At 40.8% G+C, this 124510-nt stretch overlaps 2 protein-coding genes and 2 long non-coding RNA genes across 5 annotated transcripts; 3 read left to right on the plus strand and 1 right to left on the minus strand.

Moving 5' to 3' along the window:
- Positions 1–12646: 12646 nt before the first annotated feature.
- LOC131416128 (uncharacterized) lies at positions 12647–17670 on the plus strand. The gene is made up of 3 exons (XR_009222546.1): positions 12647–12737; positions 15755–15997; positions 17294–17670. It is a non-coding gene; the product is annotated as an uncharacterized LOC131416128 (long non-coding RNA).
- Positions 15980–109573, minus strand: LOC131416127 (uncharacterized). 2 transcript variants are annotated; one of them, XR_009222544.1, is made up of 5 exons: positions 109444–109573; positions 102275–102393; positions 51720–51834; positions 23430–23505; positions 15980–17374 (listed from the first exon to the last, which is right to left on the minus strand). It is a non-coding gene; the product is annotated as an uncharacterized LOC131416127 (long non-coding RNA). The 2 variants fall into 2 exon arrangements; XR_009222545.1 differs by lacking the exon at positions 23430–23505.
- On the plus strand, positions 59203–63397 carry LOC131416123 (tubulin alpha-1A chain). The gene is made up of 4 exons (XM_058558336.1): positions 59203–59308; positions 61333–61555; positions 61698–61846; positions 62205–63397. Exons 1-4 carry the CDS (start codon positions 59306–59308, stop codon positions 63183–63185), a joined length of 1356 nt encoding a protein of 451 aa, XP_058414319.1. The 5' UTR covers positions 59203–59305; the 3' UTR covers positions 63186–63397.
- A 260-nt stretch (positions 109574–109833) lies between the features above and the next one.
- On the plus strand, positions 109834–113689 carry LOC131416129 (tubulin alpha-1B chain). The gene is made up of 4 exons (XM_058558344.1): positions 109834–109940; positions 111341–111563; positions 111706–111854; positions 112528–113689. Exons 1-4 carry the CDS (start codon positions 109938–109940, stop codon positions 113506–113508), a joined length of 1356 nt encoding a protein of 451 aa, XP_058414327.1. The 5' UTR covers positions 109834–109937; the 3' UTR covers positions 113509–113689.
- Positions 113690–124510: the final 10821 nt, after the last annotated feature.

Here is a 124510-nt window from a genome sequence, read left to right on the forward strand (position 1 = left end):
ACAGATATTTATTATGGTACTGTGGGAAATAAGGTCCTGAGACTTGAAATAATTTATCCTAAACCACAAGAGGTAGAGCCCAGAACAAATACCTAAAATAACAGTCGCCTCTTTTACTTCCAGGTCCTACGTTAGCCTGTTACTGGCTCTAGTTCATAGGGAAACAAAGTCCTAGAAATTCACTTATTGAATTTGTTGTCTTAAGGCAAGGCTACTTAAAATAATAAGAAAAGGGAGAATCTGTCCTACTTTCAAGACCTCCAAAGGGCAGTGAGGACTCCTTGCAGTTAAGTTCAACCACCATAAATTCTATATGATAAGCATTTTTTAAATCTATGTATTTTAAGGTTTGTTTTTTCTTTCTACCCCTTGTAAATACAGAAGGGCAGGACATTATCTTCTAGGTAGTATGTTATTTTCTTTTATGGGAAAAATAATCCTTAAATCCTTTAACTTTCACTTACTGCTTTTTTCATCCTGAAAATATTTGCAACCTTCATAAATTTCTTACGCATTCTTTCAAAGTTCTCCTCCCCCATGACTGGAGCGGTGTTTTGGACTTCTTCCCTTTCATCAGGACTCTTTATATGAAATGCTAGTTCCATTCAGGGAGATTACCAGAGAGAACTGGCTTTCATCTCTGAAATTTCACAATTTATTTCCACTGAGACATCATTTGGCTTGTTCGAATCTGCTTTCTGTTCCCTAAAAATACAGTACGCTGGGGTCGTTTCCTCACAGTGACTAACTGAAACAATTGAGTAGGTTGTGTTTCCCCTGTATTTCCACTCTATATGCTATAGCCAAGCCTTCTCACCCCAAGCTCTTTCTAATCTTTCCTGTAATTAATAACCATTCCCTTGATCCCCCTCCCCCATCCTTTTAGGATAGACAGGTAAAATTCTCTTGCAGAAAATTAAAAGGAACTACTCAAATTCTTCAATCATCTACATTATTATTCTGGTAAGTGGACTATATCCTGGAGTCCGGAAATCTTTTCTATTTATAGCAATGTTTATTTAATACTTTTATTTATTCATATACCTAAAAAGCACCCAGGCAGCTCAAAGTGGAAGGCCCCTGAGGTCTTCTTTCCTTGTGACTATATCTTCTTGCCAGCAGCCGAGCCAGTGGGGGATTTACTTAGAGTTTGTGAATCTCAGGATAACCTTTCCCCTTTCACCTTTTGGGTGTCTTTCTACCTGCCCCTTCCCCTCCTCCCAGGACACAGAGCCAGCCATTTTCAAGTACACTAAGTATTTGTTTTTTCCTACCTAATTAGTACAATAGTACCTCAATACAAGGGAATATCAGTGCATAAATTATACACAGTTAGGAAACTTAGAGGTGAAACAGTCTCGTTACTCAAGTGATGAGTTAATTTGGCCAAAAACATACGGCCTCTTCCAGTGCCTGTTTCTTCCCACTTCAAGTCGGTGGGCTTCTCCCTAATCTGAACCCCTTAGGATTCTTTTGTGCTAGACTCCCTACTCAGTGGTGTGCTACAGCCAATTGTCAGATATTCAGGAATTTTGTGAGCCAGCTGAACATCATGTTGGTAGCTTGCATCAGCAATGGTGGATGTGTTTACACTCTGGAAATTGGTGGATACTACAAATTAGACTCACCTCCACTCCCAGCTGGTTGTTCAACATTTTCCAGCACATCACTGCCATACTTCCACACTAGTCCAAGTTGGCCATTTCTCTTAGTTCTTTTAGTCCTGGCATAAAAAGGACTTTTTTTTTGTCTCAGAGCTTGGTGCATTCCTTGGCTTCTGGCTGAACACTCTCTTCACAGCCAACCAAAGGCCAAAAGCCCAGCCTGGCTTCTCCTCCCAATTCGGGCTTCCAGGGCTATGAAAGTGGTAGCTCCTTGCCCCTCCAGTCCCATCAACTCATTATTTTCCAGCCCTTTAATCTCTTAGGTTATAAAAGCCCCCAACTCCTTTATTGCCTCACCCTCTCCACCCCAGTATCTCCACCACAAGTACCAGTGTCACTACTCGGGGCTTTCATCTGGGGACTGAGGAGTTTACATGCTTTAACTTATTAATTCTTTACAGTAACCCTGTGAGGTGGAAACTACTGTTACCTCCACTTTACAGAAGAGGAAATTGAGCCTCATGGGGTTAAATAACTTATCTAAAGTCATACACGGGCCCATGCTGCCTTCGGTCCAGCATTCCTCTCTGGAATCCTCACCCCTTTCCTCAGGAGGTCAGCTTAAAGGCTATAATTTCGGAACCACTATCTTCTCTCCAAAAACATTAATGTGGAACCACTTTTATATCCACAACTTTAATTACATGTTTATTTCCCCAAATCATCCAAACCTGGAATGATCCCCAAAACCTTCAGTTATAAGACACAGTGAAGGAAGGAGGCTGGTACAGAGTTCTAGCAGATGTGGGCCTGTACTCACAGGCCTCTATTTTTATAGCACTTTGCTATTTTGATCCTCTAGTCCATGCACTTTTTCCCTTACCCTCCAGCATATTTTGTTCCAACAGAGTCCGGAATATAAGCCCTTTAAAAACCCTGAAAGGTCTTTGCTTGTTTCTCATGGATCAACAGTTCCTCATTTTAAATTACATACTTCGTTTTGGTAAGTTGTGATCCCTACCGACCTTGTAAAAGGGTTACACGGAACAGCCTGTAACTACAAAAATCAACTTGCTTACCCTGTTCCATCGGCAGCTCAGTTTATTTGTACCGAACCAAGCCCGCCTCACATACTGTGGGAAACAAAAAGAAGAAAACAAAGAAACAACTTTTACATTCAGGCTGCCCTTTCCCTTCACTCTGCCTGAAATGACTGATAGTAAACCCTAGTTGTTTCAGAGGAAGAAGAATTAACCTGGAATGCAGGTCACCTAGCAAGCTATGAAAACTGTTTCCTTGATGCTGGTTTGCTCCATTGCATTGGGGGGTTTCATGGCCCCTGGTCAGGGCCCAGACAGCTGGCAATGGACTGAATGTTTGTATCCCCCCAAATTCATATGTTGAAATCCTAACCTCCACTGTGATGGTGTTAGGAGGTGGGACTTTTGCGAGGTAATTAGGTCATGAAGTGGAGCCCTCGCGAATGGGATTAGTGCCATTATAAAGGGGGACCCCAGAGAGCATTCTTGCCATGTGAGGACACAACAATAAAATGGCGGTCTGCAACCTGAAAGAGGGTTCTCGCCAGAACTCGACCATGCTGGCACCCAGAACTCGGCCTTCCAGCCTCTAGAACTGTGAGAAATAAATTTCTATTGTTGATAAGCCATCCAGTTTATGGTGTTTTGTTATACAACCTGAGTGAAGACACAGCCTAACCCCAAGCACATTGTTATGGAAGCCAAAGACGAAGTCCACGTATCAGGGAAAGGAGTGGTTACTCACTTAGCAACAGAATCATCTGACCTCTAAAGTCAATGACAGAATAAAATGCAAAGGAAAAGACACTGGGGGGTAGGGAAAGCAAAGATTAGAATAACAAAATATTGAAGTAAGGGCTTTATTGACTCCTCAGTAACAAGAGTGTAAACTCAGAGCCATTGTAACTACTAGGAACTAGGAATTCTGGTTTCCAGTGCGATTAAATACCACAACCTCTGGCAAGGTCCCCAGTTGTATTGTGTCTGAGTTTCCCCCTCTGCAGAGTGAGGATAACACCTGCTCTAAAACAGCCTTGTAAATAGATCACTGGATTGGGATTTGGGAGCTCTGGATTCTAGTTGGAGCACAACTGACTGAGTGGATCTTAGGTTCAGCATTTGTAAAATAAAATATAGCCTCTAAGTTTCCTTATATTATTCAGTCATTTTATATAGAGCCCTGAAAATGTAGATTTTCTAGAAATGCAAAATTACATTATTCTTTTATTCAATCAATATTTATTTGGCCCCTAGTGTGTACTAGGCACTGTACTAGGAACTGAGGACGAGATAAGGTCCCTTAAGGAGTTCATCTTGCATTTGGGGAAGAGACACAATGTAGGAAGAAAAATAAAGCTGGGTGAGAAGGCTGGAAAGTAATGAGCAGTGCTGTTTTACCTAATGCAGCAAAGAAAGCCTCTCTGACTTGAAGGAAGAACTGAGCCATGTGGGTGTCTAGGGGAAGAGCATTCCAGGCAGACGGAATGGCTGGAGCACTGTGAGTGAGGCAAAAGGCAAAAGAAGATAAAATTTCTATGTGGTCAATCTTGTAGTCCATGTAAATTATATAAATTAACCCACATAAGTAGCTCATGTGTTTTCTACATTTACAGAAAGACATGGGAAGATAATCTCCCACCTTCCTCAAAGACTTCAATTTCTCACATTCTTCTCCACCCACACTGCTATATGACGCTTTTACCCATCTCTTTTACTCCTTAGTTCCCGAGGCATAACAGCTGTTCCCAATCTCTTCTATATCCTCCAACCTCGGAATCTACACTTGCCTGTTCACTCCTAGCAGATAACCTGGATTCCCACTTTAGTGATGGGATTAAGGGCTCTAATCTGAGCTCTTCTAGCTTTGATTCCATCCTTAACAGTGTCTGTCTCTTGTTCCTGATATTTTCCCTCCCTCTTATCTCATCAGGGTCCCCTCCAAGTTTATTAATACTAATCCCATCCACTTGTGCCCTAGTTTTAACTCCTACTCATGGCCTCTGAGATCTTGCTTTATAAATTAACCCTTTTTCTTGACCCTTCACTCTTTGTCCAAACAAATTAGGACTAAACAACTCTAGTGTCGTTTCCCACTTGAGTTACTGTCCTATATCTCTTCCCTTTTATTTCCATTTGAGGCTGTTCTTTCCATCCTCCATTCACTTCTTGGCTCTAATAAGTATCCCCATCATGATTTCAGTGTTAAGCACCCCACTATCCAACCACCATGTCCACCTTTATAGCCCTAGAAAACCAATCCCAACATCCCTTCTGCCTGACGGGACTGACGAGCCATTGAACCCACCACCTTTTTACTGTCTTCTACCCCCTTAAGTCCTCATGTCTCTCCTTCTAGAGTCCATCACTATAATTACGCTCTTGCTTACACCTGCAACTCCCTTGCTCCATTTTCTTTGTCGTGCTCACTTAGCAAAACCTCAAAGCTGATTAAACCTAACCCTGCCTACCCTGTGCCTGCAGGCATGGCTGTGGCATGCTAACAGATCCATGAAAATTCATGACTACTAACCTCCAGTGGGCCTTACGTTGCTCAGCAGACATACTGTATTTCCCTTAATCTCTTCACTTTCCCACTCCCCTCAAAGTCTTTTTACATCTTCTTCACTACCCTCAAACCCCTAAAATTTCCTCCACATTCTCACTCTCAGTTCATAACTTTGCATACTTATTCACTGAGAAAATAGGCGCAATCAGAAGAGACTGTCCACAAGCCCCCACTACTATACCTTCCTTGTTCAAATATAATTTTCAAAAAGTTAACATCATGACTCATGTAAATATAGACTAAACATATGTCCAAGATTTATTAACTAAGGGAACCAGTAAAATTATAAAGCTGGTGCAAAGAACATTTGAGGAGCTGGAGTTTATATATTTCACCAGGAAAGGCACTTAAATATTACAATAAGATTATTAGGTTAGATTGGTTAATGCCCTACAAGGCAAAAAAAAATCATAACCTGTTATCTTTCCCACAGGCCAGAAATTATTTGAATTTCTCTCAGACAACAACTAATTACATTGCTATTTTTCTATAAGAAACAAAGTCATAAAATATCCTAATCACTAGTAAGCAGAAAGTCAAGCAAAGGTACCTGCCCCTAGAACATCAGATAATCTCCAGAGGGCCCGCTGAACAGAGCAGAACTCTTCACTAAAAAGATACCCCATAATCCTGTTTGCCCATTTCCAAATTTGGGATAATCTTTCTTAACAATCTACTTAGTTGTGATGTACCCATATACTCTTGCCTGTCTTCCAGCTACTGAAGACAATCTGTCCATGCTCTTATTCAAGGCCAGCCTTTCCACTGGCATGTTATAGCCCATCCACTTTCGCCTGCTCAAGAATATTACTCCAGCAATTCTCTTTTCTGTCTCTTGCATCAATTTTTCCTCTCTATTCAATGTTTTCTTTTACCATAAAGACATGCTCTTCCATCTCTAAAACAACCTCTCTTGATTTCACTTCTGCCTGTGGCTACTATCCCATTTCTCTCCTTATCTTTTTTCTTCTTTTTTTCTTTTTTGCTGAGGAAGACTGGCCCTGAGCCAACATCTGTGCCCATCTTCCTCCACTTTATATGGGACTCCGCCACAGCATGGCTTGACAAGCAGTTTGTTGGTGCGCGCCCGGGATCCGAACCTGAAAACCCCGGCAGCCGAAGCAGAGAGCGAGCACTTAACCGCTGTGCCACTGGGCCGGCCCTCTCTCCTTATCTTTATAGTAAAGAATTATCTACAATCACTGCCTCCAGTTTGTCTTCCCACATTCCTTGAACCTACTGGAATCAGGCTTTAACTGTTCCTACTTCTCCAAAACTGCTCTTGTCAAGGTCATGCATGACCTCCACATCACCACATCCATGGTCAGTTCTCAGTTACTTAATCTATCAGCATCATTTGACACTGTGACATTGACATCATTGATCACTGTGAAATACTTCACTTGAAGTGCTTTCTTCACTGGGTTTCCAGAACTCTTCTGCTTTTCTTCCTGGCTGCTCTTTCTCAGTCTCCATTGTTGTTTCCTCCTCAGTCTCCTAAACTCTTAACGTCAAGGGCTCAAAGTCTCCCCTCATTCCTATTTACACCAACTCCTTTGCTGATCTCATCTAGTCTCTTGCTTTATGTACTCTGTACACTGATATCTACATATGTCTCCAGCTTTGAATGCTTTCTAGAATTCCAGACCCATATATCCAACTGCCTGTGGGACTTCTCTGCTTGGATATCTTAATAGATTCTTAAACCTAAGCTCCTAATCTTCCTGCCTAACCATGCTCCTCCCCTTTCAAATCTCGGTTAATGGCAACTCTATTCTTCCAGCAGCCTGGGCCCAAAACCTTGGAGTCATCATTGGCTCTTCTTTTTCTATCACTCCCATCAATCTATCAGCACATCCTGTTGGCTCTACCTTTAAGATATATCTATAGTATGACCATCTTTCACTAGCTCCCCTGTAGCCACTTTGGACTAGTGCCACCCTCCCTGCTGCTTCTACTCCTTCTGCCTACCTACGGTCTACTCCTGGCACAGCAGCCAGAGTGATCCCGTTAAAAAGTCAGATCATACCACTTCTCTACTTAAAGCCTTCTGAAGGTTTCCTTTCTGTGCTAGCTTGTCTCCAAGATAGCTGCCATCAATTCCTTCTTCAACTGCCAGCCCTTCATGGACATACAGCCCAATCAAGCTTGCTCTCTGCCCTATGCAACCAGAGATCTGCTGTTGGTCTCTATAAATTTTCTGGACATTTCATACAAATAAAATCATATAATATATAGTCTTGTGCATCTGGCTTCTTTCACTTAGCATGTTTTTGAGGTTAATCCATGTTGTAGCATGTATCAGTAATTTATTCTTCTTATTGCTGACTGGTATTCCATTATACGGATAGCATATGTTGTTTATACATTCATCAGTTGATGGACATAGGATGTTAGCTGTGGGGTTTTTGTAGATGTCCTTTATCAGGTTGAGGAAATTCCCTTCTATTCCTAGTTTGTTGAGAGTTTTTATCATGAACGTGTTGATTTGTCAAATGCCTTTTCTGCGTGTATTGAGATGATCACGTGGGTTTTGTCCTTTATCCTATTAATGTGGTGTATTACATTAATTGATTTTAGGATGTTAAACCAATTGTGAATTCCTGGGATAAATCCTACTTGGCAACAGTGTATAATCCTTTTTATATATTGCTGGATTCAGTTTGCTAGTATTCTGTTGAGAATTTTTGCATCGCTATTCATAAGGGATATTGATCTGTAGTTTTCTTTTTTTGTAGTGTCTTTGGCTTTGGTATCAAGGTAATATTGGCCTTCTAGAACGAACTGAGAAGTGTTCCCTCTGCTATTTTCTGAAATTTGTTGAGTATTGGTATTATTTCTTCTTTAAATATTTAATAGGATTCAAGAGTGAAGCCATCTGGGATCGAGCTCTTCCTTGTGGAAAGATTTTTGAATACTAATTCATTTTTTTTACTTGATATAAATCTATTCAGATTTTCTATTTCTTTTGAGTTGGTGTTGGTAATTTGTCTTTCTAGGGATTTTTCCATTTCATTAAAGTTGTTTAATTTATTGGTATATAAAGTTGTTCATAATATATCCTTATAATATTTTAAGTTTTGTAGAGTAGACACTGATGTCCCCTTTTTTATTCCAGATATTGGTATTTACGTCTTCTTTTTCTCTCCTTCTTTTTCCCTGGGTGAATCTAATTAAAAGTTTTGGGGGGTTTTTTGGTGAAGAAGATTGGCCATGAGCTAACATCCATTGACAATCTTCCTCTTTTTGCTGAGGAAGATTGGCCCTAAGCTAACATCTGTGCCCGCCTTCCTCTATTTTGTTTGTGGTATGCTGCTACAGCATGGCTTGATGAACGGTGCATAGGTCCATGCCCAGGATCCGAACCTGTGAACCCCGGGCTGCCAAAGCAGAGCGTGTGAACTAACCACTATACCACCGGGCCGGCCCCTAATTAAAAATTTGTTCGTTGATCTTTTCAAAGCACCAACTTTTGGTTCACTGATTTTCTGTATTGTTTTTCTGTTTATTTCATTGATTTCTGCTTTAATTTTTATTTCTCCTTTTTCACTTGCCTTGGGTTTAGTTTGCTCTTCTTTTTATTTTTACTTTCTTAAGATAGAAGCTTAGGTTATTGATTTGAGACCTTTCTTCTTTACTGACATAGGTGTTTCCCTCAAAGCACTTAGCTGCATTCCATAAATTTTGATATATTGTGTTTTCATTTTCATTCAGTTCAAAATATTTTTAAATTTCCCTGTGATATCTGCTTTGACCCATGGACTATTAGGAAGTCTATTTAATTTCCAAATATTTGGGGATTTCCCAGATTTCTTTCTGTTGTTGGTTTCTAATTTAATTCCACTGTGGTTAGAGAACATAGTTTGTATGATCTGAATTATTTTAAATTTATTGAACACTTGTTTTATGTCCTGACATAGGATTTATTCTGGGGAACGTTCCATGTACACTTGAAAAGGATGTCTATTCTGCAGTTGTTGGTTGGAATTCTATAGATATCAATTAGGTCAAGTTGGTTGATAGTGTTGTTCAAGTCTTCTGTATCCTTGCTGGTTTTCTATCTAGTTATTCTATCCATTATTGAAAATGGGGTACTGAAGTCTCCAGTTATTACCGTTGGATTGTCTATTTCTCCCTTCAGTTCTGTCTGTCTTTCTTTCACGTATTTTGCAGATCTAATGTTATACGTGTACATGTTTATAATTATATCTTCCTGATGAATTGATCCCTTTATCATTATTAAATATTTATGTCTCTAGTAACTTTTTTTTTCAGCCTTAAGTCTATTTTATCTGATATTCATATAGCCACTCCAGCTCTCTTATGGTTACTATTTCCATGGTATATTGTTTTTCATCTTTTTACTTTTAATCTATTTATTTTTAATCTTTTACTTTTAAGCTATTTATGTCATCAAATCTAAGATGTCTCTTGTAGACACCTTATAGTTAGATCTTGCTTTTTTATCCATTCTGCCAACTTCTATCTTTTGATTGGGATGTTTAGATCTGACATAATTAATATAATTATTGATGTGATTTGATTTACATTAGCCATTTTGGTATTTGTTTTCTATAAGTTTCCTTTCTCTTTTGTTCCTCTCTTCCTCCTTTACTGCTACCTTTTGTGTTAAATAAATATTTTCAGTGTGCCATTTAATTCTTATGTAGATTTTTTTACCATATATTTTTAGGTATTTTCTTAACAGTTACTCTAGGGATTACAATATACATCTTAATTTATTATTATCTATTTCAGATTAATACTAACTTAATTTCACTAAAATGTAGAAAATTCACTCCAATACAGCTCTATCTCTTCCCCTCATTTGTGCTACTAAAATAGCATATACTATATAATAATATATATATTATATATAACATATATATATTATATATAACATATATCCTTATATTGATATTATTTATTATATAGTTATATTTATATTACATAAAAATAATATATCATATATCACAATATGTTATAACCCCATCAATATAGTGTTATAATTATTGCTTTATACTGTTTCATATCTTTAAAGAAGTGTGAAGAAACAAGAAAATATATATTTATGGAGTCTTTTAACTCACATATTTACCATTTCCAGTGCTCTTCATTTCCTCCTGGGGATTTGAGTTCCGTCTGACATCCTTTCCTTTCAGCCTGAAGGACTCCCTTTAGCATTTCTTATAGGGCAGGTCTATTAGTGACAAACTCCCTCAGTTTCTGTTCATCCGGGAATGTCTTAATGAGAAACCGCCATTGTTTCAGATGAGAAATTAGCTGTTAATAATATTGATATTTCATTGTACATGATGGCGGTTTTTCTCTTGATGCTGTCAAGATGTTCTTTTTGTTGTTGGCTTTCAACAGTTTGTATGCTGTGTTTAAGTGTGGGTCTCTTTGTAGTTATCCTAATTGGGTTTGTTCAGCTACTTGGATGTGTAAATTAATGTTTTAAATCAAATTTGCCAAGTTTTTGGACACTGTTTCTTCAAATAGTTTTTCTGACCCTTTCTCTCCTCTCCCATTACACATATGTTGGTATGTTAGATGTTGTCCCACAAGTCTCTGAGGCTCTATTCACTTTTCTTCAGTTTTTACTCTCTCTATTCTTCAATGGATAATTTCTGTTGCTCTCTCTTCAGGTTCACTGATTCTTTTCTTCTGCCACCTTGAATCTGCTTTTGAGCCCCTCTACTGAATTTTTCATTTCAGTTATTGCTTATTTTCACCTCTAGAAATTACTTTTTTTTTAAATTTTATTTATTTTTCCCCCAAAGCCCCAGTAGATAGTTGTATGTCATAGTTGCACATCCTTCTAGTTGCTGTATGTGGGACACAGCCTCAGCATGGCCAGAGAAGCAGTGCGTCGGTGCGCGCCTGGGATCCGAACCCGGGCCACCAGCAGCGGAGCGCACGCACTTAACCGCTAAGCCATGGGGCCAGCCCACAGAAATCACATTTTTAAAATTTTTAATAATTTGTTTCCTTATTGAGAGTCTTTATTTGTGGATTCATTATTGTCCTACTTTCTTTTGAGTCTTTAAACATGATTTCTTTTAGTTCTTTGAACACATTTATAATAGCTGCTTTGATGTCTTTGCCTGCTAAATTCAACTTTTGGGGACACTCAGAGTTTCTATTGACTTTTCCTTTTCCTGAGAATAAGTCATACTTTCCTACCTCTTCCCATATTTTATTGAAAACTGGGTATTAAAAATAATATATTGTAGCAACTCTGGATTCTGATTTTCTCCCTCAAGGCTGTCTTTTGTGTCTGTGTGTCTAATAGCTTGCCTGGGTTAAATCTATGAAATCTGTCTCCTTTGAAGTGTGTGGCTGCTGGTATCTCTGCTCAGTTTATTTCTTCTTGTTTTTATTTTTAAGTCTGGCTTCCTAGGGGTCACCCCTCTGTCTAAGTAGCCTAATGGTCAGCCAAGGATGGGACAGAAATTGTGCTCAAACACCTCAAGCCAATAAGGCTTCCATCCTCTGATAATGATTTGTGTGTGGGCAGGGGAGCACATTCAAAGTTCAGGCTGTTTTCAATTCTATTTGGGCTTTTACTTTTACTTTCCATTGGGCCCTTTCACAGCTCCTCTATATAGGAATCCTCAAGGTCAGCCAAGAGTAGGTGGCTACCTCAGGCCCTCTGTTCTCAGCCATAAATGTGCACAACCTCAGCCAGGAATACACTTGCCCCAACCACAACTGTAACCTCAGGTTAGTAGAAACTTTGGCCCTCTCCTGCTCCAAATCAAGTGAGCCCTCTTTGTGGCAGCAAAGCTGCTGGTCCTCACAGCATGCTGACTGGGCTGGGGGAAGGGCTGGGAAATGGGAGCATCGCTAGGCAAGGATGCCATAGCTTCTGACTTTTATCACTGAACCTCAGCAGTCGTTCAAGCATGAACACTTCTCAGATTATTATATGCCTTTGGTCGATTTCCAGAGTGCTAAAAATGATTGTTTTCAACATTTTTTTCCAGCTTTGTAGTTGCTTTTTGGGGGAGAGGATTTGCCCAACTCCTCACTCTGCCAGAGCTGGAAGTCCCGTCCTCCTCAATAAACATCTGATGAATAATAAGTGACTAAACCCCGTGTAATCTGCCTTCTACCTCTCCCACTCCACTGCAACTGTCCCATCAGAAATGACCAGCCCCCTCCCAGGCACTAAACCAGGCTCTGAGTGAGACAGACCCGACTGAATTCCAGCCCTGCCACTTAGTCACGGTGCACTCGGCAAGTGCACTTATCTGCTCCAAGTCTTAGGGTTTTTTTCTTCCATTAAATGGCTAAAACAATGCCTATGGTGTTATTGTGAGGAGGGTGGGGTCTGAGTGAGCACCTGGGTGGACACTTCAGGGTTCTTTTCCAACACAGTATTTGTCAGGAGGCCTGAGCTCCTGCTCAGACTGTGAGTCTGGGATGCCTGTTGGCCTCTTTTATCACCCTTACCACTCAATGGAGACATAACTGCGGGGGATGCAATCCTTTGAGACTGGATCTACTATACACAACTATAAGGTACTATTATGCCTTATTATGATATTCTTTGGGAACTTTTTAAAATCTCTCTCTCTGGGAAATTTTGGTCATAGGAGAATTTCTAAAAATACGGAAACTACTGAAATTACCCCCCTAACTTCCCTTTTCCCTGGACATTTTAACCATTATAATGTTGGGATCTTCTGAAAGAGCAAGATTACAGATGTAAATACTTCTTCATCACAAACTCTCACATTTTTAGGTGTTTCTTCTTCTAAGAACCATGGTCTCCCAAATCAGAAATAAAACATCAATTTAGAAAAGAAGGAACATGACCAAACAGAATGCTTGGACTCTGAAATGAAAATAGTGTGGCAAGGCCATCACCATTTAGGGCGTTGCTGAAAATTCAGCTCTTTCTACAGGAAATGCATGTTTAAAAACAGAATTAAAAAACAGTTGCTCTTTCTACGTTCTCTTAAATTTCTTCCTCATTGTCCTCCCTTTAATTAGCCATGCACTGTTTATCATTCACTGTTGTTAGTTGTTTTTTCTTGTGTCAGCCAGGCTGCCAGCTCTCTGAAGGCGGGCATAGTACCTCTGTGTATCCTCCTCGATGGCTGGCACTGTTCCTCACCAGCTCCTGCAGTCAACAATTATGCTCATTTTCATCCCCTTACTCAGAAGCCTTTGGTGACTCCCCACTGACCCTAAAAGTGGTCCTCAGATTTTTTTTTTGGTTGCATGTGCTTATCAGTAAACTAATGTTTGTACATCCTCTCTCTAATACACACACACATAATTTATTTTAAATTATTTATATACTATTGCATTTCTATTTTATATAAAGTATAAACATCCAACAAAATAGAAAGTTTAAGAGGATGACATAAAAAAAGTATAAGTAGAGTTTGTAATATTTTCTTTCTTACCTCTTGCATACCCCTCTCTGGAGCCCACTGGTCTGAAGCATAAAATTCGGGTTCTTTAAAACCATAGTCTTCAAACTGGGGTCTAGGTACCTTGAGAGTACACAGCATTGATAGTATTAAGGGGGTCAATTTCCAGATTCTGAACTACTGAATATCCCTTCTCCTGAAAGTGATCTGCCTGGGAAGAGCTGACACTGAACTGATTTCTCTTTTCCAGCCTCCCCTTCCCAATTGCTCTGACCCTTCACCACAGAAAGGCTCCCTTCAGCCATCCTGAACTGTGCTTTGTCCCCAAACGAAGGGATGATTAGAGAATTCATCACGCCTGAGGGAGAATCTCTAGAGAGCCAAGTAAGAAACACTGACAGGGCAGCACCTCATTTCAGCCCCTGGACAAATTCCTGGCAAGCGTTGTGCATTGGACAGCAGCTATCTTAGAATTAGAAGTCACAACTGAGGTGGTGGAAGACCTTGTAGTAATATAGTGTTTTTAATTAAAAAAATGAAGCTAAACTTTTTATGATAGCAAATAAGTCTATTTAACTGACTGGTTTGGCCATGCAGACTGGTTTTGCCAATTAAGTGATATGTTCCACAAGTGGAATGGGCTAGATCTGGGGCTCCACATTTGATGAAAATATATGCAAAGCAGTTGTCTGATACACAATACACCAGAAATGCCGTCATTTGCAACTGTTTCAACTTCTTATGACCACTGCCTTAAACTAACATTCACAATATTCATAACCACCCCAGACTCTCTCCCATTTTATCTTTCCTCGGCCCCCCTCAGGCTTCACCACGCCCATGCTCCTAGGCACTCTTTCAGGTCTGTACCTGTGGATGTGGTCATGCCAGTTCCTCCACTGGAAACACTCTTCCCCTCCCACCTCTGTGTTGAATTCCTACCTAACATCTGCTTGGTCTGAGGCACTAATTAGGCAGTGAGGATGCAAAATGAACATAACAGCAGCCTTGGCCTCGTTTTCATAGGACGTAAGAATCTAGTATGGGAGACAGACAGATAAGCAGTGACAGTGTGGTATTAGAGCTATGATGGGGAACCATGAGGTGTTGGGAACTCAGCAGGGGCACCCTCCCCGCCCTGGGGGGTCAAGGAAATTTTCTCAGAGGAAGTGGCCAGAAAGCCAAGACCCACTGATGAGCAGATGTTAGCCTGACATTTTGTAGGGAGGGGAGAGAAGAGGACTGATCAATGCTGAGAGATCAAAAACAAGTTGAATCAACATTGACATGGCAATTCCTCTGTGAAGTCAGGATTTTGACCATAAGAGACACACTTACCTAACTCTAGGATCTGGATAGAAATTTCTACCAAGTTCAATGTTTCATATGTTTGAGAGAATGGTCACATTTTCTCAAAAGCCCAATTTAGAACAGGGTGAAAGTCAAGGGAGAGGTCATCTCTAGAAAAATTTTCCCTTGCTTTTCGCCAAATACAAGATATTTGAACCCCGAGCCCAATTGCTGGGGGAGTGGGTAGCCTTTTTATATTGAGTTTACCAGAAATAGTGCTCAATGAATGCTCTTGGGACGTCTGTGAAGAAAATGACAGGTAGTTTGAATATGTGGCTCTGTTCTGAGGGTAGAGGCACCCTTTAAACAAAAAAGTTAAAGAAATAAGGAGAACTACAGAAGAGAAAACTTCAGTTTCCAGGGACTGTCCTGTGCCACACGAGAGGAAAAAACTGTGAGGGCTCAAGGTATCTGGCTTTCACTGCTCCACCTGTGATCCCGTCCCGCACTGTCCTGAGCCAGAGACCCTGAAAGCACCTTCACCGAACCATGTTCAATTCTCCATCTCACGCCACCACTTACAATGCTGATTTGTTATCAAGTTATTTATTTCTCTGAAAGATTCTCCTCTACAAATACATTAGTAAAAGAGCGGTATGATAGATGTGGCATCAGCCATCACATATTTTCTATACTGGTCACAGTTTGGTACCCAATAACTCTTTGTTTATTCAAAATAGAAAATATACTCAGTCTTCTCTCTGATACAGTCCACCCACGCATCGCAATTTTTTGTTTGTTTGTTTGGTTTGTTTTTGTTAGCCCTGAGCTAACATCTGTGCCCTTCTTCCTCTATTTTGTATACAGGACCTCACCACAGCATGGCTTGATGAGAGGTGCATAGGTCCATGCCCGGGATCCGAACCTGCAAACCCTGCGTGCTGCCGAAGTGGAGCTCGTGAACTTAACCATTATGCCACCAGGCCGGCCCCCATTGCAATGGTTTTTAATTTTATTTCTCATCCTGTTTTCTTAGTTATCTTCTTCAAGCACCCATATGGAGGGTTAACATTTTCTCTATGAAACTATTTGCTATGGCAGTAGAATCAGGTATGTCTCATTCATGAGGGCTTAGTTATTGAAGCACCAAAGGATGTCCATATAAAACAATGACTGTATATAGAAGTCACATGATGTGACCAAGCACTACATAACCAGTTAGGTTCCAATAGGCTATATTATTGGTAAAGCTACTTCATCTCTTTCAGGAAAATATTATAAGCTCAGTCCAGAACACAAAAACTCACTTTGTTAGAAAGTTATTATCAAGCTCTGGAGGGTCAGAACAATGTTTTTTGTTTGTTTGTTTGTGTGAGGAAGATCAGCCCTGCGCTAACATCCGTGCTAATCCTCCTCTTTTTTTGCTGAGGAAGACTGGCTCTGAGCTAACATCTATTGCCAATCTTCGTCCTTTTTTTTTTTCCCAAAGCCCCAGTAGATAGTTGTATGTCACAGTTGCACATCCTTCTAGTTGCTGTATGTGGGAGGCGGCCTCAGATGGCCGGAGAAGCAGTGCGTCTGTGCGCGCCCGGGATCCGAACCTGGGCCGCCAGTAGCAGAGCGCGCGCACTTAACCGCTAAGCTGGCCCTCAGAACTATGTTTGATAACATTTTTCCATTACAAATATTTCCTGTCAGGGATACCCTATTTTTCCAGATGGGTAGGCCAACTGTAATTCTGCTCTAAAATTCGGCTTTCTACCAGTTCCCCAAGCGTTTTCTCATTACGGCCTTTAACACAGTTTGCAACAACGGTGAATGCAGGTTTACGCTGAAGTATGTACATAAATGAGTTTGTAAATGGGTTTAGACCTTTGTGTGGAAAGGGCCTCAAGTCTCCTAAATAGAAAAATCTTCAACTAAATCAGAGCTGATTTACGAGTTTGGAAAATGATAGCAGGGCTTGGTGACCTTATATCAAATCACAGCCAAGGCCATATTTTAACACCTCCCGGCTCCCAGATTAATTTTTTTTCTGTCACTCTCTTCACCTTAAAAATTCCTTCCATTTAGCAAAATCAGTTCCATTCAGGAGAACAAATACATTGTGACTTCTGTTTCTGATATTTCCCTGTGCAGCAATGGAAAATAACAGTTTTAGTTTTCAGCCCTGCACCTGAGAGACGTGGGGTAATGAAAGGTTATGCCTCCTCTTCTCCCAAAGCCCCAGGTTTTCCTAAGAGGGCCCTCATATGACATACGAGGGCTCCCCAAAACGGGAGACCACTGTCTTGTAGACGGGCAGTTTAGCTCTTTTTACATAAGCAGACTGCTACCTTGGTGCCAGAGCCTTTCCTGGGCAGAAGCCGGGCCTTCACCTGCAACCCGACCTCTCCTTCTCCGCAGGGCCTTGCAGCGTCGCAGCGCGTCCAGCAGATGGCGCCGCAGCTGAATTTTCTCAAGCTGCTCTCTCGCCTGTAGAAGAGTCTGGAATAAACAGGAAAGGGATTTTTTTTTTTTTTAAGCTCTAATTGTCAACATATATTGCCTATTTTGTCGAGTCATTGGCTCTTTTTATTTGACTAAGTTGAAATGCATTAGAGATATTTAAAAAGTCAGTGGTTTCGAAATCCCAAATACATGTTATTTTACGATTTCCATTCTTTCAAAGGACCCCAGAAGCAAGTTTTCAAGCAGCATAAACAGTCACAAGAGCATAGTGGTTCAGAAACGTTAGCAGACAGCGCTGGGTGAAAAAGGCTGCCTCATACAACACCAGAAGGCGTGGCCGGGGGGGAGGGGGACGGGGGGGCCGCCTCGCAGGCCCAAGGCGGAAGTGACCTTCGTGGCGGGCGGGGCGGCGGCCGCGGGCGCCCCGAAAACAGCGCCGCCTGCTGGTGACAAGGGAGAAAGCTCGGACCTCGCCGGAGGCTGTGGCGTCGCTCCCGGGACCGCACAGACCAGGCAGACGTTCCAAATACCGTTGCACTCAGAATGCTGCACGTTATGTCCCCTCCCCAACAAAACTGAAAGTAATGGGCACAACCAGAGCAGCCTTTCTTTGGAGAAGAGAAACCTAGAGGCCCATTATGGTTTAGGTATACAGTGTTTCAAAGGACTTAACTGTTTTTAATGCTTCCTAAAGCTAAAAAGGGTGGATTTGATTTTTATGATATAATTGTTATTTAAAACAATCTTGAAGGACAGTGAAAATAGAACCTGATAGGGGCTCTCTTTCGTTTATCCTATCCTGCTTTAAGTTATTTACAAAATATTAAAAGAGGTTATCAGAAGCCGTTGGGAAAAAAGGGCAGGGGGTTGACTATCAAGGTGGTTGTGCTTATCATCTCTCCCCTCATTTTTATTCCAGGATTGTTGTAGTGCCATTTCTAGAGTCCCTCCTCCTCTCCCCACTTCCTTTTTCTCTTCATTCATTTGACAGGAGCCTCTGCAGCCATCTGCTTAGAACACGTCATCGTCATCCACTGGGAGAGAACTGTGGTACCACCTTTCTCCCCCTATGGCTGAAGCCCACAGAAAGAAGATGACGAGTTGCGCTTCTGCTCTTGAGCCAACGCGATTGCTGAGAATTGTGACCTGCAAGACGATGCCGAAGTGCATCGTCTCCCTTTTTATGCTGCTTGGAGCTTTATGTTGCCCTTCATTAAGCTGAGGCTTTCTCCTACAGAGCCCTGTCCTTCACGTTGACCAAATGATGCACTAATAACTTTCTTGTCCCTCCCATTTGCAAAGATTCAGAGCATTAAGTGTAAGAATCGTGCATCGCCATTTTTCTTCTACTAAGGGAGTGAAGACCCATAGGTGGATGGTTTAATTTGGACTCGTAATGCTGTTTATCAGGTCCCTATTCTCTGACATGAAAATTCCCATCTCCCATCAGGGCATAGCTGTAGGCATAAATTATAGGTTCTGGTTCAAAACAAGGTCCTCTCTTTTGTCCAGTAGCACCAGAAACACCGTAATTAGCAACCCAACTGGAACAGAAGTCTTCTTGAGGGTCCGGGAGAAGGAAGGTTGGGCCCCCAAGTCCTGTACGTGACCTCTTGGGCTGTAGCCTTCACATTCTGGATCCAACCAGATGAGCACTGAGAGCTCAGTGTTTGGAGGACAAAGAAGAGCAATGGATAACTTAGTAACTTAGTGAATCAGGGACCGGATCCAAGACAATGCCTGACATTTGTTTATTGGCAGAGAAACAGAAGTAAAGGAGGGGAATGTCTCCCTAAGTGTTACTGTGTTATAAAGGTGTCCTTCAGGGAGCGGATACATGACCAGGGCAGCTGATAACATTAATACTGTGCAGGCAGGCACACATCTCCCCAACTCCTCAGGACTGCTGAACCAAGTGTTACTAAACTAATTGGCAGGGACACAGCCCTCAGCCTCTCCCGCTGCAGTCCTCAGAGGGAGTAGGCTCTTTAGACAAAGCAAAGCAGCTTCTCCGAGGGGGAGGGGCGCCCGCTTTCTCTTTGTTCTTCCTTGGAAAATGGGCTCTCTCTCAAGTCTCATTACACTGGCTGCTTCACCTCCTGCAGGAGGGCAAAATAAATTAATCGCCAATAATGATTTGGACAGCATATTTTTGGAGCCCTGAACTCTGACTGTGAAATGCAGGGTCAAACTATTTCTAGAATTCTAACATGCTACAAGTTGTTATTCTGGGTTTCTAGGCAAAAATTTCAGAAAGGTGCCCCTATTTATCAAATAAAAATAAAAAGATCGCCTCAGAAAGGGGTGCTAGAGACAGTGTTTTGAATCCTACTTAACCTAATAATTACATGTCCTGCACCTTAGGCTTAAGAATCTCTTCCTCACAAAGGTATGATTTAATGAGCACTCCTTTGTCTGCTAAGAAATCCCTTCAGCTCTAAAAGGACTCCCTGAGAAATCACACCTTTTTACACAATAAGTGATTTTTTTCTCATAAGAATGATTTAACATAGCTCCTTTAAAAGTAGAAACATGCAGGGGCCAGCCCAGTGGCGCAAGCGGTTAAGTGCGGGGCTCCGCTGCGGCGGCCAGGGGTTCGCCGCTTCAGCTCCCCGGTGCGCACCAACGCATCGCTTGTCAAGCCAGGCTGTGGGGTGTCCCTTATAAAGTGGAGGAAGATGGGCACAGATGTTAGCCCAGGGCCGGTCTTCCTCAGCAAAAAGAGGAGGATTGGCAGATGTTAGCTCAGGGCAGATCTTCCTCACACACACACAAAAAGTAGAAACATTCAGAATTGTCTATCCCTGATTTAAGTGTGGAATTAAGACAGAGGCTGCTTGTTCTCATATCAGGAATAGGCATACCACTCCCCAAGCACTCAGAGCATGTGCTGCCTGGACTGATTCTTAAACCAAAAGCCACATGTGGCTTCTGTGCTTCACAGCTGAGGTGGCCTTTTCTGTCCAGCTGGAATTTCAGTTTGGGCCGGCTGGAATGGGTTCACACGCACCCCAGAAAATGGGCTCTGTGGGTCAGAGAAAGCTAACTGGGTTGAGAAGGACTAGGCTGACATTGCAGAAATACTATAGGTTTATTTCCTGGGAATTTACCCCCCAAAATAACGTACTTTCAGTCCCTTCGTGTGCCATCCTCAGGCTCTTTAAGCCAGTTCCTACTCTTTTGGGATTTTATTTGCTTACTAAATATCAGCTATTTTGTTGGGAAAAACAGAATATCTCTATGTTGCTACTCAACCAAGCCTTAGGCCATGTGGAGGGCAGCTCCTCTCGCTGGGCTGGCGAGCTCATTCTTTCCAGTACTCTCAAGAGGAAGTCAGAGCAGTGCACCGCCAGGAAACCAGCACCGAGTTAGCGTCTGATCTAATGGCTCAGGTTCTATAGGTGAGGCCCAGGTGAGCTTCTAAAATAATTCTGAGGCTCGATAAGGAAGGAATAAGCAGGCATTACACGATTATATATCTATACCTTTGTAATTAACAGAAAATCTTGATAAAATAGCCACTAGGCATGTATATTCATAATACTACCCTGTGTTTATATTATTATCTGTTACCCAGAGAGCATATTACAGAATGCCTTTCATCTGACAGGTTCAGAGTTCTTTACACTGTTAACCTCGTACATTAAGGCACTTCAATTTAATAACTGTAAGCACTCTGAGGGCAAGAGCCCTGCCTTGCACTTCCTTTATGCTTCACACAGTACCCAGCAGGGTATCAGACATGCAGTGGGTGCTCAGGGAATACCTGCTTTAAAAAAATAAACTATGGACTAAAGGAACAATGAATGGCTGTGCTTTAACCCTGCGATTAGGCCTTCCTTTATTGTCATGTCTGAGGAAACCAGATAGCAACACTTAATAGACAGAAAATGGAAGTGGGGATATTGCAACTTCTCTGACTGATCATGATGACAGCAGCTGGCTTTCCTCTACACTTGAAACTATAAGTATTTTGCATACATTATCTCATTTAAACTTCACCACAACCCCACAGGCTGTTTACTATTATTACTACCCTTATTTTACATATGACAAAACATTACCCAAGTTGCACAACTAATAATTAGCCACAGCAGGACTTAAATCCAGAGACCAGTCAGCCTCCAAAGTCCATGCTTCTAGGCATATTCCTACTCCAGAATATCTAACAACGACATTCACAGCTCCATTTCCTAACTACCCTTCTTTGAGTTATTGCCTCACAACATAATATCTGAAGTGGGAGGGAGGGGGAGGGAAGAGGGTAAGCAAACACAATTCATAATGTACCCATCTTGGTCTGCACAGTTTTGATGTTCTTTCCGATGTGTTATCTCATTTAATACTCACAGCACCCAGTCAAGCATGTTACTGTTATCTCTTATATATAAGGAATATATCTCTGAAGAACAGGTGGGTTCAAAAAAAAAAGTAAACGCTAAAATTCAGAGGCTGAGAGGTAACGACTCTACTGATAACACTGCGCCTCCTGAGGCCTCTCATCTCAGCCCCAAGCGCTAGTGTGGGTGCTTCCTTCTGTTTCATTTCTTTCTTACTTGTTAACATTCCAACGAGCCATCAAGCTTATGCCTGTCTCTACCTGTCCCATAAACACAAATATGGTTAATGTTGACTTGCTGTGCCACTAAGCCATTTCAAAAGCAGAGGCAAGGTAGAGAGGAAACAGTAAAGGTGACAGTGCATGAAATGCTATGTAACAATTAAAAAGAATGGATTAGATTTAAATGTACTGCCATGAAAAGATCTCCACAAGGCATAGTAAGTTTAAAAAAAAAAAAAAGCAAGTTGCAGAATAAAAAGTACAGCATGGTACGATTTATGTTTTAAAAAGACCCAAAACAGTATGATACAAACACACACATCTATGCAAACACACGCAGAAACAGTTGGTTATGCCCCAAATTGATAACTGGTTTCTCTCGGGAGAGGATGGGTCTGGGGTGAGGTGTGCAGCATTGGCAGACTTTCCCGTTATCTTTTTATAAGGTAATTTATTCAGATAATATGTATGTAAAAGAAAAAAAAAAGAAAGGACAGAGAAGAAACAAGTGATGCTGTTAGAAAATAAAAGGTTAGCAACATGCAGTAAAGTATGGTAAGTGGTACAAAAACACCAAACTAAAATCCACAGCCTCATTCATGTCCGTAAGAGACCGAGAGATTGGAAGAGAGTCCTCGTGTTGGCACTATCCTTACGAATTGGATGATTTTTAAAATGTAATGTCTCCTGATTCTATCAGCAATACAGAGATGAGACGTACACTAGACTTGGAGCCTTAGGACCTGGGTTCGAGGCCCGACTACATTTCTCTGTTACGTTGGGCTAAGTCCTCAGGGCCTTGGTTTCCTTATCTGTTGATGAAGATATTGGTAACATACTTCACAGGGTGCTTTGGGGATTAAATGAGGTAACGCACAGGAAAGGGCAGCAAAATCATGCAGACTGAGACTTATAACTTATAAATTGCGTTTGTTTTTACTCTCTTCCCATTCTTTCTCTCCCACTTCAGAGAATTATTTTTTTCTCACACCTTTAAGACATCTGAATGCCCCACACTGAGGCAGAGTTAAATTAACAAACCATTAGTCTTCAGGATAATATTTGCTGATAACAGGCCTTTGTTATTTGAGGTTTTAGATTATGCAAATGCATAGTTTTTAAGCTTCAATAACCTGTATTCATGTATTTATTTTAAGAAATATATTTATTTGATTCCATTTATAAAATATACCCTTTTCCTCTGAAACCTACTTTTGATGCAAGAACTAAAATATCCAAATCGGAGAGGTCGTTTAAAGTGTAAGCCAAAAATATAATTAAAATGTTTTTGCATCTTAAAATGTGCTTATTTGTGATCCTACTAAAATTTCAGGCAGTTCTGAAATTTTGAGAATCCATTTATAAGCCTTATAATAAAAAAGGTTGCAAAAATAATAAGAGAAATCTTATATTCCACCAATATAATTAAACACAAAAGAGAAACATGGACAAATTAATAAATATCGGTTGCATGCACACAGCACTGTCTCCACGGCCGCGTGATGTAACTATTTTCAATTACAGCCTCACCTTTGAAACAGAGCCAGGGCCTCCTCTGCTTTTGCTGGATGTGCATGTGCTAAAAAGCGCAGGGACCTGAAGATTTCTGGTGAAGTAAATACGAATCCAGTTTAAGTTGTGTTGCAGTTTGAGTTCAGAAAGGATCCACTTGAAGGAACCAACTCCAGCACACAAAGCACACGTCCCTCCCAAGCTCCTCCACCCCATTACACTGGGCCGTCACTTTAGAGCGGGGCGCCCATTGTTCACTTTCTTCCACTCTAATTAGACTTGACAGATTGCTCTTTCTAGCTAGACTGGCTACTGCCAAGATCAGAGAGAAGAGATGAGGCTGACCTTGTCATTATGCCCTTGGGATCAGTGCCCCACCCCCGATCCTACTCCACAGACACCGAAATGCATCCCCAGCAGCTCAAATCTGTTCCCCTTCTCCTGCTCCAGCTTCCTTCTCACGTGCACCCTGACATTCTCAGCAACACTGACTTCTCTTACTTTCAATACTGTGAGATTCAAACCCTTGTAGGCTGTGGGAGTGGAATAAGTGGGCTCTAATATTTTTCCTATTAATACTCAGGCCCTTGATTTTTTTCTGCAGGCCTGGAGGGAAAAAACAGACCAGCTTTTCTAAAGGGAAAGATACTGCAGCTCCGCTGGGGAGCCAGGAAACATTGATTGCTTCATGAAACAGAGCTCAGGAAGGATTCGGGCCTGGTGCTACCTCCACGTGTCTGAAGCAAATCTCTTGCCCCACTGCACTCAGTTTCTGTATAATGTATAATACAGATCTGTATTATATAATGTATAATAATATCTGCAAAATGCCATCAATAATTCTTGAATCTTTATCATATGGAAAACATGTTATACTGGTATTATATATGAATTAGATAATAAAATGATAGAGCTGGAAATGATCTCAGAGATCATCTAGTCCTATATCTTTGTTTGGAAGATTGAAAAACAGGCCAAAAGAGGGAGGTGACATGCACAGTGTCGTGAAATTAGTTCATAGACTTTAAACACCTGGCACTGAACAATAGCCTGCGGATCAGCTTTGTCACTAACCTGCCTTTTCCCACTTTATCCCATGCTTGATAATAAATCATATTGCCAGGAAGGCAACTTTCTTTCTCCGAGGAAGGAACTCTCCTCACCCAAGGACTATGTTTTCAAAAATGCTTCCCTTTACTGAGAATCCAGCGGTCTTGTAATAGAACCTAAGTCACGCAACGCCACATGACTCCCCTTGGGGCACAGGATGGAACTCAACAGGCTGGAGGTCTGGGGCCCTGCTCTCAAATAGGAATGGCCCTGTCCTTGACCTAAGTCTGGCTATGCCCACGGCCTCAAGAGCCGTGAGCAGGAGAGACTGTTAGGAATTTCTTCTTGGAACAAATCTAATGTTTCCCAGATTATAATGTAACCCATTTATCGTTCATTCACCTACTCACAAGCATTTATTAAAAGCCCATTTTTTGATAAATCCCTGGGGCTGATAAGACTACTACAATGAGTAGGACCCAGGCTCAAGGAGCCTCAGAAGGAGCCAGCAATGTAAACACTATGTGCAGTGGGGCACTGTGGGGGCCAGGATGGAAGGAGGAGATGGTCAATTTTCCTTGGTTGGGGTTTAAGGAATCAGAAAAATGTCATAGAGGAAGTGATACTTGAGCTGAGCTTTGGGAAATGAAGGTTATTCTTCCAGGTGGAAGTGAGGCAAGTACATGGCATTCAGACAGAGTCTGAGGCTGGTGTTTTGAGGGAAAAGAGAAGTTTTTGGTCTGCATAGTATGAGGAAGCATCAAACAAAGAAGAGATTGGAAATTTAGGTAGAGATCAGTGAAAACATTATAGTATGACACAGCAAGAAGTATGAATTTTACCATGGCAGCTCATGGGCACCATCGAAGAGTTTCAAACAGGGAAATAACATGACCCAAACTGCATTTTAGAAAGATGGCTCTGACGGCAATGTGGAAGATGGATTGGGGAAGGGGTGGGAAGGAGCAAGATCTAAGGTAAAGAGATGTTAGGAGACAACTGAAAAATTTAGGTGAGCCAAGACAGCTGACCTAGTCTCTTCAAAAAGTCAATGGGAAGAATCAAAGGGAGGGGACTATTTTTGTTTCCAAGAGACTTCAACTACATGCAATGTGTGGACCTTGTTTGAAGCCTGATTCAAGCAGACCAACTGTAAAGAGAAAATCTGGAAGATAAACAGAGTATTAGGTAATATTATAATAGGCATTCTTGTTAATTTTGTTAGGTGTGATCATGCTACTGTGTAACATAAAACAGCATCCTGAAATGTTTATGGGTGAGATGTCATGATGCCTGGATTTGCTCTAAAACAGTGTAGAAATATTGGATGAAGTAACTATGGCAAAAAGTTAATAATTATTAAATCCAGATGATGGATATGTAAGGGTTCGTTATACTCTACCTATATTTGAAAATTTTCAAAACAAAAAGCTAACATTTTAGGCAAAGGATAATGAGATCCTAAATTAAAGAAGTAATAGTGAAAATGGAGCAAAAGAGAGAGCTAGGAAAGATAGGAAAAAGGCAGAATTAACAACACTCAGTGAGTGGTTGAAAGTGGTCATTGAAATCAAAGAGTTGAAGCGATTTTCAGGCTTTTGCTTGGGTGTCTTGGATAGATGGGAAAGAGTACTCTTTCGAGCATGTGGAATTGGAGTTTCTGTGAAACACTGAGTTAGTGCTGTCCAGTAGGCAGTTAGACACATAGATTTAGAGCTCAGGAGAGAGGCTGGGGCTGGTGGTGTTGAGTTGTGAGTTGTCAGCTCACCAACATATGGGTGGTGATTCAAACCATTGGAAGAGCGTGGCAGGTGAGGAGGGAAGATGGCTGAGAAACAAGCCCAAGACACACTTACATTTAAGAAGTGAGGAGAGGAAGAACATGCAGAAGAGATTGAGAAGGATGGCTAGAGGGGTATGAGGAGAAACAGGAAAAAATAATTTCTGGAGAATCTGTCAAGAAACAATGGGTCAACAGAATCAAATGCCCCAAGTTAAAATATAAAACTCATTGGATTTAGCATCTAAGTGACAATTGCCAAACAACTTCCAGGAGAGTGCCATGTGCTGAAAAGTGAATGAAAGGAGAGTAAGCAAAGCCTGGAAGATGGAGGAGGATTGGATGGCATGGTCCTCCCAGGAGGAGGGAGTTGGCAGGGAGGTGCCTAGAAATGATTTGCTAATGGGCAAGTTCTGGGTCCAATAGGATGATCAATAACCTCAGCTCAAGGGGGCTCAGTAGAAGTGGATTCCTGAGAGGAAAAAAACAAGTTTTATTTAAGGCAAGGAGGAGGAGGGTGCATTCTGTAAAGAGGTTAAGAATATAGGGATGGTGCAATAAAACAAAGATTCCAGAGGGCACTGTGGAGAGAGTTTACATAGGAGGTCAGCAATGTATGAGGGTCAGGAGGGCAGAAGGGGATTCTTTTCACCTCTGGCTGATGCATCTTAGCAACCTCTTCAATGGTGTCCCAAATACAACTCTCTCCACACGATCTTTGATACCATCTTGCAGGTATCAAATTTGGAAAATGTTTGTAAAATATGGCCTTGATCATGTCAAACTCTTGCCCCAAAACTTGCATTAGCTCCCAATACCTTCTTCTTTTTTTTTTTTTTTGTGAGGAAGATCAGTCCTGGGCTAACATCCATGCTAATCCTCCTGTTTTTTTTTGCTGAGGAAGACCAGCTCTCAGCTAACATCTATTGCCCATCCTCCTCCTTTTTTTCCCTTTTTCCCCCCAAAGCCCCAGTAGATAGTTGTATGTCATAGTTTCACATCCTTCCAGTTGCTGTATGTGGGACTTGGCCTCAGCATGGCCAGAGAAGCGGTGCATCGGTGCGCGCCCGGGATCTGAACCCAGGCCACCAACAGCAGAGTGCGCGCACTTAAGCGCTAAGCCACGGGGCCGGCCCCCAATACCTTCTGAATTAGGTATAATATAGGTATTTAAAACCCTTCCATAATCTGATCCCAACCTGCTTTTTTCAGCCTGATTTTTTTGGGTTTGTTTGTTTGCTTATTTTTATTTGTTTTGTTTTATTTTGTTTTCCTTTTCATGAACCTTCCTTCCAGAATGCCAGGCTATTCATTGTCCTCTGTACATATTAACTACATGAAGTATTACAGAAAAAGGGCTGAGAAGTGTCTAGCATATAGTAGCACTCAACAGATGTTAGTTTGTGAATACTGAACTATTTATAATTCCCCTCCATCCATTTCATGCAGTTCTGTTTACCCTAAAGTCTCTTTCCACCTTTCCTCATGTCATACAGCAAGATTCAGTTCAGATGTCATCTATTCTGGGAAGCCTTTCCTGGGTTCTCAGGCTGGTCTGGGGGTGCCCTCGTCTGGGTTTCTGCAGCACCCCCACTTCTCTTGACGTTCAGCCTATTAGATCTGTTTATATGTCTGTTTCCCTCATTAGAGTATAAGTTTCCTGAAGGCCAAAGCTGTATTTTTTTTTTTTTTTTTACGTATTTATAGCATTAGTATCTAGACCAGTACATGGCACTATATATTAAGGAAAAAAAAGATGTATTGAACAGAACTTCACTCTCTTTCCTCTCTTCTTTAACTGCATTTTTATATGACGTATGATATGCTTTCTTATATGATATCCTCACTCTACTCCTGAATGGCAGTGGACATTGTTTATGCCACCCTCAATGTCCCTTCCTGCTCTTCTGGCAGCAGGCCTGATTTTCTTTGTGGATTCTTTGCTGTTGGTCGAGCCCCACCACTGGCCCAGGGTGGAGGACAAGACACAGGCCTATATCAGCCAGTTATCGTGCCATTCCTGTGGCCTCACTGATTGGTCTGGGTGAGCATGTGCTCTAAGCCTTTCCAATCAGAGTAAATCTCAGGCCTCTCATCAGAGTTACTGGAAGAGGGGTTCTTCTAACTTTCTCTCTTTTTATCTCTCTATTTCTGCTGGACATGGAGTCACTAGGGTGCAGGGTCATTTGATACCACAAGGGACAAGCCTGTTTGAGAATGAAGGCAATAGTTGGAGAGAGGGGCCAGCCCGGTAGCGTAATGGTTAGGTTCACACGCTCTGCTTTGGCAGCCTGGGGTTCGCAGGTTCGGATCCCTGGAGAGGACCTATGCACTGCTTATCAAGCCATGCTGTGGCAGGCGTCCCACATATAAAGTAGAGGAAGATGGGCACAGACGTCACCCCAGGGCCAATCTTCCTCAGCAAAGGAGGATTGGCAACAGATGTTAGCTCAGGGCTAATCTTCCTCACTAAAAAAAAAAAAAAAAAAAAAAAGTTGGAGAGAACACAACCAAGAGAAAGTGAGAGAGAAACAGTCCTGAATGGAAACAGAGCTAAATTCAGCCATGCTTGGAAAGAAAATGATTGCTTCTCAGTTTGTGTTGGGTTTTCTGTCATTTGCAACAAAACCATCTTAACTGATATAATATTTATAGGCATCTAGTACATTGCTTGACATGAGATTACTGAATAAATGTGTATTTAATAGATAAACAAGCTGTTGTGAGGAACAGGAATTATTTATTTCTATAGGACAATTTGGCAACATGTATCTATAGCCTTAAGAAAGGTCATCCTTGGGCAAGCCCTGATGGTCTAGCAGTTAAAGTTCGGCACTCGCACCGCTTTGGCAGCCTGGGTCCGTTTTCTGGTTGCAGAACCACACCACCTGTCCATCACTTGCCGTGCTCACCACAGCACGGCAAGCAGCTCACACAGAAGAACTAGAAGGACTTACAACTAAGATATATAACCATGAGCTGGGGGCTTTGGGGAGAAAAAAAAAACAAGAGGAAGATTGGCAATAGATGTTAGCCCAGGGCGAATCCTTCCCTGCAAAAAAAAAAAAAAAGTCCTTGAATTCATTCTTTAAGAAGAAAAAAGATCATCCTTCTGGAGATGGATGGTGGTGATGGTTGCACAGCTATATGAATATACTTAATGCCACTGAACTGTACACTTAAAGATGGTTAAAATGGTAACTTTATGTTATATATTTTACCACAATAAAAAAATGAATAAAAGAAAGAAAAAGATCATTAGACCAGAAATAAAGGCTTATAGTCCAGTTAACACATGAAAACATAGGGACAGGAAAGCTTGCTGTACTGTACCAATAATACTAGTAAGCATTCTCTACTTTTACAAATGTATCATAGGAAAATAATTAGATAAATATACAAAGTATGTTTATCTGAGTATTATTTATGATATCAATAGGGACTGGCTAATAAATTATGATATACTCAAATATTGGAATATTATATAGTCATTAAAATGATAAAGTAGATTTATATGCCACTTCTCATGAACATATATATCAGAGTGCTAGAAATACTGGAATTATATTAATATCAAATGGTTTCACAAAAATAAGGCAAGCCTTTTTTTTTAAAGACTCTTTATTTTATTTTTTGTTGAGGAAGATTAGCCCTTAGCTAACATCTGTGCCAGTCTTCCTCTATTTTGCACGTGGGCCACCGCCACAACATGGCTGCTGATGAGTGGTGTAGGTCTGTGCCTGGGAACCGAACTCGGGCTACTGAAGCAGAGCGTGCTGAACTTAACCACTAGGCCACGGGGCTGGCCCCCAAAGCAAGACTTTTTATAAGATTTATGAATTGGAGCCAAATGGTTGGAAGGAAGAACATCATTCAGTAACTGGTAGGAGGTAAACCACTCACTCAGAAAGAACTTACTGTATTTCATTGAATTTCAGATACCATTGGTTGTAAGATGCTTCCTGATTTCAGAGATGTTAAAATGTGAAAAAATATATATCTTAGAATTGACCAAATATAATATGCTTAGGGGCAGAAAATTGTTCATGCAGATGAGTGGGATGAAGGGAAATAGGACATGAAAATCATTAGATAAAGTAAACTCAAGAGGAAAAGTGTTTTAAGGTTTATATCTACACCTAGTGAAAAGAAGCTAGTGAAAGGCTTTGAGGAGGGTATAAGATGGCCAGAAAAACATGCACTGAAGGTTAATTTTGTAACTAAACCAAAGGAAGCAAGCAACTCTCCCTGATAATTTGGACACTATATATTAGGTAACAGTGAGTGTTAATTCACGTTCATTTGTGAGGCTTCTTTCTCTATTTTTTCTTAAGTGGAGGCCAGGCTTGTAATTTTAGCTTACCTCTCCCCTGTTTTAAGAAGGGGTTTGGCATCTGAAGAGAGATAAAAAGATATGGGAGCAATGAATTGCTAGTACTCAAGGAGAAGGATCAAATGTCTACATTTTCCATGTAAACAGAATATAGGGAACCCAAGACTTCCTCTGAAGAGTGTTCTGTATCTCTTCCCATCTTGTTTAAAGCTTTCAGTAAGCGTCATTCTGTTATAAAACTCAACTACTTCTATCCAAGCAGCCTCACAAGTTAGGAATTTGACCAGCTGTCCATGGGCAAGTGGGCTAAAAAAATGTCAAGCATTCTCTCTCTCTCTGTCTTTCTCTCTCATACACACACACATGCACACACACATTCACAGATTTCAGTGCTTAGCAATACCCCTATATATGCTATTTATTCACATAGCTTGTTTCTTATTTTCAGTTATTTCTGTCCTCCGTAAAGTGAAAGCATTAGGGAAGTGAAGTGCTCTTAGTTACTACTATGACTCACAGTGAGTTCAAGTCAGGCACCCAGGACCACTGCCACCAGCAACTGCTGCATCCAAAGGATCTTCCTAAGGTCCTCCCATTTGATGTACTTACTGACCACAGACAGAGGGACTTGACCAAAAGTCATAGGTGTGGCTCTAAGTAAAATGCACTGACAAATTTACCTCATAGGATGTCAAACCTAGAAGGAAACCTAAAGAGCATGTAAGCCCTGAAATTCCTAACTTTGGTAAGCAACAAACTCACCTTAGGAGCTTTTGAAACATCTCAGAATAAGGTCCCAGGGTTGTATATTTTTCAAAAAGCTTCACAGGCAATTCTGCTGTACATTAAAGGCTGAGAATCACTGTTCTAATCTCATTCCTCTTATTTTACCGATGGTAACCTGGGGCCCAGAGAGGTTGCTAGCTTGCCCAAGATCACACACCTGGTAAAAGCAGAATCAAGACTAGACCTCAAACCTCTTGATTCCTGGCCGGGGGTCTTTATTCTTATACTCGCATCCTGCCCCACTGACTGTTCCAAATATTTATTATTATTCCTTCCTAATTCACTTGAAAATGTGTAGTTTAACCATTGATTATTTAAAAACAAATCATAGACTTGCAAAATCTAGCATTTATAAAAGAAGCCAGTCACAAAAGACCACGTATTATATGATTCCATTTACATGAAATGTCCAGAATAGGCAACTCCACAGTGATAGAAGTAGGTTAGTAAATTACCAGGAGCTGGGGGGCAGGGAGGGGTAGAAATGGGTACAGGGTTTCTTTCTGGAGTGATGAAAATGTTCTAAAATTAATTGTGGTGATGGTTGCACAACTTTGTGAATATACTAAAAACCATTGAATTGTACACTTTCAAAAGGTGAGTTGTATGGTATATGAATTATATCTCAATAAAGCTGTTGGAAAAATCTAGCACTAACTTCTCACTAGATTCTAAAAGATTATTTAAAAATTTTACTTACTTCATTCTTCAACATTTCTCTAAAATAATAGGCAGTCTCTAAATGGGCCTTATCCTTAAATTTAGTTTGTCCCTACTTAGATCCATTTCCCAGCACCCTGTATACCCAACAACAGATTAGTCTTCCCAGAGCTTAGTCTAACATTTGGGATACTTGTCCTTCATGCCACCAGACTTTTGTGCCTTTGCCAAGATTGTTCCCTCCACTGAAAAGGCCAATTTGTGTGTTCAAGGCCTTGTTCATATGTCACCTCTTCAAGGACTTTCCTCTCCACCACACTGGAGGTGGCCTGCCTTCCGGGGTATAAGAGGTGACATTTTGTCCAAATGTTTTGATATCACATAAAAAGGGTCATTAGCCTTCCAGCCTGGAATCTTTGGGCCCTTACCACCCACAAGCGACCCCTTTCACTAAATTAATGCCACATTTAATTTTTCTTATTGCAGCACCCCAGGTCTAGCACCAAATTCTGTATCTGTTATTTTGCTTGTTTGTTTTTTGTTTTCTTCTGCCCATTATACTATCCTTCCCCTCCTCACTCCCATCTCACTTCCCACCTCCTCTCTTCATACCTGGCTAACTCTTACTAAATACTCAGGATTCTGGAAAAATATCATCTCTTCCAGGAAGGCTTCTCTGACACCTCCCCTCATCCTTAGGATGGTGGCCAAACTAAAGTAATGGCAAGGAAAGTATAGAAAAATGGACAAATTTGAAAACTATTAAGGAGGCAGAGTTGGTAGAATTTGCTAATGTGAAATAAATGTAAAAATAAATCAGAAAGATCAAACAGAATAAACAGGGAATTTGAGAATAAGAATTGGTAACAATTTACGGTAATTTCATATATGTTTTTTCAAGCTTTATGTCATCTGCAATTTTAATACGATGGATCCTCTGTGTTCTGCCAAACACATCTTCTTTTTTTTTTTTTTAAAGATTTTATTTATTTATTTATTTTCCCCCCAAAGCCACAGTAGATAGTTGTATGTCATAGCTGCACATCCTTCTAGTTGCTGTATGTGGGACGCAGACTCAGCATGGCCGGAGAAGCGGTGCGTCGGTGCGCGCCGGGATCCGAACCCGCGCACTTAACCGCTAAGCCACGGGGCCAGCCCCACATCTTCTTAAACATCCCCTTTCTATAAATTTTTTTTTTATAAATTTTTATTTATTTTATTTATTTATTTTTCCCCCCAAAGCCCCAGTAGATAGTTGTATGTCATAGCTGCACAGCCTTCTAGTTGCTGTATGTGGGATGCGGCCTCAGCATGGCCGGAGAAGCGGTGCGTCGGTGTGCGCCCAGGATCCGAACCCGGGCCGCCAGCAGCGGAGCGCGAGCACTTAACTGCTAAGCCACGGGGCCGGCCCCTAAACATCCCCTTTCTAATATTGCTTTATTGATCCAGGGCCTTTAATGACTCTCACCTTGCTAATGCACCAAGCCTAAACTGCTTTGCTTTAAAGGCCTTCATATCTGGTCCAGCCCCTCCCATCAGCTCCACCCAGCCGTGGTCAGGCTGGGTGCTTCATCCTCCTGCACAGGCCTTGCTCTCTCCTGCTTCTAGCACTTTTGCCATCCCCTTGCCTGGGGCAGTTCTTTCTCTATGCATATCTGAGGGACCATTCTAGACTCAGCTTCATGAAATCCTGCCTGCCTGGTTCATGCCTCCCCATGCCCTCTGAACTCCTGAAACATTCATAGTTGATAGCATCCAATTTAGCACTTAATTACATACGCTCATCTAACATAATTTACTGTTGTTTTAATGTGTTAGTCATATTTCCCTCAACTAGATTATAAATTTATTGAGGGCAGGAACCATGATTTATATTTCTTCAAGATCCTAAATCATCTGGAATGAGATGATCTGGATATGGATCAGACTATGATCTGGATCAGACTGTGCTCAAATCCTGGGTCTCCTACTTGACAGCTATGTGACATTCGGCAAATGGCTTAACTTCTCTATGCTTTAGTTCCTAATATTTAAAATGGACATAATAAGAGCACGTATTTCAAAGGAATGGCTGTACAGCTAAATGAGGCAACTCATGTACAGCGCTCAGCAGATGCCTGGCACATTATAAGAACTCAATAAACATTAGCTATACTATTATCCCCCACATATCATTGAACACTGAGTAGATGCCTAAAAATTAATTTTTGCTGATTTAGTAGGTTGCATATAAATCTCTCTTAGATGCCTAAGAGAATCAGAAACTCTTGGGTTGAGGCAAAAAGGGCGTATTTGTACAGACAATAATTACTTTCAAACACTTATCAGGACAATTTTACTCCCCAAATTTTGAGGAGCATCTCACCATTGCCCCCATGTATTCCCTCATCTGGGCTCCAGGACCCAGCTGAGGAAATCAAGAGGATTATCTCCCTCACTTCATAAGGAAACAGGGAATGGTCATGAGATGGCAAGATAGAACTCAGATGCCTGGAGTATTCTGGTATCAAGTACCAGTCATCTGCTAAGAATCCGTACTAAAGAGTCCCCATTTGTGTAGTTTTCTGTTTTTGATTGTGCATACCTCAAAGACACAAACATAAATTACTGTATTGGCCTGTTAGTAGTTGAGGCGACAGTACGTCTAGTAGAGAGCAAGACAATAATAAAGGTGAGAAGAAGATAATTAAAGAACCAATGCTGAGCTCCAGACACACACTATTATTATATTTTATATTATACCAATTACCATGCATGCCCCTCCCCCCGGTACTCTACAAACTAAATGGCTTCAACCAGCTTATCTGCAAGAGCCAAAGCCTTGAATCCCATGTGGTCCCTGGACTGCATCCTGGCAAAATCCTTGGAACTCAGGTTACTATGGAGAAAACAAATTATTGTTGTGGGGGAGGAATATGAGACTGCAGCAGCTGATACTACCTAGACAGTTGTCTAACATGTACGGGATCCATACCATCATAAAAGACTGTAGAATGTGAACTGCTTTGTAAAGAAATTCTTTGCAGTTATTCCTCTTCTTTTACATTTACGTGTCATATTTTCCAAATGAACGATTAAAAAATAAGAACCGGTTGAGGAACAGAATCAATTTATTTATTTTAGGATGTGAAGATACAAGACACGGAGGCTAGAAGGCAACTGCACTGAATCACAATCTCACCAGCTGACGGTTCCTTTTGTCCAAAACCTCTTTTTTTTTTTAAGATTTTATTTATTTATTTTTTTCCCCCCAAAGCCCCAGTAGATAGTTGTATGTCACAGCTGCACATCCTTCTAGTTGCTGTATGTGGGACACGGCCTCAGCATGGCCGGAGAAGTTGTGCGTCAGTGCGCGCCCGGGATCCGAACCCGGGCCGCCAGCAGCGGAGCGCAAGCACTTAACCGCTAAGCCACGGGGCCGGCCCCAAAACCTCTTAAAATGATGGATGAGGGGCCATAGCTGTCGGGCAAGGTGGAAATCAGATGCAGATGCGGTGGGAGGCCAGAGGTGTCATAAGAGTGAGCACACCTGGCTTCCAGCCTGGCTCTGCCACTACCTGGCTCTGCCTCTTTGGACAAGTCACTCCACTTTTCTGGTCTAAGGTCCCTCATCAGTAAGATGACCAATGAGGGACAGGGAAATCATCTCTAAAGCTGTTTCTAGCACTGACATTTTATTCTTCTGTTGAGCCTAAGAAAATCTAGGCGTTACTCTGCATTGTTTTTACTATTTCCCTAAAACATCAATCTTTCTGTCTCCCTTCCTCCTCTCTCTCTCTTCCTCCCAAACCCTCCCAGAATACACACCCTGTCCTCTTCTCCCTCTGACTTTAATTCCCAAGCCTAAAAATATTGGTTACAATGATGTCCCCTTACATTTTTTCCCCTGGGGGTGTCTAGGAGGCATCTGCTGAAAGCTTGAATTTAAATTTGTAGTTTCAAAGGAAGAGGAAGGATGATGACACTGAATGTCTGGCCATGTGGAGCTGTCTCAAGGCCATTTCCCTACAGGAGCTGAACAGCAGTTCCACACAAAGCTAATGAATATACTGCTTCTCTATTTCCCTTCAAATGGTTCCTTAGAATTAGGATTGCTCTAAAGTCTCCATAATTGTTCTAAACCACACTGGGTCTTTCATTACTGTTCTCTGATATAATTTCTGAGCAAGCAGTCAGCATAAAAAGGGACTAGGTCAGCTCTTTGTGTGTCAGTGCTTGGCAGCACGGCTCCTTTGGGATGTGTCTCCTGGCATCCACCCAGCCCAGCTATCAACAATAAAAGCTTCTCTTTGTGCTTCCAGTAACTCATAAATAAATCTCCCCAATCCCACCTGTTTTCTAGAAGAGCTTCAACCGTATCCTTTACCTCGGATTAAAAAAAAGAGACATGATTGCTGCTTTAAGAAAATAGTTTTTAAATGTCCACTAAGCAATTGTTCCTTTTCATTGTTTCCAACTCCCAACATTTAGATGTGTAATTTGAGTTCCAGTACCTTTAGTTGCCAAGTTCTAAGACTGGACTGCTTTCCCACTTTATGCTAATTGCCTTTTTGAAGCTGCTCAGCCCTGAGTAACTCTCCCGAGTATGGAAAGCGTTAGTTGTGGAAGAAGGGCTCATTACCTGAGCAGCAGGGAAGGCATACCCTCCAGCAGGGCAACACCACATAAGGGGCAGGGCAATGACCTACCTGGCTATGGCTTCAAGAACCCTAATAACCACCCTCAAACGGTGAGAGGGCCAGGACTGTTGGCCTCTGGGGGAGTACCAGGCCAACACTGAAGGAAGAACAAAATAGAGTTCCTATCTAGCTCAACAAGAAAACAGTCAATCTCAGCTGCAGCCCAAACAGGCTGGATTTCTTAAACACCTCTCATTAAAAACCTTCTCTGAAACATTAATCCTCATATTATTGTTCTGAGGTAAACATTAATCCTATTTTCCAACAAGATGTAGAATGAGGTCAAGCACATTATTTCCTACTGCAGTCAATGTTGGAATTAAAGAAATCTGCTGAATCCATTCTCAAAACTACATAAATGAGTCATTTCAGCTGATTCATTATTGAGTTCATATGAACAACATGTTTCCTGAGGCATTAAAAATGGAAGTAGGGATTTTTTTTCCCCTCTGTCACATTCCGCTGGCCATGAAAGAGGCCCAGAAGGACCAGAAGTGAATATTACCAAAGAAAGTCTCCTATCTGTACTCTGGTCCCTATAAAGAGAAACAGATTTCTGTTTGTCCTTACTTCCTTCTCTTTTTTTTTCCTTTTTGCTGCTGGGAAAGATTTGCTCTGAGCTAACATCTGTTGCCAATCTTCCTCTCTTTTTTTCCTCCCCAAAGCCCCAGTACGTAGTTGTATATTCTAGTTGTAAGTCCTTCTAGTTCTTCTATGTGAGCTGCCATCACAGCATGGCTACTGACAGACGAGTGGTGTGGTTCCATGCTCAGGAATTGAACCCGGGCTGCCAAAGCAGAGTGTGCCAGACTTTAACCGCTAGGCCATCAGGACCAGCTCATACTTTCTTCTCTTGTAATGCCAAACTCTGCAAGAGAACTTTGCACATGTTCCCACAATTCAGACATGTCCAAATTTCCCCTTTTTATAAGGATACCAGTCATACGGGATTAGGGCCCACTTTATTACCTCATTTTAACTTGATTACCTCCTTAGAGACCCTGTCTCTAAATAAGTACCACATTCTGAGGTACTGGAGGTACTAGGACTTCAACATACGAATTTTAGGGGGGGACACCATTGAACCCATTTAGACTGTCACAAATAGGGTTCTCAGGGCAGTAGACTCTGGGATGGAGTTTAGCATATGCAATGTTTATTAAGGCTTGTCCTTGGGATCAACAAATGGGGAAAGTAAGGAAAGGAAGCAGGATTAGGCAGAGGGAAAAGTCAAGTTGTGATGCATCCCCAACTGCCTTAGCCAACCCCACAGGGTGCTCTGGAGCAACAATGTCCCTTCAGAGTTGTCCCAAGTTGGGCTGATATACTACACAGGGCTTTATGCTACCACATCAATCAGTCATTGGACCTAGCCACCTCAGGAAGGGGCATGACCTTGGGCGAGGCAGCTCTGTGCAGCAGAGGCAGTCTCTGAAGGGGCTGACAGCTGAGGGCTTCTGCCAACAGCACTCCCGGCAGCCAGGGCAATAAGCCCTCAGTAAAGGGAAATCTGGGCAGGGCGTCATAGAGCCCACCACAATGGCTTTGAAGTCTATAAAAATGGAACATGCTCTGTGTCTTCTGCAACTTGCTTTTCAAAAACTTTTATGACTATTTTCAAACATATGTAAAAGTAGAGAGAATAATATAATTAACCCCTATGTACCCATCATCTAGATACATCAATTATCAAGATTTTACAACACTTGCTTCATCTATCCCTTTCTCTCTAGTTATTATTTTAAAGCAGACTTCACGTCATTTCACTCCTGCATACTTCAGTATCCATCTCTAACAAATGTGGACATTTTCTTAACATAACCTTAATGCCATTATTATACCTAATAAATTAACAACAATTCCTTGGTCCATATTCAGATTTCCCTGATTATCTAAAAAAAATTTATTTTTGTAATTGGTTTGTTTTAATTAGGATCCAAACAAAGGGAACATATTATTTTGTATGTCTCATCTCTTTTATTTATTTATTTATTTTGTGTGTGTGAGGAGATCAGCCCTGTGCTAACATCTGCCAATCCTCCCTTTTTTTTTTTTTTTTTGCTGAGGAAGACTGGCCCTGGGCTAACATCTGTGCCCATCTTCGTCCACTTTATATGGGATGCCACCACAGCATGGCTTGCCAAGTGGTACATTGGTGCGTGCCCGGGATCCGAACCAGTGAACCCCGGGCCGCCACAGTGGAACACGCGCACTTAACTGCTTGCACCACCAGGCTGGCGCCTGTCTCATCTCTTAATCTAAAGCCATTCCTTTTCCCTTTTATCTCCATTCTATTATCTTCTTGAATAATTAAAATAAATTAAAATAATATAGGCCATTCTTAATTTGTTTATTTGCTTCTTAGTGGTTTACTTCACTTGTTCCTCTATTTTCCATATTTCCTGTAAATTAGAAGTTAGCTCCAATGCTTGATTAGATCCAGGTTCAAGGATCTACATCATAGGTAGCGCTGTGCTTCAGACTGCATCACATCAGAGGGCACACAATTTCTGGGTATCCAACTGCTGGTCATGCTAAGACTCATTGGCAGGTTCAGGTTGTGAGCTCTGAGCCCTCCATTGTAAAATGCCCTATCAACCTTTCTTGTAGTGGTATCATCCTTTGATGATCTTTGCCTGAATTAATGATTTGACATTAAGAGTTGCAAGGGGGTGATTTTCTAATTCTGTACTTTTTCCTACATTTATTAGCTAAAATTATTTTGTAAAGAAGTACTATTTGGTTGCCTGAAACATAGTTCATATGGAAAAGATAGGATAAAACTTAATTCTTTCCCTTTAAATTGACAATTTTCAGAATATAGTGACAAATGTTTTTCATTTTTTCTCTTTAAAATTTCATTACAAAATCATGATTTAAAAAATATGGTCAGGGGCCCGCCCCGTGGCCTAGCAGTTAAGTTTGGCACGCTCTGCTTCGGCAGCTCAGGTTCGATTCCAGGGTGCGGACCTACACTGCTCGTTGGCGGCCATGCTGTGGCAGCAACCCACATATAAAATAGAGGAAGATTGGCACAGATATTAGCTCAGGGCGAATCCTCCTCCAGCAAAATAAATAAATAAAAAGTAAAATAAAAAAAGAATTAGCATGGATTAATGGCTAGCTTCCAAAATAAACTGAAGATCAATAAATATATATATATATATGGTCAATGTGTTTCCATCAATTGCAGCAATTGTTCTTTTGAATGCTTATAATATCCCATTTTTGACTAATAGGAGCCTCTTCATGTTAGCTCCTGTGTCCTTTTGAAACAATCTCACTAATTTTTTGAGAACTTCCTTGCTTTCTCGAATAACAAGATATCTCAGGCTCATTTTGTACATTTTATCGTCCCCCACCAGGAATTAGCCATTTCTCCAAGAAGCCCTTATTCTTTTTGGTAGGAAATAGTTTTTTTTATTTAAAAAAAAATTTTTTTTTTCCCCAAAGCCCCAGTAGATAGTTGTACGTCATAGTTGCACATCCTTCTAGTTGCTGTATGTGGGTCGCAGCCTCAGCATGGCCGGACAAGCGGTGCGTCGGTGCGCCCCGGGATCCAAACCCTGGGCCGCCAGTAGTGGAGCGCACACACTTAACCGCTAAGCCACGGGGCCGGCCCCGGAAATAGTTTTTTTTAAATAAACTTTTTGTTGTAAAATAGTTTTAGGGCCAGCCTGGTGGCGTAGCAGTTAAGTTCACGCATTCCACTTCAGTGGCCTGGGGTTTACTGGTTTGGATCCTGGGCGTGGATCTACTCACCGCTCATCAAGCCATGCTGAAGCGTCATCCCACATAGAAGAGCTACAACTCTACAACTACGATACACAACTATGTACTGGGACTTTGGGGAGAAAAAAGAAAAAGAGGGAGATTGGCAACAGATGTTAGCACAGGGCCAAACTTCCTCAAAAAGAAAAAGTTTCAGATTCACAGAAAAATTGTGAAGATAGTACAGAGAAATCTCATATATGCCACACCTGGTTTCGCCATTATTAGCATCTTACATTAGTATGGTATATTTGTCACAATTAATGAACCAATATTGCTACGTTATTATTAACCGAAGTCCATACTTTATTCAGATTTTCTTATTTTTTACCTAATGTCTTTTTCCGTTCCAGGATCCCATCCATGATACCACATTACATTTAGTCATCATTTCTCCTCAGGCTTCTCCTGGCTATGACAGTTTTTTAGACTTTCCTTGTTTATTACGACCTTGACAGTTTTGAGGAGCTCTGGTCAGACATTTTGTAGACTGTTCATCAACTGGGATTTGTCTGATGTTTTTCTCATGATTGGACTGGAGGTTATGGGGTTTGGGGAGGAAGACCACAGAGGTAAGACCACAAGTCTCATCTCATCGTATCAGGGGTTCCTGCAATCAACATGACTTATCACTGATGATGTTAACCTTGATCACCTGGCCAAGGTAATGTTTGTCAGGTTTTCCCACTGTAACTTTTTTCCTCCCTCTTCATACTGTACTCTCTGGAAGAAAGTTATGCACAACCCACACTTAAGGAGTGGTAAATTATGCTCCATTTCCTTAAGGAGAGAGTATCTACATAAATTATTTGGAATTCTTCTGCATAGGAGCTTTGTCTATTCCTCTCCATTTACTTATTTACTTATTTATTCATTCAATTGTTTATTTATATCATATGTACTCATATTTATTTTATATCCTGGGTTTTAATCCAATATTACTTTATTTGTTGCTCAAACTGTTCCAGCTTTGGCCACTGGGCTCTTTCAGTTGGCTCCTGTGTCCTGTTGCCATACCCCCATCATTGTGGGTTTTTTTGAGTACTTCATTACTTTCCGACACTACAAGATGCTCCAGGATCATCTTGTATATTTCTCGTCCTAGTCCTAGAATCAGCCATTTCTCCAAGGACCCCTGGTTCCTTTTACTGGAGCATGTTATTAGAAACAGAAGATAGGTTTGCATGTTGCAATTAGGGCATGTCATTGCTTCTAGGCACTTTCAGCTGACAGATAAAGGAAATATATATACTACACACATATTTATTAATGTTTCCATATGTAACTACTGTATCTATATTAAGTTAAACATCAGACCACACTGATGTCTCCAACTCTAATCCATTATCACATGGATCATTTTAGCGTTCTCCTCTTGCTTATCTGTAACCTCCAACTCCAATAGTAAGAAAGAAATATGGCTCCAATCATCCACCATACATTTACTTAATTGTTCAGTTCCAATGTAGATGTATTGTGGTTTCAGAATTGTTAACTTATATCCTCATGGGAAACAACTTTATTGACTAGAGTACAGTGCTTATGTACGGATCATTTTGCCTTTAGTCTTACAGACTCCATTGATTTCCAAAGTTACTTAGATCAGCACCTTTTCTCTCCATCCTTTTCAGAGAGGTTGGTTTATACATTTGTAATTCTTTTATCACATTCTGTTCTGGGATCCCCTGAACTCCTAAATGATTTGGGAAGTTCTTGAAACTCACAATCTTGGTGCTAAGGGAGCTCTTTGCTACTGGGATGTAATTATTTCTAGACCTATTCAGTGAACAGACCAGGAAACAATTTTTTTCCATGGCCATAATCTTTCTTAAAAAAAAAAAAACAGCTTTATTTAGATATAATTAACATACCATACAGTTCACCCATTTAAAGTGCACAATTTAATGGTTTACAGTATATTCACAGAGTTGTGCAACTATTACCACAATTAATTTTAGATTATTTTCATCATCCCACAAAGAAATTCTGTATCCATTAGCAGTCACTCCTCACTTCCCCCAACTCATTCTCCCCCTCTCCCCACCAGCCCCAGGTAATCACTAATCTACTTTATGTCTCTATGGATTTGTCTATTCTGGACATTTTGTATAAACAAAATCATATAATATGTGGTCTTTTATGTCTGGCTTCTTTCACTTAGCATAATGTTTTCAAAGTTCATCTATATTGTAGCATGCATAAGTACTTCATTTCTTTTTATTGTTGAATAATATTCCATTGTAAGGATCTATTACAATTTACTTATTCATTCATCAGTTGCTGAACATTTGAGTCGTCTTCACTTTTTTGCTATTATGAATAATGCTGCCGTGAACATTTGTGTACAAGCTTTTGTGTGGCCATATGTTTTCACTTCTCTTGGGCAAATAGCTAAGAGTGGAATTGCTGGGTCATATGGTAACTCTGTTTTTAACATTTTGAGGAACTGCCAAACTGTTTTCCAAAGTGGCTGTACCATTTTACAGTCCCACCAGCAACGTATGAGGGTTCCAATTTCTCCACATCCTCAACAGCACTCGACATTATCTTTTTTTGTGATTATAGCCATCCTAGTGGGTGTTATGTGGTATCAGACATTCGTTTTTAATCATAGAATCTTCTTGCATCTATGCTTTTTTCCCAACACGTCTTCTGCAGTAGGAAAGTTTATCAGGTAAATTTCACTTAAAGATGACAGTTTATCCTTGATAAATAGCTCTGAAATAGTAGAAAGAGACTGAAACCTAAATTTAGATATACTCAAGATCAAGACCTAAGTTTCTGCCTTCTTCCATGTATAAAGTGAAGATAATAAGAATATCTGTCCCACATGGTTGTTGAATGATTAAATGAGATTATAGATGTGAAAGTTCTTTGTAAACTGTAAGGCACTATACAAACATCATTTTTACCAGCTATGTGGGATGGTGGAAAAATAAAACCTTTTCCTAATGATGCTCCTTCACATGATGCGGCATTAGACTTTGAGCTCCTAAAGGAGTGAAGCTGTATATTAATCTTTGAGTCCCCAATAGTGTCTAGCACATGCTTGTGCCTGCCACGTTCTCCTTTACTTAAACTCTGAGGGAATACTCAGACCCATAGATAGGTATCACTTGCTTGCTTTTTCCTCAAGATTCATTTTTCTGCTGCCTTCTCAGATCATTAGAATTTCTGTAGGCAGGGGCTCTCCTGGGTCTCCAACTTGTTTGCTTCAAGTCTTGTCTTCTCTTCTTGATTCACCTATTTGGATTTAGCAATTCAGCTTTAGAATGTGGTAACCTTAGCACTACTTGCCTGGAAACTTAATGGGCCACTGCATCTAGCTATTGCCCCATACCCCATATCTCACCTCTCTGCCCAGCTTGGACACTTAGGACACTATTAATTGTATCATCTGGAGAGGGACACTAGGCACTCATGTCCTGTCAGTTACCAAATCCTGAAAATCTGCCACTAAAACTCTCAACATTGGATTCTTCCTTTCCATTTTCACTGCCACCAGTCTAGCTCAGACTTCCATTACCTCGTGCATCTTTTTAAATCATATGTCCTTCTTCAAGTGACTTTGCCACTAGACCACAAAGTAAATGGAAAAGAAATAAGGATACTATGAATTCTGTTTTAAAATAGGATACTAATAGTAAACTGAGCTGTGGCCTGGAGGCACATATACAAAAAGCTAGTGCAGTGAATTTTAAACAGTAGATTTACCACTCATTAGTAGGTCAAGAAATCAATTTAGTGAATTGTGACCAGTATTTAAAAAATGAAATAGAAGAGAATAGGACAGAAAATATCAGAAGGTATTATGCACAGTAAGAGTATTATTTTGTTTTGGGTATATAATATGAATGCAAAATGTATTTTTTACAAGGGGTCAATGGCCAAAAGGTTGGAAAAACACTGAACTAGTGGTATTCTATATGTTATGCTAAAAAATTATTGGAAACAACCTAAACGTTAATTTTGATCCATATTTAGCATGAAAAATTATACCAGAAGGCCTATAAAGGATTAGAACTCAGAGTTCTTGGGTTTGAACTCTGGCTCTATAATTTACTTGGTGACTTTCAGCAACTTACTTAAGTGTTTCGTGTCTCAATTTTATCATCTGTAAAATGGGGATAATTTAGTACCTGTGTCTGATAGCTATAATGAGGAATAAATGAGTTCAAACCAGTAAAGTGCCTAGAATAGAGCCTGGCACATAGTAATAAATTGAGAAATGTTAGCTATTATCGTAAATATTCTCAAATCATTTAGCAATAGAAGTCAGGATTTTTAAATCCCATTTTTCTAACAATTAGCATTCTAAGTCAGCTCATAAGCCTTCTCACACATAAGCATATCATCCATAGACCAGACCTATCATCTACAGATTTCAATAAAGACTCTCTGGGTGATCATCTCAGAATCCAAAAGCCACCTACAGATGCTATTATGAGAAAACTATGCTGTTCCTGAAACCTGCTTTGTACCTCCTCTCTTAGACATTCCCAGATATACCCAATGTTCTGAGAAGATGTGGATCATACCACAGTCTGTCCCATGTCAGACGGTGAACACAATTTCTACCAAGTCTTATGCTTGAGGGCACATGCTGTATGCCCTCATTTAATAAAACTTGTATTAGTACATATTACTGAGCAGACAACTTCCTTCATTTATACAATCTGAGGAGTTCAGCAACATGATGCCCAGTGACACGAGGATGGACTCTGTTTCACTTAAGTTACACTGCTGATGCATTGCTCTTTGAGAACTCTCTGAGTGGTTTTCTGGTAAATGTTTAACGAGCTCTGAGAGAGAGGAAAAAAAGCCCTGATTTGTAGCATTGGTCAATTTCCATGGTGTAGATGCTCCCATCATGACAAATTTCAAGCTACCAATGTGATGTCACTGAATACAGTACAGAGTTGGGAAGAGGTGCATAGAATCAGTTCTCATGAGCCCTTACAAGCAGGCCCCAGCACACTACCTGCATGTGACTATTTCATGTTTTCTGCCCAGTATGTATGTAAGAAGGAAAGCTTTTTTATTTTTTATTATTTTATTTTATTTTATTTTTTTGTGTGTGTGAGGAAGATCAGCCCTGAGCTAACATCTGCCAATCCTCCTCTTTTTGCTGAGGAAGACTGGCCCTAGGCTAACATCCGTGCCCATCTTCCTCCACTTTACATGGGACGCCGCCACAGTATGGCTTGCCAAGCGGTGCGTTGGTGCGCGCCTGGGATCCGAACCAACGAACCCCGGGCCGCCGCAGCAGAGCGCGCGCACTTAACTGCTTGCACCACTGGGCTGGCCCTGGAAAGCTTTTTTAAATTTAAAATTTTTTCAATTATGAAATATTTCTTTGCTCTGAAAACACCAATTCAGTGGATTTTTTGATTATACAAAGGGAAAGGAAAGATTCTATTCTGGAATGAAGATTTTGAGACAATGTGGCTCCAAGGCACTGAATCAACCTCTGGATAATGTAAAATGTTACAGCTCTCCAGACTGTTCTTTTAAAAAGGCATTCTTTTCTAAATTAGAATTCAGACCACACAGTCCCTAAAAATGATCTCCAGCTCTTATTAGACAAGGAAATGAGAAGAGGAGATCAGATGAATGCAGAAAGGCTCTAGGAGCAAGTCTTTGCCTCACATGGAAAAAGAACTACCAGGTTGACTGCACTGGGGTTGCAGAGCACAGTCTGAACCACTCATCTAAAGATCCACTGAGTGTTTTTACATATTGAATAACTTAGATTTGGGGAAATGCAAGGATGGGGAATTGTGGGGTTCTGGAGGATTGTCTTGGTAGGGCCTTATGGTAAACCCAGAGGCAGCAGACACTTTGAGTCTCAACTACCCTATAAGGGGACAGAGGGACTCCAGAGCCTATACCTTGACACAATCATGTACTACACAATTTATTCTCATATAAAAAGCATTCTCTATTAAACAGAATATATAGAGTAGTGGTTCAGAGTCAAATGCTAGAGCCAGCTAGGTCTAGGTTTGAATTTTCATTTTGCCACGTATTAGCTTTGAGGGACCTTGAGCATATTATTTAACTTCTCTGAACCTCAGTTTCCTCAAGTGAGGAAAAAAACGAATATAATTGTACCTATCCCCAGAATTATTTTGAGGATTAAATTAGATAATACATATAAAGTCCTTAGCCTTCATTAGGTGCTCAAAAATTAGTAACAATGACAACAATAAATATCTCTTCAGGCCCATTTTTGAAAGACGGATGCCTGATGTTAAATAGATATTTATGTCATCTCGGCATCAATCTTTTCTAAATCTCACCCCAGATTTGCAACTGTTTCCAGAGTTACAAGTTCAGAGCTATAACTGTCTATGTCTGGGTAGGAGATACACAGGAAACAAATTTTTTTTTTTATTGAGGTAACATTGGTTTATAATATTATATAAACTTCAGGTGTACATCATTATATTTCAATTTCTGTTTATATTACATCATGTTCACCACCCAAAGACTAATTTCCATCCATCACCATACACATGTGCGAATCACCCCTTTCATCCTCCTCCTCCCCACCTCCCCTGTGGTAACCACTAATCCATTCTCTATCTCTACGTGTTTGTTTGTTGTTGTTTGTTTTTCTGCTGAGGAAGATTCGCCCTGAGCTAACATCTATGCCAATCTTTCTCTATCTTATATGTGGGTCGCCACCACAGCAGGGCTGCTAATGAGCGGTGTAGGTCCGTGCCTAGGAACCAAACCCAGGCCTCCAAAGTGGAGCGTGCCAAACTTAACCACTAGGCCATGGGGCCAGCTTCTGTTTATTGTTGTTTTTATCTTCTATTTATGAGTGAGATCATTTGGTATTTGACTTTCTCCCTCTGACTTGCAGGAAACAAAATTTAAAGTCTGCATTTGAGTAAGTGGATTGTATTGATTTGTGAGGTTCATCTAAGAGCCAATGTTTAATTCCAAGAGACAATGTCAGTTATTTCTGGGGATGATGCTGAAATGGATCTTTATCAGAATCTTCTGGACTGCTATTTGAAATGGTGCCATCATTTGTACCACCGCTTCTGTGGTCAGTAAGGTGATCTCAAGCTGTCAGCAAACATAGACGGGACCATCCTGCCTCAGAACAGGAAGTCATGTAAATCTGACGAAATCGTTCTTGTCTATGTTCCTGGTCTCAGACTCTTTATTATGCACTTAGTTAAAGCTGGTGACACCAGAATATAAACCTTACTTTAATTAAACCATCACCCAGGGTCCTCTTAGTGCTCTGCACTGAGAGAACTGGCATTCATGAAGAGGAAGCTGAGGATGAACTCTTGGTGTGAAGTCTCCATTTTATACTGATTTTCACTGAACACAAGATGGACTGTTTACAGTAGGACCATTGGGGATAACAGAAGCTGGATTTTGTGCAATGATTTTTATCTCTGGTGTTTCTGGCACTGATTAAGGTTTCAGGCAAACAGAGGTACTGAAGACCTAACAACAATCGCTAGGGAGCTTCCTGGTTGCCAGCAACAGTAAATACCACAGAGACACAAGGACTCAGGCTTTCACACACGCACAATGGAACCTGGAGCCTGGTTTCTTATTTCAGATACAACAGAGTCCTCCAAGTAGAACACAACAGCTTCTTCTTTCTCCCCTTATATTAGATTTTTAAAACTTTGTACAGAAACACATATCACCCAGGAGCCTGTACGACCATCTTGCTTCTAAATTTGTCCAAGAACACATATTCTAATCTCCCTCTTAGTACTGTCCCTTTTTACTATTTTGAGGGAGAAATGGAAGGAAATAGTGTTGTATATCTGACTTTAGAATTTTAAATAATGTATGACTTGTTTAATGTGTTTGTAATTGCCAGTCTTATGTAGGAGTTACAGTTGATTTCTACCCTTCTGAAAATATTTAGGAATACTATCTGAAAGATCTTTTTCTCCAAGTTTATTCCCTAATTTGTTTTTAGAAAAGGTAGAAGCATACAGAATATGAAACACAGCACTGGCAGTTTAAGATTTTTCCATGACTCATTCAAGGAAATTGTGTAATAGCCTTCCTCTGCCAACCTCACACACTCTTCTTCTCAAATACCTTCCTATTTTTCTTTTTTATTCCTCCATCCCTGTCTCCTTTTCCATCCTTTGTATACGCCATTAACTTTTCTCTCTTTTCTCTAAGGCTGTAAAACTCTCTAGGGTATAGTCATGTGGTCTGCAAGGTTATAAGGGAAAACTGAAGTACCCCCAAGCTTGCTGGTCTGTTTCCTAGCAACCACAGGATACGTTGCTTAGTAACATGAGGGGTGAGAGTAAAGTCACTCTTACATATCTAAAACTACTGAAATCATTAAAAAATATTAATAGTGGGCTTATTTATTAAAATATACTAAATCCAGAGATAATCTTACCATGGAGGGGACTTATTTCAGGCCATGCTATCTTGAGTAAACCTCTGTATATCTTATAATCTGTATATTAGAATAACAGATTGCTGTTCTTATAAAAAGATGAAGAAAAAAACCCACAGCCTTTTCTAATCCTTTCTCTTCAACACGTGCATAGTCAATGTTTAAGGGGAATGGAGAAATGTTTCCTAAATGATCTTTTAGGCTGGGCAGATGAAGAACAATGCAGCATTTCCTCTCTTCTGCACATGCATAATTGATTTTTAAATCTAAAGATGGAGAAATGTTTCCTAAAACAACTTTTTAGGCTGAACGCCATTGGGAATTGAGTCTTTCAGGATCACAACCATCTGGAAAGTAATTCTCTGTCAACTTATCCAGGGGTTATCAGAATTTGGAAATACTGAACCACACCACCCAAAAGCATTAAAACTCTGTAGTTCCAAAATGGTAAATTATTAATTCTAAAAGAATACTATTTACTGAATTAGATCTACTGAATCAGAATCTCTGGTGCAGAAATTGGGAATCAGTATTTTTAACTAGCGCACTAGTTACTTTGGCACATTTAGGAAATACTGGTGTAGAGGATGATTCCAATATGTTACAAAGGGTTATCTTCCACTCTTTTGGCTCTTGGATTTATACATGTAACACTTAGTGTAGGTTACTTTAAAAAAGATTTTTATAACTTTGGACATGCTTCATTAGGAAATGGTTGAACATTTTAATGAAAAATTCATATGGTTATGTTCAATATTCATATTGCATTACTACAATAAACGTTAACAACAATTTTAAACAGTTAAAAATATATACATATACATGTAACACTTAAAGAGAAAGCTTCAAAGACCAAGTCCTATATATTCTGCCACGTCCTCTCCTTGAACTAGGTCCTTTGGCTAATAAAATTAGTCAAGCTTTAGAAGATTAGTTATTTGTGGGGCCGGCCCTGTGGCTTGGCGGTTGGGTGCGCGCGCTCCGCTACTGGCGGCCCGGGGTTCAGAGCCGGGCGCGCACCCACGTACTGCTTGTCAGGCCATGTTGAGGCAGTGTCCCACATACAGCAACTAGAAGGATGTGCAACTATGACGTACAACTATCTACTGGGGCTTTGAGGAGAAAAGGGGAAAAAAAAAGGAGGAAGATTGGCAATAGGTGCTATCTCAGGGCCAGTCTTCCTCAGCAAAAAGAGGAGGACTGGCATGGATGTTAGCTCAGGGCTGATCTTCCTCACACACACACACACACAAAAAGAAGATTAGTCATTTGTTCATTCTGCAAATATTTATTAAGACAATTTTGAAATATAATTGACAGGATTTCGTGATCAGTTAGGATTAACTTAAATGAGTTAATATGCATAAAGTGATAAGAATAGTGTCTGGCACATAGTAAGTATTATATGAGGTTGTTATTTTAATCTAGCTTGGTAGACTAGAAAGAGAGTGACAATGAATAGATCTTGAGAATACAGAACAACTAAGAACATAGACATCTGAGAAGGGTAATGGAGAAAAATAACTAATTCCATTTAGATTTATTGTATTTGAGATGCCCGCAGGTCATCCAGGGGGATAAAACTAGAAAGAAATATGATTCTTGGGCCGGCCCCGTGGCTTGGCGGTCAGGTGCGCGCGCTCCGCTGCTGGCGGCCCGGGTTCGGATCCCAGGCGCACACTGACGCACCACTTCTCAGGCCATGCTGAGGCCGTGTCCCACATACAGCAACTAGGAGGATGTGCAGCTATGACATACAACTATCTACTGGGGCTTTGGGGGGAAAATAAATAAATAAATAAAATCTTAAAAAAAAAAAAAGAAATATGATTCTCAAAGATGGGGGGCATGTTGTATAAGATATTTTAAAAATGAATTCTGACTTTTTATGTGACTAGCTCCACATAAAAATGGGCCGGTTATAATTCTTCAGTACTTCACTTCTAACAATATCAATGCATCTATATCTTTTGGAAGCAGTAAATTTTTTTTTTTGTTCACTAGTAGATCAATCTCACCCTGTTTTATCTATAACATGGAATTAATTAAGACAAAGATTTTGAGAGAAAAAAGGAAAACACACATTTGAATGGTTGGGGGAGGGGACTCTGGAGCTTCTTATGATTACTATTAAATCCCTGTAGTCAGCGCACCATGGCAACCTTCCCAGTCTGCCACTTCATTTCCATCTGCTGTGAGGGGAAGGAGGGGCGAGACAGAGGCGGTTCAGTGTGCATTCCTGTGAGTGTGTATAATCTGGGTTAATGAAATGCAACCAAATTATAAATTGTGTTTCATGGAAAACTGAGATTATCTACTGTCTTCTCACTTTCTTCTCTTTCTCCTCTCCTCAGGATGCCTTCGAGCCTCTTTAAGTTTTGTCCCCTTTTTCCAAATGTCAGATTTCATCAGCAGGCTTCAGTAAACCACTTCCCAAATGACCCTGAGCAAAATTACAGATTAAAAATGTGTATCTCAGAACATATATATTTTGTTAAAAAGAGTGGTTCAGTAAGTGACTGAACAGCAATGAGTGACCTCAAAGCATAGTATTACAATACTGGAGATATATTTTTAATGTTACAGAGTACAAGTGTTTATTCTGTTATTTTATGTCTTACTTCTGGAATAGAAATTCATTAATATTTACCTCTGCTATACACATTAAAGTCCTTCCCAAAATAGATGAAACTCAGTTACTAGGATCACCAAAGATAATTCTTACCATCATTATCCAGAAAACACTATTATTTAGTAATATTGCATTGTGTTGAAGAGAGTTTAAGAAAGGTAACGGTAAGCTTTAAATAAAACTCTGAATTCAGTTGTGGGGTCATAGTCTTACCTCAATTGTTGGAAGTTGGACGTTGGAACTTGGCCAAGGTGAACGCAGCAGATAGTCTTTAAAGGCCATACATAGTGAGAGCCAATTCACTCAATACATTGATCAGTACTGAACCCTAAGATGAAGATAAATGTAAATTCATCATGTCAGCGCAATCATGTCCATCTCCTTGTTTAAATTTGGAGTTTGAAGTGTGTTTTTATTAGAGAATTTAAGGGAAACCTACTTGCTTGAGTTTATCGTTTTACACTCAAACCTGCATGAAGGAGGCAGGGTGAGGTAGATAGGTATAGTCATTTCACAAAGGATGCAGAGGCAGTGATGTGGCGTGAGACAGTGAACACCACAGTGGGATGAAGTTGGGAAATGTGACCCAATTCCGTGTGTCTGGCAGCTCCTGCACTGACCTCTCTCTCACAGCACTCGACAAAATGTATTGTAATAACAGTTTCCATTCTTGGGTCTTGAACTTCTCTGAGCCAGGAAACATGCTTTATGTCTTTTGTGCCAAGCCCTTGCTGTATAGTTATTTCCTTGTCACTAAATCCAATAAACATTCTTCTGTCCTTATTAACATCCACTGGGCAATATTGATATCACTCAGCACTCTATTTTGACAAAGGACAGTCCTTCTTTAAGTCACTCTTGTCATCCACTAACCAGCAATCTTCTAACCAGTCTCCCTGCCTATGTTCCCCCATCCCCAACTCTGTTCTGTCTATTCTCTCTGCACACAGCAGTCAGAAAGATCTTTCTGAAATGCAAAGTTCATTATTCCTCTTTCCTTTAATGGCTCTCATTGAGTTTGGAATAATGTCCTTTCATAATTGATCCTCTGCATAATCCTGCAGCCTCATTGCTCCCCAATCCTCTTTCCTTACACTTTACGTCATAAACCATAACAAAACACTTCCAGTTTCTGAACTCACCCAGGTGTCTGTGTATTTGCATATTTGCATGTGCACTCTCTTTCCCATTTGTACCTACTACTCCTATTTATTTTTCAAGACAGTCCCAAGTATTGCCTCTTCCAGGAAGCCTTCCTGCATTCTCTACATCACACCACCCCCCAAATACCTGGAAGTTATAGGCAATATATATCTCTTTGCACAGGATCATGCCATGCCTCTTTCCTGGGACTTATCAGAATGCATTATAGCAAATTAAATCTTTGCCAAACAAACACCTATTAATACCCTAGACTATGCCTGGCCCAATATATGCACCTTAGTAGGCAATCAATATGTGTTTCCAAAAAGAAGACACAAATGAATAAATATTTGAAATATATAGGGTTGATCATCCATATTAGTTAATTACTTGGGTTAAAAAAAGATTACAATAATTTAGAAAATAATAAAGTTGAAATAGGTATGAGCTAGAAAGAGAGAAGGCTTCTCATATATATGGTACCTTTATTTATGACAAAGGTATTACTGCAGTCCAGTGGGGAAAGGATGGTCTTCTAACTAAATAGTGCTGAGTCAACCGGATATGCACATAGGGAAAAAAATAAATCTTGATCCCTACCTCACACAAAACACACACAATAATATCAATTCCTATATGTAGGTGTATTGTAGAACTAAATGTAAAAGGTTAAACAATAAATCCTTTAGGAGAAATAAATCTTTTAGGAGAATATGTTCATGACATTGTGGGTAGGCAAAGATTTCTTAAATGTAATTCAAAAAATGCTAACAATAAAGAAAAAAATGATAAACTGAACTACTTTAAAATTAAGAATTTCTGTTCATCAAATGACACCATTAAGAGCATGAAAAGGCAAGCTACAGAATGGGAAAAGATTTTTTTTTCAATATTCAAATCCAACAAAGGACTCTTATTCATAATATATAATGTACTCCTACCAATCCCTAAGATAAAGACAGGCAACCCATGAGAAAATATGAAAAAGACTTGAACAGGCATTTCACCAAAGAGGACTTCCAGATGGACAACAAACAAATGAAAGCTGTCAACTTCCTTAGCTAACAAATTAAAGTCACAATGTGATAAGTATTACCATAAACTCTCCTGAATAGCTACAGTGAAGGAGGATGAGAAATAACCAGGGGCCAGCCCAGTGGCGTAGCGGTTAAATTCGCATGCTCCGCTTCAGCGGCCCTGGGTTCACCGGTTCGGATCCTGGGCACGGACCTAAGCACTGCTCATCAAGCCATGCTGAGGTGGCGTCCCACACAGAGCAACTAGAAGGATGTACAACTATGACATACAACTATCTACTGGGGCTTTGGGGAGAAAAAAGGAAAAAAGGAGGAAGATTGGCAACAGATGTTAGCTCAGGCCAATCTTCCTCAAAAAAAAAAAAAGAAGAAGAATTCATTGGTATTATCTAATAATCAGTCCATATTCAAATTTCCCTGGTTATCTCCAAAACATTTTACATGTGGTTTGTCTGAATCAGGATCCAAACAACATCTATTGTTATACTTGGTAGTTAGTCTCCAAAATCTATTCTAATCTACAGCAGTCCCCTTTCCCCCCTTTTTCACCCCATTCCACCATTGACTTGTTGCAGAAACAAGATAATTTGTCCTGTAGAGTGTCCCACACTCTGCATTTGTCTGTTTGCCTCCTTTGATGTCATCTGACTTGCTCCTCTATTCTCTGAATTTTCTGTAAATGGAAGTCAGCTCTAAAGGCTTGATTAGACTCAGCAAAATTGTTCTGCTAGATCACTTCATAAGTGATGCTGTGTGCTTCCTATTGGGTCACATCATAGGTTCACAAGGTCTGGTTGTCCCACCTTTTTTTTTTTTGTGAGGAAGACCAGCTCTGAGCTAACGTCTATTGCTAATCCTCCTCCTCCCCCCCCCCAAAGCCCCAGGAGATAGCTGTATGTCATAGCTGCACATCCTTTTAGTTGCTGTATGTGGGACGCGGCCTCAGCATGGCCGGAGAACCGGTGCGTCGGTGCGCGCCCAGGATCTGAACCCAGGCCGCCAGTAGCGGAGCGTGCGCACTTAACCACTAAGCCATGGGGCCGGCCCTGGTTGTCCCACTTTTAGTGATGCTAAGATTGATCAGTGAGTTCAGATGGTAATAGCCTAATCCTTCTGTTTAAAAACTCCCCATCAATATTTCATCTGAGTTTTCATCCACTGATGATCTTTGCCTGAATAAATTATTTCATTAGGGACGTAAAGTGTGATTTTTCTAATTCCATTATTACTTTCACATTTACTAGTTGGCATTATTGTATAAAAGAATGATTTCCCTAATTAACTAGGGTCATTCGGTTACCTTGAAATACAGTTTGTACAGGAAGTGCAGAACAAATGCTCAATTCTTGATTTGATTACTTGATTGCCAATGCGTAGTTACTTCCAACAGTGCAATAGTATCAGATGATTATTTTTAATTCACTTTCTTCCCTTTTTTATTTTTCTTTTCCTTTGTGGGGATATCTCTACGAACCCATGAGTTTACATTATTAAAATTTTTTATTATAAAAATTGTACAAATACAAAAGTGCAAAAAACATAACTTTAAAGTATAACAAATAACTATAAAGTGAACATCCAGCTTTTATACTCCTTTGCCTCCCTTCTCCCTATCAAAACCAACTCTCGGGAAATTATCTGAACTTTAATGTAATTTAAAATCAATGTGTCCTCTCAGAGATTTTTAAGTATAAGATTTACTTCTATTATGGAATTGAAACAGCCATATTAAGCATTTGGGATCTTCATCTTAAAACTACAGGCAGCCATTGATCTGCTTTAAGCAGTGGAGTGACATGATCTGTATTATGTGACACGATGTGATACATTTTATAATAAAATCACTCTGGCTGTTGTGTGGAGACTGGACTGGGCAAGGATATGAGTGGATGTAGAGGAAATCCAGGAGGGCACTGAGGTTGTCCAGGCAAAAGATGATGTACTTACTAGAGTGGAGGCAGTAGAGATGGAGAGAAAAGAATAAGATTTGAGAGACGTTTAGGAGGTAGACTCGACAGGACTTAGTGACTGATTCTATGCTGGTGAGAAAAGGAGAGGGAGATATCAAGAGTATTTCCTGTTTCTGACTTGAGAAACCAGGTGTATGCTGCTCCATTTACTGAGCAAGAGAAACCTGTAGGAGGTGCATGTTTGTGAGAAGATAACTAATTGAATTTGCGATACCTTTAAGAAACCTAGCCAGATATTGGAAGTTTACTATACAATCTGGATTTAAGAAGAGATGTCAAGAAGTCATGGGCATATGGAAAGGATTTGCAGCCTTGGGAATGAATGTACTTACCATCCACTAAGAGTGAATGAGATCACATAGAATAAAATGAGGAAAGGGTCTAGAGTTGAACCTTGAGGAACTGCAACATTTAAAGATCAGGAGAGGAGGGGGAATCAGCAAAAACTGAGAAGAAACAAAAAATGTACGAGGGAAACCCAAAAAATGTAGAGTTTTTGAGGCCAAGGGAAGAAAGTGTCTCAAGAAAGAGACAATAGTCAACTGTGACAAAGTTCATCACAGGTCAACAGGAACTAAAAATGTCCAGTGGATTTAGCAACAAATATGGAGGGCATTTGGTTTCAAGGAGTGATAAGAGCAGAATCCAGACTGGAATGGATTTCGGGATAAATAGGAGGTGAAGAAGTAGGAAAAAAAAGTGTTAGACAACTCCCTTGTTTCCTAGATAAGTTAGGATACACGGGGTCACGCAGTGGATTCTCCAAGGCTCCTCTCCGTGTATACATAAAAACATGCCATTCTATATACATACAGACATATGTATGTATCCTATATGCATGTACTTGTTTTATTTCTCCAATTAGATTGGAAGATTCTAGAGAAAAGAGACCATGCTGCTACCTCTGAATTCCCTACAGTATCTAGGATGGTCCAGGGCTCACTGTAGACAGTAAATGTTTATTGAATAAAAAAGGTAAAATACCTTATTAAATACCTTTAAATTACTATGACAATAGCTAATGAAAATATGCACAGAGAGAAGCCATTCATTTAATTTAACATGTATATAATGTCTACTATATGCTAGGTACTTTGCCAGGGATTAGGATTCACATTTTAATCAAGCAGAGGTGTAGACACACAAATAAATAATTTCAATTCCACAAATATTATAAAAGAAAACATGTTTTGTGCTAATCTTACTGTAGAAAGAATAAATCCATTAGTAGAATACTAATACATGTATATCGACATTAAGTTAAAGGAATTGGCAGTAAAATGTTTGCATGCTATTAAGTCAGATAATGAGGAACAAAAAGAACAAATTAGTTATTTCCCCTGCTCTCCCATTTATATATTTAAGATTATCAGTACTCAAATAATCTATTTCTGACCTATGTTTTATTGTTACTTATGCCCAAGGGGAGAAAAAAATCCTCATTTACATAAGGAACAGAATGGCTCTGAGAATTACAAAGAATCAACTGCATGAATACTCCTCTCTTTGATTTAATCCTCTGTAAATTGCAAAAAGATCTGAGACAACTGGGAAAATAATGTATTTCTTTTATATTGTAAAGAAAACAAAATTCAAGACTGTGCCTCTCGTAAGATTTTTACACTTGACCATGATCCAGCACCTGTCTGATTTATTTCATTATTAAAATTTTGAAAGAAGTATTTTCAATGAGCTACTTATTAATCCTATACTCCCCTATGCCATTTAATTCTTATTTTTGTTAAATGTACTTGTGGGTTCAGAAAGAAGCATTCGAGCCATCCTTAATTCTCCTGTCTCTTTACTGAAATATATTTTCATTGGCTAAAGGGACGGAGGTAAGATGACGTTGAACATTATTTTTCCTATGAAATATGCAAGAAGTAGATAAAATTATTTGGGTGTTGGGTTTTATTTTTTCTAGGTAAGACTACTGCAGCAAATTTGAACATGTAAAGTAGAGCTACGGATAGCAGGCTAGAAAAATCCATGGCCGCCATTGTCACACCACAACCTGCAGCAGCTGTCTCCTCAAGTCCCTCCCTCCCACACCCTGCTCTGCCTGCCAGCCCAGCAGGAATGAATGGGCTCTACAGAGCACAGTAAATGGTGCTGCAGACCCTGAAAATCTGTTGCTGAAAACTGAAAGAAAAATTATCTGCCAAAATACAAATTTTCAATTTTGGTAGCCATAAGAAACCTCTTTACCTCTGAAATTTCATTAGCAACGTCAGGTGGTACCCAGTCCAGAGTCTGATTCTGTATAGCCCATCCTTGTTGATAATGGAGCCTTTCTAAATAGCAAAAGAATGTTACTGCAATCCATTTCCTAGGGGTGAAAGCAAAGCCTTTTTGACCCAAGAGGCAGTTGAGCAACCACCAGAGTCTCTAGTTGAATAGCAACCATGTGAGGCTGGCAACAATTCCCAGTTTGAAGCTCAATCTCAGAGGAGGAGATTTACCAAATACACACAAGCACCACATAAAAAAGAAATGCAGTTATTGAGCTGACATCACACAGTTGTCTGTGGAAGGAGGCAACATTACAAAATGGTCTTCTTTTTACATTATACAACTCTCCTCCCTTTTAATTTGGTGTCTCAGTTATTTTTCTCTTTCCAGAAAAGAGAATGATGCAGAATATAACTGCATAACTGCACAGGTAGCACTAACTTCTGAACTCAATTCTTCCTCCCTGTATTTTCTCAATTGTATATCAGGAAAGACGATTCACTTTAAGGAACAATACACTACATAAAATATATTACATAGACTTCTGGTAAAGGAATATTTCTAGTAGACTATGATACGTTCATTAGATCTTAACTATTGCCATGTTAAAACTACTTGTGTGCTTCCATATTTAGTACTGTTATTCATTCCATCTTCCATTTTTGTTTAGCCATTTGCGGGAGGGGTGCAGAAGAAGGTCTGAAAATAAATCACTTGAACTTGAGAAACCATTTTGTACGGCTCTATTATTGAACTGTTTTTAAATTAAAAAAAAAAAATCACATTTACCCAAGCCATTTTAAGCATCATTCCCATCTTCTCTCCTACTTTATTTTAAAGCAACTAGAGATGTTGAATCCTCACCAAATGTAGTCGAGTTTAGTATACTTTGAGGGAGGGGCTGGGAGTAATTTTCCGTTAAATATTTCATCTCAACACAAATTCTACTATCCAGTGATGGGAAAAACCTTACACTGGTGATTTTAACTGGAGTTTGAGGTTTAAGCAATATAAAATCATCCAACCCCAGTTCTCTTTCTTTCCTTTTCCCCCCCTCCCCAACCCCACCCCATAATGGATGCTCGGCTGACTGTTTTTGCACGGTCTCTTTGTCTGGAGGATGCAAACAGTCTATGGATGCTAGGGAAAAAGGGGTGGGGGAGAGATTACCTCATCCCATGTCGCTTGCACCAATCACCTCTCTCCCGTCGTGGCTTCTCTGGGCAGATTGAGGGGTCTGGACCAACAGGAAAAGGCCCCAGCCCATCCCCATGGTGACCGAGTTGTATATAGGGAGCCGCATCCACCCATGTGCCGCAGGTTCTCTTACATCGACCGCCTAAGAGTCGCGCTGTAAGAAGCAACAACCTCTCCTCTTCCTCTTCGCCATCTGCTCAGCAGCCGCAAAGCAGCAACCATGGTAAGAATCTCTTTTCTCGGCTTTTTGTGGCCGTTGGGTGGGGTCAATCTCCCAGGATCTACTTGGAAAATCTTAAGCCCTTTTTTCTTTACAACTCCTTTGAGTAACGGTAGCTTATGCTTTGTTAGCGAGGTTTAGCTTTGCCCCAAATCCTTGAACCCGGCGGCCGCCGCAGTGCAGGGTGCAGGAGCCCAGCCAGAACTGCGCCCAGGGCGCAGGAGACCCGTGGGGAAGAACAAAGGCGGCGCACAGGGAGTTTTTGTTATCCGAGCCCTTCGGTACCGCAGGCAGCCCCTCTGTCGGTGACGAAAGGGTCTGTGGCAGGGAATGGCGATCGTGGCGTCGCCTGCTCGGCTCCCGTGTATGTGCGTACGGTATTCGTGTGACGCAGAGGGTCTCTTTTCTTCCTCGCGTTGTTCCCCAGAGGCAGGGAGAGGAGTCGTCGTCCAAAAAGACCAGGGGTCGGTGGGTGTGGCGGGGAGAGAAGGACAGGGACAAAGCGGAGCCTTGGGTTAGTATAAAAAGGTCCCTCCGCGACTCGTTGGTATTTTAGAAAGATACCCGTATATTAACCGGGCAAAATGGTTAGTTTTTGTTGGAGCCGCTGGCTGCCGGCGTCGGGGCGGCGCCGGGGCGGAGTTGTTTGTTTCTGGCTGCTTCTGCCTTGGAGCCACTGGGCGGGGTTCGCCCTCGCTAAACCTTCTCTGTCAAAAGACTTTTAATAAAAGCCTTTCATCGTTGTGGAACTGTAGGCGTTAAAAGGTTTATCATTCCTTGTTAAAACTTAGAGGAAATATTTTTTCTTGAGGAGCAAAATCACAGTTCACTTGACAAGCCCTTTAAAGTCTGGTCTGGGGCCGCCCCGCCCTGACTGACTCGAGTCTGTGTGTGTGTCTGTCTTGGCCGCACGTCCAGCAAGGGAGAAAGCCCACTTTGTGAGGTAGGGTACCCTAATGCTCAGGACCCAGGGAAACGCCCTCCCCAATATATCAGACAATGGATAGACAATGGAGGTTGTAGCCATAAAGACTGTAGAGAAGAAAATCTCTATTGAATGTGATGAGTATGAATATTCTGTGGTGGGAAGAGAATCTCAGAATGAAAATACTATTTTGTTATTTTAAATAAGTATTCCATTATCCTTTCACTGGGCTTTTATTCTTTGGTAGCTTCTCATGTGATACTTGTTTCTAATTTAGGAACTTGTTTTAAAGATACTAATTTTCAGTTTTTTGCAGTGGAGAAGATTCTGGAAAAACTTTTTTTTAAAGTAATGAAATTGCCGCAAAGAAGAATTATACTTTGTGTCCAGCTGTTTTTTGTTCTAGTGCATCTTCCTTAATTCATTTCAATTTAGGCATATGGTCCCAGCCTGGGTCAGAGGAGGAAAACTGGCAGAATAGCAGAATGAGATCATGTAGGCAGTTTCTGGAAATAGAGCTTGCTCTGTTAAATAATGTAGCAGACAGTACAGGCTAGCACCAGGCACAGCAAATACAGCAATGCAGCAATGCAGAGGCAGACCTTGTTTAGCTTCCAATCCGCTGGTACTGATGGATTCTGCAGATAGACTGCAGAAGGGTGTGGCTTCTAACATCAGCTGCAGTACAGATGTCCATGTTGAAATACCAAGTCATATTCAGAAGAAACTCTCATCTTTATTTAAAGGGGAAGGAGGTAGTAATATTGATTCCAATTGATTAATGGTCGAATTTAATTTACTTCATTTTACAAAATCTGTGCTTCGAATATTTTAAATATGAAAAAAATCTTCTAGTCAAGCATGGCTGTGGGAACAATGGACTTGTACCACGTGCTAAACAGTGCAACATTATTCAGATCACACCCATCTGCAGCATTTGTAGCAGGTGCTTCTCCTTAATCATTTCTATTGTGTTAGGGATATGACCTCAAATAAATTTGAAGAATACCTGTATATTACTAGAAATATTTTTAGAAATTTACTGAAAATTCAAAATTCTAACACAACCCAATTTTACAATTTTTCTCTTTCCTTCCCACAGCGTGAGTGCATCTCCATCCACGTTGGCCAGGCTGGTGTCCAGATCGGCAATGCCTGCTGGGAGCTCTACTGCCTGGAACACGGCATCCAGCCCGATGGCCAGATGCCAAGTGACAAGACCATTGGGGGAGGAGATGACTCCTTCAACACCTTCTTCAGTGAGACGGGTGCTGGCAAGCATGTGCCCAGGGCAGTGTTTGTAGACCTGGAACCCACAGTCATTGGTGAGTTGACCACACTAACCTGAGTGAGATCCCAGGGGTCTGGGACAGGAGGTCTGTCCTGGGGGCTCCGCTGATGCCCTGGGGTTGAGCAGGCTTGTGCAGGTGGTTAGTGATGGGTGGCTGCTTTGTCTTCCTTTTCCAGATGAGGTTCGCACTGGCACCTACCGCCAGCTCTTCCACCCTGAGCAGCTCATCACAGGCAAGGAAGATGCTGCCAATAACTATGCCCGTGGGCACTACACCATTGGCAAGGAGATCATTGACCTCGTCTTGGACCGAATTCGGAAACTAGTACGTTTATTCTCAAGAATAAAGTAAATAATGAGCCTAAGGAAGACATTTGAAGTAGGCTCCTTTTTTCAAACACAGAATTGAAATGTAATAATGAATGAGAGGAATTATTCTTTTATAGTTTTTTAAAAAATTCAATTAAAACACGAACTATTTGGTGTCATTTTATAAATATTAATGAAGATATTTTTAATTAAGAAATGCTGAGTGATTCCAGGAACATCTACATTTTTTTTCAAGTGTTTGTCGTCAAAATAAGAGCTATATGTTTGGAATTGTATGAAAAGTCAAAATAGATTTACTATGATTATATCACAAAAAGCAGTAACTATGTTTTCTCTTTCCTCTTTTCTAACAGGCCGACCAGTGCACAGGTCTTCAGGGCTTCCTGGTTTTCCACAGCTTTGGTGGGGGAACTGGTTCTGGGTTCACCTCCCTGCTAATGGAGCGTCTCTCTGTCGATTATGGCAAGAAGTCTAAGCTGGAGTTCTCCATTTACCCAGCCCCGCAGGTTTCCACAGCTGTAGTTGAGCCCTACAACTCCATCCTCACCACCCACACCACCCTGGAGCACTCCGATTGTGCCTTCATGGTAGACAATGAGGCCATCTATGACATCTGTCGTAGGAACCTCGATATTGAGCGCCCAACCTACACTAACCTGAATAGGTTGATAGGTCAAATTGTGTCCTCCATCACTGCTTCCCTCAGATTTGATGGAGCCCTGAATGTTGATCTGACAGAATTCCAGACCAACCTGGTGCCCTATCCCCGCATCCACTTCCCTCTGGCCACATATGCCCCTGTCATCTCTGCTGAGAAAGCCTACCATGAACAGCTTTCTGTAGCAGAGATCACCAATGCTTGCTTTGAGCCAGCGAACCAGATGGTGAAATGTGACCCTCGTCATGGTAAATACATGGCTTGTTGCCTGTTGTACCGTGGCGACGTGGTTCCCAAAGATGTCAATGCTGCCATTGCCACCATCAAGACCAAGCGTACCATCCAGTTTGTGGATTGGTGCCCCACTGGCTTCAAAGTTGGCATTAATTACCAGCCTCCCACTGTGGTACCTGGTGGAGATCTGGCCAAAGTACAGCGGGCTGTGTGCATGCTGAGCAATACCACAGCCATTGCTGAGGCCTGGGCTCGCCTGGACCACAAGTTTGATCTGATGTATGCCAAGCGTGCCTTTGTTCACTGGTACGTGGGTGAGGGCATGGAGGAAGGAGAGTTTTCTGAGGCCCGTGAGGATATGGCTGCCCTTGAGAAGGATTATGAGGAGGTTGGTGTGGATTCTGTTGAAGGAGAGGGTGAGGAAGAAGGAGAGGAATACTAAAGTTAAAATGTCACAAAGGTGCTGCTTTTACAGGGAAGCTTATTCTCTTTTAAACATTGAAAAGTTGTGGTCTGATCAGTTAATTTGTATGTAGCAGTGTATACTCTCATATACAATTACTGACTTTGCTTTAAAAACACGACGCTTTGTTCCAGACCCAAGCTGTCCATTTCTCTGATGGGTTTGAATAAAGTATTCCCTGTCTTAAAGGAGTTCAGACTTGTGTTTTCTATTTGGGTGTCTGAAAATTTTCATGTATATAGGACACTGAAAAGAAAGAATAACTGTTGACTCTGGTTTATACGTATACTATGAAGTGACTATTTTATTTTTTTAAGTTTTCTTAGTATATTAATATTTATAAAATATAAAATATATATCTAAAGATTACCATTAGATAACATCCATGCTATTCTTAAGTTTTGACTTAAACTGCTAGTACTTTTTAGAATTGATATTTGCTAAATACACAGCCAAAGGTCTGGTTGGCTGCTGAGTCTTATACAACCAACATAAAATGGTCAATATTCCAAATGCAACATCAGGTCTAACAAGCTTATTTTCATGCCTCTTCATCTCCTTGGCCTGTGTCCAGTGCCATCATGTTTCCTCTGCCCCTCGTTCTCAATAGAATTCTGCCCTCTTCAAGCAATTGCCCTCAATGTTAGACCTAATTCTTTACTTCTTCTTTCCAAACATATTTTCAGCTGATTGTCACAATGGAAAAGCCTGATAAGTTTATTCACTCTAATGTGTTAATTATATATCTGAATTGTAACTCTAAGGATTTTTTTTTTAATATGGGCCAATAACTTCAAAGAGCAAAACTCTAATAGTGCAGTTGCAGGCATCAGCACTAACACAGTGAGAGAAACAGTTTTGGACCAAGCGTTTCTTCAATAATGGAGCTGCAAGCCCAACTGACCAAAAGGCTAAGGACCCAAGGACAATAAATTGTCTTGTGCTATCACATTATCTTGTCCTGGGATAATCAGTGGTGATGAAATGATTTTTTGGTATTAATAGCCTATTTAACCTATGTTTCCTTTGACACTGCCAACTAAGAGGTATAATCGTATTGTAGTTAATGGAACTAATGCAAAATAAGAAGCCAAGATCAACTAATTTTAAAGTCAATCCAATACTACTCAGCATTTTTAACTAGAAGCCAATGTGAATAGATCTGATGCACAAAGAGTTAAAAGGCCTCATTCATTCAGATAAAAAATAATGTGGAAACTAGATCAAATATAAGTTTTTAATGTACATTTCCAGCACCTACTAAAGTATAATGGATATGGTGGATGTACAATGATTATTGGTTAAATAAGTAAAATGTAGGATAAAAGAAATATAAGTATAAAATCAAAGAAAAATAAAAGCCTTATGATCCTAATTTTAATTATAAATAAGAGTATGAATTTGTTATATATTTTCTATTATGAAAAAAAAATTTTTCATAGCTTTGTCTACTGAAAAGGGCTAGGACTAATGTAGCAATGAGTATCCCTAGCACTGATGGTGGTTTCTAAATACCATTTCCCTCTAAAAGGAACCAGAACATTTTAGAGAAAAGACTGGTTCCAAGCCTGGAGCAGGAAATATGCAAGTTCAGCCTCAAATATTTTCTCATTCCAGAAAGCAAGAATGATATCAAAGACTAAAATCATATCAAAAGGTTCCAGGAGTCAAGTTGAAGGGGGCACTTATTGATGGTACAATGTGAGAATCGAAAACAACAGTGACTGCAATGGATTGAACCATATAAAATATGTTAAAATCCATGAGCTCATAACATTTTTTGTGTAGTTTAGAAAACAATAGAAAACAGTAGGGCAGTTACTAAAAAAATTAAACCTAGAATTACCCTATGACGAGCAATTTCATTTCTGGGTATATACCCAAAAGAATTGAAAGCAGGGACTCAGACATATATTTGTATACCCATGCTCATAGCAGCATTATTCACAATAGCCAAAAGGTGAAAGCAACCCTAATGCTCATTGGATGAATGGATAAACAAAATGTGGTATATATGTACAGTGGAATATTATTCTGCCTTAAAAAGAAATAAAATTCTGACACATGCAACAACATGGATGAACTTTGAAAACATTAAGCTAAATGAAATAAGCCAGACACAAAAGGACAAATATTGCCTGATTCTACCCATATGAGGTACGTAGACTAGTCAAATTCATAGAGACAGAAAGTAGAATAGTGGTTACCAGGGGTAGGGGGTAACGATATAATGGGAAGTTATTATTTAACAGACACAGAGTTTCAATTCGGAATGATGAAAAATTTCTGGAGATGAATAGTGGTGATGGTTGTACAATAATGCAAATGTACTTAATGCTACTGAATTGTACACTTAAAAAGGATTAAAATGGGGGTCGGGCCTGTGGCTAAGTGCGCGCGCTTCGCTACTGGTGGCCGGGGTCCGGATCCTGGGCGCACACCGATGCACCGCTTCTCCGGCCATGCTGAGGCCGCGTCCCACATACAGCAACTAGAAGGATGTGCAACTATGACATACAACTATCCACTGGGGCTTTGGGGAAAAAAAAGGAGGAGGATTGGCAATAGATGTTAGCTCAGAGCTGGTCTTCCTCAGCAAAAAGAGGAGTATTAGCATGGATGTTAGCTCAGAGCTGATCTTCCTCACAAAAAGAAAAAAAAGAGGGTTAATATGGAGCCATCCCTGAGGGCCTGGTGGTTAAAGTTAGGCACGCTCTGCTTCAGTGGCCTGAGTTCGATTCCCGGGTGCGGAACCACACCACAGACGATGTCAGTAGCCATGTTGTAGTGGTGGCTCAACATATAAGAACCAGAAGAACTTACAACTATATACACAACTATGTACTGGGCCTTTGAGGGGGAAAAAAGAAGAAAAAAAAAAAAGGAGGAAGATTGGCAACAGATGTTAGCTCAGGGCAAATCTTCCCCTAAAAAAAACGGTTAAAATGGTAAATTTTATGTTGTTCCATTAAACAAACAATGGAAGCATAAACCAAGAACTAAAAAATTGGTTACCTGTAGACAGAGGGAACATGGTCTAACCAAACTCTGAATGTATTTTTTATATCATTTAACTGTAGAAACATTTATCTGTATTACATAATTATAATAAAGAACTAAATCAAGGTGGAAAAATATCTCTAAAAATTAAAAGCAAAATGAAACCAATCTAACCAAGTATCAAGTCGGTAGCTTGACTAGAGTGGGGAAGTCTTTCACGTGACTTTAAAACACAGTAATTTGATTGTATATCCACAGTGAGATATATCCTAAAGAAAAAAGGAACTCCAAAAACACATAAACTGTTTTCAGTAATCATATTTCTAGTAGTAATACTGATATTGTTATTTTGAAACTATTTATATTAGAATAAATAAAATGAATAATTCATTAAAGTTATTAGTATACAAAAATCTTAAAAGTTATATTACATATATTCAAGAAAGTGGATGAATTTTAAGTAGAGATATGGGGGAAAATCCAAATCAAAATTCTAGAGACAAAAAATATATCTGAGATAAAAAATATACTGAATGGGGACTGGCCCAGTGGCTTAGCGGTTAAGTGCACGCGCTCCGCTGCTGGCAGCCCGAGGTTTGAATCCCGGGCACGCACCGACGCACCACTTCTCTGGCCATGCTGAGGCCATGTCCCACATACAGCAACTAGAAGGATGTGCAGCTATGACACACAACTATCTACTGGGGCTTTGGGGGAAAAAAAAATTAAAAAAAAAAAAATTAAAAAAAATATACTGAATGGGATCAACAGTAGATTAGACACTGCAGAAGAAAGGATTAAGGAATTGAAAACATAACAATCAAAATTACCCAAAATGAAACACAGAACAAAAAATAAAGTGGAAAAAAAAAGAACAAATAAATGGATACTAAATAGAACATAAACAGAAGCAGACTGAAGATGACTCAGCATTTTAAACAGTTTGTAAACTTCAAGAATGAGATTTTAGGGCCAGCCCCGTGGCTTAGCAGTTAAGTGCGCAAGCTCTGCTACTGGCAGCCAGGGTTCGGATCCCAGGTGTGCACCGATGCACCACTTGTCCGGCCGTGCTGAGGTGGCGTCCCACATATAGCAACTAGAAGGATGTGCAACTATGACATACAATTATCTACTGGGGCCTTGGGGAGGAAAAGGGAAAAAAAAGGAAGAGTATTAGCAATAGATGTTAGCTCAGGGCCAGTCTTCCTCAGCAAAAAGAGGAGTATTGGCATGGATGTTAGCTCAGGGCTGATCTTCCACGCCAAAAAAAAAAAGAATGAGATTTTAAACCTTTTGTTTTTACATTTTTTCAATTACAAACTGCTTTCAACATAAAATAGGGTGCAATAAATAAATTTAAAATAAATTTTATAAATCTATAAAGAGATATTTTTAAGATTAGAATTACATAATGTTAAAACACTGTTTTGTTTTTTATATATTTATTTTGTGTTATTTTTGTACTTTTTTTTTTTTTGAGAAAGATTGGCCCCGAGCTACCATCTGTTGCTAATCTTCCTCCTTTTTTTCTTTTTTCTCCCCAAAGCCCCAGGAGATAGTTGTATGTCATAGTTGTACATCCTTCTAGCTGCTCTATGTGAGATGCCACCTCAGCATGGCTTGATGAGCAGTGTGTAGGTCTGCACCCAGGATCCAAACCAGCAAACCCCGGGCCGCTGAAGCAGAGAGCACAAACTTAACCACTACAGCACGGGGCAGGCCCTTATTTTGCCTTATTTTTAATTGTAGTAAAATACACATAGCATAAAATTTACCATCTTAACTATTTTTTCAAGTGTACAGTTCAGTAATGTGAAGGGCATTCACATGGTTGTACAACCAACCTCTGGAACTCTTTTCATCTTGCAAAAGTAAAACTCTATACTCATTAAACAACGCCCCATTTCCCCCTCCCTCTATGCTCTGGTAACCACCATTCTACTTTCTGTCTCTATGAATTTGACAATTCTAGGTACTTCAAATAATAGAATCAAACGTTATTTGTCTTTTTGTGACTAGCTTATTTCACTTAGCATAATGTCCCCAAGGTTCAATCATATGTCAGAATTTCCTTCATTTTTAAGTCTGAATAATATTCCACATTTTGTTTATCCATTCATCTGTCTATGGACATTAGGGTTGCTTCCACCTTTTGGCTATTGTGAATAATGCTGTTATGAACATGGGTATACAAATATCTCTTCCAGACCCTGCTTCTTGTTCTTTTGGAATTGCTGGATCATATGGTAATTCTAGGTTTAATTTTTTTTTTGAGGACCCACTATACTGTTTTCCATAGACGCTACACCATTTTACATTCCCACCAACAGTGTACAAGGGTTCCAATTTCTCCATATCCTTGTCAACACTTGCTATTTTCTGTTGTTTTGTTCATAGTAGCCATTTTAATGGGTATGAGGTGGTATCTCATTGTGGTTTTGATTTGCATTTCCCTAATGATTAGTGATGTTCAGTATCTTTTAATGTGCTTATTGTCAATTTTGATATCTTCTTTGGAAAAATATCTATTCAAGTCCTTTGTTCTCTTTTTTTTAGTATAATAATTTTTTTATTGAGGTATAATTGACATAAACATTATATTAATTTCAGGTGTACAACATAATGATTTGATATTTGTATGTATTGCAAAATGATCACCACAATAAGTCCAGTTAACATCTGTCACCATACAGTTACAAAATTGTTTTTTCTTGTGGAGACTTTTAAGATTTACTCTCTTTGCAACTTTCAAATAGGCAATACAGTATTATTGACCATAGTCCCCATAGTGCACATTATATCCTCATGACTTATTTATTTTGTAACTGAAAATTTGTACCTTTTGACCCCCTTCACCCATTTTGCCCACTCCCCACCACTGCCTCTGGGCAACCACTAATCTGTTCTCTGTTTCTATGATTTGCTCACTTTTTAATCGGGTTGTTAATATTAAAACACTTTTGTCCTGCTATTTAATCTATGAGGTTATAAAAACCTCGATATAATTAAAATGTAAAAAAACAAGAAATCGACAGTAAAAGAGAATATTTTATCTTGAGACCATCATATAAATTTTATAATTCTCCTGTGTGTATTAACTCCTTCATATGAAAAAGTAAAAAATAGTAATAGTGGCTATGTGCTCATCCTATCCTTTTTTCTATCTTTAATTGGAATGTAGCTTTTGGCCTTGAGATATATGTTTTATAAGTTTTTTATCAATATATGTAAAGGATATATATCAATATAAGAATTTCTATATTATTAAAATTTTTTATCAGAATGGATGTTGAATTTTATTAAATGTCTTTTCAGTGATATTTGGAGATTGACATGATTTTTCTCCTTCAATACATTATGATGAATTATTTTAAAAGCTTTCCTAATATTGAATCATCATTGCATTTCCATTACAAAAAACTTGGTCACAATGGTTCTTATTCTAATATGCTGCCAGATTCTATTTGATGATGTGAATTTTCACTCCCACCAGCAGTGTATGTGAGTATATGGCTGAGTCCTATTATTTTTCAATATAGACTGTGGCATCACACCAGAGTACGTTCCAGGAAAAAAAAAAATAGTTCTACCAGAAGTCTATATAGTGCCGTCCAGGTGAGTAAGCTTTTGATGCTTCATCTTAATTCAGAGACAGAATTTAGAGTATCAAAAGTAGGAGTTCATACTTTTTTTCTTTTTGTTTTGGTGAGGAAGATTGGCCCTGAGCTAACATCCGTGCCCATCTTCCTCTATTTTGTATGTGGATCACTGCCACAGCATGGCTTCATTAGTGATGTAGGTCCGTGCCCAGGATCCGAATCTGTGAACCCCAGGTTGCTGAGGCAGAGCGTGGTGAACTTAACCACTAGGCCACCAGGCCAGCCCCAGGAGTTCATTCTTGATGACTAGAGGTGATGAGAGCAGATATCTTTTTCTTGTTTCCAATCTTAGGGAATGTTTAATATTTTACCATTATGTATGATGTTACTGTCAGTTTTTCATAGATGTTCTTTATCAGATTGAGGAAGTTTCCTTCTATTCCTAGTTTGCTGAGAGGTTTTCTTTTTCTTTTTTTTTTTTATTGTGAAATTTTTGTTGTACCTTATTGTTTATCAGTCACCATATAAGTGCATCCCTCCACCCCTTGTGCCCACGGCCCATCCCCCTAGCCCCTGGTAACGACCAAACAGTTCTATCTGTGCGTGTGTTGGTTTATCTTCCACATAGGAGTGAAATCATGCACTGTTTGTCTTTCTCTTTCTGGCGTATTTCGCTTAACATAATAACCTCCAGGTCCACCCGTGTTGTTGCAAATGGGACGATTTTGTCTTTCTTTATGGCTGAGTAATATTCCATGATATATATATACCACATCTTCTTTATCCAATCATCAGTCGAGGGACACTTGGGTTGCGTCTATGTCTTGGCTATAGTGAATAATGCTGTGATGAACATAGGGGTGCATAAGCCTCTTTGGATTGTTGATTTCAGGTTCATTGGGTAGATACCCAGTAGTAGGATAGCTGGATCATAAGGTATTTCTATTTTTAATTTTTTGAGGAATCTCTGAGAGGTTTTCTTTTTTCTTTTTATAAATGGGTATTGGATTTTGTCAAATTCTTTTGCTGCATGCATCTATTGAGATAATCATACGGGTTTTTTCCTATATATGGTGAATTGGATTCATTGACTTTTGAATATGAAACCAACCTTGCATTCATGGGATAAAATATAATTTATATTTTAAAGCAGAGATTCTTAACTCAGGGTTCTGGAAACCACAGAGTACTTCATAGATGATTCTCAGGGATTGGAGAGCTCCTTGATGTTGTATGCAAAATTCTGTGTGAATATGCTCATGGTAGATTGTCTCCAAAGATAGCCACTAATCATTTCTCTCATCCCTGTAGGTACATGGTACTTCTCCCATCAAGAGATAAAGTCTATTCCTCTCTCCTTAAATCTCAGTTGGCCTTGTGACTGCTTTGACTAATAAAATGTGACAGAAGAGAAGCTGTGCCAGATCAGGGTCAAGCCCTTAAGAAGCCTGGCAGCTTGTTTTCATTCAGAGAGGTCATGTAAAAAAGAACCAGGGCACTCCACCCAACAGCCAATACAAAGACCCCAGACATGTGAGTGCAACTATCCTAGGCATTCCAGCTCCAGCTGATTCCAGCTGAATGCAAATGCGTGAGTGAGCCAGATGACGCCATATGGAACAGAACACTCCATGGCCCATGGAATCATGAGAAATAATAAATAATTGTTGTTTTAAGTCAATAAGTTTTGGGGTGGTTTGACACACAGCAAGAGACAACTCTTAGAAGGCTTATACACACAAGAAACAAGGCTTATACACACATCTGGAGAGAAAACAGACAGTTTTCATCAGAGTCTCCAAAACAATTAAAACCGCTAGAGGAATGAAACACTGAAAATTCTTTAGGAAATACCTTATAAATATTCCTTTTTTCAGTATTTTTGATAGATATTAGCAGCAGTGTCCTTAAGATTATAATCTTTTGCCATGTGTAAATAGGGTATAGTTATTGAATTTGGCAAAAATGAAAAGTCATATGCTTTAGCAATCTAATGGGACTGACAACGTAAGGTGAAAAGTGAGAAAACTTACTGGACCATCCCTCCTCTGCTCTGAAGCAAGTTTAGGTAGTATTTTAAGGCTAGACCAAAACTCTTCACAAAAAAATATACACATGAACATGTGAAAATATACACACAAAAATTATACACAGAGAAAAAACAAAAGCAGATCCAAAGTTCTACACCGTAAAATGTGGTAAAAATGTAGTTGCACACATGAACCAGCTGGATGTATTCAACTATCATCATAAATAGTGCAGTCATGGTAGAAAGTGAGTGTGATCTGAAATTGAGTTAGAACCTAACTTGGTAGCGTCTGGAGAAAAAATGACTGAGACATAGGGCATAGCTTCCATCTGGTGAATGGGGTGAAGTAGGGCAGAGGGTTGGAAGGAGAATGACAATACAGTAGACCAGGAAAAAGGAGCTTGAAGAGATCAGGCCAGGTACCCAGAAACAGTTCAAAGAGAATACATCAGGGACCTAGGCAGAGGCCTGCTGGGCAGATTGTCTGGCTCCTATGATAGGCATTATTTAGGGAAACAACAGCTAAATGTTTCTTCAAGTGTCCAGGATATTGAAGGCCAAGATATCCAAGGTCTGACCTGGAGAGGGAAACAAAACCCAGAATTCTGGGTGGCATTCATAGGAATCCTTGCTGCAGCATATCACAGAAGGAAGGGCCGAGCTCAGTGACAATTTCCAGGAGAATAAACCAAATGAGTTACATGCCAGAACTCATGGGGAAACCCTTGACAAAAGGAAACACAGGAAAACAGGATGAGAGCCAAGGAAGCTGATCAGTTGGAATGCTACACTAGAAAGACTAAAGCACAGATTAATGGAAATACTACAAAGCTATAGTAATCAAAACAGCATGATACTGGCACAAAAACAGACACACAGATCAATGGATGACTAAAGCAGCAAGCAGTTGAAGAGCTGAAGCAAGGGTCAGAAATATGGGTGCAGCCAAGCTGGGTTCCTCTAGCTAAAGATCTCTCACGAGGTTTCAATCATGCTGTTGGCCAGGGTTGCCATCTAATCTAAGACTCAACTGAGGGAGGATTCATTTCCAAGCTCACTCTCATGGTTGGTGGCAGAATTCAGTATCTGGACAGCTATTCAACTGAGGGCCTCAGTTCCTTGCTGCCTGTTGGCTGGAGACCTCCTGCAGTTCCCTGACACATGGGCCTCTTCAAAAGACAGCATACAACACAGCAACTGGCTTCCCTCAGAGCAAGTGAGCAAGAGAGCAAGAGAGCAAGAAAGAGCCCCCAAAACAGAAGCCACAGTCTTTTTGTAACCTAACCTCAGAAGTGACATCTTATTACTTTTGCTGTAGTCTATTAGAAGTGAATCACTAGGGCCGGTTCCGTGGGCTAGCAGTTGAGTGCGCGCACTCCGCTACTGGCGGCCCAGGTTCGGATCCCGGGCGTGCACCGACGCATCCCTTGTCAGGCCATGCTGAGGCTGCGGCCCACATACAGCAACTAGAAGGATGTGCAACTATGACATACAACTATCTACTGGGGCTTTGGGGAAAAAAAAAAAAAAGAGGTGAATCACTCGGTACAGCCTACAGTCAAAGGAAGAGCATTACATAAGGACATGAATACCAGGAGGAGGGGAATAATGGAGGCCATCTTAGGGGCTGTGTATCAGAATTACTCAGCTCTAAAAACTCTATCCCTGTATTTAACTGGTGCAAATGTCAAATTCTTGGGAGTGAGGATCTGATTGGTACAGTTTGGGTTAGTTTCTCCTGTGGGCCAATCAGCCTTGGCTAGAAGGGGCAAGATCATGTAATATATTACATTATTTTTGGACATGGCCACTTTTAGAGAATAGAAACTTGTTGTAGGCTTGTTAGCCACATGAAAATCTATCCATTACAAAGATACACTATCAAGCTATCATTAGAACTGTACAAAAACTAAAAAGATTAACTTGAGATTTAGTATTGGGAAACCAAGCTAAGGAATATTTTCATTCAGTCTCATTGATGATTGCCTTACTCTCTAGAGCATAAGAGAGGGAGTAAGCCATCATATTATCACCTGCAGATACAATTTAATGGGATAGTTTACACATATCTTGTCTAAAACAAATTAGAAGACCCTCAGAATTATGAAGGGGATGGTGGGAAGAGAATAAAGAAAATAATAGTTGTAGTAGAAATAAGACCAACAAAAGGAGAACTTTTAATTAAAAATTCACTTGAAATTCAAGGCATCTCAAAGGTAAATAGAAAATCATCTTTGCTGACATTGACACAATATTTATATAAAGGCAAATAACTTAAGGTAGGCTCTGAGTATCACTGCTTTTCTTCAATTGTTGTCTTATTTTTATTCTGTACAGCATTCTGCTCTCAGTAATGGAGGAGTGTCTTGTCACAAACTAACCCTGCAGCAAAAAACAACTGGAAAATATGAACAAAATTTAAAATAAAAAATCTATTCAGGGGGGCTGGCCCAGTGGTGTAGCGGTTAAGTGCGCGCACTCCGCTGCTGGCAGCCCAGGTTCGGATCCTGGGCATGCATTGATGCACTGCTTGCCAAGCCATGCTGTGGCGGTGTCCCATATAAAGTGGAGGAAGATGGGCACAGATGTTAGACCAGGGCCAGTCTTCCTTAGCAAAAAGAGGAGGATTGGCATGGATGTTAGCTCAGGGCTGATCTTCTTCACACACACACAAAAATATATATATATATTCACAGGTATCAAAGAGCTATCAAGCCATCAAGGACTTGAGGGGCTAAAATGTCAGACTGAAAAGAAGTGTGAAGAGGTAAGCCTGACATTTGATGACTCTTTTTCCCTCAAGCTATTACTGATTTAAAAGTAGTAATGAGAGGTTGAGAAGCTGAGCAGAAAGCAGTGGCTAAAAGGCAGAGAAACTAAACTGGTCTTCCTGTAGTCTTATAGAGCTTAGGGGGAGGGGCGAAGGGAGGTTCAGGACAGACCAAGATAGAGGAACCCTGGTAACCACCTCTTTTAGTTGGGACCCCAAAAGCCTACAGTTTAGGAGAAACCAGCCCTCGTAAATACTAAAGCTCAGCTTCTCATCAATTCAACCCCTGGTTTGATTAAGATGGTCTAATTTTACCCTAACTGACTGCCAGAAGCAAAAGTAAACCCTTGCTAGAGGAAGACAACACCACACAGGGCCTCAAATTATCTCTTTAATTTTTCATAAACTATTTTCAGTATTAAACAGAAAATTACCAGTATTCCATAAACAAGATCAAATGACAATAATTGTAGAGATATCAGAGAATAGAAACAGACCCAAACAAGAGCCAGATATTGGAATTATCAGACATGGACTTTAAAATAACCATTATTAATAGGTTTAAGAAATTAAATGACAAGATGGAGAAATTCAGCAGAGGAAACTGTATGAAATATAAAATAGAAGTTCTAGAAATGAAAAATATTCACATTTAAGAACGCAATAGGCTTAACAGCACATTGGACACAAATAAAGAGATATTTAATGAACTAGAAGATAGGTCAGAAGAAATTATCCAGACTGAAGCTCAAAAAGAAAAAGAATACAGAAAAGAACATGAGACACTATTTAAAAAATTTAGTACATATATAACTAGATATCCAGGAGACAAGAGAGAGACAATGGGATAGACACAATATTTGATGAGAAAATAGCCAAAATTTTTCAAAAACTGATGAAAGAAACCAAGTGACAAATATAAGAAATTCTATTAAATAAAGCAGGATAAATACAAAGAAAAGTACACTTAGGCATATCATAGTGAAGTTGCTGAAAACCAAAGAAAAAGAGAAAATCTTAAAAGAAGTTGGGTGAGCAGTTGAGGGTGAGGGACACATCTTCAAAGGAACAATAAGGCTAACAGCTGGCTCATCAACAAACTGAGGGAAGCCAAAAGATAATGGGGTGCCACATTCAAAGTGTTGAAAGATAATAACTGCCAAACTAGACTTCTATACTCAGTAAAAAATGTTCTTCAAAAATGAAGACAAATTAAATACATTTTCAGACAAAAACTGAGAGAACTTGCCACCAGCAGACCTACATTAAAGAAGTACTAAAGGCAGTTCTTTTAGCAAAAGGAAAAGGATCCCAAATGGAAGCACCAATATGCAGGAAGAAATTAAGAGCAATAAAAAGGGTAAATATGAAGGTAAATCCTAATGAATAATAAGAGCTTACATTTAAGGATATATGAGAGCAGATAAAAATAAAGAATTTCTGGAATGAAAAACTATGACCTCTCAGGAAAAAAATTTGTAGATGAATTGAAGGAGAGAATATTTACTGTCAAGATCTGAATTAATGGCTGGAAAACCAAGCAGAAGAGCTATCTCAAAACAAAGAGCTGAAATACAAACAGAAATCATGATGGAAAATATATAAGACTTAGAGATAGATCCAAGAGACCTAATATGCAAATAATAGCAGTTCCAGAGAAGAAAAGAGAACAAATGGAGAAAAGGCAATACTTTAAAAAATAATACAGACTGCTGGATATAAAAATATACAAAAAATATACAATTGCATGTTTATATACCAAAAATAATTAGAAATTTTAACTTTAAAAAGGATATCGTTCACAACAGTATCAAAAACATACAAAGCGCCTAGGGATAAAACTACCCAAAATGTGCAAGGCACATTTTAATAAAACTTTATTGAAAAACACTAAAGCACACCTAAATGAATGGAATTATATACTTAGTCCATGGGTGGGAAGAGTCACTTCATAAAAATGTCAGTTCCTTCTCAAATTGATCTATAGATTCAATGCGATTCCAATCAAAATCACAAAAGACTCTATGTGTGCATGCATGTGCACATGCCATCAAGTATGCACTTGACAAAGAGCATATACCATACCAGAGGATTTTTTAAAAAACACAGAATGAATAAAAGTCCTTGTGAACCATTTTATACAACACAGGGAATAGTGGCATCATGGGACAAAAAGTGCTTGGGGTGACTGTTCTCCTAGATCAGACCTCTTCATGCTTCTAAGGCTTGGCAGATAGCACTTAGGTAGGCACTTTGTTTATTTAGACATTATGCTATAAATTGCCTTTCTCTGTCCTGATAAGAAAGCTGAGGGATAAGAATATTTACTACCCAGGAAGTTAAATATGGATTCTTTTTATTTGGCTAATCAGGCTAAGGTGAACGACTTAAGTAAGACTAAAGTTGACTATGTTCTGTTCTCTACGATAAGTTTCAGATTCTCTCTGTTATGTTTTCTTGATAGATCATGTAAAGAGATAAGGATTCGTTTTTTGTCAGACTGTTATGCTACAGTGTCTGTCTTTACCATTCTGGAAGGTAGCCCCTTAACTCCAAGACTGGCTAACTGCAAAATCTTTATAATATGATTTAGGGAATTAAAGAAAGTCATAAATACGTCTATTAACAGATTTTTGTTCATAAATTGTGCCTGCATTAATCAAATAAGCTATTAAGATGATCTTACTAACTTTATATTAATTTAACCAATAACCATACATGTATAGATACTCTAGTTAGAAAAATCACAGATTTTGGATCTAGTTTTCTCTTGTCAGGCTTGCAAATTATAAATAAATAAAAGAAACACCTCTAATAGATTCATAACCAAATATAACGCCAAGTGCTGTTTTTGCACAATATATGGTATAAATCCATTTACATAAAATCATACACACGTATATGCATAGAGTGATGTCCAAAAAGATCATTTTTGTGTGTGTGAGGAAGATCAGCCCTGAGCTAACATCCATGCTAATCCTTCTCTTTTTGCCAAGGAAGACGGGCTCTGAGCTAACATCTATTGCCAATCCTCCTCCTTTTTCTTCCCTTTTTCTCCCCAAAGTCCCAGTAGATAGTTGTATGTCATAGCTGCACATCCTTCTAGTTGCTGTATGTGGGACGCCGCCTCAGCATGGCCAGAGAAGCGGTGGGTCGCTGAGCACCCGGGATCCAAACCCGGGCCGCCAGTAGCAGAGCACGCGCACTTAACCGCTATGCCATGGGGCCAGCCCCCAAAAAGATCTTTATCAAATGTTAACATTATTTTTACTAATGACAGGATTGCAGGTAAATTTTACCTTCGTTATAACTTTCTAATTTGTCTGAATTTCTAGAATGAGTATATAGAACAAAGGAAATCGGAAATGTTTAAAAAGAAAGAAGGAATTTCTCTGGCTTGAACTTATAAGCCTGTTTGGCAACCCATCAGATGGGAAAAAATATTTGCAAACCATATATCTGACAAGAGATTAATCTCCATAATATATAAACAACTCATGCAACTGAACAACAAAAAAACAAACAACCCAATCAAAAAATGGGCAGAGGAAATGAACAGACACTTCTCCAAAGAAGATATACAGATGGCCAATAGGCACATGAAAAGATGCTCAACATCACTAATCATCAGGGAAATGCAAGTCAAGACCACACTAAGATATCATCTTATACCCATTAGAATGGCTATAATCACCAAGACAAAAAACAACAAATGCTGGAGAGGCTGTGGAGAAATGGAAACCCTAATCCACTGCTGGTGGGAATGCAAACTGGCACAGCCTCTATGGAAAACAGTATGGAGATTCCTCAAAAAATTAAAAATAGAAATACCTTATGATCCAGCTATCCCATTACTGGGTATCTACCCAACAAACCTGAAATCAACAATCCAAAGACTCTTATGCACCCCTATGTTCATCACAGCATTATTCACTATAGCCAAGACATGGAAACAACCCAAGTGTCCCTCGACTGATGATTGGATAAAGAAGATGTGCTATATATATACCATGGAATACTACTCAGCCATAAAAAAAAGACAAAATCGTCCCATTTGCAACAACATGGATGGACCTGGAGGGTATTATGTTAAGTGAAATACGCCAGAAAGAGAAAGACAAACACTGCATGAGTTCAGTCATATGTGGAAGATAAACCAACGCAAGGACAGATAGAACTGTTTGGTGGTTACCAGGGGCAAGGGGGTGGGGGGTGGGCACAAGGGGTGGAGGGATGCATTTATATGGTGACTGACAAACAGTAATGTACAACAAAAATTTCACAATAAAAAAAATAAAAAGCCTGTTTATACTGGATATATAGGGTGGGTGTCAAAAAAATCCAAGATATTCCTTAATGATTCACTCTATTAGTTTTACAAGTTTATTTATATCTGATGTTAACATGTTCTAGATGCCACTTGCAAATCATTATGTTATAAATCACTTTGTGGCAATGAGTCACAAAGCAATTTCCTTAAAAGAACACATTACAGGTGCTAAGCAAATGTCTCACCCAGAACCTTGAGCCTGAGCAATTCTCATTCTTTCAATTTTTTTTTTGTAAAGAGCAAAAACCTTAATTTTATCAAAAGACTGTATGATTTAGGCAATGTAGTGTTTAATAATAGCACCAACTTTAGGAATACTCTGATGTAAGATGAATTTTCATTTGATCACCTCTCACATCCTTATTTAGTATTTTACTTTCTGGTACTGGCCACCCTCAAGCCTTACCCATACCCTCCTATACTCTGTTCTGTTTCCCTTACCAAAGCTTTAATTTCTACAAACAGTCCACTGGTATCTGCAAAAATATCTTAAGTTGATTACTTAAGATATCATATTTCCCTAAATTATTGGCATTTAAACGGAATTTTTAGGAACTAAAGATTTGACTTTTAAAGAAATCACCAGGAAAAGAATTTCAAGCACCATCTTAGGCAAAGCAGATGATATTTTGGGTAGCTATTCTAAATATTCTGAGCCATTGAAATCAGAGTACACAATGATAGGCTAATAGCCACTCTCCCTACCCCAGGGGTAACCATGTCTCTCACACATTATCCCTTGTTTCTTTCCCTAATATAATATCTCTATTGAACTGTAATTCACGTATCATACAATTCACCTACTTAAAGTGTACAAATCAATGGTGTTTAGCATAATCACAGAGTTGTGAGACCACTACCACAATCAATTTTAGAACATTTTCATCACCCCCAAAAGAAACTCTGAAACTAGGCAACGACTAGCCCTAGGCAACCACTAATCTACTTTCTGTCTGTATTTTCCTATTCTGGACATTTCATATAAATGGAATCATACAATATGAAGGCTTTTGTAACTGGCTTCTTTCTTTATTCTTTTTTTTAACCAACTTAAGTAGATATATTTCGGATATATATCCATTTCAGTGATCCAGATTGTTACAGGAAACACAAGTAGGGCATCAAATTTTAGATTACGGTGATTTCTTTGTATTGTTAATTGATACATAATTCACATACCATAAAATTCACCCTTTAGTGTACAATTTAAGTTTTCAGTATACTAACCAGGTTGTGCAATCATTACCACTATCTAATTCCAGAACATTTTCATCATTCTACAAAAAAAACTAAACTCTGTACCCATTAGCAGTCACTCCCCATTCAACCTTCTCCCTAGCCCATGGCAAACACTAATCTATTTTTTTTTTTATAATTTTTTTTTAATTTATTTATTTTTCCCCCAGAGCCCCAGTAGATAGTTGTATGTCATACCTGCACATCCTTCTAGTTGCTGTATGTGGGACGCGGCCTCAGCATGGCCAGACAAGCGGTGCGTCACTGTGTGCCCGGGATCCAAACCCGGGCCGCCAGCAGTGGAGTGCGCGCACTTAACCGCTAAGCCACGGGGCCGGCCCCCACTAATCTATTTTCTGTCTATGGATTTGCCTATTCTGGAAATTTCATGTAAATAGAATCATACAATATGCGACTTCTTTCATTTAGCATAATGTTTTCAAGGTTCATCTATGTTGTAGCATTTATCAGTACTTCATCTCTTTTTATTGCCAAATAATATTCCATTGTATGGATATACACCATTTTCTTTAACGGTTCATCAGCTGATGGACATTCGGGTTGTTTCCACTTTTTGGCTATTGTGAATAATGCTGTGAAGGATAGCAGAATTTGGCACCCCAAAACATGTCACTTTGGCATAAGAATTATTTTGAGGGGCCGGCCCTGTGGCTCAGCGGTTAAGCGCGCGCACTCTGTTACTGGCGGCCCGGGGTTCAGTTCCCGGTGCGCACCGACGCACCGTTTGTCCAGCCATGCTAAGGCAGCGTCCCACGTACAGCAACTAGAAGGATGTGCAACTATGACATACAACTATCTACTGGGGCTTTGGGGGGAAATAAAAAAGGAGGAGGATTGGCAATAGATGTTAGCTCAGAGCTGGTCTTCCTCAGCAAAAAAAAAAAAAAAAAGAGGAGGATTGGCATGGATGTTAGCTCAGGGCTGATCTTCCTCACAAAAAAAAAAAACAATTATTTTGAACTGAAGACAATTGAGAAGAAGCAGATACAAAAAAAGCTCTCTGCCCTTCCCCTATTTGCCTAAAAGTAGGACATAAATTTGTACAGAAGTTAATCACTGACAACCCAAAACCTTTATCAATGCAGAAACAGCCCCAGAGGGTTCTACATAGCAAACTTTACTGACTAGCCCTCACCTTCCATTAGTCCCCCATATATTTGCCTTCCCACAATTTGCCACCCCTAGAAACCCAAGGTCCTTTCTTTTCTTTTTTTTTGTGAGGAAGATCAGCCCTGAGCTAACATCCATGCCAATCCTCTTCTTTTTGCTGAGGAAGACTGGCCCTGAGCTAACATCCGTGTCCATCTTCCTCCACTTTATGTGGGACGCCGCCACAGCATGGCCTGACAAGCGGTGTGTTGGTGTCTGCCGAGGATCCGAACCCAGGCCACCAGCAGCGGAGCGCGTGCACTTAACCGCTATGCCATGGGGCCCATCCCCCAAGGTCCTTTTCCTTTGTCTTGTCACTTCTCTAAAAATTCATTGTTCCCCTTCCACAACAAATAACCAAACAACCTGATTAAAAAATGGGTAAGGGGGCCAGCTCTATGGTGTGCTCCACTGCTGGCGGCCCAGTTCGGATTCCGGGCACACACCGATGCACCGCTGGTCAGGCCATGCTGTGGCGGCGTCCCCTATAAAGCAGAGGAAGATGGGCATGGATGTTAGCCCAGGGCCAGTCTTCCTCAGCAAAAAAAGAGGAGGATTGGCATTGAATGTTAGCTCAGAGTTGATCTTCCTCGCAAAAAAAAAAAAAAGAAAAGAAAAAAAATGGGTAAAGGATCTGAATAGATATTTTTCCAAAGAAGACATATAGACGGCCAACAGGCACATGAAAAGATGTTCAACATCACTAATTATTAGGGAAATGCAAATCAAACCACAATGAGATATCAGTTTACCCCCGTTAGAATGGCTATTATTAAAAAGACAAGAAATAACAAGTGTTGGAGAGCATGTGGAGAAAAGGGAACCCTCATACACTGCTGGTGGGAATGTAAACTGGTGCAGCCACTATGGGAAACAGTATGGAGATTCCTCATAAAATTAAAAATAGAACTACCACATGGTCCAGCTATTCCACTTGTGGGTAGTTACCCAAAGAACAGGAAAACACTAATTCAAAAAGACATATGCACCCCTATGTTCATTGCAGCATTATTCACAATAGCCAAGACTTAGAAACAACCTAAGTGCCCATCAATGGATGAATGGATAAAGAAGATGTGATATATATATACAATGGGATACTAAGCCATAAAAAAGATGAAATCTCGCCATGTGACAACCAACATGCATAGGCCTTGAGGGTATTATGCTAAGTGAAATAAGTCAGATGGAGAAAGCCAAAGCCAAATACCATATGATTTCACTCATGTGTGAAAAAAACAACAACAAACAAACATATAGATACAGAAAATAAATTGGTGGTTACCAGAGGGGATGGGAGGAGGGGGGAGGGTGAAAGGGGTAAAAGAGTATGTGTGTACAGAGATGGATGGCAACTAGACTTTTGGTGGTGAACGTGATACAGTCTATACAGAAGTTGAAACATATTGATGTACACTTGAAGTTATTTATATAATGTTATAAACCAATGTTACCTCAATTAAAAAATAAATTTAAAATAAATGAATAATAGCCCCTAAAAAAGATAAAATATACACAAATCAAAAAACAAACTTACTGTTCCTTTGCTAAGATGCTAATAAAAGTTCAAGTTTTAACCAAACCTTTGAGTTACTATCCCTGAGTTTCTCTCATGTATATATGAGATATACATGTTAATAAACTTCTATTTCTTTTCTTCTTTTTAATCTATCTTTTATTACAGATCCCTAGCCAAGAACCTAGAAGGGTAGAAGGAAAAGTATTTCCCCCCCTACAGCTGCTATTAATATTTGTGTATAAGTTTTTATGTGGCTACATGGTTTCATTTCTCTTGGGTATATACCTAGAAGTGAAGTTTCCGGGTTACAGGGTAGCTCTATGTTTAATATTTTGTGATACTGCCAAACTGTTTTCCAAAATGGTTGCACCATTTACATTCCTGCCAGTAGTGTATGAGGGTTCTGATGTTTCCACAGCTTCACTAAGACTTGTTAATATCTGCCTTTTTTATTGGAGCCATCCTAGTGATATCTCATTTGGGGTTTTGATTTGCATTTCCCTGATGACTAATGATGTTGAGCACCTTTTCATGTGCTTATCAGCCATTTGTATATCTTCTACGGAGTAATGTATATTCAGAATTCCTTGCCCATCTTTTAGTTGGGTAATTTGTCTTTTACAAAATTGAGTTGTAAGAATTCTTTATATGTTCTAGGTACAAGTATCTTACAATATTTATGATTTGCAAATATTTCCTCACATTCTGTGGGTTGTCTTTTCACTTTCTTGGTAGAGTCTTTTGAAGCACAGAAGTTTTTAATTTTGATGAAGTCCAATTTACCTATTTTTTCTTTTGTTTCTTATGCTTAGGGTGTTATATCTAAGAAGGCTTTGCCTAACCCAAGATCATTAAGATTTACTTCTATATTTTCTTCTAAGAGTTTTGTAGTTTTATCTATTACATTAGTTCTATAATTTTGAGTTAGTTTTTGTGTGAGGAAAGGATCCAAATTTATTATTTTGCATATGGATATCCACTTGTCCCAACACTCTATGTTGAAAAGACTATTCTTTCCTCATTGATTGTCTTGGCATTCTTGTAATAAATTAATTGACCATAAATATTAAAGTTTATTTCTGGACTCTCAATTCTATTCCACTGATCTATTAGATATCCTTAAACCAGCACCATAAAGTCTCAATTACTGTTGTTTTGCAGAAAGTTTTGAAATCAGGAAGCGTGAGTCCTCTAACTTTGTTCTTCTTCTTTATTTTTTTTTTGTGTGGAAGATCAGCCCTGAGCTAACATCCGTGCTAATCCTCCTCTTTTTTTGCTGAGGAAGACCAGCTCTGAGCTAACATCTATTGCCAATCCTCTTTTTTTTTTAATTCCACAAAGCCCCAGTAGATAGTTGTATGTCATAGTTGCACATCCTTCTAGTTGCTGTATGTGGGACGCGGCCTCGTATGGCCGGAGAAGCAGTGCGTCGGTGCGTGCCCGGGGTTCCGAACCCGGCCGCCAGTAGTGGAGCGCGTGCACTTAACCGCTAAGCCATGGGGCCGGCCCCTAACTTTGTTCTTTTTCAAGATTGTTTTGACTACTCTAGGTCCCTTGAATTTTCACATGAATTTTAGGATCAGTCTGTTAATTTCTGCAAAGAAACCAGCTGGGGATTTTGATAGTGATTGTGTTGCATCTGTATATTAATTTGGGGAATATTGCCATTTTAACAATATTAAGTCTTCTTATTCTTAAACATGAAATATCTTTCCATTTATTTAGATTGTCTTTAATTTCTTTCAACAATTTTTTGTAGTTATTCCATGATACTGTCTATTGTTAGAAAAAAAGTAATTATAATTCAAGTCTCAGTTCTTTTTCAAGATTTTGAAGAGAGATTTATTTGTCATATAGAAACTTGGAAACTTTTTGATCCTTAGTGGTCCCTCAATTTAAGGAACTGCCCCACTCCCATATATTTTCATTTTAGGATCACCAAATCTCTATCCCATAATGGTAGGCTAGGTTTCTTATTTTTGCTTGGTCTTAACTTCCCTGAAGAAACACTACTGTGCTGTACAACATATTCTCTATACGCATCAGGGATCCAAGTTGCTTGTTCCACTGGGATGGCTTTTTACATCTGTGATAAGATCCAGCGATTTTTTCCCCCTTGGGTGTATTATTAAGTAGAACATCTTATTCTGCAGCTGCAATAGAGAACAGCATTAAGACACCTTCTGCATGGAGCGGGCCCCGCGGCTTAGCGGTTAAGTGCTCACGCTCCGCTACTGGCAGCCCGGGTTCGGATCCTGGGTGCACACCAAGGCACTGCTTCTCCAGCCATGCTGAGGCCGCATCCCACATACAGCAACTAGAAGGATGTGCAACTATGACATACAACTATCTACTGGGGAACAAAGGAGGAGGATTAGCAATAGATGTTAGCTCAGGGCTGGTCTTCCTCAGCAAAAAGAGGAGGATTAGCATGGATGTTAGCTCAGGGCTGATCTTCCTCACCAAAAAAAAAAAAAGAAAAAGAAGAAGACACCTTCTGCAGAATGTGTTAAATGGGGCAAGGTATGTTTCTAACTTGTTTAAGAGAGAGAAAGTTAACTTTTAAAGAATCCTTATTTAATACTCTGAACCTGAAGTTCTGCCAGATGGGAAATTTAAATGCAGTATCATTTTTTTCCTAATGTTGTATATATATATATAGAAGCAGAATATCTGTTTGCTTCCCCTACAGAATCATATATTGATCAGCTGAATAAATGCCAACATTCTTCATAACTTACATGGTTTGAGCTGTACATATTTTTTTGTGTATGTGTGAGGAAACTCAGCCCTGAGCTAACATCTGCCAATCCTCCTCTTTTTCCTGAGGAAGACTGGCCCTGGGCTAACATCCATGCCCATCTTCCTCCACTTTATATGGGACGCTGCCACAGCATGGCTTGACAAGGGGTGCGTCAGTGCACGCCCGGGATCTGAACCAGCGAACTCCGGGCCGCCGCAGCAGAGTGCGCACACTTAACCACTTGCGCCACCAGGCCGGCCCCTGTACATATTTTTGTATGTCCAAATTTATACTTTTTTAGGGGCATTGAAGCTAGTATAGTCAGGGAGATATAGATTTCATTAATTTTAAAGAAAAATCTTTCTTAGATAATTCTCCCCAAAAAACTATACAAAACTAAACATTGATTCTCTTCCTTCATATATAAAATATATTGTTTTAAATTTTTATTAATGGCAATTTAACTTGAATGAGTACTTCAAAATTACCAGCTTCTCATTCATTTTTAACAGCTTGTCCTCTCTTCAAAAACACCAGAGGCCGGGGCCCGCCCGGTGGTGTAGCGGTTAAGTGCACACACTCTGCTTCAGGGGCCCTAGGGTTCGTGGGTTCCAATCCCCGGCACACACCAAAGCACCGCTCGTCAGGCCATGCTGTGGCGGTGTCCCATATAAAGTAGAGGAAGACGGGCACGGATGTTAGCCCGGGGCCAATCTTCCTCAGAAAAAAGGAGGAAGATTGGCATCAGATGTTAGCTCAGGGCTGATCTTCCTCACAAAAACCAAAAACAAAACAAAACACCAGAGGTAAAATCAGTATTCTTTACTACTGACCCAATATAATTGCTAATTCTTTATGAATTACCAAGGTTAATACCTATGTGCAATTATGTTAGATAATGCAATTGATATTTTTACTGGTTTGTTTTTTTAATTCCTTATTTTCTCTATCATGTAGAAATGAGTGTTGTTTGACAGTACACATGAGAATTAGTTCGTGAACACGGACTGTGTCAAAATGATGAGTAATTCTTTTTCACAAGATGAAATCACTTTATAATATTTTCTGTAGGACCAAAATGTTTATATTATGGGCAAGAAAAATGGCCCAAGGGCATTTGAATTAATTTGGAAGGCAAAAGAAAAAAAAATCTACAAAGTAAATCTGAACTCTAAAAATTTAAAAAGTTGGGGCTGGCCTGGTGGTGTAGTGGTTAATTTTGCGCATTCTGCTTTGGCAGCCTGGAGTTCGCAGGTTCAAATCCCAGGCGCGGACCTACACACCGCTCATCAAGCCATGCTGCGGTGGCATCCCACATACAAAATGGAGCAAGATGTGCACGGATGTTAGCTCAGGGCCAATCTTCCTCACCAAAAAAAAAAAAAAATCTAAAAAGTAATTTGTTATCTGTCCTTTAAATTTTTCACTGGGAAGGCTTTCTGTAGAACCATTTTCCTTATTGTTAGAAGTTAGAGAATGGAGACCCTAGAGGTCATTTGAGGTGCTGAGGATTAAGACTGAGAACCTGCGTTGCTATCTCAAAGCTCAATAAAGTGAAAAGGAACCAGTCCTTAAGTTATGCAAAATGTAATTTTCCCATACAAAAGGGAACAATAAAGTACACGAATGATACTATATCCATTCATTCACCCATTTAATATCTTTTCAATACCAAATATATAAGTAGCCCTATAGTAGGCATTTGGGGATACACATTTATGCATTCAATTCATATTCAACACATTTATTCAACATCTACTACATAAAACTCTGGGGCTAAGGCAGTGAACAAAGCAGACAAGATCCTCCCCTTTTAGAACTTATATTCCAGTGGAGAGACAAAAAAATAAGAAAATAAACAGTAAATGTGCTAAGAAGAAAAAGGAAGCAGGGTAAGGGGGAAAGGAAGGGAAGGAGGATGCTGTTTAGAAAGAAAGGCCAAGGCCTCTTTGAGGTGATCATATTGAAAGAGAAACTTTAAGGAAATGAGGGAGCGGATATCTAGGGAAGAGCAAACTGGGCCAAGGGAACCACAAGTGGAGAGCCTGGAGGCAAAGCAGCATACTTACTGTGTGGGACGTACAGTAAGGCGGCCAGTGCAGCTGAAGTGGAATGAGTGAGGGGGAAATGATATAAGATGAGGCTGGAAGCAGCCAGGACTCAGGCCACGCAGTGCCTTTTAGAACAATGTAAGAATTTGGATATTATTCTAAGAATGAAAAGAAGCCTCTAGAATAAGCACGATCAAAGCTTTATTTTTAAAGGCTCATTTTTAAAAAAAGACTGCAAGAACAGAAACAGAGAGAGCAGTAAGTAGACTATTCTTGTGTCCAAGAGAGAGACGACAGACAATTCAGGATATATTTTGTAGACAGAGCTGACAGGATTTGCTGATGCATTAGATGATAAATATAAAAAAAGACAGGAGTCAGGGATAACTCAGAGGTCTTTGGCCTGAGCAACTGGGTAAGTAGAGGTAACATTTACTCATATGGAGAACACCAGGAGAGGAAAGGAGCAGGTTGTGTGCATGTGAGTGTGGGGAGGGAGTGGAATTCAAGAATTCTGTTTTGGACATAATGAATTTAGGATGCCTATTAGGCATCCAATAGGAGATGTTGAGGAGGCAGTTGGATATGTGCTTCAGGGAACAGGGGAAAGGTCTGGGTGGGAGATATAAATTCAGTAGTCACCAGTGTATAAATAATATTTAAGGCCATGAGACTAGATGGGTATATATGTCTTCTTATACAATTATGTGAACATTTCTCTATAACAGTGGTCTTCACATTTTTGCTTGCGTACCACCTAAAATTTCTTTGAAAACTGCATAGCTCTTCAGATATTTTTAAGTTGATATCTAAAATTTTTCAAGTTTAAATGGTTAAGAAAAAGTAATTTTAAACATTGTAAATTTTGACATTTTAAAGTAAAACTTACACCATTCTATTACATCTAATGGAATCTAAAAACATAGTAATTTGATATGTCATTATCCATTTTTAAAAGATAAGAGAAAATTGGGTTTCCAATAATATATGGTGGGCTAGATATTTTGATGTGCCTTCCAACAAAAACAAAAATGCTGGATAAAACAATAAAACCATTTTCTTAATAGCATCAAAAAGCTGATAAGAGGGGGGCCGGCCCGGTGGCGCAAGCGGTTAAGTGCGCGCGCTCCGCTGCGGCGGCCTGGGGTTCGCTGGTTCGGATCCCGGGCGCGCACCGACGCACTGCTTGGCAAGCCATGCTGTGGCGGCGTCCCATATAAAGTGGAGGAAGATGGGCACAGATGTTAGCCCAGGGCCGTCTTCCTCAGCAAAAAAAAAAAAAAGAGGAGGATTGGCGGATGTTAGCACAGGGCTGATCTCCTCACAAAAAAAAAAAAAAAAAAAAAAAAAAAAAAAAAAAAAAGCTGATAAGAGGGCTGGCCCCGTGGCTTAGCGGTTGGGTGCGCGTGCTCCGCTGCTGGCGGCCCGGGTTCGATCCCGACGCGCCGCTTGTCTGGCCATGCTGAGGCCGCGTCCCACGTGCAGCAACTGGAAGGATGTGCAGCTATGACCTACAACTATCTGCTGGGGCTTTGGGGGAAAAAATAAATAAATAAAATTAAAAAAAAAAAAAAAAGCTGATAAGATAGTAAGGAATCTTTAAACCAGAGGGAAGTGGAACACCGATGCCATTTTCTCTACAGCCTAATAGGTGCTGGGATAAAATGTAAAGCCTACAGTCCACTTAAAGTGACAAGTACAATAAGAGAAGCACTCGCTCAAAACATTGGGACTCCAAAGGGCTAAACCTTCAGTGTAAGGGTGAGCTAGAAGTAAATCTAATTCCAGGAGACTGCAGTGAAAATTGCCTTGCTGTGAGCAGGGAAAAAGGGAAAAACAAACAAACAAAAAAGAATATCTGAGAAATGTCCAAAACAACCAGCTCTTGCATGGATTTGCAACTCTAATTCACAAAACTTGGGTATTCCAAAAGTCCTAAAGCTATAAGTAAAGTCATCTTAGACTGGTAGTGCCTCCCGGCATCTGGAAGCAGAAAAAGCAAATCCTTATCTTAGGCATCAAAGATTTTCCCCCCAAAATCTAATTTCCCAAGGAAAATGAGCTTCCACAGTAAAAAAACAAAACAGTTATGCAACACAAGGAAATAAGGCATCAATCAGTATAAACAACATAGAACAGAAACAGGTCAGCAAAAGCTTTGGATAATGGAATTATCAGATCCAGATTATAAAATAACTCTGCATACTGTGTTTCAAAAAATAAAAGATAAGCTGGAATACGTCTGTAAGAAATAGGAAACAATAAAAGATGACCAAGCAGATTAGAAAAAGAACAAAACAAAAACTGAAGAGGTAAAAAATTAAAATAATTGTATTAGCTTCCTAGACCTGCCATAACAAATTACCACAGGGCTGGCCTGGTGGTGCAGCGGTTAAGTCCGCACGTTCTGCTTCAGCGGCCCGGAGTTCACAGGCTCGGATCCCCGGGGGGCGCAGTGGCACACCGCTTGTCAAGCCATGCTGTGGTGGCATCTCATATAAAGCAGAGGAAGATGGGCATGGATGTTAGCCCAGGGCCGGTCTTCCTCGGCAAAAAGAGGAGGATTGCCGACAGATGTTAGCTCAGGGCTGATCTTCCTCACAAAAAAAAACAAAAACAAAAACAAATTACCACAAACACATCTCAATAACAAGCACACAAAAAACAGTAAAGATATAAAACATTTGTGGGCCAGCCCCGTGGCTTAGCCGTTGAGTGCGCACGCTCCGCTACTGGCGGCCCGGTTCGGATCCCAGCACGAACCGACGCACCGCTTCTCCGGCCATGCTGAGGCTGCGTCCCACATACAGAAACTAGAAGGATGTGCAACCGTGACATACAACTATCTACTGCGGCTTTGGGGGAAAAAAAAAAGGAGGAGGATTGGCAATAGATGTTAGCTCAGAGCCAGTCTTCCTCAGCAAAAAGAGGAGGATTAGCATGGATGTTAGCTCAGGGCTGATCTTCCTCAAAAAAAAAAAAAAAAGATATAAAACATTTGAATATCCTGGTCAACAAATTTGACCTAATGGGTATATAGAGAACATTGTACTCAACAATTATAGAATATAGTTTTTTTTGTACAAGCACCCAAGAAATTATAGCCTTAAATGTATATATCAGAAAAGAATAAAAGCTAAACATTAAAGAGCTAAGTACTCATCTTAAGATATCAGAAAAAGAACAATAAAAGAAATCAAAAATTTGAAGAAAATAATCATATAAGAGCTGAATCTATAAGAAAGAAAGCAAACCTACATAAAGAGTACAGAAAAAGTCAAAAGTTGGTCCCTTGAAAATAATAACACAATTGATAAACCTCTGATAAAACTAGTTAAGAAAAAAGCAGAATTGGTACAAATAACTACTATCAGGAGTGAAAAAGGAGCCATCACCACAGAAGTCATATGCATTAAAAAGATAAACTAGCGTGCTGCCCTGGTGGCAGAGTGGTTAGGTTCGAGTGCTCTGCTTTGGTGGCCCGGGGTTCGCAGGTTCGGATCCCAAGCGCGGACCTATGCACCGTTCATCAAGCCATGCTGTGGCAGCATCCCATATACAAAATAGAGGAAAATGGGCACAGATGTTAGCTCAGGGCTAATCTTCCTCAGCAAAAAGAGGTAGATTGGCAACGGATGTTAGCTCGGGGCCAATCTTCCTTATACACACAAAAAAAAGATAAACTAGGATATTACAAAGAATTCAATTCCAATAGGTTTGTCAATAAAGATGAACCCAGAAAAAGACTTCAAAAAGAAATAAAGAATCTTAACAATCATACAACCACTAAAGAAACTGATCAGAAGGGCTGGCCCAGTGGCATAGTGGTTAAGTTCGTACGTTCCACTTCAGCAGCCCAGGGTTCGCAGGTTCAAATCCCAGGTGTGGACTGACACACTGCTCATCAAGCCATGCTGTGGCGGCATCCCAGATACAAAATAGAGGAAGATGGGCACAGATGTTAACTCAGAGCTAATATTCCTCAGCAAAAAAAAAAAAGGAAGATTGGCAGCAGATGTTAGCTCAGGGCCAAGCTTCCTCACCAAAAAAAAAGAAACTGAGCAGAAAAAAAGAAAAATCTTCCCATTAACACCACCAGCAGCAGGCTCAGATTGCTCCACTAGCAACTTCCACCAAATTTCAAGGAAAAAATAATTTCAATATTATACCAACTCTTCCAGAGAATAGAAGACGGTGCATTCCTTTATGAATCTATCAAACCCTTATACCAAAATTTGAAAGGAAAAAAAAAAGTACAAGAAAGGAAAATTACAGACCAATTTCACACATAAACATTGACGTAAATAGCCATGAAAATATTAGCAAACTGAATCTAGTAATATATTCTATAACATGATACATTATGACCTTGTTTGATTTATCAAAGCAATTGAAGGTCATTTTAATTTTAGGAAACAAATCAGTATAACTTGCCACATTAATACAGTAAAAGAGAAAAATCAAAGGAGGATCTCAAAAGATGCAGAAAAAGCATTTGCTAAACTCCAACATTCATTCACGATAAAACTTTTACCAAACTAAGGAAATCTTCTTAATCTGATAAAAGACATCTATATGAAAAACTACAGCAAACATCATACTTAAAGTTGAAACATTAAAACCATTCCCTTTGAGAGCAGGAACAAGGGAAGAATGCTCATTATCGCCACTTCTTTCATCACTTTAATGAAGGTCCCAGCCAGTAAATCAAGAAAAGCAAATAAAAGGAATGCAAAAGAATAAATGTTAATGCAAATTACATGGTTGTGGTATAATAAAAATAAATATTTGACCTTTGTCTCCAGTTCCCGGCACAGAACTCCTAAAATCCTTGGAATATCCTGAGTAAGAAGAGTGTCTTTTGTATACTAATGAGATTATTGGGGGGGTGGGGAGCAGACAGCTTCAGAATGGCAGCTGGTCCACTGAAAGACCAAGCTATGATTAGAAGGCTGGAACTTTCAGCCCCACCCCACACCCCACCTCCAGGGAGGGGAGAAGGGCTGGAGACAGTTCAATCACCAGTGGACAATGATCTAAGCAATCATACCTATGTAATAAAATCTCCATAAAAACCAAATGACAGGGTTTGGAGAGCTTCTGAGTTGGTGAACACATCAAAGTGCTAGGAGGGTGGTGCAGCAGGAAAGGACAAGGCAGTTCCAGGCCTCCCCCCATACCTTGCCCTATGCAACTCTTCCATATGGCTGTTCCTGAGATGTAAAGTGTTTTCCTGAGTTCCATGAGTCCTTCTAGCAAATTTTTGAACCTGAGAGAGAGGGTCAAAGGAACCCCTGAATTTATAGCCAGTGGGTCAGAAGTACAGGTGTCAAACTGAGCCTTGCAACTGGCACTTGAAGTAGGGGCAGTCTTGTGAGACTGAGCCCTTAACCAGCGGCGTCTGCACTAACTCCATATAGTTAGTGTCAAAATTGAATTGAATGTTGAACACTCAGTTGATGTCAGAGAATTAGAGAATTGATGTGGAAAACACCACGTATTTGGTGTCAGAAAAAACTTACTGAATGGTTATGTATATAAAAATTCCCTCCAAAAATTACATATAAACTATTAGAATTTAAGAGTTTAGCAAGGTTGTTGCTAGGTACAAAATCAATATATAAAAATCAATTATATTGCTATACACACAACAAACAGAAAATGAAAAGTTTTCAAAGATAACGTTTAAAATAACATCAAAAAATATTAAGTACCTATGATTAAATCTAACAAAAAAATGAACAAGGGGGCCAGCCCCATGGTGTAGTGGTTAAGTTTGGCATGCTCCGCTTCAGCAGCCTGGGTTCGCAGGTTCAGACCCCAGGTGTGGGCCTACCCTACTCATCAGCCACACTGAGGCACTGACCCACATACGAAATAGAGGAAGACTGGTATGGATGTTAGCTCGGGGCTAATCTTCCTCAAGCAAAAAGAAAAAAAAAAAGGAGGAAGATTCGCAACAGACGTTAGCTCAGGGTGAATCTTCCTCACTAAAAAAAAAAGAAAGGGCAAGCCCCAGTGGCCTAGTGGTTAAATTTGTTGTGCTCTGCTTCAGTGGCCTGGGTTTGGTTCCTGGGGGCAGACCTACACCACTCATCTATCAGTGGCCACGTTGTGATGGTGGCTCACATGCAAAATAGAGGAAGATTGGCAGCAGATGTCAGCTCATGGCAAATCTTCCTCAGCAAAAAAAAAAAAAAAAAAGAACAAGACTTCTAAGGGAAAAAGTCTAAAATTTTACTGAGAGATACTAAGAAGATATTATGATTAATATACTGAGACACATCACATTCATGATTTGGAAGTATTAAGTTACAAAGATAGAAATTCTACCTAAGTTTGATTTATAAATTCAATGTGTTCAAAAACTAGAATAGACGTATTTTCCTAATTCCTCCCACTGAGTACAACTAAAAACTCTGGGGGCTGGCCCACTGGCGTAGTGGTTAAGTTCACACGTCTGCTTTGGCAGCTCCGGGTTCGCGGGTTCGGATCCTGGGCGCGGACATACGCACTGCTTATCAAGCGGTGCTGTGGTGGCGTTCCCATATAAAGTAGAGGAAGACTGGCACAGATGTTAGCTCAGGGCTAATCTTCCTCAGCAAAAAGAGGAAGATTGGCAATGGATGTTAGCTCAGGACTAATCTTCCTCACCAAAAAAAAAAAAAAATATATATATATATATATATATAAATATATACACACACACATATACATGTATATATATGGATTCCTGGGGCTGGTCTGGTGGCATAGCGGTTAAGTTCGTGTGCCCCGTTTCAGTGGCCCAGGGTTCGCCTGTTCAGATCCTGGGCACAGACCTACGCACCACTCATCAAGCCATGCTGACGTGGCATCCCACATAGAGCAACTAGAAGAATACATAACTATGACATACAACTACGTACTGGGGCTTTGGGGAGAAAAAAGGAAAAAAAAAAAACTCTGGACATTACATATAAAACAAACATAAGACTCTGAAAGACGGAGAGAATGCAGATTGGCCAGAGACCTTGGGTCCATGGAACAACATGGTGGTGAGTTCCCTGGGTTTTCTTTCTGCCTGGATTTTCTCGGAGCTGAAGAAGCTGACGACTCAGAAATGCCAGCCAAAGGGTGCAGTCAAAACAACAACAAAAGCCTGCTCTCCCTAGCCAAAGGAGCAGGAAAGGGGCAGTCAAGCAAAACAGAAAACTTTTAGACAATAACTGCTCTTCTCCAGCCAAACACCACAGAAAAATTTGTGGCCCACCCCTACCCCTGCCAGCAAAGCTGAGTGGGGAGCCTAGACTTTCACCCTTGCCAGGCTGTTAACAAGGTGCCCCAAAGAATATGCTTTTCTGAAAATAGTGCTGGGACAACTGGATATCCACATGCAAAGCAATGAAGTTGGACTCTGTATCATGTTGAATAGTGTCCCCCCAAATTCATGTCCACCCACAACCTCAGAATGTGACCTTAATGGGAAATAGAGTCTTTGCAGATGTAATTAGTTCAGATGTAGTATTACTGGATTAAGGTGGGTCCTAAACCCAAAGACTGGTGTTGTTATAAGAAGGCCATGTGAAGCCACAGACACACAGAGGAGTGACTGCTAACGGATACCAAGTTTCTTTTGGGGTGATAAAAATATTCTAAAATTAGAGAGTGGTGATGGTCAGACAACTCTGTGAACATGCTAAAAAACACTGAACTATATACATTAAAGGGGTGGATTTTATGGAATGTGAATTTTCTCAATAAAGCTGTTATTTTTTTTACAAAGTAGGTAAAGTGCAAAAATAAATATTTATATCTCTTAAATGAGTCTTAATTCACCATTTTACTTTATATTGACCTTTTTTACATTAACTCTAATCATAAAAGTAATACTTCTGGATTAAAGAAACTTTGTTAAATACAGAAAAACAGAAAGAAGGTTTTTATTTATTTTTATTTTTATTTATTTATTTTTTGAGGAAGATTGGCCCTGAGCTAACATCTGTTGCCAATCTTCCTTTTTTTTTTTTTTTTTTTTTTTCTTTTTTCTCCACAAAGCCCCAGTACATAGTTATATATCCTAGTTGTAGGTCCTTCTAGTTTTTCCATGTGGGATGCTGCCTCAGCGTGGCTTGATGAGCGGTGAGTAGGTCTGTGCACGGCATCAGAACCAGGAACCCCATGCCACTGAAGTGGAACACATGAACTTAACTGCTACACCACCGGGCCAGCCCAAGAAGATTTTTTAAATTACCTCAAATCTTACCATTCAATATTGAGATTTCCATTTTCTTTTTACAGAATAAACATCAGCCTATCAAGTATTTCCCTTTGTAATTGCTAAGAATTAGTATTTGCTTTCTCAATTTTTAAAATATTTTCTGAATCTGTGCTCCTTTCCTATAGAATATACATAAATTCAGATCATAGTTAGTCTCTACTTAAAATTTTCTCCTTAATCCTCTTTAGTTATTATTGGTAATTTATTTTCGCTACTTTCAAAGTGCCTTGTCACCAGCTCTCGTTTAACCTGAGGAAACTGAGCCTTCCTTTCTTCGTCTCTGTATAGAAACTTTAAGTACTCAAGTCTCTAGATGTGCACTGTCCAAGACAGTAGACACTACATGTGACTATTTAAATTTAAATTAATTAAAATTTACAAAAATAAAATATCCAGTTCCCCAGTCAGACTAGTCACATTTCAAGTGTTCAAAAGCCACATGTAGCTACAGGTTACCATACTAGATAGCACTGCTCCATATCTCAGTAGTATTTTCAAAAAGTAGTATTATCGGGCTGGCCCCATGGCATAGCGGTTAAGTGCATGTGCTCCCCTGCTGGCGGCCCGGGTTCGGATCCGGGCGAGCACCAAGGCACCGCTTGTCAGGCCATGCTGTGGCAGCGTCCCATACAAAGTGGAGGAAGATGGGCACGAACGTTAGCTCAGGGTCAGTCTTCCTCAGCAAAAAGAGGAGGATTGGCATGGATGTTAGTTCAGGGCTGATCATCCTCACACACAAAAAAGCAGTATTATCAAAAGCATTTTATCTCTCCTGATATCTTAACTCTATTATTAATAATTTTAAATATTTATCAGGGCCAGCCCCGTGGCTTAGCGGTTAAGTGCGCGCGCTCCGCTGCTGGCGGCCCGGGTTCGGATCCCGGGCGCGCACAGACGCACCGCTTCTCCGGCCATGCTGGGGCCGCGTCCCACATACAGCAACTAGAAGGCTGTGCAACTATGACATACAACTATCTACTGGGGCTTTGGGGGGAAAATAAATAAATAAATAAAATCTTTAAATATTTATCAAAAAATACATGTATATAGTTTAAAAATAAAATATTCTTGATCTAGGTGCTAATTTATACAGGTGTGTTCACTTTAGGTTAATTTATCAAGCTGTATATTTATGAGTTGTACCCTTTTCTGTATGTAAGTTGTTACATACGTTATATTTCAATAAAAAATTTATAAAAATCAAAAATAAAATATTATTACTTTAAAACAGTAGTTTTCCTACATCATTCCTCTTCTAGTCCAGTCCTGCTCACCAGAGGCAATTACCCCCAATTCATCTAGCCATTTCCGTTGGAATCTACCTATTTCTTTTTTTTTTTTTCCCTTTTTCTCCCCAAAGCCCCAGTAGATAGTTGTATGGCACAGTTGCACATCCTTCTAGTTGCTGTATGTGGGACACTGCCTCAGCATGGTCTGACAAACAGTGCATTGGTGCGCGCCCGGGATCCGAACCTGGGCTGCTAGTAGCGGAGCACATGCACTTAACCACTAAGCCACGGGGCCAGCCCCCGCCTTCTTTTTTTTTTTTAATTGAAGTATAGTTGACATACAATATTATGTTAGTTTCAGGTGTACAACATAGTGATTCAACATTAGTTTCAGGTGTACAACATAGCGATTCAACATTTATATACATTATGAAATGATCACCAGAATAAATCTAGTAACCATCTGTTACCACACAAATTTATTACTATATTATTGACTATATTCCCTATGCTGTACAGTACATCCTTTGACATTTATTTTATAACTGAAGTTTGCATCTCTTAATCCCCTTCCCCTATTTCGCCCAACCTCCCATCCCCTTCCCCTCTGGCAACCACCAGTTTATTCTCTGTATGTATGAGTTTCTGTTTCTATTTTGTTTTGTTTGGTCATTTGTTTTGTTTTTTAGATTCCACACATAAGTGAAATCATACTGTATTTGTCTTTCTCTATCTGACTTATTTCACTTAGCGTAATACCCTCTAAGTCCATTCATGTTATCACAAATGACAAGATTTCATTCTTTTTTATAGCTGAGTAATATTCTTCTGTGTGTGTGTGTGTGCGCGTGTGCACGCACCTGTGTATCACATCTTCTTTATCCGTTCATCTATCAATGGACACTTAGGTTGCTTCCGTATCTTGGCTCCTTTTAAATAATGCTGCAATGAATATAGGGGTGCATATATCTTTTCAAATTAATGTTTCTGTTTTCTTCAGGTAAATACCCAGAAGCGGAATTGCTGGATCGTATGGTAGTCCTATTTTTAAGTTTTTTGAGAAATCTCCATACTGTTTTCCACAATGGCTGCACCAATTCACATTCCCACCACCAACGCATGAGTGTTCCCTTTTCTCCAGATTCCCACCACGAACGCATCAGTGTTCCCTTTTCTCCAGATTCCCACCACCAACGCATCAGTGTTCCCTTTTCTCCAGATTCCCACCAACAACGTGTGAGTGTTCCCTTTTCTCCACATCCTTGCCAACACTTGTTATTTGTTGTCTTTTTATGATAGCCATTCTGACAAGAGTGAGGTGATATCTCATTGTGGTTTTGATTTGAATTTCTCTGCTGTTTACCTACTTAATTCTTTTTTTTTTTTGGTGAGGAAGATTAGCCCTGAGCTAACATCTGTTGCCAATCCTCCTCTTTTTGCTGAGGAACATTGGGCCTGGGCTAACATCTGTGCCCATCTTCCTCAACTTTATATGTGGGATGCCTGCCACAGCATAGCTTGATAAGCAGTGCATAGGTCCACACTCGGGATCCAAACCTGCAAAACCCGGGCCGCCAAAGCAGAGTGTGCAAACTAAACCACTACTCCACTGGGCTGGCCTTACTTAATTCTAAATAAAATGCCTATGTTGCTATTTCTTGATTTATTAATTTTAGACATTATCTACTTTTCACCATATTAGTTGAGAACTTCATTCTCTTACACTCCTCATATTTCACCTCCTGGCCATCTCCCCAACATAGTTTTAATTTAAATCAGCCAGTGCTTATATTATTATGATTATTCAAGTATTATTCATTGCTAAAGCAAATAGTGCACTGCAATCATGCCTCTTTTATTATATAAACATTCACTTTTCCTGAACCTAATAACTGCCTCATTTTTTGCTTGACTTTTCTTTTTTTTTTTTTTTTTTCGTGAGGAAGATCAGCCCTGAGCTAACATCCATGTTAATCCTCCTCTTTTTGCTGAGGAAGACCAGCTCTGAGCTAACATCTATTGCCAATCCTCCTCCTTTTTTTTTTTCCCCCCAAAGCCCCAGTAGATAGTTGTACGTCATAGTTGCACATCCTTCTAGATGCTGTACGTGGGACGCAGCCTCAGCATGGCCGGAGAAGCGGTGCGTGGGTGAGCGCCCGGGATCTGAACCCGGGCCACCAGTAGCGGAGCGCACGCACTTAACTGCTAAGTCACGGGGCCGGCCCTTGCTTGACTTTTCATATAAATTTTCTAAATACTCCCACATGTCTGCCAAAGGCCTATCAATACTATTAATTCCACTTTTTGTTGTTGTTGTTCCTTTAGATTTCCCTTCTCTATAACTGAAATTCATCATCTCATAAACCCCCAGCAAAGGCAGAAAACTTAAACACTACTTCAAGGTAAATCAGCAACATCTTGTTTAAAATGGTCTCATTTGAGTAAATAATTAGTCAAAATCAAGACTTAAACTCTCCCACCTTCTTCTCTTATCCTTTCTAAGGTGGTGATCTAAGTTCCTAGAGGGGCTTGGGTATTATTTTCAAATTGGAGGAAGGGAATCTGATCCCTGTACTGTCTTCTGTCCTTGCTGGCCTCTGCTGAGTTGTAGTTCACCCCACCTGTCTTTAGACTTCTTGTGCTGATATATAGGCGACAAGAGATTTTCACATATTGAGGTATATGGGGTAACTTCTAGGTCAAAACTGATTCAGCTTGAACTAAAGAAGCCTGACTTAAGACCTATCAAACATACATTGAACATCTGATTTAACCATTAAAGAATGTGCTCTCTTAAGATAAGAATGCATACTTCTCCTCCTATACCAGTATTGATAATGCCCCATCAGTAATGCCTGTATTAGTCCCTTTCTCAAATCAGGGTCATGTTGACTTGCTAATTTGCAACTGAATACCTCTTTGAAACTTTGATGAATATGTATCCTGGGCATGTTTAATGTATGTTCTTTGTTCTAAAAAGGTGTAACACTATACTGAAAACCATACTTCTCCAGAACGCTTTCTTCTCTTGTGGAAACTGCCTTGCCGGGTTATAACCCTCACCCTGGCTCAAGTAAAACTCACCTTTTCTCTCTTATCTATAGAATGGTTATTGGTTATTTTGCATTGACATAGGGTTCCTGCCTTGGCCTCTAGTCTGAGTCCTTCTTTCTCCAATTCCAAGTCTCTTTCAAGTTTGCTAGCCTTCTCAGAACTTCTACATCCCATTAGATACTTGGGAGCTCTCAGCTGCTTTGCCCATCATGATGGGGTGTGGGGAAGGAATTTGTAAGGCTGCTTTTAGTCTCATCTGTCTAGGCACCTCCCTTAGCCATGGCTACTCTACTGCCCAGGTACTATGTTAGACATTGGGCTTAAGAGTCTTGCAGTCCTCCAGGCTATACCCTAGAAAGTGAAACACAGATTTCTCTCCTTAGAATATCTCCTCAACCAACTAATCTACCCTCACTTCAATTGCCAGGGCAAAGGCCCAGGGGAGTAAGATATGAGAATGCTGGATCCTGTCTCAGGAACCCACAAGCAGCTAAACCATAATCACTGTGCTTTAGATTCACCACTTCCTATCTCTTGGTTGAATCCTCACTTCTTTTTGGAGAGATAATTTTTTTTTCACGATCATTCATTCTTCACAATTCTATGGATCCTGGCATGAACTTTAAATATAAAATCCTGCCATACTGGCTCCTTGGAACTCACAAAGCCTTAACAAAACCTAGTTCTTGCAAATAAAGGCCTTGCTTTTGAAATATTAACTAAATAAACCATACATCTATAACAATGGAATACTCTGTAAATGAAAAATAAAAATGAAATAATGAGGATACTCTCTAAGATATCCAGAATATACTGATAAGTGAAAAAAGTAAGGTGTGTAGAATAGGATGCTACCCTTTTGTGTGTAAGAAAGCGGTGAAATAAGAATACATCAATCAAACAATATTTATTTGTATTTTCATAAAGGAACACCAAAAGAATTCACAACAAACTAATACAAATGCTTATCTATAGAGAGCAATGGGGAAGAATGGGATGAATGAGAACAGGAGTGTATATTAGTCAGAGTTCTCCAGAGAAACAGAACACATATATAGATAGACACAGAGAGAGAGAGAGGTATTATAAGGTATTTGGTTCACGTGATTATACAGGCTGAGAAGTCCCATTATCTGCCATCTGCAAGCTGGAAATCCAGGAAAACCAGTGGAGTCGTTCAAAGGCTGAAGAGCTAATGGCGTAGATTCCTCTCTGGATCTGAAGCCAGAGAACCAGGAGCATGGAGGACAGGAGGAGATGTCACAGCTCAAGGAGTCAGGCAGAGAGTGAATTCAACCCTTCTCTGCCTTTTTCTGTTCTATTCAGGCCCTCAACAGTTTGGATGATGCCCACTCACATTGGGGAGGGCCATCTGCTTTACTCAGTCTACCAATTCAAATGCTAATCTCTTCAGGAAGCATCTTCACAGACACACCCAGAATTAATGTTTAACCAGCCATCTGAGCAGCCCTTGGCCCAGTCAAGTTGACATATAAAATTAGCCATCACAGGGTGGGAGCAAAACATCTCAATGTATATCTTTTTATCCCTTCAATTTCTGAACCATGGGAATTTTTACCTATTCAAAAAATGTGGTTAAGTTTTGCTTTCAAGTCTCTTGTTTTTATCACACGCTTTTAAAAATCCATTAAGGCGCCAGCCCGGTGGTGCAAGCGGTTAAGTGCGCGCGCTCCGCTGCGGTGGCCCGGGGTTCGCAGGTTCGGATCCCGGGTGCGCACTGACGCACTGCTTGGCAAGCCATGCTGTGCCGGTGTCCCATATAAAGTGGAGGAAGATGGGCACAGATGTTAGCCCAGGGCCAGTCTTCCTCAGCAAAGAAAAAAAAAAAGAGGAGGATTGGCAGATGTTAGCACAGGGCTGATCTCCTCACAAAAAAAAAATCCATTAAATATTCAGTTTAATTCAGATATTCAATTATCTTCACAGTGACTCTAGTCTACTTTGTCTTCTATTTCACAATGGTGACCTAGGAGTTTTAGCAAAACACCAATCCTGGATAACTCCAACTGTTTTCTGGTGGTCTCAGACCATCGATGGCAATGCATGGGGGCACTCACCTGGGGTCTGGCGAGCTTCCCACAGACATCTCCACTTTCCAAACCAATGTTAGACTGGACTGACCCTTTTGGTTCTTATTATAATTGCAAGATGCCCTTCAGCAATAACCGTTAGGAACCTTTGAAGAAAAAAAGAGTTTATTACTTACAAGCCCCTAGAGCGTACAAGGCACACCCCAGGCCCCACAAGGTTGAAGGTAGAGAGAGAGAGAGAATGAGCGAGTGCAGGGGCCTGGGGTCCTGCTTTTATTGGGGTACAGAGTGGGAGCCTCGAGTTTCAGAGGCTCACTCTTCATTGGTGAATTTAAAACATAAGAGCAGGAATTTAAAGCACAGAAAGAGAAAAAAAAGCGGCCCAAATGGTCAGTTATTGAAATCAACCAAGATCTCTAAAACAAAGGAAACTCCGGGGGGGGGGGGGGGGGCGCGGCAGCCTGGCTCTTGATCTAGTCGTGTGGCTGGCAATGTGTTTATTTGAGATAGCCCTCTTTGAAATGGATGCCTTGGCAATGAAAACTTAAGTCAGGAACTTGCACTGAAAAAGAGAAAACCCAACTATCAGGGCTTACACTACACCAAATGTTCACCTATTTCATAACTCACCTGAGCAGCTGAACCTGACTAGAGAAAAACACAACGAGGATGACTGACCTCATTCTATATTTATGACACAAATGTCTGAAAAACCTACTATGCCTTCAACAATACCTGGAAATTCTACTCCATTTCCCTAGCTAATTTACTCTCCTACTCTCAGAGATGACTATTTCATACAGTTTCTTTCCCCGAATCTCCAACTCTCCCTCCCCAATCCTCATATTTAGCCAATGACCTCCGTGCTCCCCATTTCACTGAAAAAAGAAAAAGAAAAAAAATCTGAAGAAAAATTTCTCAAGGTCCCACCACCACATCAGTTATGAATTACAACCAGCTGCAAATAACAGACACATATATACCCCCAAAAAAGGGGAAAAGACCAGTGTGGCTTAAACAAATTGTTTTCTTTTTTCCCATAATGAGAAGTCCAGAGGTAGGCAATCCATGGCTTGTGTGGCAGCTCCACAGTGTCATCAGGGACCTAGACTCTAGTTCTTCCATCCTTAGCAACAGCTTAGGATCGCTTTATTGTCATAAGATCGTTGCTAGAACTACAGTCATCGTGTCCACATTCTAGGCAAGAAAAAGAGGAAGGGCCAAAGACATATACCAGCTCAGTCAATCCTGTTTCTCAGAAGCCCCACCAACAACTTCTGCTAACAACTCACCAGAACTTAGTTACATGGACGTCCCTAGTGTCGTTCAAACAGAAGCTCAGCACCTTGCTCCCAACAAAATCAGGGTTCTGTTGTTATTAAGGAACAGGGAGAGAATAAGGAGAAATTACCTGTTTTCTTATTTCACTGGGGTTGGGGGAGAGAAAAGAAGCAATCAGAAGAGAAATTCCATATGTCCCCAACACCAAATCTAACTGCCAACTTTTATTCGTATTCATATACTATGGCTTCCTCCTATGTGTCAGTAGATAAACTATCATGCTCCTCTTCAAGGCAAATCCCTCCAATAGCACACTCGACCCCTTCCCGGTTCACTGCTCTAAAACTTTGCTCCTTAAGTTACCTCATCTTTTCCCCACATCATCAATTTCCCCCACCCTTTTGTTTATTCTCATTAGCAAACAAACATTCTAAAATATCTCCCATCTTTAAAAAAAAAAAATCTTCCCTTTATTGAACATCCCTATCCAGCCATTTCAGCTATCACTCTTTACTCTCTTAAAGCAAAATTCCTCAAAAGAGGTTTTTAATCCCATTTTTTCCACTTCCTCACCTTGCATTCTCTCTTAAACACATCCCAGTCAGGCCTTCACTCATCCCCACTGCTCCACTGAAGGCACTCTTGCCCAAGACACCAGGGACCTCCATATTGCCAAATCTAATAGCCAGTTCTCAGACCTCACCTTAGCTAGCCTCCCAGAAGAATCTGACAAAGTTATCTTTGTCAGATAAAGTTATCTCCTGCTTGAAACACTTTCTTCATTTGGTTTCCAGAACACCACACTCTTCATGATTTTCTTCCTACACCACTGGCTGGTCCTTCTCACTTTCAAGAAGGATCCTCTTCCTAATGTTTAAAAGCTGAAATGCTCCAGGGTTCAGTCCTTGGACCTCTTTTAATCTACACTTTCTTCCTAGGTGATCTCATCTAGTTTCTATGGATTTAAATTTATCCTCACAATTCATCTTCTCTGTACTTTAGCTTACTGCCTAATCATCATCTCTACTTAGATGTCTCACACTGCATCTCAAATTTAACACGTCCAAAACTGAATTTTTGTGTGTGTGTGTGAGGAAGATCAGCCCTGAGCTAACAACCACGCCAATCCTCCTCTTTTTGCTGAGGAAGATCAGCCCTGAGCTAACATCTGTGCCTATCTTCCTCCACTTTATGCGGGACGCTGCCACAGCATGGCCAGACAAGCGGTGCGTCGGTGCACGCCCGGGATCCGAACCCGGGCCGCCAGCAGTGGAGCGCCCGCACTTAACCACTATGCCATGGAGCCGGCCCCCAAAACTGAATTTTTGATTCCCTCCATTTCCCTATATCTGTTCCTCCTTCAGTATCCCCCAGTGTTGCTCAAGCGAAAAACCTTGGGGTCACAATTGACTCTTCTCTTTCTTTCTCACCCTACATCCAATGCTACCTTCAAAATATATCCAGAAACCCACCACTTTTTACCACCTCCACCACTGGTTCACCATGTTCCAAGCAACTATCACCTCCTCTCTGCATTACTGCAATTCCCTTCCAACTCATATTCCTTATTCCACTCTTAACCTCCTATGGTTTATTCTCACAGCAGCCAGAACAATCCTTTTAAAATCTAAAATAGAATATGTCACATCTTTGCTCAAAACTATGTAACGGCTTCCCATGACTTTTAGAATAAAACACAGTCTTTCCACGGCTAATAAGAAAGACCCTTTCATGATCTAGACACTGGCTACTTCTCTGATCTCATTTCATAACACTCTCCCCCTCACTTACTCTGCTCTGGTCCCACTGACTTTATTGATATTGCTTAAAAAAGACATACATCCTCGACCTCTGAGCCTTTGTACTTGATGTTCCCTCTGCTTGAAATGCCCACTCTATCACTTCATTCAGGTCTTTTTTTTTTTTTTTTTCCCCCCAAAGCCCCAGTAGATAGTTGTATGTCATAGCTGCACATCCTTCTAGCTGCTGTACGTGGGATGCAGCCTCAGCATGGCCAGAGAAGCGGTGCGTCGGTGCACACCTGGGATCCGAACTCAGGCTGCCAGCAGCAGAATGTGCGCACTTAACCGCTAAGCCACGGGGCCGGCCCTCATTCAGGTCTTTGTTCAAATAACTACCTCCTCAGAGAGGCCTTCCCAGATCAATCTATCTAAAATAGCACCCCTCTGTAACTTTAATCTGTTTTCCAGACTTTATTTTTCCTCATAATACTTTTCAGTACCTGACATTATTTTTCATATCTCTTTGCTACATGTTCATCTTCTTTCTCCTTCACTAGAATACAAACTCCATGAGGGCAAGGACGTATTTTGTTCACTGTTATATCTAATCAACACTTAAAAGGAGTACCTGCCATGGTAGAGTCTCAATAAATATTTGTCCAATAAGTAAATAAAAATAGAAGCCATATTGTTATCTATATACAATGGACACTTTCCAGTCTTAACACTACTTAACCTCTCTGCAGCATTTGACATTGTACCACTTCTGCTTCTTGAAACTCTGTCTTTCCTTGGATTGTGAGACCCTCAGTTCTCCCTCCCTGATCATTCCTTCTCAGACTCCTTTTATAGGCTCCTTTTCTCTACTTTAAATATGATCAGGGCCACCCCGTGGCTTAGCGGTTAAGTGCGCACGCTCCACTACTGGCAGCCCGGGTTCAGATCCCGGGCGCGCACCGACGCACCACTTGTCCGGCCATGCTGAGGCGGCATCCCACATACAGCAACTATAAGGATGTGCAACTATGACATACAACTATCTACTGGGGCTTTGGGGAGAAAAAGGGGAAAAAATGGAGGGGGATTGGCAATAGATGTTAGCTCAGGGCCAGTCTTCCTCAGCAAAAAGAGGAGGATCGGCATGGATGTTAGCTCAGGGCTGATCTTCCTCACCAAAAAAAAGAAAAGAAAAAAAAAAATGGGCCGGCCCTGTGGCTTAGCGGTCAAGTGCGCACGCTCTGCTGCTGGCAGCCCAGGTTCGGATCCTGGGCGCGCACCAACGCACTGCTTCTCCGGCCATGTTGAGGCCACGTCCCACATACAGCAACTAGAAGGATGTGCAGCTATGACATACAACTATCTATTGGGCCTTTGGGGGGAAAAAATTTAAATATGATCATTCTTCAGATTCCCTACTAAGGCCAGTGATGGGCATATTTTGAAGATAAAGCTGATAGAGTTTACAAATGGGATTGAATGTAGCAGTATGAGAAAAAGAGGATTCCAAGCTAATATTGATTCCCATTCATAAATGAAGCTGGAGAAAGACAATTAAGGCTCTAAAGTCATACAACTATTAACTGACAAAGTTATAACTGAATCCAATACTATCTGAAATCAAAGCCCATTTTCTTTCCCTTATACCATCTCTCTTTGGAAAAACAGAACACAAAATGACATACATAAATTTATACTACTATAATAAATAAGAATAAAAGGCCAAATGTTTGAAAATAGTTGATGCTTGGTAAATTGTTGCTATTTGTTATTTTTGTCTTTCCGTGTTGAGACGGTCAAATGAACAAAATATTTTGTGAACTTTTGTGTCTAAACCACAATATGGAACTATCAAAAATGTTACTGATTGCTTAGAACAGTAGCAAATGGCCATGATATTAAGTAGCAAAGATGAGAGTGGCTCGAATAGCAACACAGGGTTTTCCACTACATCAAAGACTCAAAGCAAATAGTTAGAGGCCCTGAAACAGTCCAACAAAAGAAAGACCTATATAATCAATTAAAATGTGAAGACAGTGGTTTATATTCTAGCAATAGATAATTATTATTTGTTAAATACAGACAAAGTGTATACATCCATATATAATGTAAACAAATAGACTCATGTAAGTTTAGCATGGGTAAAAAAGAAAAAAAATGTAAGCCTTTCCTCTTAGGCACTAGGGAGGTAGCAAAATAAATTAATTTAGCATCATTCAATATTTTTCTGGCATAAAGATATCAGACTAGATTATATTTAAAGGTCCCTTTTGGCTCTATTACTCTCTGAAACCTAAGGTATCATCACGGACCTAAAAAAAAACAAACCCTCAAGTACTTCCTCATTCACAACAGGGGAATTCAGAGATAACAAGGCTAGCAACGCTAATGGTTTTAGGAAGGTATCTGGGGAGACATATAGACCCACAGGAGCAAATCTCTGCAGTGAAAGCTCTATGGTTCTGCAGAGAGCTAGGAAGAGGGAGGTGCCTGCTTTCAAATGGCTTTCATCCAGAGCAGACATCAAAATGGAGTTCAGCTGGGTGGCTCCCTAACGTTCATTCTTCCAGTCAAGGCAAGCTAATTATTTTCCATCTCGTTTTAAGAATAAGTGAGACAACATTCAAATATATTCCTTTCTCCTATAACCGAGTTTGGGAAATGTGTGCAAATTTGGTTTTTGAGTCAAAAACCTTTTAACAGGACTACAAAAAATATTTATTAGAAATAAAGAACCTCCTTGTTTGCATTCCAGGTTCATACGAGTGGAGCTTATATATATATTCTCACAAACTACACATACACATTAACAGTCTAAATTTGTTATTTGTCTGATATGATGGGTGACATCTTTACCAAATCTGAATAAGGTAACACTGATACACTATCACTGGGAGGATATTTTGAATAGTGCAGTAACAGCAACAGGTTTCTGCTAGGACCATTTTAAAGCCACATTTTAACCCTAACTAACCACCTAATGCATTTCTAAGGGTTAACAATGTAGTTTATGGTCTTGGACCAGATTCTCCCGAAAGGAAAAAAAAAAAAGTCTATTCACTATAATCTGGGCCTCTTAGCACTAAGCTGTAACTGATCTATCATGACATAGCAGAAAGCAGTTATTATTATATAAAGAGTTTTACAAAACTCTAAATTACACAAGGAACTCCTACTTCCTAATAGCCTTCAGTGTCAAACAATTTCCTCCCTACCCAAGTTTCTATCATCTCTTCTTCAATTCAGCTACCAAATTTGAAATGTGTCTTTAAATCTCCCTTTTTAAAAGCCCCTAGAGCTATTCCACAAAGTCGGTGGTTTAGGTCTAAAAATGGGGCCTACTCTGCCTTTCTTTTCTTTCCATTTTTTAAAAATATGATAAAAATACACATAACATAAAATTTAGCATCTTAACCATTTTTAAGTGTACAGTTGAGTGGTATTAAATATATTAATAATGTTGTGCAACTATCACCACAATCCATCCCCATAACTCTTTTCATCTTGTAAAACTGAAACTATATACCTATTAAAAACTAACTTCCCATTCTCCCCTCCCCCAGCCCCTTGCAACCACAATTTTACTTTGTCTCTATGATTTTGACTACTCTAAGTACTTTATATAAGTGGAATCATACAGTATTTGTCTAGGAACAGCAGTTTTTATACATTGTGCATCAAGCAGTACAAGACATTGATGCCTGAGAGAAGGGGAACAAATGAGGCGAGCCCTATGATTACGCCAGCTTTCTGTCTGAAGAGGTTTTACACTGCAATGCAGAGAGGGGAACCCAGGCGAAGCCTGGGGGTGGAAAATGTAAACAACAGAAACAAATAGCAAGATGGTAGAGGCAAACTCAACCACATCATTAATCACATTAAATGTAAATGGTTTGATCACCCCAATTAAAAGGCAGAGATTGTCAGATTGGATTTTAAAAAGCAAGGCCAAACTATGCTGTTTACAAATACTCTGCCCTTTTAACAGATTCGATGTTCAATGCTCAGGTACTACTCTTTGACTGAAATATTATTTGCTGCCAACAAATAGCAAGTCATTACAGTAAACCAAATAAAACTATTCCATTTTCTAAACCTCACGTCCTCCACATTGTCAGGTAAGTACAGAATGCACTGCCTTTAAAGGAACTGAGAAAAGAAAAAGGCACAACTCACTGACAAATTGTGGCAACATGAAAATTATCAGCTGAGCTATCCGGACCAGAAGTTTCTGCATTTCATGGTGCTTCATCTTTAAAACTGTATGGATTTCTTAAGTCTTAGGGTTCGTCCAAATTAAGGCAAGCCTCCTTACCCATTCCCCTGCCGGCTTGTTTCCGGCCCTGCGCCCGCCCCCCGCCCAGGCCCTGGCAGCCATGCGCCGCAGACTGCAGCACCCGAGCTCGCGGCCCGCAGGCGCGGGCAGGGGACCCCGGGCGGAGAGCCCGCCTCTGCGGCGACCGAGCCGGGCGCCGAGTGGACGCGCCGGGCCGGGGGAGGGGCCCGCGGCCGTGGCGCCGCCTGTGCCCGCCGCCCCCCCCCGGACCGCTACTTAAGTGGCTCCGGCGCCGCCCCAGCCTCAGTGCGTTACTTACCTCGACTCTTAGCTTGTCGGGGACGGTAACCGGGACCCGGTGTCTATTCCTGTCGCCTGCTAACCCGTAGCCACCATGGTGAGTGGGCCGCACGCGGCGCCGCCCTTGCTCGGGAAAATGGGGAAGAGCGAGCCGGGGAGAGGCGTCGCGGAGGGCCTCTAGTTGGAGAGGGCCGGGACCAGCGCTGGCCATCTGGAGGGCAAGAAGCGAGGCGAGAGGAGAGGGCGGGAGTAGATAGACCCCGGTTCGTGGAGAACGGCTGAGGCTCGGAAAGAGGGCGGCCACCGCGTTTTCTTCTCGGACTCTGGGAGGGGATGGCGGGGTGCGGGCTGCCCTCCGCCGTGGTTAAGGCTCTCATTTAGCCCTTAATTGATGAGCGCGGCGCCCCCAGACTCGACAGTCTTTTCCCGCGCATTCCCATCCCCCCATCCTTCCCCCGCCTTTGGCGGGCGCGCGCGGGCTCTCCCCGCCCTCACTTCCTCCTCAGCTAGAAAGCGGAGGCGGGAAGGGGCAGGACACAAAAGCGCAGGCGCGACCGTTACCTTCCCGCCAGAGAGCGGCGGGAGACCGCCACTGCAGTCTGCGCGTGCGCGCTGGGGCGCTGCGGGTCTATGGCTAGAGGGCGCGGCTCCTGTTACCGAGTTTTCTTTTTTTTTAAATGGAAGCACTAAGATGAATGTGGAGAAGGGCTCCTTGTCAGTGTACTGCACTACGCCAGTGTATTAGGACAATTAGTTCCCAACAGCCTGTAGAGGCCATCTGTCCCTCCTTGGCCTCTTTGTTGCGTTAGGAATGTGTGTGGGAGCAGGTGGTGGCGGTGAGGATTTTGAGGGAATGGAAATCGGATCTTGGTCCAGATCTGGGCCGCTGATAATCCCCTGCTGCGCCCTGACAGATGTGGAGGTGTTGGGCTGAGCCCAACGCCTGCGGGGAATGGAGGATGGTTGGCCATGGCAGCGCCTCTGCAGACGTGGCTGCTGCGTGCCTCTGCAGCTGCGCGGCCCCGCCGGCCAGGGTGGGGGCGCGGGCGCGTGCCCCTGAATTGCTCATTCATCCAGTGCCGCAGAGCCCCGCCCCTGGTCCCTGCGGCCAGACATTTCCTCTGCTCTGGACACGTGCTTCCTGTGCTGGTAGCTGCCCGGAAATCTGGCCACCTAGTCTAAAATGGGATTCTGGGGCCTGAGCACTGGATGGATGGCTTCCACCCTATCTTGATCCTCCAAAGGAGGAAGCTGTGACTAAGCTCTCTTCTTGCCCTAGAAAGAGGCCTTGGCAATTTAGAAGTGGAAAAAATTCAGTAAAAGCAGTGTAGATCAGAAAGATAGCAGTTCTCCCCTAGGAAAAGAGTATTATATTTTAATTCATTTTAAAAGAGGAAATTTGTAAGATTAAGATTCCATAAGTATTTTGTTCTGCTTCATAGTCACTGCTAGATAAGTTTAACCCTGAATTTTGTTTTTTTCCTTCCTTTTCCACAGCGTGAGTGCATCTCCATCCACGTTGGCCAGGCTGGTGTCCAGATCGGCAATGCCTGCTGGGAGCTCTACTGCCTGGAACACGGCATCCAGCCCGATGGCCAGATGCCAAGTGACAAGACCATTGGGGGAGGAGATGACTCCTTCAACACCTTCTTCAGTGAGACGGGTGCTGGCAAGCATGTGCCCAGGGCAGTGTTTGTAGACCTGGAACCCACAGTCATTGGTGAGTTGACCACACTAACCTGAGTGAGATCCCAGGGGTCTGGGACAGGAGGTCTGTCCTGGGGGCTCCGCTGATGCCCTGGGGTTGAGCAGGCTTGTGCAGGTGGTTAGTGATGGGTGGCTGCTTTGTCTTCCTTTTCCAGATGAGGTTCGCACTGGCACCTACCGCCAGCTCTTCCACCCTGAGCAGCTCATCACAGGCAAGGAAGATGCTGCCAATAACTATGCCCGTGGGCACTACACCATTGGCAAGGAGATCATTGACCTCGTCTTGGACCGAATTCGGAAACTGGTATGTTTATGCTCAAGAATAAAGTAAATAATGAGCCTAAGGAAGACATTTGAAGTAGGCTCCTTGGGCCGGCCCCGTGGCTTAGTGGTTAAGTGCGTGCTCCGCTACTGGCCGCCCAGGTTCGGATCCTGGGCGCACACTGACGCACCGCTTCTGCCCCCATGCTGAGGCCGCATCTCACATCCGGCAACTAGAAGGATGTGCAACTACGACATACAACTATCCACTGGGGCTTTGGGGGGAAAAATAAAGGAGGAGGATTGGCAATAGATGTTAACTCAGAGCCGGTCTTCCTCAGCAAAAAGAGGAGGATTAGCATGGATGTTAGCTCAGGGCTGATCTTCCTCACAAAAACAACAACAACAAAAAATGACATAGGCTCCTTTCAACACAGAATTGAAATGTAATAATGAATGAGGAATTATTCTTTTATAGTTTTTAAAAAAACTCAATTAAAACATGAACTATTTGGTGTCATTTTGTAAATATTAATACAGATATTTTTTAATTAAGAAATGCTGAGTGATTCCAGGAACATCTACATTTTTTTCCAAGTGTTTCTTGTCAAAATAAGAGCTATATCCTTGGAATTGTATGAAAAGTGAAAATAGATTTACTATGATTATATCACAAAAAGCAATAACTATGTTTTCTCTTTCCTCTTTTCTAACAGGCTGACCAGTGCACAGGTCTTCAGGGCTTCCTGGTTTTCCACAGCTTTGGTGGGGGAACTGGTTCTGGGTTCACCTCCCTGCTGATGGAGCGTCTCTCTGTCGATTATGGCAAGAAGTCCAAGCTGGAGTTCTCCATTTACCCAGCCCCCCAGGTTTCCACAGCTGTAGTTGAGCCCTACAACTCCATCCTCACCACCCACACCACCCTGGAGCACTCCGATTGTGCCTTCATGGTAGACAATGAGGCCATCTATGACATCTGTCGTAGGAACCTCGATATTGAGCGCCCAACCTACACTAACCTTAACCGCCTTATTAGCCAGATTGTGTCTTCCATCACTGCTTCCCTCAGATTTGATGGAGCCCTGAATGTTGATCTGACAGAATTCCAGACCAACCTGGTGCCCTATCCCCGCATCCACTTCCCTCTGGCCACATATGCCCCTGTCATCTCTGCTGAGAAAGCCTACCATGAACAGCTTTCTGTAGCAGAGATCACCAATGCTTGCTTTGAGCCAGCGAACCAGATGGTGAAATGTGACCCTCGTCATGGTAAATACATGGCTTGTTGCCTGTTGTACCGTGGTGATGTGGTTCCCAAAGATGTCAATGCTGCCATTGCCACCATTAAGACCAAGCGCAGCATCCAGTTTGTGGATTGGTGCCCCACTGGCTTCAAAGTTGGCATTAATTACCAGCCTCCCACTGTGGTACCTGGTGGAGATCTGGCCAAAGTACAGCGGGCTGTGTGCATGTTGAGCAATACCACAGCCATTGCTGAGGCCTGGGCTCGCCTGGACCACAAGTTTGATCTGATGTATGCCAAGCGTGCCTTTGTTCACTGGTACGTGGGTGAGGGCATGGAGGAAGGAGAGTTTTCTGAGGCCCGTGAGGACATGGCTGCCCTTGAGAAGGATTATGAGGAGGTTGGTGTAGATTCTGTTGAAGGAGAAGGTGAGGAAGAAGGAGAGGAATACTAATTAGCACTCCCTTCAGCACTGCAGCATGTCATACTCAATTTCAGCTTCAACGTTAGCTGACAGGCGTTAAAGCTATCTGGTTAAATTGTCTTCGCTTTTAACTGTGATCATGTTTTGCTTTTCCATGTGTACGTGTAAGATTTTTCCATTATGTCTCAAAGTAAAGGCTTTAAGAAAGAAAGTTTGACTTCTGTGCTTTTTCTAAATTGATTTCTCCAATGCAAGATGTATTACTAATTATTTCTAGAGGATAAAGTCTGCAGGATAAAGTCTGCAACAGGGCAGTGGGTGATAGCAAGGACCTCACTTTCTATCTAGCTACCTGTATGGGGAAGAAGGAGCACACTGGTCTGAAAAAGTATGCACTGGATTCTGACACTGTTCTGTTAAAATCACCTCAACCAGTGTTAGAATCCAGGTCAGAGAGGGCTTGGAAAAATGATGTACTGAAAAAATCATCCTGCTAATCTAGCTCTTGAGATTATTAAGTCATTACTAATGAGTTAGGTATAAGAAGTAAGTAGTTTTGAATATCCTGCAAATAATGTGACTGCTGTTTAAAGGGACCTACTAATTTATCAATTAACTTAAAAAATCTCAAAATGACCCTTGAACAGGAAAACAGCTGGTTAAAGGAATATTTCAGCATGGTGAGGTAAAAATTGTGTTTCCAGTCCTATAATGGGATGAGAAAAAATTGCAGGATCTGAATTGCTGGTGATCAAAATTATACTAAGAAAAACAGGAAGAATAAGCCACATGCATTTATGGAATGGTGCTGCTTAATTTACAAGGGGGTGAAGTGGCAGCATTTGTAAAGGATAAGAGTTTACAATTAATAGCACTTGGCATAGTTTACATTCTTTCAAGTATATAGTTTGACTGCATCTAACGGACTATAGGGATAGGCAAACAGGATGCAAATAGAGAATTTAACCTAAGAAAAAATGTACATTTCAGATTCAGAATGCACCAGGACTATTATTATGGTCTGCTGAAGACACTGATGTCTTGGTTTAAGAGTAGAGAATACCAAGATTTTCTAGGGGTTTTTTCTAGCTGATAAGTCCTATAAACTAACAAAATAGTTGTCAGCTCCTGAAACAATCTGATTTGGCATAGATATTTCAGGGAGAAAGCCGTTGGGTGGCATTGCAGGGCCAGCATAGCACAGGTCCTAAGGGGAGGCAAATACCAGGGCTTTAAAGCACTGAGGGGAACCAGAAATTGAATTTGTGACCAAACGGATTGAAGGTTTTGAGTTAGTGCTGAACTCACAGGAAGACCATCTTAAGAGATGTCTGAAGACTCTCTGAAATGTCCCCCTCTGTTGTTTTCTGCAAAACAAGAGGGAACAGTAGCTAGGCCAGAGCCTGGGAAGCAGCAGGAAACCAATGCAGAGAGAGCTTGCTTTTCAGGAAGGTGTCCCAGGTGGCCTAAAATCGGGAAAGCACGTGTTCAGTGTAGAGTGTGCCCTGGTGCTTTGTACAGAGTTCCGAGGCACAAGACAGGGAGAGGATAGAGAAGAAGCCAGGGTTTCAACTGTAGCTAATGTTTTATTTTGGTTTGGGGTTTTTTTTGGAGGGGGGAGGTTGTTTGTATTTAAAAAAAAAAAAAGACCTGTAGTAAACAAGGCAAGATGTTAAGACAAGCTTGGGTGATAGGTACGTAGGTGCTTGCGATTTTATTGTTACCTATTGCTGCATAACAAATTGCCCCAAAACTTTGTAGCTTAAAACAGTTTATGTGTACAGTTGTCCTTCGCTATCTGCAGGGGATTGGTTCCAGGACCCTTGGCGGATACCAAAATATGCAGGTGCTCAAGTCCCTTATATAAAATGGTGTAGTATTTGCATGTAATCACACATCCTCCCGTATACTTTATATCATCTCTAGATTACTTATAATACCTAACACAATGTAAATGCTATGTAAATTCTTGTATTGTTTAGGAAATAATGACAAGAAAAAAAAGTCTGTACATGTTCAGTACTGATGCAACCATCATGGGCCCTTTGATCCATGCTTGGTTGAATCCGAGGATGCAGAACCTACAGATTCAGAGGGCCAACTACATTACCTTATGCAGTTTCTGAGGGTCAGGAATTCAGGAGCAGCTTACCTGGATGGTTCTGTCCTAGAGTTTCTCATAAGGTTGCAGTCAAGATGTTGACTGAGGCTGCAGTTATCTGAATGCTTGATGGGGGCTGGAGGATTCATCTCTAAGGTGGTTCACTCACATGCTTGGTAAGTTAGTGCTGGTTGTTGGCAGGTAACCTTAGTTCTTCACCACACGGACCTCTCCATAGGGCTGCTTGAGTGTCATTGCGACATGGGGGCAGGCTTCCCCCAGAGTGAGTGATCCAAGAGAGGGCAAGTTGGAATCCGCAATGTCTTACAACCCAACCTCGAAAGTCACACTCTGTCATTTCTACAAATCATATTCCTTACACGTCAGTCCTATTCAGTGTGGGAGGAAACTACACAATGACAGGAGGTGAGAATCAGTGGGAGTTATATACAAAAACCTAAGGTTTAACGTTTCTATCGAATAGAACAATACCAGTTATATTATCCCTTTTTTTCTGTATGCTTGAAATATTTTATTTTTAAAAAGAGAAGAAACCTGCAGTTTAGAGAGAAGAGGTTTTCTATTTTCTACAGTTTAAACTCGAATTTCAATATTTTGGGTGGCCTTTTAAGCTATCCTTTACAACAGATACCTCCTATCTATACTTCTCTTGAACTATCCAATCCCCTTTATACCCTAATTACTTGGTTATTGACCCAACTTGCTGCTCAAATTCAATATTTCCCTCTGTCTCCTTTGTTCCCAATCGTCTTATACATCAAGATGATGACTAGCAGTTACTAGTAGTCAAAGCCTTTGGTGACATGAGATACCAAGTGTGGGACATGAGGAGGGGGATGGCTATAATGAAATGCTGAGGCAGCCAGGAAATGCCATCAAGCATTCCTTTAGGGGAGTACCGGGGTCTTACTATCTATATCTCTGTCCCAGCAGCAAGCACAGTGCCTGGTCATGTTTATGGCCCATAGAATGCTCCAAGGGAAGTAAAAATAAATAATGATTATTTATTTCCCTCTTAGGTCAGATTCTTGACTGTTCTATTCAATATAAACATTAAACTACAGGGTTTTGGCCAGCCCTGTGGCTTAGTGGTTAAGTGCGCGCTCTCCGCTACTGGCGGCCCGGGTTCGGATCCCTGGTGCGCGCCGACGCACCGCTTCTCTGGCCATGCTGAGGCCGTGTCCCACAAACAGCAACTACAAGGATGTGCAACTATGACGTACAACTATCTACTGGGGGGCTTTGGGGGAAAAAAAAAGGAGGAGGATTGGCAATGGATGTTAGCTCAGAGCTGGTCTTCCTCAGCAAAAAGAGGATTAGTACAGATGTTAGCTGAGGGCTGATCTTCCTCACAAAAAAATAATAAATAAAAAAATAAACTACAGGGTTTTGTAAAATGTATTCACTATCTCTCCAAGCCCAAGTCTCTTTAAGCACTTCTTGAGAAGTTGAGTCTCAGGGTGGAGAGGCCTAGGGAACCAAGAGAGGCATTTGACCTCTCTGTTCTGTCACTAGTCAAGCTCTCTTAAACTTCTGGGTCTATTTTCGCTTTTGCGCTACAGATTTCCATCCTGCCTTTCTCAGAGGGTGGTGGCAAATAGGGCAATCAAGTCTGGGAGGACTTGTAAGCTGAGAGATGTGTGTTCAAGCTGGAGAGGTGAGGGACAGGGCACGCCCAGGACTTGACAGCTCTGCTCAGTGGAACTCCAGAGCCACTGCCAAGGAAGAAAGAGCCACTTATTCAGAAAAGAAATAGAAATAAGTAAAAGCCCAAAGAGGGTTTACTTAGAGATGGTGAGGATGATGATAATGATACTAATGATAATTAACCTTAACTTGTCAACACCTTCAATTTACACTCACCCACTTTTGTTTTTTTAACGCCAGAATACCTAAATGCCTTCACAACCCAGCATTCTTAACCTCCTTGAGGCAACCCTAAAATGGGAGGAGCCAGTGCGTCATTTTTACAGAAGACAGACTGAATTGGCAGGAAAGAAGGTAAGTGATACCACAGCCCTGTGTCCTGACTTGTAGGACCAGGTATCTTAAATATTGCCTGCCACATGATCAGAAAGAATAGAGGTCTTTCAACCCTGTGGAGGACCAGGGCTGTGATTTAGGGACATGTTCAGATTAAGAGGCTTGAGCTAGGGAGGAGAGAGATGCCATTTTCCCCTTCCAATCCCATCAAATTCCTGGCAAATTCCTTAATGCCCTGCAGATGGCACCACTGACAAGGAGTTCTCTGCCTGGAAGAGCTGAGCTCAGATTTGTGAACTCTGCCCTCACTGTCACCTTGGAGCTGAACCTAAAAGATATACAACAGAAAATGACTGACCTAGCATCCCTAGCATTCACATGCTTGTCACTTTTTGTTCTGTCCAATCTTGGAGGCAGCTGGGACTCATGATAGTCCATAGTGAATCATGCAGCCACAGGAAAACCCACACCCAAGGAGCTCTTGACTTCAGCTCCTGCCTCCTAGGGTGCTTCCCAGGGTAGGATGAGTATAAAAACATGGCCTTGGGGTCAACATGGAGTAAGGGAGGAGCACGTTGCCAGATCAATCTGAATACAATACTGATACAAAGTCAATAACCTGATGATGTGGACATCATCAGATAGATACTGATATCATTGTGTTGCAAGGGCTAGCTTCTTCTCTGCCATCTGGTCCATAAACCAAAATAAATACCTACCCAACCCATGCCTCAACTGACCAACCCATCTCCCAGCTGATAGCCTGCTGTATGTTACTGTGCCAGCTGTGAAGGAATCAAGCTCATCGTCTTATTCCTGCCTGGGGCCTTCAAACACTCTAGCATCTGCCTATAATACCTTTTCCAACCACAACTGCCCCTCCCCCTCACCTTTGCCCAGTTAACTCATACTCTTCCTTCAATGATAGAAATCCAAGCGTCACCTCTTCAAGGACTTGAAGACTAGGTCAGACTAGGTCAGATTCCCCATTATATATTTTCATAGAACCTTCTCCTTTTCTCTCAAAGCATTTATCATATTTTGGAATTATATATTTATTTATATGATTATTTAATTAATACTATATTTTCACCCACAATATTTTATAAGCTCTATGTCTATTGTGCTTTCCATTGTATCCTCAGTACCTAGCTTGGTGCTTAGAGCAGGACTGACACTCAATAAATATTCCAAGAATTAATTTTAGGCAAGAGCAGAGATTCCAACTTTTAACTGAAAGCTAGAGATGACTGCCCCTCCCTGCCTTCCCCTTTTCCCAGGCCCAAAGATCTAAGATGCCTTAGGAAGACACTACAGGTTGGACAGTGACATCAAATGGAGGTGGAAGGGAAAATTGCTGCTCTGTTCTAAAGTTTATTCCTAAATAAGATCCCTCATCTCTCTGGCCCAGCTCTAGTGTCTCATGATACTAGCATGCGGGAACTCCTGCTGGCTCACATTGACCAAATGAATGCATGCCATGAGCCAAGGTGTGACCCAGCTGTCAGACAGGCTGATGTCACCTTAGACAGTTCATCCAGACAACAGTGTGCAAAGCTAGGCAAGTTAGTGTTCCCACCATCCTCTTCACTGGTCACCCTACTATGCAAACTGTTGTTCAGTTCTGGGCACCTCAAGAACTATATGGACAGACAAGAGAGTTTCCTCCAAGGGCTGAGTGGAGTGGCAAGGGGTCCTGGGTAGAGCAACTTGGAGAACTGAGGATGTTTAGATTAGAAAAGAGAAACCCAATGAAGAGCTGCTGTCCAGAAATGGCAGCAGACTCATTCCTCAAAACCCCAGAGGGCACAGCAAAGCATGGGGAAGAACAATGCAGCTCACTTTCTAATAATTAGCTAGGACCAACAATGGACCACCATGCCACTCATGTTGTCAAGGACAAAGAGGTAGAACTGAAGACTTCTAAGATCCCTCTCCAGGGCCGGCTTGGTGGCATAAGCAGTTAAGTGTGCACGCTCCGCTTCGGCGGCCCAGGGTTCGCAGGTTCAGATCCCGGGCGTGCACCAATGCACCACTTGGCAAGCCATGCTGTGGCGGCATCTCATATAAAGTAGAGGAAGATGGGCAAGGATGTTAGCTCAGGGCTGATCTTCCTCACAAAAAAAAAAAAATAAGATCCCTCTCCATTTCCAGAGTCTGGGATTTCACAAATTTTCTTTCTATCTCAAGCCAATCTCTCATTACAACTATTCTCTCAAATGTTTTTGGGGACGTCAGAGACAGGTAGGGAAAAAGGAACAGAATCTCCCAAAGCATGTTTCTTAAACCCTTTCCCCCACCCCTGTCAGCAACAACAACAAGTTCTCAGACCCAGGGAGGTCTTGCCTAAAAGAAACCTCTGGTTTTCTGGCTTCCCTGGTACCCTAGACAAGAGGGCAATTCCAAAGTTGCTGGTCTATTTCTAGGAATTGGTTCAATTTCCATCAGAGAAAAAGAAAAAGGTTTACAGCCTGTCTTAGTTCATGTTGCCATAACAAAATACCATAGATGAGATGGCTTAAACAAACATTTATTCCTCACAGTTCTGGAGACTGGGAAATCCAGCAGCTAGGTGCTGGCAGATTCACTGTCCCGTGACAGCTCTCTTCCTGGCTTACAGACAACCAGCCACCTTCTTGCTGCCTCCTCACAGGGCAGAGAGAAAGAAAACTCTAATCTCTTCTTCTTCTCTCTCTCTTTTTTTTTTTTGTGGTAGGCAAGATTGGCCCTGAGCTAACACCTATTGCCAACCTTCCTCTTTTTGCTTGAGGAAGAGTGGCGCTTGGCTAACATCTGTGCCCATCTTCCTCTATTTTGTATATGGGACACCGCCACAGCATGGCTTGATGAGTGGTGTAGGTCTGCGCCTGGGATCCAAACCTGCAAACTCTGGGCCATTGAAGCGGAGCACACCAAACTTAACCACTGTGCCACTGGGCCGGCCCTATCCTCTTCTTATAAGGACATTAACCCTTGGGCCAGCCCCGTGGCTTAGCGGTTAAGTGCGCACGCTCCGCTGCTGGTGGCCCAGGTTTGGATCCCGGGCACGCACTGACGCACCGCTTCTCCGGCCATGCTGAGGCCGCATACCACATACGGCAACTAGAAGGATGTGCAGCTATGACATACAACTATCTACTGGGGCTTTGGGGGGAAAAAATAAATAAATAAAATTAAGGACATTAACCCCATCATAGGGGCTATACCTCATGACCTCATCTAAACCTAATTACCTCCCAAAGGCCCCATCTCCTAATACAGTCACACTGGGGGCTAGGGTTTTATTTTCGTTTCTTTGTTTTTTTTTTTTTGAGGAAGGTCAGCCCTGAGCTAACATCTATTGCCAGTCCTCCTCCTTTTTTTTCCCCAAAGCCCCAGCAGATAGCTGTATGTCATAGTTGCACCTCCCCCCAGTTGCTGCATGTGGGACGTGGCCCCAGCACGGCCGGAGAAGCGGTGCGTCGATGCACGCCAGGGATCCAAACCTGGGCCGCCAGCAGCAGAGCACGCGCACTTAACCACCAAGTCAGGGGGCCGGCCCTGGGGCTAGGGTTTTAAAATATGAATTTTGAGGGGACACATTCAGTCCATAGCACAGCCTGTAGTATTTTTACCTCAGAGCTGGAGGAGTTCTTCCTGAAGACCCACGAAGTCTTGGGAACAAAACCACTCTGAGCAGAAATTTTTCTGTACTTATGTTTTCTGTGGGAAAATTAGGACATGTAGGTAAGCAAAGAGAAAATGAAAATAACCCATAATCTGAATGGAAAGTTTGTGAAATCTTCGTTTAAGGAAAAGGGCAACTTTTCCTCATCTCCCTCTCTGCCCCTCTCCCGTCCCAGTCACCTCTGGGAGTGAGTGCCCCTGGTCTTCTGTCTGCTCCTCAAGGTGCTGTTCAGCAATGAGTCTTCATCGTTCGGAAGCTCAAAGGTGGCCCCACAGAAAAGAGCAGAACAGTGAGTCCTTTAGATATACGTGGAGGGTGCCAGGGCTCTTGAGGACATTGAAGTTCAAGTTTTAGCTTTCTATTACACTGACTATCTAAGCAGTATAGTAATAAAAGGAATACAGAAGCGGGGAGATATATCCACTAAGAGGCAACAGCAGAATATTGGGAAAAAGGGAGGCTTCAGAGTCAGGCCAAGTTCAAATCCCAGCTCTACCACTTACTATTGTAGACCCTTGCACAAGTTATTTAACCTCTTTGAACTGACTCCTCCTCTATAAAAAAATAATAAAGCCTACTTTGTAGGGTCCTTGTGACACTGAATAAACTAATCTATGTAAAGTTTCTGTTAATATTTAGCACTGAGTAGAGGCTCAGTCTGGATTAGTTTCCTTCTCTGTGTTGCTTGAAGACATTGAAATTTACCCTCCACAGTCAAGGGGGCCCCTTCCCTTCCTCCTAGGAATTAATCTCCTGGGCAGGTCAAAATCCACAAACATTGTTTGAGTGTTTACTGTGAGAACTGCCCTGGGTTAAGCATTGAGGTTAAAAGGAAAGGGGTGAATTAGAAGCCAAATACAGGTTTCTAACACTCAAAGAGGAGGGGAAAAGAGAAAAGACATAAATGGAGGTAAAGTTAAACAATACAAAAGATTTAAGTAACAGCTCAAGATAATGAATGTTATGAGACAGTGCATATATGCATAATTGTTCATTGCCCACTGAACTATACAAGTGGATGTTACTTTGAGAACTTAGAGGAGGTAGAAATCCCTTCAGGAAAGGATGAAAGAAAAGACATTATTTGGGTGGAGCCTTAAAAGTAGATAGGATCTGGGCAAAGGGAGGTTTGGTAAGTTTAAAAAGATGTTGTGCAGTATCTTTTTGCATAGTATTCTGAGTGGTGATTCAGTAAACAGAGCAGCTTTCACCAATTTGAAACACAGGCACTGGAAAGAAAGTTACTGTGCTTCCAACTGATTTGTAAATAAGGGCTTGAGGACTTTGTGAGCAAATAAATCAGGCTCAAAACTTCTTTCTCCAGGAAGTCGTCTAGATTCATTCTCCCTGTTCTAAGGTTAACATTGTCTTATACTATGCAGTTCTGAGTCCACTTGTATATTGATATTTTGCCTTTTAAAGTTCACTTCAGTTGTACACATCTGTACATTCTGGCTGACGCTAAGTCTCTAAGCAGGATCTATGTTAACCTGTTGTTGTAAGAATCAGATGTAATAGTCCATGACTCAGGTGATGTCACAGCACTTTGTAAATGGCAAAGGACCATGAACATTAGACTCATAGATTTGGAAGCAATTTGAAGGGTCTTCCAGCTTTGCAAATGAGATCAAGTATAGCCCAGAATGATAGTGCTAGAGCCAGAACCCAGCTCTTCTGATTATCAGCAATGCCTGCCATATTTCTCACTACATTTGCAAATATTTGAGTGCCTACATGTATCAGGCGCCAAGCTAAGGGCTAAGGAAATAACCGTGTTCAAGACAAGTATGATTCTTTCTCTTCAGGAGCCTATATGGGGGAGACAAATAATCAATTGCAAACAAATTAAATTATGGCAACTTGTAATAAATAATATGACAAAAATGGGTTGCTTTAGATAAGGTAGTGAGGGAAGACTCCTCTGAGCAGGTAGCATTTAAACTCAAACCTGAAGCAGACTGGAGCCAGCCAAAAGTGAGTTGGGAAGAAGGAGGGGAAAGGGAGAGCTCTTCCGGGCAGAGGAAACAGCAAGTGCAGAGTCCTGACGAAGGAAAGAGCTTGGCAGGGTTCACCAGGAACTGATCAAATGCTAGGGTGAGGATGGTGCCAAGTTGAAGCAGTAGAGAGGGGCTAGCTCACAGGTCACAAACTCACACGCACAGCTGGGCTGACAATGTAAAGGAAAAACTGGTGAGGTGTAAGGGCTTACCGGAGTGATGGGGGCCATGGAAGTCTGAGCACATCCTGCCCCATCTACAGAGCCATAGGTCCTTGTTGCCCAGCTCTGCCAGATGTTCTATTTAAGAGACAGAAGTTCGAATTTTTAAGGTGTCATCTCCTGATTTTTAAATGTTTGTTCAAATTTGTTAAAAACACTGTGAGCCAAACAAAACACAGCATGTCTAATGCAGCCCAAAGGCCACCATATTGCAACCTCTGAAGGCCTTGTAGGCTTACTTCAAGGCAGGTTAATTTTCAAGTGCAAATGGATCGCTTTTGAGGGTTTTTGAGCAGGGACAAGATCTGATTTGAGTTTTAATAAGATCATTAAAGCACACAGGCTTGAAATAAAGATCTGAGAAGAGTTAAGCGCCAGGGCCACTTCTACCTGACAAGCTGTAAGCTCCTCCAGGGCAGGGCCTTGACCCATTCATGTTTATTTCTAAAACACACTCAATAGGCCCAAGCCACCTCCCTGTGCTCTCCTTCCCTTCCTTGCAGCAGAGCCAAGGACCCAGTCAGCCATCTTCTCCTTTTTGTAAGTGTCTCTACCCACTCTCCTCAGTGGGGTCCTGTTCACTCCAAGCTTGGTTGCTAAGACGGAAATCAGCTCTTCAGGTTCTCTCATTATCTTGCTATATCACCAAAGACAGGTATATATGTATACAAATACATGTTTTTACTTCCCAACGTTCTATTGCAAATCATTGGGGAGACAGAAAAGACATAAAAATAACTTGCCCCAACAAGTTATAAGGGTACAGAATACAGTTGTTAATTCTGGCCCCTGATTCTTGCTCAGATAGTAACTGGACTCAGTTTAGGCCCTTAGAATTGGGCTCTTATTCCTCAGTGGGGGGCTTTGCAAAACTCAGCCCTTCTTTTTTTTTTTGGTGAGGAAAATTAGCCCTGAGGTAACATCTGCTGCCAATCCTCCTCTTTTTGCTAAGGAAGATTGGTCCTGGGCTAACATCCGTGCCCATCTTCCTCTACTTTATATGTGGGACACCGCCACAGCATGGCTTGATAAGCAGTGCATA

Source organism: Diceros bicornis, chromosome 17 (genome assembly GCF_020826845.1).
Source record: "Diceros bicornis minor isolate mBicDic1 chromosome 17, mDicBic1.mat.cur, whole genome shotgun sequence".
NCBI lineage: Eukaryota > Metazoa > Chordata > Mammalia > Perissodactyla > Rhinocerotidae > Diceros > Diceros bicornis.

Coding starts and splice junctions, on each gene's coding strand:
- LOC131416129 (XM_058558344.1), top strand. Junction 111,564..111,705: donor CCTGGAACCCACAGTCATTG/GTGAGTTGACCA, acceptor TTCCTTTTCCAG/ATGAGGTTCGCACTGGCACC. Junction 111,855..112,527: donor TGGACCGAATTCGGAAACTG/GTATGTTTATGC, acceptor CTTTTCTAACAG/GCTGACCAGTGCACAGGTCT.
- LOC131416123 (XM_058558336.1), top strand. Junction 61,556..61,697: donor CCTGGAACCCACAGTCATTG/GTGAGTTGACCA, acceptor TTCCTTTTCCAG/ATGAGGTTCGCACTGGCACC. Junction 61,847..62,204: donor TGGACCGAATTCGGAAACTA/GTACGTTTATTC, acceptor CTTTTCTAACAG/GCCGACCAGTGCACAGGTCT.